Genomic DNA, 144,179 nt, shown 5'->3' on the forward strand with positions numbered 1-144,179 from the left:
AACAAGTACATAACTTGCAATTTTTTTTAATCTTTATAACATCCCTGTGAGAGAGCTATGATTATTATCCCCATTTTGCAGATAAGCCAATGAGGCCAGAATGTCTATTAAGTAGACATTATTAACTGCAGGGCTATGTGTGTTATCGTAACAAGACAATAATAATGGTGCTTCTGGAGCAGAAGAAAGATCTCAAATTTCAGAATCAGACAAACCTAGATTAAAATCCCAATTCCACTACTTACTAGCTTGGCAATTTTATACCATTTTCCTAATGTATCAGAGCCTCAAGATAATTGCGCCTAGGATCAATTTTTGTAAGAATTGCATATGAAAAAAATATATGACAGGCTGAGCACAAAGTAGGCCCTCAGCATTCACATCTGGTCCCTCCTTTCTCTGTCCCTGTCTCAGTTCCACATCTCATGAACCATGATATTTTCTGTTGAATTGTTTGTGATAACTCAGTGTCACCTTATGGTTATCTTATGTCTCATTACGAAAATGCATAAATGAAAGCAGTGGGGCCTCCTTTGTCTCTACTCAGAAAGGGCATAAAAAAGGGAATGTATCAACAAAATGCCTAGAATGATTATTGTGCATAAAAAATATTTACAGAGGAGAGACTTAATTAACCACAACATTACAGTGGAATCGGTCACCTAGAATTTCTTCTCTCTTGACCTAAAGAGTTATGAAATAAGAACAACAAAACAAACTGTCCTAAAACAGAATGAGCTCCCATCCCATCACTGGGTATATTCAAGCAAAGGCTGGAAAATCGACTATAAGAGATGTTGTAAAGGGGATTAATGCTTAGGCCAAAGGTTTGATGAGATTAGTGATGTATAAGCTTTTTAGCAGCAGAACATAAATAAAAGTAGAGCTGCTGAGGGGAAGAGAGGTGGGAAGCCCTGATCCCTCCATGAAGGCCCTGAGGAATCCCTGTGAAGTCTTTATTTTTTTTTTTAAGGAAGATTAGCCCTGAGCTAACTACTGCCAGTCCTCCTCTTTTTGCTGAGGAAGCCTGGCCCTGAGCTAACATCGTGCCCATCTTCCTCTACTTTATACGTGGGACGCCTACCACAGCATGGTGTGCCAAGCGGTGCCATGTCCACACCCAGGATCTGAACCAGCGAACCCTGGGCCACCAAGAAGCAGAACATGCGAACTTAACCACTGTGCCACTGGGCCAGCCCCTCCCTGTGAAGTCTTAGGACTCAAGAATTAAGCCAATAAGAAAAGTCAGCACTTGCTTAATATCTTGCAGTTTACAAGGTCTTCCTGTGCATGCACATTATCTTGCAGAGTATGTTTCAGTTTGAGTTCAGACTAATATACACTGTGCCCTATGGGAATATACACTTGGTAGCTCAAATAAGTGACTAACAAATGATTAAATTGTAACCAGAGTGATATTATGAGGCGAAGGGAGAGACATGCTTGGGGGCCTGGGGGCAGGAGTTAAGGATGGGATTAAAAGAAATATTAGCACACTATAACTTCTGCCTAGGAGGAGGGGTATGTTTCTAGGAACTACTCTTTGAGTCACAGAAAATACAACCTTTAAATTCTCTACCAGTTCTGAGGCCCAAATTAGGAAAATATCCCAGAAAAATAAAAGCAGAACATAGAAGCCATTTTTTGGCAATAACCATCCACAACTAGAACTCTGCAGTGTGTACCCTGTAGGACAGTGACATCCTAAGGTCAAGCATTACTGACAAACCGGTGCAATAATAAAGCTGAATAGCAAAGTGGCAAGAGTTACAGCAATGTAGTTCATGGAAACTCATACTTGAAGTGAAAATTTTGTGCAACTACCAAGAGGTAAACCGAGATTTTTCTGCAATTTGTAAGTTAGCCCTTCATATATAAGGAACCTCTCATTCCTCTAAAAACAGGCCTAGGATCATGAACTGCATTGATCAAAGTTCTTAACTGCAATGACATAATCCAATAAGTATAAACAAAAGTAAATTTTGTATCTTATATACATATGATTCACAGAATCATTGGAGGGCTGAAGAAACAGATAAACAGATGATTCTAGGCTGAGCTTTCAAGGATTATTCTCAAAAATCACCGCCCAGAACTGTGCTGCCAAGGAAGCTGCTGCCACAGTAACTCACTCCTGAACCATGACGGCTTCTCCATGATCCGTGACAGCAAAATGGATCAGTTCTCAATGGCAGCATCACGCATGTGCATCTGATTAGTGGACTTGCAGCATGGGCAATGCCCTAGCTGCAAGGGAGTCTGGAAAATGTGACTGCTCGTCTTCCATCCTCTTCAGGACAAGAAGGCACTTTTGGATGGAGATTGGAGCAAGGGTAGAGCAAGCCAATCCACAGTACCTTCCACTGAACCAATATGAAAAATAAAACAGGGTCTGGGCAGGATGGAAAAGATTACAATTCCCTTGGCCTCTTTTGGCTGAGTTCCACTTGTTAGGTGGTAAAAAGGGATTGGTACTCACCCAAAGCCATAGTATGAATTACAATCCAGTTTCTTATATTATGTGTGTTTGCCCAAATGTTGATCATAAGCTGTAAATATTTTGCTCTAGAATGTAGGTTTATCAATTCTCATCTGGTCCTTTTGCGGCCATTGTGAGATCCTGAACTGAAAGAGCCCTTCCAGATGGAGGCAGCATGGTGAGTTTGAAAACACAAGGGCTTTGGAATCAGAAAACCCAAAGTCTGAGTTCTAGCATCAGCAATTATATAACCTAAGGACAGTTTGTTACTAACTCTATAGAAAATTCTATTTCCTCTTCTGTAAAAGTGAAGATGTTGGTACCCACCTTCAACGTCATTGTGATAATTGAGTGAGATGTGATCAATAGTTTCTTTTTTTTTTTCTGCTTTATCTCCCCAAAACCCCCCTGTCCATAGTTGTATATCTTAGTTGCAGGTCCTTCTAGTTGTGGGATGTGGGACGCTACCTCAACGTGGCCTGACGAGCGGTGCCATGTCCACGCCCAGGATCCGAACCCTAGGCCACTGCAGCAGAGCATGCAAACTTAACCACTCGGCCACAGAGCCGGCCCCCAATAGGTTGTAAAACAGTCTGGCACAGAGTAGATTCTTAATAAGTGTTTGTTTTCCCCCATCCTTATTTTTATTAACCAAATAATTTTGAACTAACAGTTGTACAAAAGTTCTGTGGCTACAAATAAACCAACCTGGTAAGTGCCTTTCATCATGAAATGATACCTGAATTAAGCCTCTTCCTGGTTGATTGTGTCTCTGACTGAAAAACAGTCCCTTATGTGAAAGACAAAAGGGAGAGGAAGCTGGGCAGGGCAGGGCAAGCTTTCAGTCAATGATGCTGATCTGACCCCCGAGAAAGGAAAGAAGAGAAGCAGCTGGATTGGGCAGGGAGGGCCTCAGACCATGGTGCAGTCCTGACAGTCTTGACCCACAGGAACTCCAAAACAAGGACTTCCTGGTAGAGGGACATTTCCTGGTAGAGGTGACAGGCATTCAGCAGTTAGGCCCTGGTATTCCCACCATACTCAGTCCTTGGCTGGCGGTTGCCCAGGAAGAGTTGGCCTGTCTTTTCCAAGCTAAGGAGGACCCTTATGACGCTAACAATGGAAGCCAGTCAGCTAACTGCACCCCTTGCAGCAGAAAGGCAAGTTCTTTCTTGGAGGGAGATCCAAGTGGCCCATCTCCATGAATGCCACAACTGAAAAGTAATTGAAAACTAATTATTCAAACACCACCGTAGACAAACACTATCATATTCAAATATTTATCACATAAGAACTGGAGGTTCACTATCATTAGAAATTGTTGATTTCTTCATTCAATGTATATTGTAAAGAGTATTTACTCTGAGCCAGGCTCTATTCTGGGCACTGGGGTTACGACAGGGATTGGGAATAAGATCCTTGTTCTTGTGAAGCTTACATTTTTGTGAGTAAAAAGCAGAAAGACAAACAAACAATGCTATGTACTCACAGTGACTCTGTGAATACTTTAAATTAGATAACTTGACATTGGGTGGTAAAGGAATGCCTCCTGGAGGAGGTGATAGTTGAATAAAGAAAGGATGCCAACTACTCAAAGTTCTCCAGGAAGCTTATGGCAGCAGAGTTAACAGCTGGTGTGTGGAGCAGGAAGATCCAGCTACCAATCCCCAATGAGGTTTCCCACTGCGTGGAGGACAACAAAGATCATAACGATGCCAACTACCAGAAGCAGGGGCCCACAGCCCTCAGCCCACTGCATCTTCTACAGGTTCTGAGTCACCAAGGAAGACTCAATATACAAGGCACTGGTTAGAACAACACTGTACTCACAGAAAGGAGAAGAGATGCAGTAAACTCAGCATCTGTAGTGTGTGTTGGTCTCCCTTGGCCAGAGGGTCCCTCCCAATGGTTTACATAGGATGATGGACTGCATGCACCCCTTTCCTGCTGCAGGCAAAGACCCAGTTCCCTTCCCATGGGGAGGAGGACTGCTCAGGTACCATATGATATGCATGCTTAAGCAATACAAGAAAGTTCACGGTGGACCCACAATAGTGAGAAGATTTCTCCTAATAAGGAAGAAGAATCCGGAGCCAAGTGACAACTCAGCACCCAGCATCCATATAGAGGAATGTTCCAGACCCAGGTCAATCCTGGAGAGGAGTGGCAGGTCACATGGTAGCAGATGTTAATAAGGTGAAAATAAGCATAGACAGAGGACTCTAAAGATTCCTGGATCCAAGTAGGGAGCAGGATTGAAATCTTTAAAAATAAGGATAGCATCTAGATTTTTGGCTTCTGTAACTAAGAAGATGGTGGTTTCATTATTGAGATGGGCACAACTAATAGGGTCAGTGGAGAGGGAATGAAGAATTCTATTGTGGAAATATAATAGATCAGATATCTATTAGATATTCAAAAGCATAAATGATATAAGATGTGGGAAGAGTAAGGAAAGAAATGGGTAAGAAATGGAAACTTGTTCTGACCTGATTTCTTCTTTCCTCTTTTCCTCTCTCCTTCCCTCTCTCTCTCTTTCTTTCTTTCTTTCAACCATATTTAGAAGAAGGATCTTTGGGTGGGGGATGAAACTAAGACTCCATACACCAAGTGCATCGGTGCTACAGCCAGAACTATTCCTATAGACACAGGCACTAACAGGAGACGAGCTGGATACTTAGTTGAAGACTTGACGTTGCTGAGTCCTCCTACAGCGATTACACTCTTCAGAGGTTCAGAGGGAGAACACATCGATCCCAGGGCTGCTAAACCTTAGGCACCACCTATTGTGGCAGTCACTCATCCTATGACACCATGAGGCAAAGTTGGTAGCAGGTTCAAATATCAGCCACAACTTTGTTCTTCACAGAAAAGTGTAGTAAGTCCAGCTCAGAAGACTCAACAGCCATATCCCTTCCCACTGCTACCCATGTGTAATCAAGAAATGTGCCAAGGACTGTCTGCCCAACCCTTGAGATTATGATGCAGAGGTTCATTCACACACATCCCATTGACAGGCAACCCTGAACTCATCACTTGGAACATGGAAACCTGCCTGTGAATTGGCCAAGGGATATGTCTCTCTGACTAAGACAAAATCTGTCATTTTAGGTCTTTGAAGAGAGAGAGAGATTTGGAGCAGCGCAGTCTTCCCCACCTCCCCCTTCTCTTTATGCTCATGTTCATGATGTGAGCCCTCATGAATAAAGAGCCCATAATAGAAGCCACTGATGAATGAAGATCACTGCTTCTAAGGCTCCAAGAAGCTCTGAATTAAATATACAAGAGAAAAATACTGTACTTAATCCACTCTAAGAGAATGATTTGACCAGCCCATTGAAATACATAAACCCCACTAACATGAAAGTCACGAAAACCCATCTTGGTTGTCTGTGGTCCCCTTGAAGTTCTTTATAAAACCAAATCAATCCAACTGATGACCAGACTGCTCCTTTCAACAGCAATATCTCAAGTTTCTTTTCCATCCTTTTGCAAAACGTGAGTTTCTTAAACTCCTGTGTGCTCAGGTTATCCATGACAGAGGATTATTAATTCTTATCCCTTTACAATTTGGAACTTCAATGAAATCTTCCCATTTGTCACCTCTTTAACCCAGCACAGATTTGACGCCTCTCGGATTAATTTTGGTGATGAATCCGATTTCAAAGAACATTCATCCAAAGTTGAACCCATGCACCTGCTAATGTATTTCAGTACTTTTACTAATAGCTTTAGAGAGCTTTTAAATTTATATTTCACTGTATATTAAGATATCCTCTTTCATCATATCTGCCTCTTCGGGAGAACATTTTTCATATTTCAGATTAGGACACCAAACACTAGAACTAAATGGATGAGATCATTATAAATATTATGCAGATACCCACGCAGGTCAGGTATTTTAATATTTTCTCATCGCTAATTTATTTCTGTACTTGTTGAATGTGGCTTCTCATATGTCCTTTTAAGTATCTTCTTAATTTTAATGACATTTTAGAAAATTATTTGAGTATGTTTCTGTGTGTAGAAGTTTTTATGTAATAGGAAAAGGCCATGGGGGTAATGAAGTAGAAACTACTCTGGTTTGGAAATTTGAGCACAATAACGACACATAATGCTGCTATCAATGTGTTCACCGACCTTGGGTAAATCACTTAACCTCTGCGTAAAATGGTCAATGCCCGTCTCATCACCATCTACCCAACTCTCCCAAGACAAACCTCAGAGTCATCATCTGTTCTGTGCTCTCCCACATCTACCACATTTCATCTGTCTCCAGTTTCTCCTGTCCCCATTGTTTTTCAGTTCTGTTCCCTTCACTTCATGTCTACGGTCCCTTTCCTGGCTCAAGCCCCTATCATCCTTTATCCTGATGACTGCCACAGCTTCCTACTTGGTCTTCCTGCCACAACTCTCTTCTCCTAAAGCCCACAGCTTCCTCTAAGACTCAGATATGATCATACCATTCACCTGCCAACAAACCCACTCTTAACAGCCTCCTTCCCTAGAGGAGAGTCTGTTTAATTCAATAGTTGTTTCTTGAACATCTCTCAAATGCCAGGAGCTCCTCAGCTAGACAATGAAAGACCTTCAAAAACTACTGGCTGGACCAAAGTTGAGAATCAGATGCACAGGCACAGGGTAGACACCCTCTGATGAAGTATCTGTTTTCATTAATTTATATGTATTCAGGTATATTTGTTTAATTGACAAAAGAGGATGGAAACAGTGCATTTATAATGATGCCTATATAAGAGTGGAAAAGATAAAGTTCTCAGAGAAGAGAATAGGATGGCAAATGTCTCCCCTTTGGGCCCAGGGGATGACTTTGAGCCCTAATGAGATAGAAGGTTAGGATATAAGCTGAAGCATGTTCAGGGGAGTCTGTAAGCTTCTGGTCCTGAGAAATATAGCCTCATAGACTCTCTCTCTCTCTCTCTCTCTGTCTCTCTCTCTCATTCTCTCCCCACCCCCCCCAAACACACACACGCACACAAACACAGGTTCACATGAAATGGAATAGAAGAGAGAGAGTCTAGACAGCCTGGTCTATCCTGACTACCCCATTCCCATTCCCAGATCAGAGGACAGATCTGGCACCTGAGAGTTGAGGGTGGCCACCAGCCAAGGCGCCCTGGCTAGGCAGAGAATGTTCTGGTGGAGGACACAGTCAGCAGTGGCAGGCTCAAGAAACCTAGGTGAAAAGAATGGAAGCAATTGATCCTGAGTGCAAATGAGACAGTGCCTTGCCGGGGGAGGAGGAGGAATGCCCAGAAATACCTAGGAGAGACTCTGGGCATGGGATACCCTGAAGAATTAGATAGCAGTGAAAAGTCATCAGAATCAAGATGGTAGTGCTAACAGGACCCCCACTGTACTCGCCAGCAGGTAAGGTCTAGGACATCCCCATGGCAGGCTCATCTCCCTCCACACTCCATCCCCGCCTCTTGTGGATAACCTGCGTCCCAGATACCTGAAGCCCTGTGCTCACATGCTTCTGGGTTTTCTTTCTAGAGTATCTTTCCCTTCCTTCTCTGGGTGGTGAAATCCCACTCATCCTACAAGGTTTCCCTCATTTGTCAGCTCCTCCATTAAGCCCTTCTACCTCACATCATTGCTCCTCCCAAAGGCCCTCCAGGCAGAATCACTTACTCTCTTTACTGTGCCCCCTACCACTTGGTACATACATTGCACCTTCCAGTTATATTCCTGGTCACTGTTTATGTGGCTATTCTCCCCCTAGGTTGCAAGGCAGAGGCCAGGCTTTTTCAGTTTCATATGAACAAAGGGCAACCTGGGCCTGCCACACACTGTCTCCAGTTCTCCACACTTTCTGATCCCACAGGCCTGGGTCAGATGGCCCATGCTCTCCGAAGGCTTACACTCACTAGAACACTGACCACACTTGCCCACCTCCTCCACATAACTGTCCTCAGTGCCTACACAGTGGTTGTCACATGACAAGCACTCTATGACTATTGAATGAAGGAATTCATTGAATGAATAATGATAGAACAAATAAGAAATGAAAAACAAGAATATTTGCCATATTTCTTTTTGGTATGAGTTTCTGTAAACATTAATAAATGACCAATAAAGTTTCAAAGAAAGAAAGCTGATTTGTTGAAAATAAATCACTCTCATTCGTTCTTTCCTTTTTTTTTTTTTTGAGGAAGATTAGCCCTGGGCTAACTGCTGCCAATCCTCCTCTTTTTGCTGAGGAAGCCTAGCCCTGAACTAACATCCATGCCCATCCTCCTCTACTTTATACGTGGAACGCCTGCCACAGCATGGCGTGCCAAGCGGTGCCATGTCCGTACCCAGGATCTGAACCAGCGAACCCCGGGCCGCCGAAACGGAACGTGCAAACTTAACCACTGTGCCACCAGGCTGGCCCTATCATTCTTTCTTAAACAGAAATTGAATGCCAGCTGTGTGGCTTTGTCTGTGTGATCTTCCCTTCTGAGGCTCAGCTTCCGTGTCTGTAAAGTGAGGAGACTCGATCATTGGCTAGAGCTTACTGAGTATTAACTCTGTACGAGGCACTGTGCTACCCACTCTAATTACGCCATCTCCTTCTATCCCCAATAACCCCATTAAGTCAATACTATATTTCACATTCAAGAATTTAAATAATCTGATCAAGGTCACACAGCCAGTAAAGCTCTGGAAACTCGAGCCTAGGTGTGCCTGGTGCCAAAGCCTAAACGTTCAAATTCCACCCCCACCTCCTTTAAGATGCCTTCCACTTCCAAGTTTCATAAATTCTATCATGTTAAGAAATATCTATGGCCTTGAACATCATGTGCCACATCAGTTGTGAGTCCCTTTTCTCACTCCACAGTGCTATAAGTTTGTGAAGGAAATGTATCATATTGCATTATGTTTGTAAAATAACATGCAGTTTACTCCTTTGTAACGCTAAGGTCACATCTGGAACAGTAATGGTCCCAGCCTTATCTTGAACACGCATTTTGGAACTAACTGTGCATATCCAAAATGGCTACTTAAAAAGGGAATAGGTGGAAGCAACCCAAGTGTCCATCGACAGGTGAGTGGATAAATAAAGGTGGTCCAAACATATAACGGAATATTACTTAGCTTTAAAAAGGAAGGAAATTCTGGCACATGCTGCAATGTGGATGAACCTTGAGGACATTATGCTAAGTGAAACAAACCAGTCACAAAAAGACAAAGAATGTATGATTCCAACTCCATGAGCTACCTAGAGTAGTCAAATCCATAGAGACAGAAAGTAGATGGGTGGTTGCCAGGGGCTGGGGGGAGGGAAAGTGGAGACTAGTTGTTTAATGGGTACAGAGTTTCAGATTTACAAGAGGCAAAGAGTTCTGGAGATGGATGCTGTTGATGGTTACACAATAATGCGAATGTACTTAACACTACTGAGCTGTACACTTACAAATGGTTAAGATGGTAAATGGGTACTTTACCGCAATTACAAATATTTTTAAAAATCAAATATACTAATTACTCAAGAAAAGAGGGAAGGGGAATGAAAACCACCTCCAAATTTCCAATCATTGTCATCTATCTAGCAGATAATTTGGCTATTACTTGACAGAGCCTTGGGGGCCTGGATGAGCAGCTGGTGAGTTTTGACGGGGATAGACCTTCACAGAATGAGTCTGGGCGGGTTGGGGAGCAGCAGGAAGGCCTCAGGAAGGAAGGACACAATTTCCTGAGTTTTTTTTTTTCTCAATTCAGAATTAATCAGTTACTTTGGTACCATGTACATGCAATCTAAAAATAGTTAATTGGTTCAAGAAGTAGGTTTTCTTTCTACTTTTCTATTTTTCTCAGTAAATAACTAAATGTGTGATCCCAAGCAAGCCACTTAACCTCTCTGGATCTCCATTTCTTTATGTAAAATAGGAGAGGATAGGACCCGATGGCATCTAATTTTCCTCCCATCCATAAAATCCTGATTCTATGCCCACTTACCCAGTTCCCACTCCCCTCCCACCACCTAACCAGCCTCACCACCACACAAAATATAATTTAACTTATCTTTCTTCCTTTCAAATTTTCAAATTTTCCTCAAGCAAATTATCCCATTAAATGGAAAATATTTTTCTACATCATGAGGGGTGTATTTTTTTTTTTTTTGGCCTAAGACGCATTCTTTTCATTAATCCAGCCACATACTTTGTTTCATTTTAAATGATAAAGGAAAACACTAAATTATCTCCTTGCTCAGATTCCTCTTCCTCAAAAGTCACCAACTGTTTCATTACCCTGGAGCGTTCCTTTAAGAAAAACACGAGCAGTGTGATAAGATGAAATGTTTTCTTTCTAAATTCTCTTGTAACTTGAAAGGAAATAAATTGTACTAAGAAAGCCTTTCACTTGTGGCAGTTTCTGTTTTAAACATCTTGCCACAGAAAAGCATAAAATAAAATGTTTAAGACAAAGAAAAACGTAGTCTGTTCCATGATAATATGATCTAGTAGGAGACAGACTATAGGAATAGGAGAACCGAGTTCTAGCTTCTTACTTTCTTACTTTTTCTCTGTCAAATAATCTGTCGGGAGTCAGCCGCCCTGCACAGGTGCAGCCATGTCTCATTCATGGCTGGCCCCTTTTCTGATTGATTGAGCAGCCTGTTCGGATTGATCAGGCAGCTGTTCTGATTGATTGGTACCCATGGCATACAGTCGTTAAATGTTTCATTACTGCCCCGGCCTGTAACACAACAGTAGAAATCCTATGGTTGCTGACTTGTTTATTTGGAATAAGTATGATACACGATGAGTAAAGGAAATGAAGAAAAGAAGGAGAAAGGAAGGGAGGCACAAGGGGAATTACTGCCGGCATACTTGGCTGTCTTACACTCACCACGCACAGATGCCATGAACTAGATTTGGAAATTAACATGCTTTGTAAGCTACTATGCATAGGATTCTATCCCTTAGACAAATAAACTGAATTAAACAATACCTTGTTCTCATTCTGTTTACACTACAGTTTATTGTATTTGAAATAGCACAGCCTGGTTATCAAAAAACCTGAACAGAGTGCTAGGGACAGCATAAACTTTCCTTCTATCAGTGAACTGAAGTGTTTGTCCCTGGTATTTAAATACCATTTTCTAGGGCAACAGTGACTCTTTTGTCTTGGAAGAAGTAATTTATTACCTGGAAATCCAGGTTTATTCACCTCCTATGGATGAATAGTTTGCACATAGGAAGTAGTGTAGGTCGTTCATCAAAGGATTTGACCAATGTTACCCTCGTTTTGTTTAAAAGATTTTTCATGATTATGTTAACATCAATTTTGACACATTGGTTAACCTGTATGAAAGAGTCCCCTGTAACTGCTAAGCTTCTGTGGACTTCTCCAACTTCCAAATCGAAAAAATTATCATTATTTCTTAATTTACACGCTACCTTATTCCCAAATAGATTTTCAAAAGATTATAAAAATAAAATATAGTGAGCGAGCAAATGAGAAAGGCCATATGTAAAGCCATTCCCACCCACAAAGAAAAAATGTATCTAATAAAATCCCATATATTTGTTAGAAATAAAGCAGAAATTAAAAGAAAGAACATAATCAGTTACATAGCTCATTTCGTCTGTTTGATAAAAACGCATTAGCTGATTCAAAGAAGTACTTTTCTTGGAACTGAGGCTAGAGAGAAATTCTTCTTTGGATTTTTTACAAGATAGCACTGTGTAAGTGAACCATGTTCTCAAAAAGTATCCTCATGAAAGACTTGGACTTCTTGGACTATGATAAAGTAGCTTGCAACAGATCAACCTTCCTACTAAGGACAATTGTAAAATGGATAAAATACAAAAACACCTGTTTGTAGGCATCAAAAGCAAGTGAGGCAACCACAACAAAATCTTGGACAAAAGAGAAGTACAAGAAAGTAAGCCAGGGGCCGGCCCAGTAGCGCAGTGGTTAAGTCTGCTTCGGCAGCCCAGGGTTCACCGGTTCAGATCCCAGATGCAGATACGGCACCACTTGGCAAGCCATGCTGTGGTAGGCGTCCCACATATAAAGTAGAGGAAGATGGGCACGAATGTTAGCTCACGGCCAGTCTTCTTCAGCAAAAAGAGGAGGATTGGTGGCAGATGTTAGCTCAGGGCTAATCTTCCTAAAAAAAAAAAAAAAGAAAGAAAGTAAGCCAATATTTTAACACATTCCCTCTAAAATATTTGCTGATTTCTAAATTTCCGGTGATGAGAAGCCAAGCATACAGCAGTATTTCAATCAGGCCCAAATGTAGGTAAGGCTTGGCAAGTGCAAATCCTCACATGCAACCCCTTGTGTACAGCTCCTCTCAGCCTGAAGACCTGTGAACTAAAGACACAAATTATCTGCCCCACACACACTCAACATACACTAGTAATACCAGAGTATTACAACTGTGATAGACACTGTCAGTCAAAAATGGGAGCCAGAGGGTCACAGCAGGGGACATAAGAGGACAAGAGTCACATAACAGTCACTAGTTCAAAGCAATTCTGAAATCCATTTAGGCAACTGTTGCCAGTTCCTTGATTAGAGCTCAGTTTGGGGAGTTGTTTTCTAAGACTCTTGGTTCCACCCTCTGGAATTTTGTCTCCTCCCTCTTGGTTATTGATTCCAAACTTTCTTTTCCACAAGAAATGGTCCATATTTACAGCTAAGTAGGTGTCTCAGCTTGCTTCCTGCTGAGGGACCCGGAGGATTAGAGACCCCGAGGCACTTGTCATTTTGAACTATCTCCATCCCTTTTAGTCCAAGCTTATGATGTTTCTGTCAATATAATTCTCTTAAAGATCTTTGGGCTTCCTATGAATAGTAGTGGGATTCACTCCACTAGGCAAAAGCTCCACTCAGTAATCTTTTTGATATAGGCCTCAGTCTGCCTTGTGTCAAAACTCAGGGTGCTGAGGAACGACACCCTTGAGATTCTAAGAAAAATGTTGTCTAATTCTAACAGTCCATAAGGCACACCCTTAAATCTTTCTGAAATCTTAATGTGTCTTACAGTTGCACCCCTTAGATAATCTTTATCCTGTGATTAGGTCTTATATTGAGAGTCTTTGTAACATGTAGAGGCTGGGAATAAGATACAGTTTTACTTTTACACTTAGTAAGCCCTGGTTCCTTTATATTTTCTCTAATTTCTGCCTTAAACTGGAAAAGTTTCTCCTTAGCATCTCTCTCCCCCTTTCTCTCTCTTGTGTAATACTCTATCACACATGGCTGAAAATAACCAATTGGTACTTTCGATATTTTTTCTGGAAATCTCCTTACACAGTTTCACTATTTCATTAAGCACATTTTCTATTGGCCATCTTATATCGGGCATCAGTTATCCTAAATTTTCTGCCACTGAATAACATGGGTTGCCTTTCCTCCAGCATCTAATAACAGCCTCTTCACTGTCCTTCCAGTTCCATCAACAGTTCCTCTGAGGATCTTCTAGCCTTCTGGTCCCAAAGCTGATGCCACATGTTTTAAGGTTTTGTTTCAACCATATCCTACTTCTAGGTATTAGCGTTTGTTCCCTTTAGCTATTACTGTGAAACTGACCACTTTATAACTTAACATCTTAAAATAATTTATTCTTAGCTCTCATAGTTCTGTGGCTTGACCAACTTCAACTACACAGTTCTTGCTTGGGGTGCCTCACAGCTGCAGTCAGGTAGTGGCAGGACTGTAGTCATCTGAAAGCTTGACTGGGCTAGATTTCCAAATGATTTATTCACTCTCATATCTGGCATCTCAGATATTCATATTTCCTCTCTCTCTCTCCCTCCCTCCCTCCTTTCTCTCTCTCTCTCTCTCTCTCTCTCTGTCTCCCACCCTTTCTCGCTCTCCTGAAACTTATCTTCCAAAATGTTCCAAGGCCACTCTGTGTGGTTTGATTCTCTTATAACACTGAGGTCTCAGACTAGATGCACTGCTTAACAGTGAGATTCTCAGAGGGAGCATCCCAAGAATTAGCGTTCCATGAGGCCAGGTAGCCAGCAAGACTTATGCCTGAGCCTCAGAAGTCACACAGTGTCAAAGCTGATGTATTCTGTTGGTCAAAGTGAGTCCCGGATTAAAGGGGAGGGACAATTTAAGGACAAAAGTACTACGAGGGATGATTCATTAAAGGGACATCATTGGAGACTAACATAGTAAAACCACTGAAAGACAAAGACAAAGAGTAAACTCTGAAAAGCAGTCAAATAAAATATGACGCTTTACCTTCAAAGGAACAATAGGACTAATGATGACTTTTCAAAAATAAAATGATGGCATCCAGAAGATAATGGAACAACATCTTTAAGTGCTGAAAGAAAATAACTGCCCACCTGGAATTATATATCTACCAGAAATATTTTACCAAAATGAAAAATATAAAAAGGTGTATTTTACAATAGCATCAAAGAATGTCAAATTCCTAGAATTAAACCTAAAGAAATATGTGCAAGACTTCTACACTGAATAAACACTTTTTTAAAGACCTATAGATTCAGTGCAATCAAAATCAAAATTCAAGCCAATACATTTACAAAATCCACTGATTCTTCTTATGGAAATGAAAAGAGTAAAAGTAAACAGAGTAATCTAGAAGAGCAAAGCTAGTGTCTTATTCTGCCATATATCAACACCTATTCCAGAATCAGGATGGTAATGATGCAAGAATAGACAAACTGACCTATGGAAGACAATGGAAATGTCAGAAACAGACCCACACATACATGGTCACCTGATTAATAATAATAGCAAAGCTGCAATTCAGTAGAGAAAGATTTATCTTTTCAATAAATGCTGCTAGGTCCATTGGATACCCAGGTGGAAAAAAATGTGACTTGAGCCCTGTTATGGGCTGAATCCTTCCCCTAAAAACTCATATGTTGAAGCCCTAACTCCCAATGTAATTGTATTTGGAAGTAGGGCTCTTAAGGAGGCAATTAAAGTTAAATAAGATCATAGGGTGGGGCCCTCATCCAATAGGACTAGTGTCCTTATGATAACCGACCCCGACATTAGTTTCCCTACATTAAACCCAGCATATATGAAGTTAAAACCAAAACACTCATTCCCTGCTTATTCCCTGGCTTCCTGGCTTCAGAATCCACTATCTTCCATGGAGATAGACACCGTCAAGGACAAGCACCTGGATCATCTCCTCCCCGCAAAGAGATCCAGGCTGGTGGGAAAGCTGTTAACCAGCAAGGTCACGGGCTCCCTCCTCTCTGCAAGTAGTCTCAAGGCTAAACACAGTTTGGTGGGAAAGTTCCGACCAGCAAGTCCATATGCTCCTCCTCCCCTACTTAAAACCCCAAATAAAAACCCTTCCTTTTAGCTTTTCGGGGAGTTTGGGATATCAGCGTTGGCTGCCCTCTCTCCTTGCTCAGCGCTGTGCAAAACTAAAATTCCTACTTTCTTCCAATACACCCGGTGTCAGAGATTGGCTTACTGTGCAACAGGTGAGTGAATTCACTTTAGGTGTGATATCACTTAGAAGAAGAGGAAGAGACACCAAGAGTCCAGATGCACAAAGAGAAGGCCGTGTGAGGACACCACAAGAAGGTGGCCAACTGCAAATCAAGGAGAAAAACCTCAGAAGTAAGCAACCTGCTGGCACCTTGACTTTGGACTTCCAGCCTCCAGAACTGTGAGAAAATAAATTTCTGTTATTTAAGCTATGCAGTCTGTGATATTTTGTTAGGGCAGCCCTAGTAAACTAACACAGATTTTGGTACTGTGAAGTGGGGTGCTACTGCAACAAACACCTAAATATGTGGAAGAGGCTTTGGAACTGGGTAACAGGCAGAGGATGGAAGAGTTTCAAGGCACATGTTAGAAAAAGCCTAGAGACTGCTGGTAGGAATGTGGATGTTAAAGGTGATTTTGGTGCGGTCTCAGACAGAAATGAAGAACATGATATTGGACCATGGAGAAAAGGTGGTCCTTGTTATAGGGTGGCAAAGAACTTGGCTGAATTGTTGTTCTAGTGTTTTGTGGAAGGTAGAACTTTCGAGCATTTAATTAGATATTTAGTTGAGGTGATTTCTAAGCAAAACGTTGAAGGTGTGACCTGGTATCTCTTTATTACTTATGGTGATATGTGAGAGGAGAGAGATAAATTAAAGGAATTGTTAAGCAAAATGGAACCAGAAATTAAACATTTGGAAAATTCTCAGCCTATCCATAGTCCAAAAAATGAGAAAGCATGCTCTGAAGAGACCACCAAGGGTGTGGTTGGACAATCACCCTATAAAGAGATGATCCATGGATCTAAGCAGCCATCTCAGCAGAAGGGAGGAACAGAGATGGGATTATACTAGGAGAAACACTGCCAGCTTGGACCAAAGGAGACAGATGCTGGACAAAACAAAGGAAGGCTTTTGGACTTCTGGGATTCCACAGAAGGGAGAGTAGAGCTATTTGGCTGCGAACATGCATTATTCTTCAAGAAAAGGGATGAATGATCCTGAAGGTGGTTTAGAGATGGGCAGGACTGCCACTGCCACCACAGGCGCAGAGGGCACAGGCCCAGGGGACAAGGCTGTCTTCTCTTTGGCTTCAGAGGCCTAGGCTGCGGCTGCCGAGTGCCTCAGAGAACAGGCTGCCACCCAGAGCCTCAGGGGTGGGACCACCAGCCAAAGCCTCAGGGGCAGGGCTGCTGCCTAGGGCTGTGGAAGGGACCCTGCTGCCCCAATGGGCCCAGAGAGCAGAGCATCAAGCAAAGAGGATTGTACCTGAGCCTTAAGATCTAATGGAATTTGCCCTCCTAGGTTTAGGACTTGCTGGGGACCTGTCACCTCTTTCTTCTTCCATTTTCTCCCTTTTGGAATGGGAATGTCTATCCTATGCCTGTCCACCATTGTACTTTGGAAGCACAAAACTTGTTTGGTTTCACAAGTTCACAGCTATGAAGGAGTTTTGCTTCTGTATCACACCTCCAGTTTCATCCATGTCTCATTTAGAGGATATTTATAAGAGACTTTGGACTTGGAGTTGATGCTCGAATGGGTTAGGGCTTTTGAAGCTGTTGGGATGGAGTGAATATATTTTGCATGTGAGAAGGACATGAATTTTGTGCTAAAATATTCATAGCTGCACTATATATAATCAACCAAAATTGGCAACTAGCCAAATGCCTACTAATAGTAAAATGGATAAATGAATATTGGCATATCCACACAACAGAATACTATACAGGTTAACATCCACTCTCTATAACTATGCAACAATGTGAATGAATCTCACAAATATGACTGAGTAAAAGAAGTCAATCACAAAAGAGCATATAACATGTGATTCCACACACCCAAAATGCAAAAACAGTCACATGGAATCTGTGATGTTAGGAGTCAGGAGAAGGGACACCCTTTGATGGGAATAGTGACTGGAGAGGAGCATGAGGGGCTCCTGAAAGGCTGGCCATGTTCTGTTTCTTGAGCTGGGTACTGGTTAGCCAGGTGTATGTAGCTTGTAAAAATTCATTGAGCTGCATACCTATTATCTGTGTACTTTTCTGTACATATATTATACTTTGATAAAGTTTTTTTAAATGAAGAAGAAATAAAGATGTTTTCAGATAAATTAAACACAGAAAATTCGTTGCCTGAAGGTCCAGAGTAAAAGAAACATTACTGTGAGTTCTTCAGGCAGAAGGAAATGATCCCAAATGGAAATAAAAGAAGTAAGGAGAATAACATAATATAAACATGTATGTCAAACTAAATAAATATTGACTATATAAAACAATAAGAATGTTATCTTATAAGGAACATGTAGAATTAAAATACGTGACAACAGCACAAAAGATAAGAACAGGATCAATGCAAACTGTTCTACGTTCTTACATTTTCCTGGAAATGGTAAAAAGCACTAATTCACAGTAGATTCTTATAAGTCTAGTATGTATGTTGTAATCCCTAGGGCAAACACTAAAAGGATAAGGAAATAATTTCTAATCAAAGGCAAGTAAATAAAGGAGGAAAATGGAATAGTAGTAAGTAAAAACTTGGTTAGTTCAAAAGAAGGCATGAAAGAAGAAAAAGAAACAAAGAAAAAAATAGTAAAATATTAGACTAAGTACATGAAATAATAATTACATTATCATAAATGAACTAAATATTCTAAGATTAAAAGTGCCAGACTAGATTTGACAAACTAGAACCATGTTGCTTATAACAGATATACTTCTAATATATGGACACAAAAATACTGAAAGCAAAAAAATGAAAACAGATATCCCATATAAACACTAAACAAAAGAAAACTGCACACTGTACTGACAGCAGGCAAAATCGATTCTAAGAAATAGGATTACTAGAGCACAACAACGTGAATGTGCTAATACTATTGAACCGCACGCTTAAAAATGGTTAAGATGGTCAATTTTATGTTCTGTGTTTTTTACAACAGTTAAACATTTTTTAAATTAAAAAAAGGAAACAGTGCTAGAATAAACTGGGATTTTATAATGATAAAAGGGTCAATCCATAAGGAAGGTAAAACAATTCCAAGTTTGCATCAAAATATATAAAGCAGAAACACACAAACATCCTTATGATAAATATACAGTCATATGTCACTTAACAGTGGAGATACATCCTGAGAAATATGTTGTTAGGCGATTTAAGCATTGTGCAAACATCACAGAGTGTACTTACACAAACCTATATGGTATAGCCTCCTACACACCTAGGCTATCTGGTTCTAATCTTACGAGACCACTTTCATCTATGTGGTCCATCGTTGACTGAAACATCGTTATGCGGCACGTGACTGTAATTGAGTGTCATAACTCTGCCTCTTATAATGTTCTCCCCATGTTGACCTCTGGAATAAACCCAAAGCCTAGTTCTATAAAAGCAGGTCCTTGGGAAGGCAGAGTAATTAATTTCAGGTATGCAGATCCATAATGGCTTGGCTTGATCCACAGATACATTTTAGGGTATCTAGAAAGAATACACAGCCTGCATATCCATCAGATAATCAAAATCCCCTAAAAGAAGAAAAGTAAATGTTAGAATGAATTGCATCCAGCTTGCCAGGTAGCTTGACATATAAGCTGTTGTTGTTGTTGCTGTTGTTGACACTGGACCATTTGAAACCCAACTGGCCATGATCCAAGACGAGACTTAGTCACTGGGGGTGCACTGTGTTTAATGATTTATGTGTGAAAAACTGTGCTTAATGGCTCACAGTTTATGTGTAACTGTGCTTGGTGATATATGTGTGAAACACTTTGTTTAATGGTGCGTAGTACATTCGCTACTGTGTTTATTGATATATATCTGAAACACTACCAGATCCAAAGAGTGTGACTGTTGGCTTTATCAAAAACGCAGAAAGGCGTGGTGAAAAATGTGTGGGCTTTCAAACCAAACATACATGGATTAAAACCCAAGTTTGACAATTTTATAACTTTTATCCTAGGTAAGTCACTTAACTTATTGAGTATGTTTCCTTATCTTAAAACAGGATAATAACGTCTCCTTTCTGATGTCTGCAAGGATTAGAGATAAAGGACATAAACCATCAGGCCTGTGGCTGGCACACAAGAGAACATTCACAGCCCAAAGTCACTTCTCCCTGTGGAAGATGTCAAGGCTTCCAAGCCAAGTTCACCCCATCCAACTTCAAGCATATTCCTAACACAAACTCCACAGGCCTTCAGCACAAGTTTTTCTCCACAGAAATGAATTAATGCCTAGGTTTTTGCAACACAAACAACAGACTTAAAACATACTGACATTCAAAGAGTGACTTAGCTATTTATGACATCATTTAAATTTTCCTTTATCCTTTGCTGAAGAAGTAATAAAACCTGACTCTTCTTTTCACCCAGAATTAGTCAAGAAAGAAGTGTGATTTTTGCCTTCAGCATGCTCATATAGCTTTTAAAATAAAACTTAGATATAAAAGCGTGCTAAATCGATTAAATGAAATTTTCATTTACATAACACTTTCCTCTGATAAGTCATCTGATTATTTAACCAGCACTTCCTGAAAGTCTACTGGTGTCAAAGAAGATGCTCGCTAAGGCCCTATAGAGAAGGGGAAGGAAAAAGTTGCCCTGCTTTCACTTTAAATAGGCTGCATAAAGACAAAACTTTTGATACCCCCTAACTTTACTAGATCTTAAGTGTAAAAAGAAAAGGGGGAAGGAAGTATGAGTAAAATAAGATCATAGTGTATGTTTTCCTTTTTCCAAACCACCCCAAGCCAAGCCCCTACAAAACTTAGGGTGAGAAGTTATCTCAACCATCAAGGACAACCGTCTCCACTATCAGTGCCAGTGTGAAGTCCCTCATCTTTCCGGCTGCTGTGGACTCATGTGTTTGAGGGGATCTCACCAGGCAAAGAGCATATGGCTACAGAACAGAACTCTTCTGACAGACATCTGGCCCCCAACTGTCCCCAAGCTCAGCTGTCTCCTTCCCCTCAGCCCAGAGCAGGCATGTAGGAAGAAGGAAAGCTCTGTAAACAGGGCTCCAATCAGATGTGGACAAGCTTTCGGGATGATAGAACATATATTTTTACGACCTTTTTCTCATAAAGTAATCCTAGTAACTAAAATTACTAGCCCTCAGTCTATGAAACATTTTTTCATTAAATCCCTTCTCTTGTCTGCTTTAGAAAGCATGGGTTCTAGCTAAGACAGCTGTTTCAAAAACAACAAAAACTCATGGCATAAAACTGGATTCTTTCAATTTTCTGTATACTTATGGCTAAATGAAGTCGATAAATGTGACTTTTCTAGTCACTAATCTTGAAGCTTTTTAAAAACACAAAGTTGGACATCTAGATCAGTCATTTCCCTAGTTTTACCTTAGTCTTTCTGAGGGAATGTGGGCAATTGGTTGCATGGTATTATAAGTATGACAGTGTGAGATCCCAGAAAAAAATTAGATTAGCCATAAGGGAAGAAGTCCACATTAGGAGCAGAAAGGCAAAACTCCTATCTATTCCCTACCCCAGGTTACTCCTGGTCTCCAGAAAAAATATTAGTAGAAACTGCAGCTCCAAACTTTGTACTGGTTGCTTAATTTATTTGACCACTTTTCTAAAACACTGGTTTGGTGAAATTGCAAAAGAAGTCAAATATTTTATATGTTTGACTTTCCTCACTCTCCTATCCAGAAAAGTGCTAATGAGTAGAAAAAAAATGAACAACATTTAGGTGGCAAAAAAAAAAGAGAGAAATAGAGAAGGAAAAGATTCAGATAATCCACAAAGCTGAACTAAATCCCAGAATTAATGAATATAAATTATGTATACATTGAGCCAGGTGAAGACTAGGGCACTAAGATATATATACAAATAAGGGCATGTTATCATTGGAGGCGTTATGAAGCTGCTCAGGTGTATAATGTGCTATCTTAACATTAGTTATTGTGCACTGAGCATTTTCAAAATACATTTTCATAGTTTCTTAGTTTACAGAGGGTTTTGTTACCTTTAGGGGGCATTATAAAAACAAGTCAAATGGCATTACCGTAACCAGAGAGAGGAGGGCAAAAGAAAGTTAAATACCTTGGGCACTTTATATTTTAAAAAATAGTTTTCTCCTACATAAAAAGCTAGAAGTTTGTGGATTACAGAAGAGGAAAATAGGCTGCAAAAGGGTTAAAGTGACCTCAAAGAATCATTGAATTGCAAGCATAACCCCTGACCAGGCCACTAACTGTTTTCCAGTGTTTTATGTAAAACTCAAAATTGAATTTGCCAACAGACATGGAAAATTAAATTCCCTTGAGAAAGTTGCAAGAGCCTACATTTTGCTACAGGAGAAATAGGACATTAATGGAAGTTGCACAATATCTGTCTTTTTTAATCAAAATCTCAACAGGGCCCTGAACAGTAGCATGCCTCAAAGGAAGCACCACTGAGAGAGGAAGAAAAGCTCTCCTTTGTGCGAGACCTGCCATGTCTATTAGGAGCATGCATGATGGATGAGCAACGCTCAGCCAGAGAACAGAACAGATGCCATCTTTGAGTGGTTGAACGTGCATTTAGACTGTTCAGACGCTCCTGGTGATTCGAGGGAAAAAAACTACCAAAATGGGTTATTAAGTACTTTGATTTCTAGACCCGTAGACCTAATAAAATGAAGAACAAACAAGCTAAAGGAAAGACAGTAAGGCAAGGTGGAACATGCATTGAACCCAGAAGATGTGGTCTGGCATTGAAGCTCTACCACTCACTAGTTCCGCGAATTGTGTAAGTAATTTAACCTCAATTTTCTTAGGTGTAGAAGAAAGATAACGTTACCTACTTCACAGGATTGCAGTGAGTATCACTGTACATGTGAAGAGCTAGGTTGCTATGAGTTATTACATCATCATGGGTGATGTAGACATTTAATGAGGAAACACTGTGGTATGTCCAATGCAGGGATCACGGTGGCACATTGCCTGGGGAGGCCTCAGGGACTTGCATTCCCTATCTTTATCAATTTATCATAATACAGGGTCCAGCCCTTAGATAGGCAGACTCAAATCCCTGATTTTTCGGCACTATGAAACTAGATCCTTTTCTGAATAGCAGAATCACTTCAACCAACCTCATGGTACTGGTGTATACAAGCAAAATGGCAATTTAATTAATTTACAGTGAAAATTCTAATTTGCACAAGAACAGAATGCATGTTTCTATAAGCCCAGCCCATTCTCTCCCTGAAAACAGACGTACATGGATAACCAAGTCATAGGCAGAAGGAGGAAGGTTGCTGGGGACAAGGACTCAGGTGAGTAGGTAATCGGCACATTGCAGCCATCCATCTCTCTGAAGGCCCTCAGGTGTACTCTGGCCTCAGGGCTACATGAGACGTGGGCTTGCCTCCTGGGATCCTGACTTGGGCTTATTGTCTATGTGCCTGTCTCATCTCCTTTTTAGGGGAGGCTGACCGTTGAGACTGGGGCAGGGGATTCAAGCAGTAAGGTATCAGGAGATAAAACTGAAAAGTAAGCATGGGCTAGAACATAGGCCTTTTATAAAAAATGTCTACCAAAATATCTATGAATGTCTGTGAAAGCCTTCTGGGCCTCAAGTGGAAGAAGTTCTATAGGTTTTCCTGGCTTCAGGTTAAAAGGAAAATGCCTTTCAGGTTGCATCCTTTCTGGAAGACTTGCTCCCATTATTTAGAAATGGCTCTCTGTCGATCACCTCCCCAGCTACAGCGGCCTGAGCTAGAGTCTGATCCTTTACCATTTCATTATTTACCACTTCACGCCTCTTGCAGGGTGTTACAACAGCTGCCTGGGCTAACAGGCGTCCATGGGGTGCAGAACAGGTGGCCTACAGGCTCAATTAAAAGGCACATTAACATTCGCCAAAGTACGTAAAAGTGAGATGCTAAGTTTCTGTGAGTTTTCTGAAGTATTCTTGAACTAAAGAACCAGTACATTTATTATGACTGGACTCTGACCTTTCCATTTAAATATCCTCACATGCCTGTTAAGTTCACTGCTGGCTTGAAAGATAGCCAAAAGACAAAATGACCAACTGATCTAACTTTACAGCAACCACTGTTTCTACTAAAGGTTTCTACTAAAAATGTCTCTACTAAAGGTTTTTTTTTTTTATTGAGTTCATAAGAGTTTACATCACTATGAAGTTTCAATCATACATTATTTCTTGTTCATTCCCATATAAGTGCTCCCCTTCACCCCCTGTGCCCACTCCCCACCCCCCTGTGCCTGGTAACCACTGAACTGTTCTCTTTGTCCGTGTGTTTGTTTATCTTCTATATATGAGTGAAGTCATATGGTGTTTCTCTTTCTCAGTCTGGTTTACCTCACTTCACGTAATAACCTCCAGGTCCATCCATGTTGTTGCAAATGGAATGATTTTGTCTTTTTCTATGGCTGAGTAGTATTCTATTTTATATATATACCACATCTTCTTTATCCAAGAGTCAGTTGATGGGCGCTTGGATTGTTTCCATGTCTTGGCTATTGTGAATAGTGCTGCAATGAACACAGGGGTACACAGCTCACTTTGTATTGTTTATTTCAAGTTGTTTGGGTAGATACCCAGTAGTGGGATAGCTGGGTCATATGGTAGTTCTATTTTTAGTTTTTTGAGGAATCTCCATACTCCACACACCAGCAGTGTGTGATGGCTCCCTTTTTTCCACACCCTCTTCACCATTTTTTATTTTTAGTCTTAGTGATTATAGCCATTTTAACAGGTGTAAGGTGGTTTCTTAGTTTAATTTTGATTTGCATTTCCCTGGTGATTAGTGATGTTGAACATCTTTTCATGTGTTTATTGGCCATCTGTATATCTTCTTTAGAAAACTGTCTGTTCATATCCTCCGCCCATTTTTTGATCAGGCTGTTTGAATTTTTGTTGTTCAGTTGTGTGAGTTCTTTATATATTATGGAGATTAACCCCTTGTCGGATATACGATTTGCAAATATTTTCTCCCAATTGGTGGGTTGTCTTTCTGTTTTGATCCTAGTTTCTTTTGCTTTGCAGACGCTCTTTAATCTGATGAAGTCCCACTTCTTTATTTTTTTCTTTTGTTTCCCTTGTCTGAGAAGACATGGTATTAGAAAAGATCCTTTTAAGTTGGATGTCACAGAGTGTGCTACCCCTATTTTCTTCCAGAAGTTTTACAGTTTCAGGACTTATCTTCAAATCTTTGATCCATTTTGAGTTTATTTTTGTGTGTGGCATGAGATAATGGTCTACTTTAATTCTTTTGCAAGTGGTTGTCCAGATTTCCCAACACCATTTGTTGAAGAGACTATCTTTTCTCCATTGTATGTTGTTAGCACCTTTGTCGAAGATTGGTGTCCGTAGATGTGCAGTTTTATTTCTGGGCTTTCAGTTCTGTTCCATTGGTCTGTGTGCCTGTTTTTGTACCGGTACCATGCTGTTTTGATCACTAGGACTTTATAGCACATTTTGAAGTCAAGCATGCCACCAACTTTGTTCTTTTTTCTCAAGATTGCTTTAGTAATTGAGGGTCTTTGGTTGCCCCATATGAATTTTAGGATTCTTTGTTCTATTTCTGTAAAGAATGTCATTGGGATTCTGATTGGGATTGCATTGAATCTGTAGATTGCTTTGGGTAGTATGGACATTTTAACTATGTTTATTCTTCCAATCCATGTGCACGAAATCTCTTTCCATCTTTTTATGTCATCATCTATTTCTTTCAAAAATGTCTCATAGTTTTCATTGTATAAATCCTTCATGTCCTTGGATAAATCTATTCCTAGATATTTTACTCTTTTTGTCGGCATTGTAAATGGAATTGTATTTTTGAGTTCTCTTTCTGTAAGTTTGTTATCGGAGTATAGAAATGCAACTGATTTTTGTAAGTTGATTTTGTACCCTGCAACTTTACTGTAGTTGTTGATTATTTCTAATAGTTTTTCAATGGATTCTTTAGGGTTTTCTATACATAAGCTCATGTCATCTGCAAACAGCAAGAGTTTCACTTCTTCATTTCCTATTTGGATTCCTTTTATTCGTTTCTCTTGGCTAATTGCTCTGGCCAAAACCTCCAGTACTATGTTGAATAAGAGTGGTGATAGTGGGTACCCTCGTCTTGTTCCAGTTCTCAGAGGGATGGTGTTCAGTTTTTCCCCACTGTGTATGATGTTGGCTGTGGGTTTGTCATACATGGCCTTTATTATGCTGAGGTAATTTCCTTCTGTCCCCATTTTGTTAAGAGTTTTTATCATAAATGGCTGTTGGATCTTGTCAAATGCTTTCTCTGCATCTATTGAGATGGCATGTGGTTTTTATTTCTCATTTTGTTAATGTGGTGTATCACATTGATTTATTTGTGCATGTTGAACCATCCTTGTGTCCCTGGTATAAATCCCACTTGATCATGATATATGATCTTTTTGATATGTTGTTGTATTAGGATTGCCAATATTTTATGAGGATTTTTGCATCTATGTTCATCAGCGATATTTGCCTATAGTTTTCCTTTTTTGTGCTATCCTTGTCAAGCTTTGGTATCAGAGTGATGTTGGCCTCATAGAACGTGTTAGGAAGTGTTCTATCTTCCCTAATTTTTTGGAATAGCTTGAGAAGGATAAGTATTAAATCTTCTTTGAAAGTGTGGTAGAATTCTCCAGGGAAGCTGTCTCATCCTGGGCTTTCATTTTTGGGGATGTTTTCGATTACTGTTTCAATCTCTTTACTTGTGATTGGTCTATTCAGATTGTCTATTTCTTCTGGATTCAGCTTTGGGAGGTTGTAAGAGTCTAAGAGTTTATCCATTTATTCTAGATTGTCCATTTTGTTGGCATATAGTTTTTCGTAGTATTCTCTTATAATCGTTTGTATTTCTGTGGTATCCATTGTAATTTCTCCTCTTTAATTTCTAATTTTATTTATCTGAGCTTTCTCTCTTTTTTCTTTGTAAGTCTGGTTGGGGTTTGTCAATTTTGTCAATCTTCTCAAAGAACCAACTCTTTGTTTCATTGATTCTTTCTTCTGGCTTTTTTTTCAGTAGCATTTATTTCTGCACTGATTTTTATTATTTCTCTCCTTCTGCTGATTTTGGGCTTCGTTTGTTCTTTTTCTAATTCAATTATGTGTAGTTTGAGATTACTTATTTGGGATTTTTCTTATTTGTTAAAGTGAGCTTGTATCACAATGAATTGCCCTCTTTGTACCACTTTTGCTGCATCTTATAGGAGTTGGTATGGTATGTTTTCATTTTTATCTGTCTCCTGATATTTTCTGATTTCTCCTTTAGTTTCTTCAATGATTCATTAGTTGTTCAATAGCATGTAGTTTAGTCTCCACATCTTTGTCCCTTTCTCAGCTTTTTTCTTGTAATTAATTTTAGCTTCATAGCATTGTGATCAGAAAAGATGCTTGTTATTATTTCAATCTACTTAAATTTATTGAGGCTTGCCTTGTCTCTCAACATATGTCTATCCTTGAGAATGTTCCATGTGCACCTGAGAAGAATGTGTATTCTGTTGGTTTTGGATGGAGTGTTCTATATGTACCTATTAAGTGCACTGGTCTAGCTTTTCATTTAATTCCACTATTTCCTTCTTGACTTTCTGTCTAGATGACCTATTCACTGATGTGAGTGGAGTGTTGAGGTTTCCTACTATTATTGTGTTATAATTAATATCTTCTTTTAGGTTTGTTAAATAGTTGCTTTATGTGCTTTGGTGTTCATGTTGGGTGCATGGACATTTATAAGCATTATGTCTTCTTGATGGAGTGTCCCTTTGATCATTATATACTTCCCCTCTTTGTCTCTCATTACCTGCTTTACCTTGAACTCTACTTTGTCTAATATAAGTATTGCAACACCTGCTTTCTTTTGTTTGCCATTAGCTTGGAGTACCATCTTCCATCCCTTCACTCTGAGCCTGTGTTTGTTGTTGGAGCTGAGATGTATTTCCTGGAGGCAGCATGTTGTTGGGTCTCATTCTTTAACCCATCTTGCCACTGTGTCTTTTGATTGGAGAATTCAGTCCATTTACATCTAGGGTGATTATTGATATATGAGGGCTTAATGCTGCCATTTTATCACTCGTTTTCCGGTTCTCCTACATTTCCTTTGTTTCTCGTCCCAAGTGTTTCAGTCTACCAATTGAGTTATGTAGTTTTTATGTTGGGATTCTTTATTTTCTCCTTATTTATTAATTGTGTCTCTGTTCTGCTTTTTTGTTTAGTGGTTATCATGAGGTTTGTATGCAAAATCTCATAGATAAGATAGTCCCTTTTCTGATGGCCTCTTATTTCCTTAGACTAAACCGATTCAGTCCCCCTCTTCTTCTCCACCTATGCTGTTTTTGTCACATCTTATTCCATCTAGTATTATGAGTTTGTGGTTAAAACGACCAGATGATCTTTGTTTTTGGTGTTTTCCTTCCATTTATCCTTAATGGTACACTTGAGTATTTGCTAACCTGTTCTGATGCATAGCTACAATTTTCTGATTTTGTCTACCTATTTATCTACTTACTCCAGGCTTTGTAACCCCTTTCTCTCTTTTTTTTTCAGGTATGAGGCCCTTCTTGAGGATTTCCTGTAGGGTGGGTCTTGTGGCTACGAACTCCCTAAGTTTTTGTTTATCTAGGTAAGCTTTTATTTCCCCATTATATCTGAAGGATATTTTTGCTAGATAGAGTATTCTTGGCTGAAAGTTTCTGTCCTTCAATGATTTGAATATGTCATTCTAGTCTATCCTAGCCTGTAAGTTTTCTGCAGAGAAATCTGCTGAAAGCTTGATAGGGGTCCCTTTGTAGGTTACTTTCTTCTACCTTGCTGCCCTTGGTATTTTTTCTTTGTCATTCATTTTTGCCAATTTCACTACTATATGCCCTGCAGTAGGTCTTTTTACATTGACATATTTAGGAGATCTGATAGTCTTTTTCATGTGGATTTCCATCTCCTTTCCCAGGTTTGGGAAGGTCTCTGCCATTATTTCTTTGAACAAGCTTTCTGTTCCATTCTCCTTCTCTTCTCCCTCTTGAATACCTATAATTTTTATGTTGCATTTCCTGATTGAGTCAGATATTTCTCAGAGACTTTCTTCATTTCTTTTTAGTCTTAGTTCTCTCTCCTCCTCTCTCTGGAGCATTTCAATATGTCTAACTTCAATTATGCTGATTACCTCCTATTAAGGATTACCTCCTATCAAGGATGATATTCACTTGAGCATTCAGGGAATCCATATTTTGTTTTCTCTCATCCATTGTGTCTTTCATCTCCAAAATTTCTGATTGGTTCTTCTTTATAGTTTCAATCTCTTTTGTGAAGTAGCTCCTGAACTCATTGAATAGTTCCTCTACATTCTATTTCAACTCATTGAGTTATTTGATGATAGCTATTTTGAATTCTCTGTCATCTAGTTTACATATTTCCATGTCTTCAGGACTTATTTCTGGGTAGTTGTCATTTTCCTTCTGGTCTGGAGATTTAATATAATTTTTGATACTGCTAGAAGGTGTGGCTCTGTTTTTGCACATCGTGGTATTATTGGTCAGAGTTACCACCTATCACCACTGGGTGGCATTCAAGAGCTGCATATTCTGAGCCTTCTGCGTTCCACTGGGATCCCAGGTGCTGGAACCAGCGCTGGGTGGGTGTAGGAAGGGGCACTTTCTTCTGCATGCTCTTGGAGTTTTCTCGCTCTGTCCTTACTATCTGCTCTCCTGGGGTGTTGGCTTGATGAAATCATCCCCCTCAATAGCGTTCACCCAATAGGGGGCTTTCCCCTAGGCTGTGAGGGACCTTGAGGAGATTTGATATTCCCACAAATGGGCACCCCCCTCCATCCTTCCTTCCCTCTCAAAGGCCACAGGCAATCCCTGGGTCTCAGTCTTTGGGGAGGGAGCAATGCTTTTCCTTACCCCATTCCACTTCCTCCAAGGGGAGCTCCAGCACCTCCACCTTCTTATGTATGGCTGCATGGGTCTCTCAGATGACTTCTGTGTTGTGCGGATGTTCTCTGTTGGAATATGAATGTCTTTTTTATTGTATTGTGGAGAGGAGGGATCACCAGGAGAGCTCACTTCTCCATGATGCTGACATCATTCTCTTCAACTTCACTTTGCTCCCCTCCTGCAGTTCCAGTTCTGTGGTCTCTCCATCAGCAGATTCTTCTACTGCCTCTGTTTTCTTTTTTTGAGTCAGAGGCTCATACCACTGTCAAAAATATTGTAATGCCCAGGGGACTTTAACCATTATTCTCCACCTATTTGAAAAGTTAGTTTAAAAAAATAATAATAGCTAACCAAAAGAGATGGAAAAAATACTAATTGCACCAAACAGAAAGAAATAAAGAGAAAAATGTAGGAATATTTGGAATAAGAAACTACATCAATTTAAACAACTCCAGGAGAGAATGAAAAATGTCTCTGATGATAATCATAAGCATTTACTAAGTGATCACTAAAATGCAAAGCATTGCTCTATGCATTTTATATGTACTCTCATTTAGCTATCTTGACAAAATCCCTATGAAGCAGGTACTATTATCCCCATTTTGGTGAGGCAATCAAAAACAAAGAGGTTACAGTACTTCTTCTGAGAAAGAAGACATTATTTTCACTGTTACTTGAGGCCACTTTTTACATGAATTGCAGTATTTGAGTACAGTGCAAGATTGCACATTCTGTGTAAGGCCAGGTCAGAAGGCATCACAACTTGTCAAATAGTAAACAAATCCTGTATGACCAAGGCAGCATGTATTACTCTTTAAGAAAATCTGGTACACTGTGGAAACTGTTCTGTAATGCACAGGTCAAGTCATTCCCTTAAAATGTAATGCTGCGTTGTCAAGAATTCAAGAAAGCTTGCAAGAATTCAGTTAGCCTACAAAGTCAGTTTTAGCCCAATCTTCCCACACCACATTACAAAAGGGCTCCTCTGTACAACACCCAACAATAAGAATCAATGGACATTAAATTAAGATGAGTAAGAGTCTGAAAGTGGGTGATAGAACAGACAGCTGGCTGAGGTCTTTCCTCCCACTACAGTTAAATGTTTCATCTTCCACAAGCAAGTGAATGACTAGCCCACACCTAATTAAACTGCACAGTGATTGTGCTACCTGTAAAGAATGACAGACATATGGCCTCACCAGCAGTAAGCCACAGAAATCAATAGCTGACATTTACTCGATGAAATACAAATTGAGATTAGCTAGCTTCACTTTTTATTCGGCAAATTCGAGTCTGCAATCAATTCATGAGCAAGTGTAGACTATGGAAATTGGTTTTAAATTGATTTGTTTCTTCCTTAGCTAATTACCGTATATGAGTAAATGAACAGTCAATTGCTAACTGTACTCTTACTGTATACACCTCAATGAGTAAAAGAAGTCTGTCAAAGATGGATATTATTGTGATCTTTTCAAAGAGAAGCTACTAAGTGTTCCACACACATTGTAATACATCAGCTACTTAATGATAATTTAGAAGACTGCCTTATTTGTTGAACAAATATAAAACTCCCCCTGCTGTTATTAGTTAAGCTTATAGAAAGTTCTCAATTATATCAAGAACCTGCTTAGAAAAATAGAGCTTAGCAGAGTGTCTAGCCCACACAGAGCCCTTAGTCAATGTTAGCTGTTATTGATGTAGTGGGTGTTGCACAATGGGTAACAGTAGAGTCAGAAAATTCAAGGATCAAATCCTAGATCCATCACCATTTGACCCAGCAACTCTACTCTTGGGTATACAGCTAACAGTAATGAGGGTTTATGCCCACCAAAAAATGTGTAAACAAATTCACTATTCACAAGAGCCAAAAACTTACAATCACCCCAATGTCTATCAAGGGTAAAATGAATAAACAAATTGTGGCAAATTCATAAATGAAATACTACCCAGCAGCAAGAAAGGACAAACTGCTAGTACACAGCATGGATGAAGCTCATAGACATAATGTTGAGCCAGGCACCCAAGAGGATACACTGTGTGATCCTATTTAAATGAAGTTCAGGTATAGGAAAAAGTAATAGACGGTGAAAGAGGTCTGAATAGTGGTTACTTTGGGAAGAGTTATTGCCTAGGAAGGCGCATGAAGAAGCCTTCTAGGGAGCTGGAAATGTTCTATACCTTAATCTGGGTGATGGTTACCTGGGTGCGTATGTATAAAATTTTGTCCAGCTGTAAACCTAAAGTTCATGCACTTTAATATCTTATCACAATTCCTTGACTTATTGTATGAACTCAGACAAATTATCCTCTCTAAACCTCCATTTCCTCATCCATAGAATGGGGATGATAATATAACTACCTCCTAGGATGGTTACGAGGCATAAATACAATAATTCATCTAAAACATTTGGCACAGAGCCTTTACACCTTGAGTGTTTGATAAATATTGTCCATTATTATTTCTCACTGAGAATTCAGTCATAAAAAGGCAGGATTCAGGAGTTACAAACTGCTTGAGAAATCATAATTAAAGTAGAAGCTAACATCATAAATACACGTGCACCTGGTTTTAAGAAAAACAAATACATCTAATCCTACATTCATAAATTTGAGGGAAAGTTTTAACTTCTTGGGTTCTAAATAATGTTTTCCACAGAATTCAATGACTTAACAAATTACTCTAATGAAGTTGAAATACTATTCAATGTGACCCAAAAGATAGGTGTACCGTCTTACTTTTAAGGTATGTCTTATGTATAGCTAGGTATGTTCATATTTGCTGCAGCCTCTCTGAGGCCTAGACCACCTGTTCTGAAGAGTTGACACTTGGGACAGCATCTTGACTCTAAAGGTACTACAGGGGTCTGGAAACCAATTTCTACAGCAGTGATTTTTCTATAGGAGGCCAGCGGCCAAAGGAGTCAGAAGTACACCTGCTTGCCTGAGCATGGCTAAAGTATGATTACTGCTGAATTATTTCTCAGGAGAGTTTAGGAGTAAGAGTAAGTTGGTTTTATCATGACAGTTGCTGCAAAATCTCTAAGGTTATAGGACTGAATATGAGGACTACAAATTTAAGATGCTAGCTAGAAGAGCAGAAGAGCCTTTAGAAATTCCCCAGGCCTGCAGAAAAACTTGTACTATTGGGAATTCTTGTCTTTAGACACTTTTCAAATATTTCATAATAAATAATATAATGTGTCAATCCATTTTGAAATACTTGTATAAACCAATAAAAGACTAACTGTCATGAACCAGGGAAATGTGGAGAACAGATAAGAATACACAGTCCCCCATATATATGCTGAGCAAGGATGGTGGGTCACTTGTTGTCCTAAACACCCCCAACCCAAGGGGGTGGTCCTCGAGCCTGCCCCTTCTAGATCGGTGCTATCTCATTAGAACTATGAGGATGGAAATGTCTTATAGCTGTTCTGTCCAATACCATAGGTACTAACCATGTGTGGCAACTGAGCAACTAAAATTTGGCTAATGTGATCAAGGAACTGAATTTTTCATCATATTGAATTTTAATTCATTTAACTTTTGGCAGCCACATGCAGCTAATGGTTCTTGTATTGGGCGGACCATTCTTGCCCGTCAGATCACAATGACACCAGACTCTTTCAGTTTGGGAGACTCTAGTGTCCTGCATTTGCAGACTCCATTCTACCCACAGTTTGAACCAATCTTGAAAAAAACAAGACACAATGCAGATGCTTCTATCCCATCACCCAGGCTTGCTGCCCCCAGATCTGACTAGCCACAGATGAAGTCCAGCAGCTCACGTACTCTGCAAGTCACCACATTTTGGGTCCAACCCTTTTTCTGCCCAGTCTTCTGCCTCAGTTTCCACCTAGCCTCCTGCTCACAGCTAGGAGAGGAGTCCTGCTGGGAATCTAACCCGGACAACTGAAGCCTTATGACTCTCTCTAGCTCATGCCACCCCCGCAACCCAGCCTCTGACTGAGCTGCTGCTGTGAATGGGCTGAGTGCCCAAAAGCACATCACCAGCCACCTCCATTTGACTTTCACCCATTGCCAGAATCTGCCGCTGCTTTACCATTAAGCACCCAGAAACTCTCTCAGATGTCAAGCTAGAGAAATGATTTGAGTTCCCCCACCCCAGTGGTGCTTGTCCACAGCTTCCTCTTTCTCCCCACTGGGCCTGTGGTTACAGTTGGGGCCCAGATTCTTAATCCAGCCTAAAATTATTCAAACTTAAATTATGTTCCCAGTAGAATTGCAAACACTCAAACATAAACAAACAGCTAGATTGACTATTTTACTTACATTCATAAATGATACTAGAACATAAAATATATGTTCACTTAATATATTTGGGGCAATAAAGGCTACAGCTAAGACTCTTTGGCAAAATATCCTGGATTATATAAAATTATCGTTTGCTCTGACATTGACTGGTGACATAATTTAGGGAGATGTCTATCAAAACTACGAGGCTTGTGTACGCAACTTGGCTTATAAATACTTGACAGAAACATAAATGTGTATATTCCCCAAACATAACTGTCTATATGAGTTGCAGCATTTCCAAATGAAGTGGCTCTTTCTGAGGTGTGTGAAGGTGATCCATGCACTGAAGGATGATTTAATTCATTACTCTGTCTGAGAAGGGGGGGGAGGCGGCATTGGTGGCCTGCAGCTTTGAACTCTGTCATCTACCCTTGGCAGCCCTTCAGTTTGGGAGGCATAGACTTGAAAATAACATCCTTTGAGTTCTGAGTGTTCTGGTTGGAAATTCATATTTCTCAGCTGGGAAACGTGAGGGCAAAGGGGGCTTGAAGAAAGTGCTATCCTGTAGCTATTTTCCTGATGTGATGAAAGATCCTGGCTGCTCTGAGATTCCTGGATTAATCTTTCAAGATCCTTAAATGGTTTTTGTTCTGAATAATCTGAAACAACGTGGAAATAAAATGCAATAGTTTAAAATATTAAAAACTGTCCGACTGCTGTGTAGCTATATACTTAAAAATGCGAGGAACATTCAGTTGTTCAGGGACTGGTTTTCTAGCCGTTTCTTTCTTTCTTCTTCCTCTGGATTTTCTACCAATGACTTGTACCTCCACCTGCTGGTGCACTGAGGAAATGAAGTGGAAATAAAATTCAAGCAAGTAAATTAAACGATTTGCTGGACTCTCTGATACAGGTTTGGTGGGAGGAATGGTTAAAATTAGAATCTAAAATGAAGTTTCTGAAGATTATCGATGTATTTATTAATGCATTCACTCTGTGTGTTAACTATTAATAGTGAGATGCAAAAATAATAAAAATGCCTTCACTAAACTTCTCATTTCCAGCTGTCAACATCTAATTCAATCATCTTGCCATCGCTCACGTCATCCTCTCAATAATCCTACTAAAAGTTTTACAAGAAAATGCAGCAGAAAGTTGGAGTATAAACCAAACCATAAATCAGACCATTTCATTCAAAGTCAAAGACAGAAACACCCTCAGGAATGTAAATCGGTCCTAAATCTTTAGAAGACCCATAAAATAAGTGTTTAAAAACCTACTGAAAATACGCCACAGCAGAACACTAAAAGCATAGACACCAGAGCTAGACTCCTGGAGGCGGAAACCCAACTCTACCCTTACAGCTGATGGTCTTGATCAAATTACTCTGAGAACTCTATGCCTCAGTTTCCCCATTTGTGAAATGGGGTTAAATGACAGTACGTACCTACTAGCATTATTAGGAGGACTTAGTGAGTTAATATTTGTAAAACACCTAGAACAGTTCCTGGCACATAGTAAGTGCTGGGTAAATGTTTAATAATTAAATAAAATGTAGCTGTTGACTATAGGTAGGAGGAAATGTTGTCAATGTCATTACCAAGAAACTCCATCCTCTCAGGTTGAATGCATTGTCTTGATCAGTCTTGTTTGTCCCGGCAGTACCTTGAGCTATCACGTATTCAGAGAGCCTGCCTGTTAAGAGGAAGAGGAAATTGAGTTAAGGCAAGAAGAAGCTGGTTCTTCTCTGACTACAGATTCAACAGGAGGAGTCCCACGAATTTGATTTTTTTGAAAAAGCTAATTTAACATTAAATGATCCATAAAGATAAATTTACCGTAAAATCAACTGTTAAGATGACAGCCAAATTTTCCAAAAAGTAAAGCGGCACAATGGAACTTCTAAAAACACCAACCCAATTTTACCCTAATGTAAAATGCGATATTATCATAACATAGTCATGGAGTTGCAATGTATCTGCTGGTTAGACCACATCACCATTCATCCTTTCAGTAAACTTTTTAATATACATTTGATGCTGGTGATTCACCCTAGAACAGGGAAAAAATAATACACAGATATAAAACCCTATCAGGCAATGACAAATGCTATGAAGGAAAATAAAGCAGGATGGAGAGTGACAGAGGGACAGGCAATCTGAGGTATGGAAGACCTCTTTGAGCAGATGGACATTTGAGCCAAGGCCTAAATGAAAGCAGGAAGGAAACAACACAGATGTCTCAAGAAAGAGTTTACCAGGCAGAGGGAGCAGCAAGACCCTGAGATCTGAGATGGAGCTATGCTTGATGTATTCAAAATCAAGAAAGCCAATAAAAGGACCTACGTTATCAAGGGGAAGAGTGGTAAGAACTTAGGTGGGAGAAGCAGCTAGGGGCCAGATAATGTAGGATTTTATGGGCCTTGTCTGGCTGGTTTACAAACATGGCCCCAAAATTCTTTAATAATTTTCCACCATAGAGGTAGGGTCCTTGTCCCCTCCCTTTAAATCTGGGTGGGCTTAAGACTGTTTGGACCAGAAATGACTGGGTCATAAAAGAGCATATGATTTCTCTCTTGTTTGGTAGAACATTCATGTTTGCAACCTGGAGCACGTGACTTTCCAGAGGCTGCCATGCTGTGAGAAAATCGAGCCACGTGTAAAGGACACAGGTAGCCTCCCTTCCCACCCCCAAGCCAGCAGTGCTAGACTTGGAGTCATCCTAGTCCACATGCCAGACATGTGACTGAATAAGCCTTCAGATGATACCAGCCCGCAGCCATCACAGCTTCTCAGTGAAGGCCTCAGACACTGAGGCAGAAACAAGCCATCCCTGCTCTGTCCTGTCAAATTGACCCATCGAATCTGTAAGCATAACAAAATGGTTGTTTTAAGCTGCCACATTTTGGGCTAGTTGCTTACACAGCAGTAGTGGCTGGGATACCATGATACGGATTTTGGATTTCATTTTAAGTGAGAAATCTTTGGAGAGTTGAGTAATGTGACCTGACTTCTGAAACGAGAGGATCATTCCAGTTCCTGTATGGAGAGTAGATGGCAAGACAGCAAGAACAGGAGCAAAGAGGCCAGTTCTGAGGCCACTGCAGTGGGCTGAGCAAGAGAGGACAGTGCCTGGGGCAGGGTAGCAGCCACAAAGGCAGTTAATTGATTAACTGAGAATTAATTGAGAATCAATGGATTGTCTCTTTGGATTTTGAAGTAAATCCAAATTGATCATGGATTGGAATTTGTATGTGGGAAAATAAAATCAAGAATGACGTGAAAGATTTGGGCCAGAGTAAGCAATAAGTGAAACAGATGTGTCATTTACTGAGATACAAACACTAGAGAAAGAACAGGTTTGGAGAATAGAAATCAAGAGTTCAGTTTTGAACATGTGGCATGTGCAGTAAACACCCAAATGGAAATGCTGAATAGGCGAATGGATATATGAATTTGGAGGTCATGAGAGAGACTGGTTCTGTAGTACTGTGTTTGCCTCTAAGTGCCTCATTTTAGGAAAGATATTTACAAACTAGAGAATATTCAGAAGAAGAGGACCAGGATGCAGATGTTTCTAGAGTCATCTCATTTAAAAAAGAAAAAGTTGAAGGAACTAAACATAGATGGGACAAAAATATCCATTATGGTGCAGAGGCACTTGAATCAGTAGGACATACCATTGGGGCTCATCTTTGAGAGTAAGGTGTTTTCTTTGAGGGACTCAAGATCTGGTGCCCACTATCATGGAGTCTAACACAAAAATACCTCATAATTGACTATGCCTTTCCCCACAGGAGATACCCCTCCAGAACCAAACACCATTACAGAGATTTTGGCCTAAAACAAAATCTCCAGACACTACAGGAGATGGACTGAATAGTATGAGGTAGTGTTGGTGCCAGATTCTCCAAACAAAGAGAGCCAAACAAAACCACATATTCATACGTTCCCAGCAAACGGAGTCCTGGCCTATTCAAAATTTACCTATTCATAGTCTGTTGCCTTCCAGAATCTCCACATTTGGGAAGTTACCTTTATTGCTTGTGGCACAAAATTATTTTAGTGCTAATAACCACAATATTCTGATTTTTCAGTGTTTTAATCTTTTTGCATTAACAGAGGGAGCTTAGCAGGGAGATTAAGAGCAGGAAATCTAGAACAAGAAATCCTGGGTAAGATCTCAACTGGAACACTCTGTGCCTTGGTTTCCTACCTCATTGGATTTATTATGGGGAATAAGTCCATAACTGTAAAGTATCTAAAATACATAGAACCAACTAAATAATCAGTGGTCCAAAAACGCTAGCTCTACTCAGCAGCACGCAGCATACTCTCCTCTATGAATGCACAGCTGAGATAACTCATTTAGTTTTCTCTCGTGCATTCAGGCATAAAGTATTATGGTGACTTTGAGAGGAAGAGCTTCAAACTCACAGGTTTGAACTCACCCTCTTGCTTTGCAATGATTCAACAAGATGCCTTCCTGAAGCTCTCTCTGCTGATATCAGAACTGCTGTCCTTCAATTTACTTCTCCTTTTCCACTATCCTGCAGAATAATTCATCTGTATTTGAATGTGTACTGGAAGTGAAAAGGAAAGCATTACTCTGTTATCCATAAAAATGTACAAAACGTCAAACACATTGCTTAAAGATAATGATGAATACTCTGAAATTACCTTAAACTTGCAGCAGATTTATCCTCTTCACACAGGCATGGGGAATGAAAAGGACCCGAGACTGAACCCTATTTCAAAAGAGGGGTGAGAGCAGCAGTTAATAATATTTGACCCTTAGATACCAAAGCTGACAGCGCAGGCACAGCATGCCGCATCTGGAATGCTTCCGGAACCCAGCATTTAAGCCCTGAATCGTACTGGGATGAAGGTATTCAAACTGGACCCAGAAGGAAGTTACCAGAGGCAGAAACAGGCATAGGCCTATATGAACACGTGACCGTCTGGCCTCCTTCCACCCTCATCTGTGAAGAATATTTCTTCTCAAATAAAAAATAAAGTCCCGAAAAATTAGCCATTTGAAATCCCAAACCTGATCAGGCACTGAATTTTCATAACGTTCCAGGCATGAAGATATACTAAACGTTAATGAGGACACTAAGAGAGCTGGAGGTGCTCTACCTGAGCCTACAGGATCCCGCTCCCCTCCCGAGGCGAGAGCACAAGACATCCCACTGTCCCCAGACTGGGAAATCTCCGCAGACTAGCGCTCCTGAGCTTCTGCAGAAAGGGAAAAGGGGCGGGGTCTCCACGAAGAACCTCAGATCCGAAGCCCCCAGAGTCAGCTCCTGATGCTCTGCAACTTGGGCCAGCCAGGCCACTCCTCGAGCAGCACTCGCTCTGGCTGTGCTCATAAGGCTTCTCCTCTGCGTCCTAGCCTCACCTTGGCGGGAGCGAGTCACGGTGACGATGGCCACCAGAAGAAGGCCGAAGCCACTGATCCATCAGGACCACGGAGAGGTGAGGGCCGCTGGGAACCATCTCGCGGGTTCCCCTTCCCTCTCCCCCTCTTCCCCAACCCCACCCCCGTCTCCTCCGCCCCGCCTTGTTTGGCGGTCCAGGCGGCAGTGACACCAGCACCACTTCTTCGCCAGGTGGCGCCGAGTCCGTGGGCACTAGCAGCAATGTGGCCGTGCAAGACAGGGCCGGCTGGCCTCCGTCCAGCACCACGACGACTGCCGTCAGCGGGCGGGCAGACCGCGGGGACAGGCAGCGCTGCAGGGACAGCTCACCTGTGGCCGGGTGTAGCGCTAGAGCCCCGGGGCTACCGTCGCTGCGGAGGAGGGTGTGAAGTCAGCTTGTTGTTGGGGCCTTCGTCCAAGTCCCTTGCCTGCAGTCGAGTCAGCAAGTTGCCCGGGAGTGCACCTGAGGGCAGAGGCAGCTGGGCTCAGCAACTGAAGAGTGGCGTGGTCGCCAGCTGAGGTGCGTGGTCGTTCTACTCCTCCACAGCCTGGACCCAGCCGTCGAGCAACCTTCAGCCCCAGCTGCAGCTCTGCCAGTTCCTCCTATCGTGTGCCCAGCTCCCCAGTGGAGGTATCCATCGAGACGTAAGTGGACAGGACGTCCCCAGTGAGATCCACCTGGCCGCCAGCAGTCGGTAGGTGACCTAGTCGTTGCGGTCCAAGTCAGGGTCCCGGGCGGCCACCGTGGCCAAATAGGCGCCCGGGGGGTGGGGGGTGTTGTTCCCTCGCGCAGACACTTCGTCGACCGGTCGCGTGAAGAGCCGCGCGTTGTCGTTCTCGTCGCTCAAGAGCACTATGTAGGGGCGCACGGTGCGTAGCGGGGACGCGCCGCGGTCCTCGGCCACCAGCTTCAATTTGTACTCAGCGATGCGCTCATGGTCTAGGGACGCCTCGGTCACAACCAGGTAGCTGCCGGCTTAAGCCGGCTGCAGCCGGAAGTGATCGTGCCAGTAGAGGGCGCAGCGCACCTGCCCATTGGAGCCCGAGTCCCTGTCCGAGGTGCTGACCAGCGCCACCAGGCTCGCGCGCGCCCCCCTTTCTGGCATCACTGAGGTGGCGCTGACGTCTGGCGTCTCCGTCCGCTCGACAAAGTCTCGTCCCTCGCCCCCAGAACGCCCACTCCCTCTGAGAGCAGAGGCGGTGGAGAAAGGTGAGGCAGCAGGCGGACTCGTGGTGGCCAGCGGGGTGATGGAGATGTCCGGCGCGTTGTCATTGACGTCGCGGACCCGCACGATGACCTTGCAGGTGGCGGCGCGAGGCCCGAGGCTGCGGTCCTGCCCCCGCACGTCCAGCTCGCAGGTGTCCTGGCGCTCGTAGTCCACGGGTCCAGCCAGGGTCAGGCGGCCCGAGTGCCAGTCGAGGCGGAAGAGGCGGCGCGCCTCGGGCGGGGTGCGGGCTGCGAAGGCGAACACCACGTCGCCGTTGGGGCCCTCGTCAGGGTCGGATGCGTCCAGGTCCAGCAGCAGCGAGCCGACGGGCGCGTCCTCCGCCAGCTCCACCTTGGCCACAGCGCCCTGCGGGAAGGCCGGGCTGTGGTCGTTGGCGTCCAGCACGCGCACGCTGAGGGCGGCCGTGGCAGAGCGCGGCGGGCGGCCGCCGTCCTGGGCCACCAGCTCCAGGCTGTAGGCGGCCTGGCTCTCGCGGTCCAGCTCCTGCAGCAGCACCAGGTCAGCGCACTGGACGCCGTCCGTGCGCGTCTGCAGCTGCACGCGGAAGGGGCTGTGCGGCTCGGAGAGGCACACGCTCTGCAGCCCTTTGGCGCCCACGTCCTCGTCCACCGGCACCTTCAGGGACATGCGCTTGCCCACCGCTGAGCCCTTGGACACCTCCGCCGGGACCTGGGCCCGGGGAAAGCATGGCGCGTGGTTGTTGATGTCCTTCACCTCCACCTCCACGTGCACGAGCCGGAACGCTCTTGCAAGAAGGTGGCCACGTCGAAGGCCAGCACGTACTGTGGGGCCTAGCCACACAGCCGCTCGCGGTCCAGGCCCGTGTCCTCGATGATCAGCTGACCATCGCCCTTATGCACGTGGAGGGGTAAGCTGTTGAACTCCTTCATCAGGCGGAATGGGCTTAGCCTCTCGTGCTGAGAATTAAACAGGATGTGGTCAGACAGAACACTGAAGGGGCTTCTTCCTCATAGGTGAGGAAATTGACAGTTTCGGTGCAAGACACTGACTGACACCAGCAGTAGCCACAGAAACAGCAAGGACTCTAGTCCAGCCCTGAGTAAAGTGTCAGCGGCAAATCTAAGCCTCCAGCGAGATATCTTTGTTCCCCAAAGAGAAAAAAGCCAGTAGGAGGCTCTGCACTCAGACTTCCAGCCCTCTCAAGCACTCCTGGACGTACAGCCAGGAGACTCCTGCCCTCTTAAATACATCTGATCACTAAACCTTCTCTGCTGTGTAATCGCTTTTCTCGGCCCCAGGCCTAAGTGTACCTCTTCTGAACCCTACGGGGGAGATTATACAGAGAAGAATATGCAAATACGTATCCATCCGGGCCAATCCGCAGAGTCTCCAGGCCTCTCGGTCACGTTATTCCTCTAAAAGAGCTCACAGAAGGGCCTGGAGAGCTGAACGGTGGCCAAGGCAGTGCAGGGAGTCATTAAGACTCTTATAGAAGTTTGCACTATAAAAATGCATCCGCTTGCTTTTCCAGTGTGCTCGATTCTCACTTTGATAGGACGAGCAGGGGAACTGCAGCCTCTTTATTCCTTCCTAAGCACACTTACATATTCCTCAGACAGAGAGACAATTGCTCTTCTATAGCAATTTGCAACAAACGCATACATGCATTTTTTTACCACCCACAGTAATCTATCTACTTTGGGTTATCATTTTCTGTATTGAAAGATTCTGGGGGAACAGCTTCTCCAGAGTCTGGCAGTGTTTAATCAGGGACGAACTGTTTTCCCAAGTAATCATTACCGAATAGATTTTCCATGGCAAAGAAACCATTAATGATGAAATTTCAGCCCCTTCATCTCCTTTTCTGTCGGTAATTATTTATGCGAGAGGAATCCGTGTCAGTCAGGGAGGTTTGTCAACCACAAACCTGTGTAAGGGATAGTTAAGGGTAAGAAAAAGATTTAGGAAAATATATTGCAGCCAGTCTTGTTGGAAAATTGCTATAGACCAATTATTTTTTAAAAGCCCTCGGCTGAAGAAAACCACGGGTGGCCTGATAGGCTGAAGGCTAAAGAAGCATTAAGCCATCTGTCTAAAGCACAATAAATAGTCCTGTGTTAAGTTCCTTTTATGTGTGAAGTGTTCTAAATGCTAAACAGTCCCTCATGTTAATGATGACACTGTTCCTCGTCACAGACTCATCATCAGTGCAGAGTGTTCTTTAACCACTCATCTCAAATAAAATCAGTGAACAGGCTGAGTTATTAATATACTCAGGCTATTCTTGGCTCCTACATGATCTGTAATGTTACTGATTCCTGCAGAGACATGTCAGTAAATGACCATTTTTTCTTTCACTCTTTAGGAGTGGCATTTCTTTTAGCTCCAGGACCTATGAATCCAATTCTGAAATGGAGTCACCTTTGATGAGATCATTAGTTTGCAAGGGTTTTAATTTAGTGGAGCATTTGGCAATGACTCTAATCATGAGTACCAATAACCAATATCACAGAAGTGCAGTGGGAAGCGTGTGTTGGCTTTGGTCAGGTACTCAAAGATCCAAAATGGAGAAAGTGCTTCATTTCGTTTACTTTAGATTTTTAATTTTGCCTGATGAGGCATCAGTCTGAGGAAATGAACAACTCTACTTCAGTTTAGTGAGACTAGATTTCCTGTTGAGCCAGTATCCTCAATGGCAGAAAGTTTACTTTCTTTCTTAGAACTGGGTAGCCCAAGGAAGCACCTGGGTGTTGTGCCTCTGGGTCTCAGGGAAGACAAGAGGATGTGATCCTTCTGCTCAACTTCTTGATTCCTAGATGCCCCTCAACTGAAATCTGAAAACTGATGCAGCAGATGCTTTTAAAAAGGCAGATGCTTCCATGCGTGGTAGCCAGGAGAGGGACCCATTTAACCACAGTCTGAGTCTCATCTCTTCCTCTTCTCCTCCTTCATTTCACACAATCCCTGCCAGGCCTGGCTTTGCCGGTCTTCAGCATTATTGTTGCCATTCACGATCCAAAAATCTGCTCAGCATACTAAAAATGAAGAATAGTCCGTGACTCTTTCTACAGAATATCAAAAGATCCAGATAAAATATGAAAAAGGCAAGCAATCAAACACATTACCTCCACAATGCTAAACATCTGGACACTTATGTTTGGAAACATCCAGCCTTGATGTTTAAATGCTTGATTGCATTTTTCCCCACTTTTCCTCCAGCTGTTCGGCAGCAAATAGACCATCTACGAAAAGGAATAAGCTATATCGTTAGTGATTCATTATTACCATTAGCATTGTTTCCTAGTAAACAACCACCTTATTAAAACACTGCTTTATGAATGAAGGACAGCTGGAGTTTCGGAAAAGAGACGTTTTCCGAGGCAAAAATCAGTTCTGTGCCAGTAGAGTGACAAGCTGAATAATATAGAAGCTGTATGATCTGTCCCCCTAGGGATATGTCATCAGGAGGCTGTGTTTACAGCCCTGAGCTGCTGGTGTGCTCATGTTCCATTCTGTTGACTCTGTTAGATAAAAATCTGCCTCAATATTAAAAGCACTGTGGCAGAAATTTGCTTTATGTTGCTTGTTTTCCCATTTGCCAGCATATTGCCAAACTATAAGTTCATAAGATGTAGTTTTGATCTCTGTTGGAGTCAAACGTAAAGCAAAGCAAACAATGGGAACAGGGGGACTGCTGCCACCCTAGCAAGACCAAAATGGGAAGAAAGCAGCAATTTGGTCCTCTTGCTCAGTTTGGTTTCAGAAGGGGTGAGGAGAGAGGATTTTGGTGAACTCCCTACAGTGTTTACTTTTGTTCCTAAAACAAAAGCATTAAACATGCTAGTGTTTGCCCCAAATGCCAGGAAACCAGATCTGCAAAACAGATTTGCATTCCAGTCATTGCAACAAAGGATTTTCTGTTTTATTGAACCCATAACACCAGACTGTCCCTTTACACAGTAAAGCACACTCTACATAAACTGAAGCAAATTTCACCATAAATGGGGGCGGGGGAAATGATCCCCTAATTCAGAACAGTGCCTGTGCCTTTGCATATTTCCTCTTCCCTGTGACATATAGCTAATAACATATGTTTGGGGTAAAAATGAAGCCACAGGAAAGTCTCCAGCGTGCAGATTTGGCTGGATTATGGTGTCCACGCGGCAGAATAAGCATCAACTTTATAGGAACTTGAACTAACACTTCCCTGGCCCAGAAACAGTTTTTGTGCCGTTTAGAACAAATCACTCTATGTACCATACTGAGACCCATTTTCATTTCTCAACTGAACAAACGTTCTGAAGACGAATGAGCAAAATATCACCAAGTGTGATGTTGCTGTCTTCAAGGAGTAAGTTCTAGAAATTGAAGCCATTAAGACTGTTTGAAAGAAAACAAATCAACCTAACAGCTGTTTTTTTTTTCTTTTTTAAAGTCATACCTTGAAAAAGCTAAAGTCAATCTTCAGTAGTGTGAGTCCCCAAAACAGAGACATTGTTTTAAGTTACCTCATAAGAAGTATCATTATCTCACATTCCTGTCACCCCATTGCATCATCAATTTGCTGTTAGGTCTTGACTGCGCAGTCATTTAAAAGAAAAGTTATCAGCAAGTTGCTGGTCTTTTTTCGTAAAATGATTTCAGGGAAAATAATTCAGCCCTGAAGTGAGCCAAAATACCTTTTACAAGAGTAGCATAGAAACAAATGATATTTTATCAACTACATAAGTGCTTTAACCTAGACAACATCACAGAGAACCACTAATCACAAATTCTCCTTAACATAAAACAAGGATTTAAATGATATAATCTGGGGTCGGCCCCATGGCGCGGTGGTGAATTTCACATGTTCTGCTTCAGGGGCCCAGGGTTGGCCGGTTCAGATCCCAGGGGCAGACATGGCACCCTTTGGCAAGCCATGCAGAGGCAGGCATCTCATATATTAAGTAGAGGAAGATGGGCCCGGATGTTAGCTCAGGGCCAGTCTGCCTCAACAAAAAGAGGAGGATTGGCAGCAGATGTTAGCTCAGGGCTAATCTTCCTCAAAAAGAAAAAATTTTTTTTAAAAAATGATATAATCTTCACTTAGAAAAAATTTTCCCATAGGATCATTATGTTAATAAAGATAATATCAAAATCATGTAATCTTAAAATACTACATAAAACTATTCTTTAAACTGCTGATTTTATTAGTCTAACTGTATGAAGGAAATTAAATTAAATCAATGAATAGTGAAAAATATTTTACTTTTTTGGTTCAGGGATGCCTCAAACCCCAAGTGAGACAGTGAAATTGCTTTTGGTACTTGGCTTCAATCTTGGCTCAGGGATCAGACTTTGTATTCCTACCACCCTGTAGGGAGGAAAACTGCCCCCCACCAGAGAATGTAGCAAAGCAAGAGGAGAGTAAATGAATAGAGAATGAAAAGCAGCTTTTCATCTGTACCTTATTTTATCTTCACCTCTCTTCCTCCTAGCTGAACCTCTCTATTCCTACTCTGCAAAAAAGCTCATGTCTGCCAGTGACCAGAGCACTTTCAGGCTCTTTATCATTCGATATTTGATCAAGGATTGGTGCTACCATAAAGCTCGGAGAAGAAAACACATTTAAAAAAATAAAATCATCAGAAATCAGGGAAGGTCACAAATGCCAAATGATATGGAGAAAGTTCTATCAAGTGCAGACAAGAAGTGATCTTAGAGTTTACAGGTAAAATCACAATCACCCAGAACTGCAAGGGGTGGAGAGAACCTGGGGGTGACGTGAACAAGCTATGGAGAAGGACAGGCACAGAGCCTTTCACGGGGACCATGTAGATCAGTTGGTTGGAGTGGATGGTTTAAGGAGGACACTATGGGGACAAGTTTGCGTCGGTGGCACAAAGAAGACCTTGATGCTAAGCTAAAGAGTTCAGACATTTTTAAGGCAGCAGTGAGAAAGCACTGAAGTTTGTGGAACAAGAGGTTGTTGATGTGTATTCTGTTATGGGAAATAATGTAGGCAATTGCCTTCCCTGAACATTAGTGAAATCCTCAAGGGGATTGTGCTTTATTTTAAGTTTTAGAGCATGATCCAGCACAATGACTGGCTTTTCATAAATATTTGTCAAATAAATGATCAAGGCAGTACTGTATGGTATAAGACTTCTGCCTACCTCCAAACCCACCTGGTAGCAGAACGAATTAAAGACAGTCTGGAAGCAAGAAGAAGACAAGTTGAGATGCCCCTGCAATCTGGGCATAAGATGTTAAAGGCCTGAACAATGGGTTGGAAGAAATATAGGGGAAAACCTGAGGAGCTTGGCAAAGAAAGAATTGATAGGACTTCATGACAGATAAGCTGTAGAGGACGGAGAAGATGGAACAAATAAATGATTCTAAAGCTATTGGATGGCTTAAAGATGTGTTATGCTTTCTCAGTATTCCAAAATACTGAGAAATGCAATATTACCAACTAGAATTCCCAAAGGCTCCTGCTGTTTGTCAGCTGAATGACCAAATACAGAAGACTTTATCTCTGTGAACCTCAATGTCTTTATGGAAGAAAGCCTACCTTGAGGGCTTGCCTTGAGATTTAAGTGAGAAAATGTGGGGAGAGCAAAAAGCCCACATTGTGGGGTCTCAAAAGACAACTGTATCCTTATTAAGGCATTTGCATGTAATATTGTGATTACTTTATTTAAAGGCATATTTCTTACCCCCATTATGAATCCTTCCAGGTATTAACCATGTCTTAATTAAGTTTGTATCCCAGTGTTCAGTACGTTGCTACCACATGAAAGGGGCTCGTTAGTATTTGTGGAATAGTTGTGAGGGCCCCACCACCCTATGCCACTTCTGTGTAATTCTTACCACATTACATCATCTGAATACTAAACTAGAACACTGGGTGAAAGATCATAAGTTTAGTATATGGAACTTCTATTTATGTGAGACTTCTGCAATAAGTGAGACTTACTGAATAATCTGCAAGAGTTGGTGCAGCCACATGTAGCAAAACTGGTTTCTTAAGTCAGTTTCAACGCTGACCTATGAGGGCACATAGGACATTTGTTGAGAAACCACCTCTTCACCAAATCAGTTCATGTGAGCAGGCTGTGATGGACGCTCCCACCCTTGATGCGGATGGCCACATGACCCAGGCTTAACCAAACTAAAATATTCCATCCTCCCACCTACAGTGGTCGGTCATGGAGGTTCATGCTTCCCAACCCAGGCCAATGAGGGCCACCAGCTGCAGGATTATTGCTGCAACTACTAAAAAAGGGATATTTCTCCCTCTGGAGTTGCTGAGCTAAGGAAGATGCAAGCTGGGACGTGAACCACCAGGTTGGGAGAGCTTGTCTCAGTATAGAGCTAACATTTTTCCAAGAAAAGCTGAGATGGCACTGAACACTTAGATCTATCTAACCATGCCTGATCTCTCACTGAACTTTTCATTTAAGTGTAACAGCAAGTTCTACTTTTATGTTCAAGATAACTAGCGGTTGAATCTCTGTTATTTGTCCCCTAAACAATCTTAATGAATTCCAAAATTGAGAAAGGAATTGTAAGTCACAGACTCTAAAATGTGTAATTAGCTGAGGGGATGCAGGCAAGGAGGTCCATGGAGGACCTATCTATAAAAAATGAAAAGGTTGACTTACATTCTTGTTATGTGTTTGCACAGCTGCTGGTAAACCATTACTCATATTTTGGGACTCAGATTATGTGTCTATTAAAGCTGGAGAATAGTGGGTCAGGAGGTGGAAGGGCTTTACTACATTTATGAGAAAAGGATAGTCTCCAATTGAAAATTGTCTGAGAGCAGAAAGGGAAGAAAATATATCATTAAAACAGTCCATTTCTGGCTGAGGTCAATAATCCAAAAAGGCTGAAAGTTGGCAATCTTGGCAAAGTTTAAGGGTAGAAAAAGCAAAATTGTCTCCATCAAACTAAAGTCGTGCAAAAAAAAAAACAAGGGTAAAAAATAATCAAGAACATTGACGTCTCACAGAACCTTGAGCCCCCCGTCCCTCTCAAACTCCCCTTCAGGCTGGAATATTCAAGTTAAGAAAATGACAACCACTCCACAGCAAAAGCCATCCCTTGGGGTGTAACCTGGGAGCAAAGGGGTTTACATTAGCTGTCACGCCCACCCCAAGAAATTGTTCCCAATCGCCCTGGAGAGGCCCAGGTGGAAGTTCTTGAAGCTGAGGGCTAAGAACGTGAACAGAGCATCTTGGGCTGTTGCTAGGAGATGGAAATCCCTGGGCTGGCAGTAAATTTGAGCACTGTCTCCAGCTTTGATTGCAGAGTTGATCAAATGCAAATCAACACTGAACTATCACCTGGCAAACAAGGGACTGAAATTCCTGAATATCCAATAAAAAATGGCCTGTTACCTCAGCAAAGCCCCTGGAATATCATCCCCATGACCAGCTCAGATGTGGGCACAAAGGACAAAGGCAATGAAAGATCATCCTTGTGACCAGAATCTGGGGAGGCCAGCTTGGCTGATCTAGGATTACACACCTCCTAGAGAGGGCAGAGAGTCCTTGCATCTTCTGGCCAACAGCATATGCTTATGTGCTATGGACAATGGCCGTTGCGTGTGGTTTCCCCTTTTCCAGGTGGGGTTTTCTAATTGCAGCTATTTGTTGTTAGATGTGTTGGGGAATGTTAAGTGTATCAGATAGATTGTCAGATCATAAGCAGTTATACTCAACCCCAACTGAGAGCAATGCTTATCTTCCCAGGATCTGACTTGTTACAGGACCCAGCAATTATAGCTTATATCAGTCTTCGAGCTTCCTAAAGGGGACTGATTAAGTCACCAACCGGTGGGAACAAAGAATGTCCTAGTTAGCAAGGCTCAAGGTACAGGAGCAGAAAGTTGGACCACATATCTTTCCCGTTTTCCCTCTAGCTCACCCTCCCTGATAAACGCTGCCATCCCAATACGAAACATCCTGTGTCCAGCTGTACTCCTCTCTCCCTTGTCTTTGTCTCTCAAGCAGCCATTGGATGTCTTTGTTGACTCATTTTGTCTCCATAACACTGCTGTCAGCCTGCAGATGAGGATTCCATTCAGTTGATTCACACACCCTTCCAACATCCTCTCTCTTCTTCTTTTAGTCCAAGGCAGACAAGCTCCCCCTCATTCCTGAGAAGTCACCTCTTATCTGTTTCTCTTGTTCCTGGCTGCTTTATCTATTTCTCTTATTCACGACAGCTGACAGCTTTACAAAATAGCTTCTGTCTCTCACAAAACCTCATCAAAGGAGCCTAGGGGAAGGAATTTGAGGTCCCTTCTCAGAGTGAGAGCAAAGGAGGGCCTGACCAATGCAAAATACAGCGGGACAATACTTCATCTGCTTGCGCCATCTATTCCTGAAGGACAAGGCTGTGTAGGCTTTTAAATCTTCTAGGTCAATTTAATCCAATCCTTAGCAGTGAATGGGTGACAGGAGTAGAATTCTCAAGTGATCCTATTTACCTTCAGGATTTACTCCATTCTCTTTTAACAACCTCCATAAACGTAATACCTATTAATAATAGATTTATTTGGTAGTGTAAAGATGAAAGGAAATATGTAAAGGAATGACATATTACACAAAGGTTACGCTCTAAATTTATCACAAAGCTTAAATACTTTATCAATTTAAAGGAGCTATTAAATAAAAATGACCATTGCATCATTTCCTGATCAAAAACTTTATTCCCGCTGCCTCAGGAACAAGATACAGCTCCTAGACCCTCCATGAATTCAGCCCTATCTATCTCCCCACTACTCACCGTCTTCCACTCCACAGCTTTTGCTATGGCCCAACCAGATATGAGATTTCCCTGGAACTGCTTTATTCATCCCCACTGCTGTGCCTTTGCTCATGCTATTCCCTGTGCCTACAGTGCTGTTCCCTCTGTATGTGCTGTTGAAATGCTATGCCTTCTTTCAAGCAGTGCTTTTCAGACGTTAGTGTGCCTGCACATCACCTGAGGATCTTGTTAAGAGGCAGGTTCTCTGTAGTAAGTCTAGGGGAGGGCCTGAGATTCTGCATTTCTAACAAGCTCCCAGGGGATGCCTTTGCTGCACCCCCATGGCTGGTCTTTGAGAAGCAAGGCTTGAGAGCTTGTTCAAAGGTGCGCTCTTTGGGGAAGCATCTTCTGACTGCCTCAACTGTGATGCATCTCTCCCATGGCACACTTCCCAGCACTCAGTAGACTTACCCCACTGTCGCCATTCTGCCTTCCGTTGGAGCTAGACTCTCAAAAAAGCTTATGATCTGGCAGAGTTTTTTGGTAAGCTTAGTTGTATACTTTTATGTCATAAAAAGGGCCCTTCCTATTTTATAAATCGCAATAGGATTATGCTCAAAGTGGTTGTTGTTTAATAAGCATGGCTGATTGAGACTAGACTGGATAAGCTAGCGTTGCTGCAGGTGTCTCTCTTAAAGGGGGCGTTTATGATAGACCCAGCCAGGTATCATGGGCAACCCCCTGGACACAGCAGAGGGCAGTGGGCAAGAGTGAGCAGCTGACTTCGGTTTGAATCCTGGCACCACCATGTGCTAACAACATGCCTTTGGACAACTCACCTTAACTCCCTAAGTCTCAGATTTGTCCTCTTTTATAAAATAGCAATGATAATACTACTTTGCGGGGCTATTTTAAGGTTTAAGTCAGAGCACAGATGTAAACGAGATAGGGTTTATAAAGCATTAAGCAGTGTGCTTGTTGCATTGTAAGTGCTCGGTAATAAACGTGAACTTTTATTATTAGCTGGAGTGACAGCTCTGTAAGGTTGCCATGAAAATTCTAACAGGTTTTAGATTCCTTTAATCATAATTTTAGAGCCGTTCTTCAACACCTCCACTGTAACTCCACTACTCTCTTTAAAGCTGAATGGCAATAGCAAATGCAGCCTGTAAGGGTTAATAACCATGAATTGCTGCCTCCTTCTAGCATGTCAAAGCTAAGAGTATGCCAATTCCAACTCTAGAAATTGAAATAAAAGATTACTAAAACGTAGCCCATAAGGTTACCACAGCAACCGCTAGATGTCATCTCTAGAATGTTCCTCTGCTTCACATCCTATTTGCTTAGGAGCCATAAAGTATATACATTCACCCATCTACTAAATAATTGGCTCACATACAGTTTTAAAGAGTCATCATAACCATTCATAGATCAACATAACAAGATATGCAACAGCAGCACATATTTTAAACTGCACACTGTAAAGGGACAAGACTTCCTGAATATTTAATTTCTTCTTTCTTTTATTTATCTGTTGCTATAGACTCTTTCTTAAAAATTAGTGAATCACAGTTAAGTTTGCTTTATTTGGGGAAAAGATTATTTTATTTTGACAGGTATTCCTCTCTTATAACCATATAGTTCATGCCTAGTGTGAAAACACAGAAAACGTCACATTAAAAAAAAAATCTGCAGCGTCTGGCCCAGTGGCCAAGTGGTTAAGTTCGCGCGCTCCACTGCAGGCGGCCCAGTGTTTCATTGGTTTGAATCCTGGGCGGGGACATGGCACTGCTCATCAAACCACGCTGAGGCAGCGTCCCACATGCCACAACTAGAAGGACCTACAACAAAGAATATACAACTATGTACCTGGGGGCTTTGGGGAGAAAAAGGAAAAAAATAAAATCCTTAAAAAAAAAATCTGCAATTCTACTATTCAAACATAATAGCCGTCAACATTTATATATATAATATATAATGTATATTATATTCTCTCTATATATATGCACACATATATATGTATATATATAACAAAAATTGTATTTGCAAATATTATCTATATCCTGCTTTTGAATGTGGCCTGTTCTTTTCCTCTTCTCCCTTTATTAAGAAAACTTTTTCATGCTAATAAAGAGTCTTGTATGATGTCATTTTAACAGTTGCTTGATGTTATACCCTATGCATATACCATAATTTAACCATCCCTTTGCTCTTAAACATTGTGTTTGTTAAGATTACGTTTGGCTATTTGCGATAGGAAAATTGAAATCCACGCTTTAAACCAGATTGGAATTTATTTTCTTTCATGCCAAATAAGTCTCATGGCTCACATGGTGATTCCCACAGTGCCAGGACCAGACTCCTGTCTTGCTATTCCTTCATCCTTGGAGTGTTGCCCCATATTCCAAACTGTGTGCTTCAAATCCAACTGTTACAGCCACAGTCCAGTAAGCCAGAAGGTAAAAGGTCAAAGAAAAGTGTACTCGTTTAAGGAGACTTCTTAGAAATCGTATACACTTCCAATGGCCACAAAGTAGCTGTACGGGAGAGCAGAAGTATGTAACGCTTTACTGGGTGGCTATGTGCCCGTCTACAAACCAAGGCTCTTATTGCTAAGGAAGAAGAGACGTGACAATGGGAGAAAAACAGTAGTCTCTGACACAGACATTTGGCTTGTTTGCAATATTCTGCTATTGTTAATACTGCTGTGATGAACAACCTTGCACATATATCCACACACATCTCTGATAATTTCCTTGGGATAAATTCCCAGAAGAGTAATTGCTCAGTCCAAGGATATGGCAGATTTTAAGAGTTTTGATACCTATTGCCAAATTGCTCTCTAGAAATATAGTACCAATTTCTACTCTCATCAGCAATGCAGGTTGGGGAGAGAAAATGCTATTATAAAATTCAATATAATTTGACTGTTCAAAGATTCCATCCCTCCTGTAGGGAAGATAAAGATCCCCACATCTCTGGAAAGCTGGCGATTGAGAAGATTTCAGGAAAAACTCAGTGCCAACTGAAAATGCCTTTTTCTACCTAATAACATCAAAGGAAATGCAATTTAAGGCCTAGTGATGGGAAGGACATTGTTAGCTTTGGTTATTGAAAATATTTTAAAGGGATGCATGAGAAGACAAACAGCATAGTAGAGTGGAAGAAGCATTGGATTTAGTGCCAAAATATGTGAATCTGAATCCCAGCTTCCACATTACTATGATTCTAGGCAAGCTATTTAACCTCTCTGAGACTCATTTTCTCTAATATAAAAATGAGACAATTAATGTCTTTCTCTCTTGCTTTTGTAAAGTTTGAGTTTGTTAATGCGAAAAGGTTTAATTATAGTTGTCTTTGAATTGAAACTTGCACTCTCCTTAAATTTTATGATGTTGCAATTAACTATTTTATATCCTCCATAACTGGATGGAGGTGAGTAATAAATTATTTGTCTTCAATAAAAAGGACCATTCAACAAGACAGTCCTCAAGCCTTTTTGCTGTTGTTGCTATTGTTGTTGTGGTGTTATTTTTATCATTAAAGGATTTTAGTTTTTTAAAATTTCTGTTAAAGCATTATTTACATACAATAAAATGCATTCATTTTAAGTGTACCGCTCAATGAGTTTTCACAGGTGTATACACCATGAAATCACCACCTCAATGAAGTTGTAGAATATTTCCATCAGCCCTAGAAAGTTCCCTCAGTGCCACTTTGCAGTCAGTTCCACTTCAGGCAACATCTCATCTGAATTGTATCTCTATATATTAGTTTTACCTGTTTTCAAATTTAACGTAAATAGAATCTTACAATACATAGTCTTTTGCGTCTGTCTTCTTTCACTTAGCGTAATATTTTTGAGATACATCCGTGTTGTTCCACGTATTTCTCTTTTGTTTGTTTTATTGCTGAGTATTATTCTATTGTATGAATGTACTACCCTTGTTTATCATTCACCTGGGTGAACATTCAAAAATTGAACATTCAATTTCTTGCTCTTACGAGTAAAGCCACTTTGAACATTAATACGCAAGTCCTTTAGTGGACATGTTTTTTTGTTTTGAAGGAATGAGGGATAAGTACCTACATATGCAATCGCTAAAGCGTATAGCAAGTGAATGTTTAATTTTATAAGAAACTGACAAACCATTTTCCATAATGGTTGTGTCATTTGGCATTCCACCAGCAGTGTATGAGACTTCCAGTTGCTCCACATCCTCACCTGCATTTCACACTCATAGTCTTTTTAAATATTTACTTTCAGGTATATGTGAAGTAGGATCTCACTGTGGTTTTAATTTGCATTTCCCTGATGAATAATGATATTGAGCATCTTTTCATATCCTTATGGTCGTTTCTATATTTTTTGGTGCAGTGTTTGTTCAAGTCGTTCTCCTGTTTTAAGGGATTGCCTTCCTTATTATTAAAGTTTATATGTTCTTTGTATATTTTATTTTGTGGAGTGTTAAGTCTTTTTCCCATTTTTAATGGGTTGTTTGCATTCTTATTGTTGAGTTGTAAGAGTTATTTCGTATATTCTGATTACAAGTTCTCTGTCAGATATACGTTTCATGATTATTTTTCCCAGCCTATAGATTACTTTTTCATTTTCTGAGTGGTATAATTTAAAGAAGTTTTTTATTTTGATGAAATTCAAATTATCATCTTTAAACTTGACACTTAGTGCTTTTTGTCCCCTATCTAGGAAAATTTTGCCTATTGTAAGATTACACAGATTTTTTTCCACCTTATCTTCTAGAAGTTTTATAGTTTTAGCTTTGACATTTAGATCTGTGATTTATTTTGAATTAATTTCTCTCTATGATATAGACTGGAGGCCAACGTTTGCTTCTCCTCATATGGTATCCAGTTGGTCCAGTATCATTTGTCGAAAAAACTATCCTTTCCCCCATTGAATTATTTTGTTGCTTTTGTCAAGATGAATTGATCATAGACATGTGGATCTTCTGAATTCTCTATTTTGTTCCATTGATTATATGTCTACCCTCCTGACAATTCCATATTACTTTGATTACTGTAGCATTTATAAAAGGTCATGAAATAAGGTAGTATAAGTCATCCAACTTTGTTTTTCTTTTTCAAAATTGTTTTGGCTGTTCTAGTTCTTTTTCATTTCTGTATAAATGTTAGAATCAGCTTCTCAATTTCTACAAAAATTACTTCTGTGATTTTGGTTGGGATTGCATTGTATCTATGTTTCAATTTGGGGGAAATGAACATCTTAGCAATTTTGAGTCTGCCAATCCATAAATATGGTATATCTCTTTATTTTGAATGTTAAAAATTTCTCTCAGGAATCTTTATTGTTTTCATTATATAAGTCTGTTATGTCTCTTTAAACTTTTATTTTAAAATATTTTATATTTTTTGATACTGTCCTAAATGATTTCTGTGTGTGTGTGTGTGAGGAAGATTGGCCCTGAGCTAACATCTGTGCCAATCCTCCTCTATTTTTTTGCATATAGAATGCTGCCACAGCATGGCTTGATGAGTGATGTGTAAGTCTGTGCCCAGGATTCGAACCCCAAGACCCCGGGCTACCAAAGCACAGCACGCAAACTTAACCACTCCACCACCAGACTGGCCCCTCCTAAATGATTTTTTAATATTTATCTTGTAGTTGTTTGTAGCTAACATATAGAAATACAGTTGATTTTCTTACTTGGATGTATCCTGAAACATTACTAAATTCATTCATTAATTCTAGTTGTTTCTTGTTTATTTGTTTTTTATAGACTCCTTAGGTTTTTATATCATGTAATTTGTAAATAGAGACAGTCTTGCGTCTTCCTTCTCAATCTTTATGCCTTTTATTCCTTTATCTTGCTTTATTTCACTGGCTAGGTCCTCCCATACAATATTGAATAGAAGAGATGAGAGCAGACATCCTTGCCATATTGTCAGTCTTAGAGAACAGCATTTAGTGTTTCACAGGTACCTATGATATTTGTTATAAATATGTTTAATATGCTGTTTATCGATTTTGGAAACTTCCCTTCCTTTCCTAATTTGCTGAGAGATTTTATCATATGTGGGCATTGAATTTTGTCAAATGTTTTTTTTATATCTATTCATGTTATCATATGCCTTTTCTCCTTTATTTTGTTGGGGTGGTGAATTACGTATATTAGTTTTCGAATCTTGAACCAGTCTTATATTCCTAGGATCAACCCCACATGGTCATGATGTAATACCTTTTTCTAGCTATTGCTGGATTTGATTTGCTAAATTTTTTTGCATCTGTGTTAATGAGGGATATTAGTTTATAATTTTCTCTTCTTGTGATGTCTTTAACAGGCAAATTAATTACTGACTAGTAAATTTGAACTTGTAAGCCTGGGTTTTAGGCCGTGGAAAGCCCCACTTGTTTCTCATTCCCCCTAATTTAGTGGGCTCAACTTCCAAACTTGTCTCCCCAGTGGATCTTGCCAAAGCTTAGATTTGTAAGCCCTAATAGAGTGGGTCTAGAGTAGGCCTGACTATAAGGCATGGTCCTTTCTTCTAAAGTATGACCTTTCTGGTGTCTCAGATGAATGCCTGGGGTGTTAACAAGAATGCTCTCCTCAGGCTGGGTCAGAACTCCAACATCTTCCAGCAATGTGCAACCTCTGGTATCTCTGTTCTACTCTCAGCCCTGAAATAGTAAGCCTTGGCCCTGCCCCTATGCATCCCAGTCCTCAGATTCATGGGAACTCCTAGATAGACTTCTCTCTCCCTGTCTCTCCATCCAGCACAGCCCCGCTCTTCCCCAGTGCCCCGATATGCAGCTTCCACCCACTTGAGTAGCCCAAACTCTCATCTCTACCTCTTCAAGTCAACTGGACCACCATGCTCTGCATGGACTCCAGCTTCCCATGCCACAGTTGGAACCTTGGACAGAGACTTGGATGAGCATGAGGAGAGAGGTTCCCCTCTCTTGGGAATTGTGCTATTTGTCATTCAATACCTGCAAATAGTTGCCTCAAATGTTTTTCCAGCTTTTGAGTCATTTATGACAAAAAGAAGAAGTCCTAAGGGCTTTGTTTTATATAAACTCTTTGACTTGTGGCTGCCAGAGGGAGGATATCAGAAACTTTAGGATAATAAAAAGGTAGATTTTTTATTGTCTCAAAGTAGTGCTGAAAGCAAGATGGTTGCAGGTTGTAAATGAACATTTGGAAGCTATCATTGCTTCTCAGTCATTTTTAAACTTTATCTTCTCACCTCTTTACCAAGAACTTTTTTCATTCTCGTAATATTGTATAAAACCTCTTGCTGGCAGCCACCTACTGAATCAATGAGAAAAAGGCCAGGTCAAATGATCCTTGCTACATTCCAAAAGGGAAATTTGTGACTAAGGGAAGCGCAAGAGGGAAAATCTACCCATATGCTTCAGTAAGAGGAATTAGGAAAAATCAGCTGTTTTTCCTGAAACCAAGTGTGCTTGATCAGAAAGACAGGTAAGAAGGAACTTCTTGTCCTACCTAGGAAGCAAGGATCTGTATATAGGGATTAGACACAAATCCTTGATCCCAGCTTCAAGGAAGAAAATGGTAGAGACCTCAACTCTCTTCCCTCCTACCAATACCCCATGAAACTTTCCTCCCCTTCCCCCAACTTGAAGATCCTTTTCCTGTTGTATCAAGTATCTTTTGCTACATATCAATCCAATATTTAATGGCTTAAATATCTATCATTTTATTTGCTCTGATTCTGTGGGTCAGCAATTTGGGCTGAGCTCAGCTGGGAGGTTCCTTTTCTAGTCTGACCTGGGGTCACTCATGTTTCTATAGTTATCCATCAGCTGCAATGGGGCTAGTTAGTCTAAGCATCATTCACACGTCTGATGAATGTTGCTGGCTGTCAGCTGGGCCGTCTGTTGCCAGCAGGTCAGGAGACTTCTTCACATAGTGGCTGTATTCCGAAAGCAGCAAGAGATGGGGCCCTGATGAGAAAGTATTTGTCATGCTTCTGCTTGGGTCACATTTGTTAATGCCCTGTTCCCAAAGCAAGTCACACAGCCAAGGCCAGAGTCAATGTGGAAGAGAAATAATAGAGGGTGTAGATAGAGGGAAATATGATTCAGCAGCGCCATTACTGTAACATTCAACCACATTTATTGAGTTATCCAGTTGTGTACCTAAACCCTTGTGCGTTTGTGTCATCTTCTTGCAGCAATTCTTCAATATCACAATGAGCTGCTCCTAACGGAGGATGCAACAACCTATAAAATCAAGAATAAGGACGGGTCATTCCTAAGGTCTTTTCTGCTTTGGTGATTTGACACAAATAGCCAGGGCTGCATTCGCGTAAGTGTCGTTGACATTTAGCTAGCGTGCACAGGTGCTGTGCTACTGGTTGTTTACATCAAGCCTTCATTTTGGTTAGTGAGCACTTACGCTGAAGGGCTGGTAAATATTTAGAATATCAACCCTGCCCATATATGTCAGTTACTTGCAACACACTAATCCAAATCTGATAAGTACCCTAGGCATAATTCATGGACTCATGGGCTCCTTAACATTTGTCCAAACCCTTCAGGTTACACTTGAAGAAACTGAGGCCCAGCGAGATCAAGTGACTTGCTTGAATTAGGTCACACCACAAGTGGATGTGGACAGGAGAACTAAGCTTGGAATCCAGGTCTTCTCATTGTTATACTACTGTGCTCTTTAATTAGCAGTATCCCAACTGATTTTCATGTGATTTAGTCCTGCCTTTATGGACTTCAGTCTCTTAAACTGTTGCCTTAGTTTATATATTTAAGATCTGTAGTCCAGTCACAGATTTGAAATGTAAACTTTCCTAAATGGTAAAGAGAAGACAGGAGATATTTGGAATTTCCTGGTTTTTACTCTCTGTAGAGTTTAATAGGAACACATTTCATTACTGCAATTCCATCTTATGGTTTAGCAGCGGGTGGGAATAAGAAAGGATTGTTATTAGAAGTATAGATGCAAAAACCTGTTTCTGAATTCTCACTCACCCAGTATTTCAGCAAAAGCATCCCTAAGCCCTGATTCCACCAGTCAATCCCGACACCAAAGAATTTCTGCACCTCCGTTATTGTTTTAACAGGCAGCCATTCTCAGAAATGTTCTTTCTGATTTAGTTACCTATTAATATATGTCCCAGAACCACTTCTCTTTCAGCACTTTAGGATCTGGGATGTTTTTCTCCCAAAAGCAATCATCTAAAGCAGGTGTGAACTGTCCTCTGGAAGAAGAATCAAATTGTGCTCCGTTATAGGCTAAAGGGCACGACACTGAAAATAGAACTATCTTTTGCATCTTATAAAATCTAAGCGAGTCTTTCAGAACAAACAAAGGAGCGCAGAACAGAAAAAGGTCAAAAACCTGGGGCCATTTGGGGCTACTAGACTTCCAGAACCTTATGATTTCCTGTGGTCTAACCTAACCACAAATTTTACAGTTTGAGAACTCGACACAACTACAAATCACTAATAAGACTGTACACGGAGACGTTGAAAATCCAAATTCATCTTTCCCAAGTGAAGGGTGCGCTAACAGGAGGAAATATAAACAGCTCATGGAGAGAGATACATAAGAAAGGTACTAACACACCAATTCAAACTCTTGTCAGATGTCTCTTTAGAGTTCCTGTCAGCAGGAAGCCAATTACTTGGGAAAGAATGAAGTTTGTTTTACGAGCACAATATTACAAATGCAGCCCCTTCATCCTGACATCAAGGCAGAATTTTGCATTTCCAATAGAAACCAGCAGTGTTTTGCAGCTGATGGGCTGGTGGTTTGCCTTCGAGGTTAAAGCTATGGGAGGGTGATGGGAGGAATCAACAAGCTCCTTAACTCCCTAAATTTAGCTCTGGTGATTAATCTATGACACTTAATTTGTGATAATCTGGTAGGGAAGATTAAGGCCTCTAAGCACAGTAACCTAATGCCCCAGCATAACTTTTGGCCTCATGGGCTTCTAAACATCTCTAATGTGACAATCCTTTAATGCTTTTGGCATTGGAAGCCTATGATCTTCATCAGAGGGATAGAAAGAGAAACCTAGAGCATTGTCTTCCATTTCATAATATACGGACATTATTATTATTATTTAATAATGTAACATTCCCTAAGAAGAAACAACCTTTTGAAAGTTTGCACATCAAAAATGTTTTCACTAAAAGACCATCTTTGCCCTTATTCTGAACACAAAAACATCTAATTTGTCTCATTTTGTTTACATATCCCTTTCCTTCATATTAGAGCAAACAGATAGCAGGAATCTTAATTACTTCGCACAGTATGCTTGGTTAAATAATGGTGTGAAGTGTTTTGCTGTGCTCCTAAACATCTGCCAGATTTTTTCCAGGGAAGAGTAGCATTTTACATAAATGAGAAAAGGAAAGGACTCAGGCCATTCGACAGATCTTTTGGATGATAAAAATATCACTTTTACACCTGGGCACAGTGTCAATGTTTCTGATATTGTTATCATTGTTGTTTCAGAAAGCCATGCTGAGTTGACCATTTGACCTATAAGATTAATACACCAAACTACAAAACTAACACTTAAAAAGACTTACTATGGTATTTCCATGTCACAGATACAAAATTCCTTGGAATTTTGACAGAAGGAGAATGAAAAACAAAGAATCTATTCAGTTTCCTTGGGCTAGATCCTTGACTGCTGCAATTACAATTTTAGTACAAGGATATTAGTTCTTCTTCTAAAGCCCAAATAACTTCTAATTTCCATTTTGATTCTTTCCTTGACCCATGGTTTATTTAGAAGCATACGGCTTAATTTCCTTATATTTGGGGATTTTCCACTTATATTTTCATGGTTGATTTTTAGCTTAATTCTGTTGTGGTCAGAGAACATACTCTGTGTGAATTTAATATTTGGGAATTTGCTGAGACATTTTAGGTTGTATTGCCGTTGTTCAATGCAGTGTTCTATGCACGTCTGTTGAGTCAAGTGTGTTAAACATGTTCAAGTCTTCTATATCCTACTAATTATCTTCTTCCGCTTGTTCTATGAGTCACTGAAAGAGGTATATTAGAATTACCTAAAACTATTGTGGATTTACCTTTTTCTTGTTTTGCTTCTATCAGTTTTAACTTTAGAAATGTTGAAACTTTGTTGTTATACCCATGAAATTTGTCAGTGTTACCTTCTGGCAGATTAGCCATTCTATCACCGTGGAATATCCCTCCAGTAATTCTTCTTGCCTTATTGTCTACTTGGCCTGTTATTAGTTTAGCAAAACAGCTTTCTTTGTTCAATGTTAATGAGGAATAGCTTTGTGATTTTTTACTGTCAACTTTTGTCTTTTAACTGGAGTATTTAGTCTTTCATATAACATACTTACAGACATATAAGGTTTAAATCTATCGTCTGCCTTTACATTTTTTCTTTTTCTCATATGTTCCGTGTTCCTTTTGCTCTCATGTCTTGCCTTATTTTGTTTTAATTAAATATTTTTATTATTCCATTTTCCTTCTTATTATCTTGTTTATTATACTTTTACTATCCTTTTAAGGGCTATCCTAGAATAAAGCATGCATGCTTGACTTTTACCACAGCATAATGCAAGGATCTTAGAACAATATAACTTTATTTATTCTCTCTCCAACCTTTTGTTCTGTATTCGTCATATGTCTATCCCATAGATAGTTAAACCTCACAAAACAATATTATTATTATTATTCTATACTTTCACTATTCATCTAGAGCTACCCATTTTTTACCCTTTACATTGCTTTCACTCTGTCTTATATCTCTTTGCTTCTGTCTGGAATCATCTTTCAGAAGAACTCACTCTAGTATTTACTATAATGTAGGTCAGCTAGTGATAAAATCATCTCAGTTTTTTTGTTGAAAATTATTTATTTTGATTTATTTTTTTGAAAGACATTTTTACTGGGATAGAATTCTAGGATAACTTATTTTTTCAAACTTTTGAGTAAGTAATTGAAAGCAATTTTCAAAACTTTGAAGAAATAATTTCATTGTCTGATAGCTTCCATTGTTTCTTTGGAAAAGTTATATGACAATTTTATTTTGGCTTCTGTCTGCTTTTAAGACTCTCTCTTTTTCTTTGATGTGCAGCAGTTTTACTATGACATGCCTAAGTATGGTATTTTTCATATTTATCCTACCAGGGATTTGTAGTACTCCCTGACTCTTGGTATCTTTCATTATTTTGGGAGAATTCTTGGCCATCATCCCTTCAAATGTGGCTTCTGTTCCAATCTCTCTCTGCTTTCATTGAAGGGTTCTAAATGTACCCCTGAATGGAAAATATGTTCAAAATATATTTGATCTATTTACTAGGTCCCATATTTCTCTTATGTTGAAATTTTCTTCTGGCTTATCTTTCACTTCATTAATTCTCTCTTAAGCAGTTTTTAAATCTGCTATTAAACATATCTATTGAATCATTAATTTCAGTTGTTATTTTTCACTTCTAGACTTTCCATTTATTTTTAAAAGTTATTATCTGCTTAAATTCTCCAAATCATCTTTTATTTTCATCATGTTTATTAAATTTATGTCAGCTAACTTCCATATCTGGACCTCCTCCAAGTCGTTTTGATTGTGCTTTTTATCCTGGTTTTCAGAAGCATATGCTTATCTCCTGGCATTGCCTAGTAATTTTTTATTGAATTCCAGATATCATATATGAAAATTTGAAGAAATAGTTTGAGACTCTGGATAATGCCAACTTCTTCAAGACAGCATTTACTTTTGCTTCTGACAGAATAGAGAAAAGGCGTCTTAATATGATCAGAGAATAAGCTGATTTAAATCTAGGCTCTGCTTTGTGGGGCTAGTCTATTTCTGGTCCATCCTGACTCCTAGGGCATGGGCCATCTAGGAGTCTAGTTAAACCTCTGAAGAGTTTGCAAAGGTCTCCCTCCTTGAGCTGGTTCTGAATTCCAGTTTTTGTCCCCTAGCCTGTGAGACCATCAGAAGCTCAATTTGGCTTCTTGATCTTTCAGCCATCAATTTCTGCTCAATTTCTCGGCCTCTTTGCTGCTTCTTTGGAATTGGCAATGCTTTGAAGGGAAAAGCTGCTCTGAAAATCAAATTTACCTCTCTGCACTTTTCTCTCCAAGATCTTGGCCCCTCGAGTTATAGTTGCTTTAGTAGCTCTCCAATGCTTCAAATAGACTTTTTATAGAATACATTTTGTCTAGATTTTTTTAGTCCACTAACACAAGGAATAGATATCCCCTCAAAATACTTCTAACATTTTTAACATCCAATCCCTGCGGCAGGAGAAATTTGACCATTTCTATAAAATACTAGGTGTCTTAGGTTTAGCTAAGGGGAGATTCATAGCTTCCAGGCAAGGTGGCTCCTTTTTGGCCAAAGGCAAGTCTCAGCAGCACACAGCAGCTGTAAGCTATTAGCAGCCATCACTCACAGCACCTGGCAGATTGATACCTTAGGTACAAAAGAGATCAAGGAGGGCATCAGTAGCATTGAGTGCAATAGATATCCCGATAATTTCAGTAATGCAGATTTTTTTACTTTTCCAGTTCTTATCTAAGTCTTCCTTATTCCCCTGCCTGCCCCATTGCTAACATTTTTTTTTGGCCCCCAAAAATTAGGGTGGGGGGGGCTGAGAATGGGATCATGGGAAAAGAACCCACCCCAAAACACATACACACACACACACACACACACACACACACACACACGGTACCAACACCATTCCTAGACCACTCACCTCACTGCCGCCCCAGTGGCATACCTCACTCAGCCTCTTTACTGAGGACACATTGCCCTAACAAGCAGACCTCTTAGGCAAAGTCCTTTCAAGATTCCTCTGAACTTGCTACTTCACCAAATGTCCAATTAACTCATGAGAAAGCTTGCACCTCTGTCTTTTCCAAAATCTAGATGTATACGACACTCCTCCTGTAGCATTCTTCCACTGATCTAGTGTTCAGAGGCATCTCCACATAGCCTCTTACCTTTAGGATTTTCCAAAGTAGAGTCAGGGTCAAATCTGTGGCTCCAGACTCCAGAGGACACAGGCTTTCCTCTCCCTAGACCTCTCTCTGCTCTCGGCTCTGTTCTCATGGTGACACAGGGATGGATGGGTTTCTACAGCTCAGCCAATAGTCATCCAGGATGAGAAGTCAGAGTCTCCTTCTGGCAAACACCACACTTTCTCTTAAGTCCCTCTTACATGCATGGAGTCGAAGGAGGCAATCGTCACCCTTAACCCATGAGGAGGGGAAGTAAAACAAAATTCTGATTCATTTTAAAAGTACAGAAAACCTAGCTACAATAACTAAAATGATATTTGGTAGGTGAAGGACTAAGGGGCACTGTCTAACTCTTTTTCAATTAGTCCTTATTTTAAAAGTGTTTCTGGCTTAAACACAATGGGCAGAGTATTGGTCTACTTGTTCTTTATGCTTCCACCAGAATTCATAAAGCCTCAGGAATTTTGTACTTGTAGCTAACACAATTTGCCACAGGATGCTATGAATTATTAATTACTTGATTCTAAAACATTATTTTTAAAACCTAAATGTTTAAGTTAATAGAATTTTTTTTTCTCTTGGTAGGAAGACTTTCAAGTTTAGAAAGAATGCATAGAATATAGGCCATTACTACACAGACAACATCTCCTTCCTGCTGAGTGACATAGAATCAGCATTAAGGTCTGACTTTAAAAAATAATTTCATGTTAGCAGATCACATTGAACAGAGCTTTCTTTCCCCTACACTTTCATGGACCATGAAATCAGAATATTTCAAGCCACAATCACTATGTCTGAATTTTGGGAAGCTAAGTATGTATATTCTTTGAAGATCCCTGATTTCTCCTCTTAATTGATTCCTAAGCATTTACTGAGTGTTTGACTCTGGGCTTGGTGCTGAATTACAAAACCAGGTAAGAAATGGTCGCTTTCCTCAAGGAGCTTACAGACTAATGAGGGAACCAGAAAAATGATGGAGATATGTACAGGATGCTGTGGGGGCCCAAAAAGAGCAATCAGCCTGTCTTGAGTGGTCAAGAGAGGCTTCTAGAAGCAAGCGCTCTTTGAGTTGTCTTAGAGGACAAGTAAAAATTAGCCAAATGATTCTCAGTTTTCTATCCTGGGTGACTGAGTGAATATTGGTGACATCAGTGAAGATGGAAAAATGTGCAAGCATGATTTAGCATGAAAGATCATGAATTTAATATTGTTGTTGGTGGGCTTGTGTTATTGGCCCAAGGAAGCAAAGATAGGCAAGAAACATTTTTTTAATATAAAAATAAAACTCAGGGGAGATTTAGGTTAGAAATACTGGTTTTAGAGTTGTCAGCATTTAGTTGGTATTGAAATACTGAGAGTGAATATAATCACGAAAGGAGAATATATAGTAGTTTTACATTGTCTGGTTCATAGATCTTTTTTAGAATCTGATGAAAAGAATGGACTCTCTTCTGAGAAAAATGTACACAGAGAAAGTTTTGCATACACATACAGTGAGTACATATATTACCTGAATCTCATCCATGATTAAAAAAACACAATGTGTAACAACAAGAGAAGTGAATTGATGATCGAAACTTCCTGAGCCACAATCAAAAATATTGATGTTCAAGACAGCATGCAAGATAAAGCCATTCAGACAAAGGATACTTGAAAAAATTGGGTTTCTGAAACTAAATGCTTTGATTTTTATAACTATTTAACTATATACTACCTGCCTTTGGTACCAGTACAGTCTATAAAACACATTGCGACAAAAATCCAAAACCAGAGGCCATTTTGAAATATACATGTGAAATGGAGTTGGATCTATTCATATCACAGCTCCAGAGAATATATCAAGCTAGAAGTAATGAGTTCCAGTTTGTAAGGGTTTTAACAGCTCAAGAGAAATTGGCTTTTCTAAAGCTTTCACCTTCTCTTGGTTGCCAGAGCACTGTGCTTATGTTTCTACTATAAAACTCATTTCATTCCTTCTTGTTCATATGTCAACCTTCCCCCTTCAAAATTTTAGAGTCTTTATAGAAAAGGGCCAATTCTTATTTTCCCACAATGTGATCCTCCTTCCCTCCCTCTAGCCCCTGCCACACACACACTTAATACAAAACTCTGCACATGCATTTGATAAATATTTGTGGAACTAACCAGAATTGTCAACCCAATCACAGAATCTTCTTACACTAGCAAAGCAGAAATCAGAAATGTGGAACATAATGGAAACCAGAGGCTCCAATTGCCTTTTTCCAAGTAAGGTCTGATGCCTCTCATTTCTGCAGCAATTGACCAGAAGAAGCATCACAGTAAATAATATTAATCAGCCCAGCGCCTCCACATCACATTTGTCATGCTTGTATTACACTGCATGACATGGAATTAGAGAAAATGGAGGAAAAACGATGTAAGTTCCCAGAGGCAAAGGAATAGAGAGAATTGTCTTCTCATACATATAAAAATTATCTCCTAGACAAAAGGAGACTACCATTTTGCCAAGCAAAGGACAAAACAGGTGTTAGTACGGGAATAGATAATCTCAGGGGTCATGAACTGAATCCTTTGCTCAACAGAAATCAAGAATACAGGTGCAGGAATTAAATCACAATTTAGCCCTGTTTGCTGTGCAACATTGTAACTAAGATTGGCAGAAACTGACATCTTTAAACATTTCGTAGGAGCCTGAAGGGAAGCCACTTTCTGACCTTTGCAGATTTACAGTCTCACCTAGTATGAAATGGAGCAGAATGTCACTGAGGCTTCCAGAAGAATATTTGCTCTAGCCCCTGGTTGATGTCTTCATTACCTTACTCCAATAAATCTTCACTTTCTATTTACAAACGGAGCACTTTTGGCATCAATTCCTATACACAAAAGGTCTAAGTTTGTTTCAAAATCAGACAAGGTGCTTTTTTGCTTTTTAATTTGTTTCTGCTTTTTTGGTTTTGTTAGGTTTTATCGGTTTGTCCATCTTCAACTCTCTAAAGGGCACTTGAGCCCCAATGCCTCACAATTCAAAAACACAAAATAAAATAAAAAAATTAGATGGAGACCCATTTCAAGTTAGCCTTGACTTCACGTGAGCCTCTTGAAATAATACATAGCCTAAAATAAGCCCTGGCTGGAACCATGGGTTGTCCAAACTATTTGTCTTTTCTATGGGAATGTAAGGTTTGCTCCTTTCCCGGGGTTATTGCATACATATTTGTATTCTCCATAGCTCTGGAGAATACAAAGTATTGTTTGGGTCTCTAACAAAAAGAGAAAATTCCAAACCAAGAAATCAGTTTGTCCTAGACAAGGAAGGCAGAGTAGTAAACACAGCACAGAATAGAATTTCTCTTTGTGAGGCTGAGTGTCTTGTATTTTTATTCTGAGTGAAGTGCTTGATTCAGAAGACTTTGGAAGAAAAATCAGGTACAGGAGAAAAATGGAAAGACTAGGATAGGAGAAAAATGATAAATGGGTCTTGAGTTGTGACTACTTACTCTGAGGATGGAGATTCAACAGTTGGGTTTATTTTTATAAATTCAGACGTTTTCCTGGTATGTTCTCCCAGTCTCAACTATCCTCTGCCACATGACAAATTCAGACCTATTATTCAAGCCTCAACTCATACATCCTTTCTTCTGTAAAGCTCCCTGAACACCACGAAAAGAATTCCTTTCTCCTCCTTTGTGCTCCCATCCCACTTAATCAGTCCTGTTTTAGAGAAAGTCTCCCCTTGCCTCTGAGAGCACCTTGATGGTCCTGGATTATGCATCATTTTCTTCCCAGGACTTGTCATTTAGGTGATGCAAAAATTTGCTTAATAAATATATGTTGAATAAATCTAAGTGACTAACATAAAAAAGAAATCAATCCCCCAGATGCTTACATTAGCCAGTCAACTAACAGAGCTCCACTCACCATATGTCATGAAGACCCAGTGTGATCAGGAAAGCACATCAGAACACAACGCTTAGAACTCAAGTTTGGATGTGACAACCTCTGAGAGTACTTACAATAGAGACAATGTGGAGAAGAATTCTTACAAGAAAAAGAAAGGAAAAATAATTATCCATCATTTTTGGTTCATTTTCCAAAGGCATTTTAGCAATGGGCACATTTTTTCCATCAGAAAAAAAAAAGAAAATATTTACCCTGAAATGTCCCCATGTGCTGTATAATTATATCCTGGGCAGAAATGTTATATACCCATATCAATTTTACCGATCACATGGGTAAGGGACTGAGGAATCTCCTCCCACTCAGAAATTGCTCAGTGCTGTTTATGAGCAGTCACTTGATGCTTTACTTAAAAGGACCAACTGAAAATCAATGCTGCGTGAACCACTGCACAGATTACTGTTGACACTGTCCAAATGTTGCCTCATAGTACGAGAGGAACTTAAAGCTTATTGAAAGGCCTGTTTCTTTTCAATAAGCCCCTTTTCAGAAGTATATTTAGGTATATGCCAACTTAGTAGAAGTATATTTACTTACTGCTGTATAACTTGAATATCTTTCTCCAGAAGAGTCTGTCAGTCCTCTGCAGCGTAGGAAGAGGCCTACATAATAAATACATACATTCATACACACAGACACACACTTTCACGTATCCTCACACATATGCACATTCACACTCAAGTGTGCAAACACATTCATGCTCATACTCACTCTCTCTCCCTAACACACGCACACACACCCCCCCAAGTAACCAGGAGTAGTAGCTCAGTGAATAGATTATTTCTAGAACAGCTATTACATGATACTCACATGATGAAAAGGGGGTACTTTTCCTCATGTGAAAGTAAGTTTCAACTCAGTTCCCAGCTGGATTTTATAATAGCTATCGGTAACAACCCCAGTCCCATCAATTAAAGTCTTGTTTAGTATTAGCACATACTACCACACACATCCAAATTTCTGATAAATGTTAAGGCTAGTTGGCAGGCCTTGACACTATGAGAAATAACCTTGATATTTTTAAAATCTCAGAAAAGCAAACTGGAATCACAAAATTAAGACTATTAAAAACAACATTTCTTAGGCCCTGAAGTATCTTGGTGTTGCTTCTCTCGGTCCAGTTAAGGAGTAAACTCTGGCTGTTTTTCCCACAAGGTTCACCTTAGCTAGATTCAAAACTCCACAAGGACAGGCGCTGTGTGTCCTCCTTCCCACTGAATAGCCACAGTTAGCACCGTGGTGAAGGAATGAACGACCGCATGGGTGTGCCAAAACTCGCTACTTCACACTAACTTCAGCTAATACGTGGACGTTTGCCATGACATATTACGGCCCTCTCCTCTAGAGAAACAAAGCGGAAATTAGAAGCATGCCCAAGGAAATCCAGCCTCTCCCAGGTGTTTCCAGAGCTCAGATACGAGTTTCTCAGCATCTTTTTTTCTCCAGGTGCTTGGCTTCATTGTGGAAGCTTCCTTCACTTAGAGAAGAGACTGAAATCCTGCACATATGTTTCACATAAATTATCTTTGTTCCTTTCCATCGTGACACTAGAGAGCAATGACTCAGTCTGTACCTACGAACAAAGGGGGAAAGCCTGAGCAATTGTCCAAAGACACTAATCAGAGCAGCAGAAAATATGTATTATTCATGGCCTTCCTTTTCCTTTATTTGAAGTGTTTTGACCAGAAAATCAGATAATTATTCAGATTTACAACTCATTCGTCTTATGTAAGCATCATTTCACTTATACTAAAGATAAGAGAGTTAACTTAAAGGTTTTTGTTCAAGCATTTGTACTAAATAAATGAAGTCTTAAGGTAGATTCCCAACAAAAGTTTGAATAAGTATTGCACAATTGTGTTACATGGAGGTCCCACACTGTACATTTATATGATACTTTTAACCATATTGAGACTGAGAGAGAGAGTAGAGAAACTTTGATGGGATTCAAATTAAGAATAAGTTCAGATTGATTTGTAAAACTGGCTACATACACTCTGCATCTATTTTGTATATATACACTCATATATTTTCTTTTACACAGATGAAAGATATATACAAATCTATCTACACAGTTATCTCAACCCAATCATGCTTCCTGCATTTTTAGTAATTGTAGCATCTGCAAAACTACAATAAAAATTAAAAGAAAAAAACCCAACAACAAATGGGTCTTTGAAAACTGGGCCAAAGATGAGCCCTTTTAGCTTAAACTAAGCCACAGTGTTCAATTTGTCTCTGCCCCAGATGAAACGGTATCCATTTGGAATGCTACATGAAGACGTTTTGCTTTTGTGGAGATAATTGGCTCTAAACACTCATAGTAATTAGCAGCATCAGGTAGCTCAGGCAGCATTTGGTCGCCCATTGCCTGTTTATTTGTGAGCAAATGGGAGGGTGTAGGGGTGACAGGAACAGATGCAGAAGAGAGACAAGTACTTCATTGGCGCCTTGCATGGATGCCTCATGCTGTCCTTCTCCCTCCGGCACCATCATCAGTGCCTCTGGCTTCTGAGCCAGGTCTGAAGAGCCCATGGGCAAGTGCAGATGCCACCAGCTGTTCTGGCTGCCCTTCCCCATAGCCTGCTTCTTGCCCTCGACTCATCTGGCATGAAGAGGGAATTTCTGTGATGATACCTTCAATCTTTGCACACTTTGGTTTCACAGTTGAGGGTTTTTTTTTTGCAACAATAACAAGCCAGTAGGGCTGTAGTTAGGGGTTAATTGGGCATAAAGGCAAAATGTGAAAAGACCCAGCTGTTCCTCTCAGGGAGGATTCTAGAGAGTAGTTATAACTGATTGCTACCTTTCAACAACAGCTCTCTAGTCTGGTGGGAGTACCAAGAACCAAGGTGTGATTGAAGTCATGGGGAAGGAATGCCAAGGGGAGATGCCTATAAAAAAATGGATGGGGGTGGGGTGGCACAAACAGGGACAAGAACAGAAAAGATAACAACTACAAACAGCCATAATGGAAATCTTTGGATAAAAATAGAGTAGCTAATGTTTACTGAACAATTAGTATCTGCCAGGCACTACAGTAAGTAATCTGCATAGACACAACACTGTGAGCTTGGTATAGTATTACACCCATTTACAAATGAGAAAACATGGACTTAAAATAAAGGTTTTAAAAGTGGTTGAATGCCACTCAGTCTATAAGTTCAGACCCAAGAAGTTCCTTCCTCAGGTTCTCCTGGGAGTCCAGGAGACTGGAGTTCTGCTTCTGGACCAGCTTTTGTGAAGCAGAGTAACTTTCAGCATGTCACTGAACTTCACTATCTATCTCCATGGACAAGAGTAGCAATTGCAATTATAGTTGACAATCTCCTGCATCAAAGTCATCTGACAAGCTTATTTAAAATGTAGACTTCCAGATCTCTTCTTAAATCTGAAAAATCAGACTCTCTACGGGAAGGTGCCCAAAATTGCATCATTAATAATTCCCCTGCAGATTTTTAGGTTCAGTGAAGTTTCAAGACTGCTGGAACAGCCGATCTCTAAGGTGTCTTCTAAATAGAAAATTGTGTGGCTCTGGTGGCTGATATGGCACCCACAGAAATTGTGGCATTGTTTATACTTAAATGTTTCTTATTTAAAGGAAAACTCAAAATAGTTTTATTCAGTATAAATTATTTTATTTTTTAAATGACTTTCTTTTATTTCCAAAATTCAAGTCCATCTTCAAAGGGCCAAGATTGCTTCCCAAACACTGAGGAAATGAAAACTCTCAGGTTTAGGGCTATTCTAGAAATGTCCTAAACCATGGCAGCATTTTTGGAATCAAATCTCTATTGGAATGATTTTAAAGAAGTCAATACTCTTTTGAATGTATAAACTTTTTTTTTAAATAAAGCTTGTTTACTTTATAATCACACCCCCTAAGCAGTAAACTGTATTAGGCTGAACCATATGAAAATTGCCTGTCACTTGCAAAACCAGTAATTTTACATGGTTTGAACTAGAGTGAGTGAGTGAGTGTGTGTGTGTGTGTGTGTGTGTGGGCTGGGTTTAGTTCCTCTGACTAGAATATTTAAATGCCAACTTGCCTGGTGCTCATAATGCAGTGCTGCCCTCTGAGTGCCCTCTCAATAGAAGTTAGGTGATGATATTGATGATGAAATTTCCCATTCAACTTCCCAGACTTTGTCCTAAATCCTTAGATCTTAATAAAAAGGTGAATGTTCACAATTATAGTAGACCAATCAGTGATCAAGCTAAAAATCTAATAACTTCCTTCTTCCATCCATTCCCAGACGTAATCTAACACACAAATATCTGCATCTCACCGGGAAGAGCCGCAGCACTTTCCCTGGTTCCTCTGCACACGTGAGTTTACTGTGTCTTTTGAAAGGCAGCTTCGAAGTCCAACAGATTTTGTCAGCTGTGAAATTTTCCCACTATTCAGGCCATTTCCCTCAAACTAAGTATTCAGTCATTGTCACTAAAAACGTATCAATAGGAGAAAGAAATCTAAAAGTTAAACATTAGGCAAAATGACATGGATTTGCATGGATTGAATGCTTGGAGAAGAAATAAAAGCAACTGCGCTCACTTGGCCACATGAAATATTTCTGCCTTTCCCCGCTCTGCGTCTTCCTCCTCTGTGCCCACCTCTGAGTGCCAGTGGGATTGTTTGGCGGCAGTGAGCTCTAACTAAAGCTTCTAGAAGCTCTCATTCAGCAGTGAAATTGTTGTCTTCCTCTGATCCTCAGATTATGGAGATGAGGGGATGAATGTACAGCACTAAGATTCCCTACCGAGATAGCTTTTCACTCTTTTCAGCAAGAAAAAGATCAAAAGGAAACTGGCTAATTAGCATACCAAAGGAGACAAAAACCCCTAGAGCTTTATCGTTGTTGCAATCCAATAATACACACCCAAGTACAAAAAAGATTATTTGATAATGACACACAGAATTGAAAGCCTTTGAAATAGCAGCTTCTAGAAAAAAATATTTTTGGAAGGGAAAATATCCATAATTATACAGAATAATGCTTACACGTTGGGGAGCAGCTCTTCGTTCCTGTGAGAGCTGCTTACAGGACTGCTTTGCCTAAGAACAGTGGTGTGGATTGCCTTTATCTGAAAAACTCAAAAAGCCTACAAAAGCTTTCAAATCCCTTCCCAAGTAAACATTCAGGTCTTTCATATTCCCAAAAATTAAACACAGAATTCCTGTCTAAAAAATGTGTTCCCTTTTCCCAGACCAGTGCCCAGCCAAAGGCTTGAACTCAAAAACCAAAGAAATTTGCAACTCTTTGAGACTCTTTATTCTTCTCCATGGCCTTTTCTGTTTTAGAAACTCTGGTAGTCTCTGCAAATATGGACTTTTTTCAAGGGAGGAGAACAAAGCGATTGTTTAATTATAAGCAAGTTACTCTGGGACACAAGCACAGGAATCCACCTGGCCTATAGAGAGAGACACCCTTGAAAGAAAATCAGACACTTACTCCTTGGGTCAATATTAATATTGGGCTTTTTAGACATCGAGGGGACAACAACCATCAGAACGGATTTTTCGGTAGCCACAGTGGATTTAACTAAGTTGTGAGAGCCTCTGCCTCTGCCTTTAAGGCTTGGGTAGACGATATTGGTCAACATGGGCGTGTGGTCAAGCCTGGCTTCCCCATGAGAAGCTGACCCACATCCAAGTCAACTCCAGGACCTCACTAGAACAGGAGATGATGGGACTCTGAATTTGGGGGGCAGGTGCTAATAGAGAATTTATTCATGAAAGAACAGATGTTGTCGAGCCTGATTCCCATTTAAAGTGCCTATTGGCCACAGGGAAGATATTTCACCTGGAAATCACCCAGGTAGTTATAGTAGACTTGCTGGTGACCACTGGCTCTAAGCCATTTGAATTAAAAAGCCCAGAGGTCCCAGTTATTAATACTTTATCCTGTTTTTAAGCAAAGAATCATTGTTATTGAGTCAAATGGTAATGCCTCTCTTTACAAATCTGAGTTTAAATGAATAATACCTCTCCTATTTTCTAGATTTTTTTTAAAACAATAAATGGATGAGAAATATGCCTTTGGCTGCCCATCAAGTAACCTCCCTCTCCCTCTGAGACCTCGATCTGGTTCCTCTCAGATTTGACAAGATCACTTAAGGATCTTATTTGATTAATTTCATACAAGATTTGTTCTTTTGTTCCTTTTTATAAATCATCCATTTGCAATGAAACAAGCCCCAAATCAAAATTTTACTTGGAAAATGTGTTTAGAGGAGTAAAATAAATGCCATTTACTCACCACTCCAAAGTATTAATTAGACTTAGCTGTTTGCCAGCTAAGTACCAGAGGAGCCCATGGTGATTAGCTGCACTAATTGGAATTTCAAGTGGCACTGATAACCACGCAAAGATAATAGGACTATACCTTCCCTCCCTGAAAAAAGAAGTAACTTTGTCATAACTCTGAGGATGATGGTTTTAAGCTATTTCACACCTAACTACCCCCAGAGAAAGGGAACATTTTTAGATTCTGTTTTCATTCCTACAAAAAAAGAGAGAAATAAAATTCTTCCAGGTGGCAACAAGAGTACAAAGGAACGTCCCTCTCTGTCTCTGGATCTCAACTTGCTCTCAAAGAAACACAGAAAAGCATTTTTACTTGACCACCAAAAGCAACTCAAGCTGAGTCCGAAAGACACCTAGGCCTGGCCATCCCCGCAGGAACGTATCTTTGTTTTGGTTCACAGAAACTCTCCCAGAAATTTGTAAGCACTTCCATTCCCTGGCTGGCCAGAACTATAAATATAACTTATATTTGGGAAGACTGAGCAGATGTTTTTATCTGCATTTATACATTATGAAACTATCATCTAAAGAGGTTAAGCAAGTCTTTCCCATTATTTTCTTCACTTGGGAACATCCGTTGTTTATAGAAATGCAGCAGTTTCCGACCTGACAGTTCCCACAGGCATCGAGAGGCAGAGCAATATGCCAACAGTTTCTGTCCTCTCTCTCCTTGCTGGGAGCCAGACTCTGGATCACCTGCCTGGGCCCAACTTCCTTTGTTGGGTTCAGATACCTCTATTTACTCCTCATAGATAAAAATCTCAATGTGGGTAAGGAGCTAAACACCTGAGAATGGGTTACATTCACTGTCTTATCATCCCTTCTGACATCCAGGCCAGCTGTGGCAGACTATGGCATAACCAATCATAAAAGAAAGTTGCACTGGGCTAAAAAGAAGGTGGAGCTGGAAATCTTCTTTCTCAGATGTTAAATATTCAGAAGATATAAATTAACGTAGATTTATTTCAAGTAAAATGAAAAGCAAATGCTAGTCACAAAGTTACTCGCATTTACAGTCAAAGTTCTAGTGGCCATGAGGTAGAGATTTTACCACTCAACTGATCAGGTTCCCTCAGCAACCTGAGGGATCATAAAGGGCTTTCCAAAGTAAAGATACGAAGCCACGTCTATATTGCAAACCTCTCTGGTTGGAAAAGAAAAATGGGATAAATTTAATTGCACGGCCACTGGTTCTATCCACACTTGAAAGCACACCATATCCAGCACACACCTGGCTCACACGGAGACTCTCAGGAGGTACAGAAGCCATGTGAAGTTGCCATAGCAACTTAAGGAAGCCTGAAAGGTCAGTTTACCTTACATGTCTCCATCACAAGCCCAAGCGTAATTTTAGGCAGTCTTTTCATTGAGGCATCACAGCTCTAGAAAATCCCTATCTGAATGCTTCTATATTACTAGGAAAAGCAGTAACTACCAATATCATGTTATGGAAATGAATTTGGAGAATCTGAGTCAAAAGTAAGGCCCTGCAAGAACCAAAGAAGGTAGAGATATGTGTATTAGTGTAAAGAAAGGCAGGAACACTATGGATGGATCCTGAGGCCCTTTCTGGGGAAATCAAGCTGAGGACAAAGCCTTTCTAAAAAAGAAACAAAAATGTATCAACAGCGGACCCCAGGGACAGAATTTCCAAAGGTGGGGAGGAGTCTACCAACAACTGAAGAGAGATGAATCAAAGACAAACTTCTTTCACTTTGAAATTCTCACTTGGGTTATCAAATAACCACAATGGGTTTTCTGGTTCGTTTGATTTTTAGGATAACTGAGGAATAAGTTCCTCACTAGAGTATAAGCTTCATACAAGCAAACAAATTGTTTTACTTATTTCTGTATTCGATGCCAAATACTATGTGCTTGGCTCATAGGAAATACTCAGTAATTTATGAATGAAGAAACAAATAAAGAAAGAGAGAGAGAGAGAGGAAGGGAGGAAGGGAGGGAGGAAGGAAGGGAGGGAGGAAGGAGAGGAAGGAAGGAAGGGAAGGGAAGAAGAAAACTATTGATTGTAAATTTTTCGAAGTCTAAGAGAACTGAACCTTTGGCAGTTGAGAAATTTTAATAACTGCAATTACAGCTATTCAGTGCTGCAACTGTTGATTCAAAAGATATAGGGGATCAAATTAATGTGCATTTATTGCCCTAAGGAAATAACTTGGAAGAAATTTTTGTTTGTTCTTCTGCATTAGCAGAGAATGGAAAGGCAGTGAAGCAATAGCTATTGGAAGCTGGAGAAAAGGCAACTTGAGGTATATGCTGGCAAAAAAATTAGTAAAACAGTCACTTAAGGTACCTGAAAATTAGAATTGGTACCCAGAAAATTAGAATTGGTACTGCTACAACAACAACCTAAAACATGTAGGATTTGAAATTGTACGGTGGGCAGAGAAACCCTGTAAACTTCAAGAAGGCACTTAGTGACAGTGGGGAAATTGTTTTTGGAACCTGGAAAAAAGAAAACCCAAGGAATGTCCGGGCAGATTAATTAGCAAAAAACTGCCACCTACAGTAACATGGAAAATAGAAAGGACACCAAATTAGCTTGCAGATCCAGCAAAGGATCCTTGCAGAATGTCGAAAATAGCACCTGGTGTCTTTTATTTGCTTAAGGTAAGTTATGGGAGGAGTAAGATGAGCTAAAGAATTAACTGTTCAGTTTTCCAGCAGAATTTAAAGAAAACATAAAGGACTTTGGGGTTCAAAAGTAAAACTAATTGTCATCCCCAGTGCGTCTGGGGAAAATATTGTCAAAGTAACAAATTGCCTCAGGTAAAACATCAAATCCAGGACACTACCAGTAAAATGGGACCTCAAAGTAAAGGACGAATCAAGGGTGTTGCTTACGAGAACTCAGAAAGATTTAGGGTACTGCCTCATAAACTCTTGGCTAGACAAAATCTTTCTAAGAGTGCTCAGAATTCACAGACTCTCTAAGCTAGGGGGAAAAAGAAAAACAACAATGCCTTCTAAGAATATTAAGGGCATTGTCCCACAGCACACTCACTTGCAGACAAAACTGGAGAGGAGTCAGTCTTGAAGAGCTTTATGGGTATGACAAAGCTACCCTAATGAAGTGACCCCCATAATAAGATTTATTAGAAACCCACAACGTTTTTAAGAGAATTCTACTAAATCAAACATTGCCACATTGGACTAAAAGAGATAGAGGCATTTCAAAACGAAATTTGAATTTCAAAATGAAAAGAAGTCTCTGTGATCTCAACCTTCTATGAGCAGGATGAAGACTGAAAAAGCAACTCAGCTGCAATCATGAGCCATAGAAAACCACTACCAGATATCAGAACTAAGCCCTAACCAAGAAACTGGCAATATGTACCCAACTACATTTCAGATTTGCTAAGGACTAGTGATTGCTGTATTTCTCCTACTTCCCCCTTTTTGAGTGAGTGCTTTTATTGCAGTTTGTCTGTCCTTGCACTATAATTATATGTTGCTGGGGGTAGATAGGAAGGGAAAAGATGACTTATTTATTCATTTCACAGGTATTCAGATTGAAAGGAGTCATACCTAGAAACCTCATCCTCACCTGGGCCTGATTTAGATGATGAGATTCAACTTCAAGCCTGAACCTGGTGCTGTAATGGAATGAGAATTTGGGAGTCTCAGAAAGTATAGAGTGTATTGTCTTTAATGGAATAATTATTAGAGTCCAGAGAGTTGACAGTGATAGACAAATAATTAGGTAGCTCCCAGTGAACCATGCCTCCCATCATGCCCTTGTAGAGCTGTCTCTCACTCAGCAGCTCCATGACTCTGGGCTTGACCATGTGACCAGCTTTAGTCAATGGGACATTAGCAAGTGAGATGCAAGAAACGTCTTTATAAGCACTTAAGTATTGGGCTTATTCTTTTGGAATGCTCTACCTTGAAACCCAGCTGCCATATTGTGAGGAAGCCCAACATAGCCACTTGGAGAACCTGCAGAGGTGTAGAGATGTGCAAGTAGCCTCAGCAATTACAGTCATCCAACCAAGTCATCAATGAAGAATGAAGACATCTAAGACATTCCAGACCAACAGACATGGAGCACAGATGAGCTTCTCCACCATGTCATGCCCAAATTGCAGAATCATGAGAAAATATACGATTGCCGTTGTTTTAAACTGCTAAATTTTGGGGTGGTTTATTATACAGCAATGTCCAACTGAAACAGGTCTGTGTGCTTCCATTTTTTAATTTTTTTTCTTTTTACAAATATTCTATGTGACTTAATATTCTCATCACTTGACTTTAATATCTAAAAATATGTTGAAGTGTTCCAAGTTCCAGTAATTTGAAGGTTCTGTTCAATTGGGTTTCAATTAATATAATATGGTATAAGAATGACTATATTACATTTTTAATTATATGAGAAAGCAGAAGTGAGCACTAACTTTCCAATAGAAGATTAAGGTTCTTAGAACATACTGATGCTGAAATCACAGGGAAGTTATTCTCCATCATATTATCCTGCTCTATTTTCTTTATAGCATCTATCACTGTATGCTAATATCTCATTTATTTATTTGGTTGCTCCTTTGTTATCCTCACCCCACACTGGAATGTAGCCTCTAGTCTGTCTTTTTCACTGTTGGACTACCATCCTTTGTAACATTGCCTGGCACATAGTAAGGGCTCAACAAATGCCATATAAAACACAATGCTGCTATAAGATACACTTTTTAAAAGGCAAAAAGTGCCTGAGGTAGACTTTACTAGTGTTCAGCTACATTTCTAGTCCTCCTTCCCTTACTGACACATGGAAGACAATGCTGCTTAGGCTCTTGCAGTTGGTAAAGGTCATGTGACTAGTTCTGGCCAACAGGCTGGGAGTATAGTGATGTGTGTCACTTTTCAGTTGAAGCATTCAAGATCCAGTACTGGCTTCTCCATGATCCCTTACCCTGCCACAGGAAACTCTGAAGTCTCATGCTGAGTTGCCTAGGATCTTTTGCTCCCACACTGATTATGACCACCTTGAAGAACTGCCTGGATCTGCAGAAGATTTTGCTTGAGCAATAAACAAACTTTGTCATACTAAGCCACTGAGAATTTTGGAGTTGTTTCATCCTGCAGCACAAGCTAACCTATCCTGGCTGATACAGTGCTTGACAGTGAGTTTGTGCTCTATTTGATCCTTGTAACTATAAAGCCTGAATGGTCATTCCTAGATGCAATGACAATTTATTGGGGATCTATTATGTACAAGGCACTGTGCTAGGTCAAGGAATAGAAACAAATATGAATTGGAGACTACTTTCAAGGAGTTTATATTTTTACAGGGGAGATAAATTGTGTACATAAAAAACTGTAGTACAAGGTAGAAAATTGTAAGTGTCATAAGACAGGTACAAGAAAAGTGTCATGGAAATCTACCTGAGATGGATATGATAAAGATTTCTTACCCTAGACCCTTATAAATATGGCAACTTGTGAAAGTGAGAATGACTTCCTGTTCATACGTGCCATCGTGCCAAAGATCAAGCTGTTAGACTTGCTGTTTCCCCACATTCTCATTGCTCTCTACACCTCCACTCTCAACTTGTTATAAGTTGAATTTTGTTCCCCCCACCAAAATTTATATGTTGAAGTCCTAACCCCAAGTAGCTCAGAATGTGATCTTATTCAGAGATAGGGTCTTTATAGAGGTAATCAAGTGGAAATAAGGTCATCAGACTGGATCCTAATCCAACATGACTCGTATATTAATAAAGGAGAAATGTGAAGACAGACATGCACACAGGAAGAATACTAAACAAACATCATGATAGAGATCAGGGCAATGTGTCTACAAGCCAAGGAACACCAAAGATTGCCAGCAAACCACCAGAAGCTAGGAGAGAGGCATAGAACAGATTCTTCTTCACAGCCCCCAGTAGGAACCAACCCTGCTCACACCTTGATCTTAGACTTCCAGCCTCCAGAACTGTGAGATAATAAATATCTGTTGTTAGTTTGTGGTATTTTGTTACAGCAGCCCTAGTAAACCAATACAAGTATTAAATAGATGCATGAGATAGGGAAAGGAATAAAAGCCTGTGACTACTGAGCCAACTCTATGTTCCAGCTACCAATTATCTATTTCTCTTTCCTCCTCTTTACTGGCAACAAATCAGATTGATTAGAAAAATGTGGAAAGTAACCAAAAATTTCTGGCTATCATTGCCTGTGGTGGAAGAAAGGAGAAGGAAATAAGCCTGGAGGTGGGGGGTGGCTCTTGAGTAGGTTTTTCAGAAGATCTGGTAAAGCTACTAGAAAAAGAAAGGAGAGGGGTAGAGGGGAGTGTGTGTGTGTGTGTGTGTGTGTGTTGTTATTATTTTTGTTTGCCTCTTTTCCTTTTTCAGCAAATATCTTTTAAGTGTAGTTTTGATTTTTTTCCCCAAGCAACCAAATTTAACAGAAAATCTAAATTTTAAAATTCTCTAAAACCTCTCAATGTTTGTATTTGAAATTTTCTCGAGCTTATATGGGCATTTATTGCATTAGGATGGTTTGCTTCATATTATTGCAATGAGTTTCTAACTCATTAACTCTCTGAGCCTTACACACACCAATACAGAGCCATCTCTTGGGGCATGTTTCACACTTTTGGTCTCTCATGCTCTTTTCATATATAAGATGTGACACGAAGTAATGACACTAGCTCTTAAAATGGTTTGTAGAAGTGCTTCTGAAAGCAATTCCAAAAGAGGAGAGCCAAATATTTGGAGTAATGTCAGCATCCTAGGGAGAAGAAACTCTACAGTGGCCCCTGGTGACCACTTCAAAATGCAAATCTCTTTAGCTACCTAAGTTTTGATTGATTTTTTTTCAATCTTACTAGTTTGTAGTCATAGCTAGGATTCTAAATATACATTTTCCTCCTCCTAAAGGTAATCCAGCCATTGCCAATATACTTACAGAGTGACAAAATGTGCCCTGCATTTCTAGGCACCTTGCAGAATAGATAAATGACACCACCTCTGCCCCCTGGGGAGGATAAAAAGAAAAATGGAAGAAATGGTATTTCCATAAATGCATATATTAACATTTGACTTCATAAAAAAATGCTCATCTAAAGAAAAATAATTTCCCTTGAAGTTAAGAAGTTTTATGATAGATCTAACAGTAAAGGGAAAAGCGAAAAGGTCATGGGGCTAATAATAATAATTAGCACTTATGTTGGCACTTTCTATCTTCAAAGCATTTTGTGAAATATTAACTTGTTAATCTTCCCAATGTTCTTGTCAAGTTTATAAAGCTTTAGACAATTCTGATGTTCCCTCCAGTATAATTCCATATATATGTGAACATTCATTTGATTTTGCATGCAAGCACTACTGGAGTTCTGATTAGCCCACACGGTGTGATACTCAGGCAGCTCACAAACTTTGGTGTAAAGAACAGATAGCACTTCCCGGTTTGTTAGTCCAAAGACTCACTCAGAATTGAAGTGTCTGCTTAGAGAAAAGATTATTGCTTTCAGCACCTAACCATATTTTATCAAAATGGCTCTCTTTATGTTTTTCTCCCTTTAAATCATGACCTCCTCAAGGAAATGTACTGCATATTTTTCATGGTGGTTCCAAGGATGACATAGGCCTGTAGTGGCTCAGAGTGATGTTAATAAGCATTCATTGAAGAATAAAAAGGAGGTCTTTATTGAGAACCTATTATTGAATTGTGAAGGGTAAACAACATATGGTATGCCTCCTAACCTCTAGGAACTTAGCACAGAAAAGGAAGCAGACCTTAAATACAAGAAACAACTAGACACAAAATACAATTAAGTGCCATGATGTGGCACAAGAAATGAATGGCAGGGGAGGATTATATTGGTTTTTTCTCAGCCCATTAACCCCATCTCCTTCCTTTGTGTTTATACATGTTTGTATAACCAACTTTTGACCTGCAATAAATTCTTAAAAGAGTAGAATATTATCATTAAGTTAAAAGCTTTAATATCATAAAATAGACAGTGTTCAAATTTCCCATTGTTGTTTTTCCTAGACTGCTTAATACAGAAACTTTATTTATTTGGGAATTGCATACATATAAAAAAAGTTTCTTTCTGTTCAAAACAACAACAAAAACACACCAAAATAGACACACAAATATACACAAACACAGACACACAGAACTTGAATACTGATCCTTAGCCTGAATTAAAGCTTCAGTATGTTTTGAAGAAAAAGTAATATAGTTCCAAGCTTTAGTTGAAATTTTGTAAGGTCTTTATGAATTTGAAAAAAGTTTATTTCTGAATGAGAATTTTAAAAAACTTCTTCTTAAGGTGGAAATTTGTTTTTCATTCCTTTTCTTTGTCTGCAAGTTTTGTAGCAGTTGTGGAAATCCATAGCCCCACTACAGACTTGAACCCATTGGGCTTTTCCCAGAAAATTTTGAATCTTGTCTGGCTATTCTACAGGTACCATAAATTGACATGTCCAAAACGGAATTCATTCTCTTCTTCTCAAACCCAAACCTGTTCTTTTTCCCAGTTATGAAGGCCATCAAAACTAGGGGCAACCCTGATGCTTCCCTCTCACATGTCTCCCTCTCCTCAGTCCTATCTATTCTACCTCATCATTACCACTCTAATCCTCCCTCCCTTCCATCCCCACTGTGCTAGTTACATTTCAGGACCAAGGTCAGTGCACCATCCTGTCAAACATCATGACTTACCTGTGCCTTAGCGACTCTAGCCTCCAGATTCTCCCCTCTTCAAACCAACCTTTACTTCACCATCTGTTCCAGTTATCAATTTATTATGTCTAAGCACCAAATATACCCGTCTCTGCTCTGCTTGGAGATACTGGTGCTGGACTCAGTAAAACATTTATCTTTGGTGAGGGGGTACCTATGTCAGGCCTTATCAGTGGAGGGCACTGGGAGGGGGGGGACTGCAGAGGAAGAGGCTTCTCTTCCGTGTTCCAGCACCTTTCTTCCTACAGAGTGTGGCATATAGCTTCCTTGCCTACCGGCTGCTCCCTTGACAGTGGTGTGCAAACTCTCCTACAAGTTCTTTCTGCACACACTCCAGCAGGCGGTTTCCTGTTCGCCAGCCCAGCCTGCATCACCTCAGTGAACGTCTCTGCCTTCTACTGGACCACATGGATGAATCACAGCCTTGGTGGTGAGGAAGAGTGCCCCTTCCAAGTTTGTTCCTTTCTTGCACACTTTCTCTCAGCCCTGTAAGTAATGACTGCTCCGTATATCTTATCCCTGTATTCTTGAAAGTTCCCTTTATACTTCTTAGTAGGTCATATCCTTTAACTAGTTAATGACTTACATGCAGTATTAAGTTCACCCAGTTCAAATTACTATTGTGTGTTCCGTCTCCTGACTGAACACAGTTTGGCTATCCCCGTGGACCAGATGACCCAATAAGGATTAAACTTTTGCATGCCTTTGTGCTTGGCGGATGTGGTGTTTGGCCATTGATACCAGGGGTTGCTCAGACATACCTCACTCAACTTGGTTTGCTGCAGCTCACCTACAACTAGGGCTGTTGGGCCACAACTACAATGGGAAGCACCCATTTCACTGCCCACTAGGCTTCATGATACCCAGAGGTAAAGCAAACCAAGCCATAATAGTTCTCAGTTTTCCCATCAACAAGCTCAGCCCAAAGGCCTTCAACACGTTCCCTAAAATGAGAGATGGAAGTTGCCTGAAAGAATTCAAGACACGTTTGAGACAAACTTTTTTCCTGGTTTAAGTCTCAGAAATGGCTGTCTCTACCTGTTTCACTCTCAAAGGCTTGCAGTTTCATGGCAATGAATGTAGTCCCAGGCTGCTGTATCTTTCTCCCTTTCCCACAGCCATCACCAGGAGCCCAATTCAGCACATCCTTAACAGCACTCTTCAGATTTATCTCTTAGGGCAAAGGATCCAGATTAAAAATGAAACAACCATTTCACTTGCTTGACAAGGGGAGACCCGGTCTGCCAAATTTCCATCCCTATCACTGGGGAACAGGACTTTAGGAAATATATAATAAATGCTTCCTGACCTAGGGCCACCTAGCCTGGAATACTTAGGGGCTTCTTATCTTGGTGCAACAATTATTACAGTTAATAGGTTAAGGGATATATATATAAGATTACCAGTAATCCTTTCACACTGTTGTTCAGTACTTATTTGAGATGCAGGGCACACATATTCAAGGATTAGCTCCCCTCTCTCCTTGCTCATACCCTTAGAGTGATCCCACTTCCTGCTATCTTCTCTTGCAGAATAGAAATGAAGAATAGTTACTCTAGGGGAGTTATTACAATCAGGCTCTTTTATATCTTTAAGGCAATTACAGGAAAAGACAAGAGTGCCTAATGCACAGCATTTCCAGAATTCGTAATTTCGGCATCTCATCTTGCCAAGCCATGATAACATCCAGATGTTGCCCTATTGAAAGGTGTTAAATAGAATAAACCTCGAGCCAAGAGTACTTTCATGTTTTATTTTGGGGCTTCCAAAATGTAAAGTATATTTTTTTCTTTAAAATATCAGAACTTCGATGGTTTAGGAAATAATGTTCTGGTCTGTGTGATGTCTTAGTGTCTAATAATAATAATAGCAGCAGTAATATTTTATTTATTTAGCAAACATTATATAGTGCTAACTATGTGCTTTTCAAATATTAACTCATTTAGCTCCCTCTGTGTTCTTTCCTAATATAACGACCTTTACCACAAGTTTCTCCAGAGTAGTTGTTATCTAAGTCCAGTTGGACATTTTAAAATGCCACTTTTTCCAGGGTAGTTTGCATGCAATAGGAAGGGAACTGTCACACACTGAAGATGTTGCCAGGAGCTAGGGTAGGCAGTCCTCAGGAATTCATGAGGAGAAGGTGCTGTGCTCATTCACAGGGTTTGCTTAAGAATTTTGGAGAAAAAAATTAAATCCTAGAGTCAATACTCACCAGTCACATTCTGGGCACAAGTTCCCTGGGAGACATTTGGAGGTGGCAGGGTTTTTTGTAGAGTGGACTACCCATGCTATGAAAGGGCTACCTACTCTATTCATTCAGCAAGTCCTCACCAAGTGCCTGGTATCTCTCTGTAAACAGCACTCAGTGCTCCTACAGTCTCACAGACATGGGCCCTGTGGTGTGCTAGGTGTTCACAGAAAGGATAGCACAGTGTGCTAAGCAGGCACTTAAGAAGGACCCATAACCCAGCCTTCAGGTATCAAGGATGGCTTCCCAAAGTCTAAGGAGTGACCTGAAAAAATGAGAAAGCATTGCATAGCCAATCTCATAGAGCCTTGGATTTTGCTTCCTTTGCTCTTGAGGCTGTCTTCTCTTGAGCTGAATGCTAGGGGTGGAGGGATGACTTTAAAAGTCCAGTGTCAGATGCATCTCCTTAAATTTGTCCTGTTCTAGAAATTCTTTTTTAATGAGGCTAGCACTCTCACTAATTTGTTATCCCAAAGAGGTTCTTTATGGCATTCCCCAGCTCCTTTTAGGAACCAGCATTTGAACTTTCTGGATGTCTTTATCAGGGAGATGCAGATGGTACCCACAAACTTCTTAGCCCTGTGCACCTGGATGAAGGTAGGGGTAGTTGTGTACCCTATGACTGAGACTGAGAGATGCTTATCTTAGATTCACCCACAGTCTTGCCCCTACAACTCTGAAAGCCGGAACCAGTCTGAACAACAATCTATCCTAGGGAAATTGCATCTTTTGCCATGGATACAGCACAAAGTAAAGGGGTCTAGGGTATTGCATCCCATGAACCAGAGATGAGAGTAGGATGAGATGCCTCTGGGTCACTGTCAAGAAGCAAACTTTAAAGGCCATTTATACCAGTAGTATCCTAAGAATTTTCAAGTCAGTCAAAAAGCAAATATTCCAAACTCAGCCTACCACATCTAAGCCAAGCAAGAAGAGAACAGTGAAACAAAATGAGAAGCCTGAAGAGGTGGGAACCATGAGGAGCTTATGTATAGGGAGATTCAGAGCAGATGGAAGGGAGGAGAGGCCTGAAGGAACTTCATGGAGCTAAGGAACAAGTAGCTACAGAGGATTGATACAGGATCTCTCCAACTGGGAGAGAGGCACGCTCTGAAGGTTCATGGGAAGCCAGAAGGCAGACAACACCTTCACTTCTCAGCTGGTAGGAGAAGAAGAAAAATTGCTCACTCAATTGCTGCTAAGAGTTGGCCTCTGCAGAGATGCTTCAGAGCAGAACACCCAGACCAGAGACATACTGTCATGTTTGTTCATGGATGTGTTATGGCTGCCACCTCCCACCCTCCAAACCACTTCCTTTCTAAGCTACTCAGATCCACTGGGATCCACACTTTATATGGCCTCACAACAACCCCACACCCAGTGTTTCTGGAATGAGGGCAAGGAGAAAAACATTCCTTTCCGACCAAAAAAAGGGGCATGAAATTGAATGTAACTCGAAGAGTTTCTGAGAACACATATTATTTGGGGACACAAAGATGAGAGAGACATGGCCCTCCCTCCGTGGAAAAGTTCATAGAGCCCAAAGTAAAAGACAGATTAATAAAAATAATTGAAAATCGATCCAGGCCCTCATTCATTCATTCAATCATTCAACAAACATCCCTGCTCACAATTTGGAGGTAAAAGGATACGCAAAGTGGTATATGTGAGCACAGAGGTGCTACTGCTCTACCAAGGAGACCCCAAAAGAAGCAGGAAGAAACTGAAGAATCTAGGCTAAGGAAGGATTCTAATGTATGCTTGCCCGCTGTGCTTAGAGAGTCCTTAAACCAGGGTGAAGGTGAGATGTGGGATGTTTGTAATTAGCGGGGAAGAGAGGTAACATTTATTCAGCACTTCCCTTACAAAATCCCTGTGAGGCCCATGAAGACTGTAACCTTTTTGAGGGCAAGACTCATGTCCTACTCACCCCAAGATCCCAGTACTTGATACATAATAGTTAATAAATATATTTTTAACTGAACCGACCTGAGGTATTCCAAGTCTCGTTTTTTCTAATTTTACAGATGACACCAAGGGCTGAAAACCAAAAAAAGTAAATGACTACACTCTTAGGAACTAACAAATCTACTAATAGCTTGACTTTAAAAAGTATTTTTAACTCTTTTTCTCTATGCTTCAAAGATGGAGAAGGCTGAAACCTGGGTTTAGATTTTATTTTATATATTTTTCAAAAAATCAATTATTTTAACCGTCTTGCAAAGTCTGTAAAACAAGGGCTGTGAGGTTTCAGAGGGAGAAAGGGTCAGGAATCAGAAGCAGCAGCTGGACCATGGGTGTTGATACATTCGTTCCAGACATTCCCCACAAGCTCAGAAAGGGCTGGTCGAGCTTGCCAAATGAATAAAGATTCTATCGTGTTTCATCTCTTTGGATTTAAGAATGATTTGGTAACTCTGCTTCTCAGGTCTGCACATCTGGAGCAAACAAGGATGATTATGAGTGTCTTAGCCCAGTGGCTCTTTATCAGAAAACCGCCAGTCTCCTGTGAGAAGTCAGCTTTCTTCCCAAACGTAGAAGATGTTTCAGCGCTTCCTAAAGACAAGGGAAAATTTAAACTGTGTCCTCATCCACCATAGGCCCATCTTACTCTCTAGCCAGGTCACTGAGGGCTATGCCATGACAGTGTGGACAAAGGAGGTCACAAGAGAGGTAACTTTTTAAGCATCACACTGATCCTGCCACAACCTTGGATGCATCATTCTGTCAGACAAGAAATCGGCGCTGGAGGCACATCTGAGTTTCTTGATGATGAAAAGTATTTGAATGTGCTGCCCGAGTGGACCAGGCTGACCCTAGGGAGCTGCCTTTATTCATTAACAGCAGTTCCCGAGTCTTGCCAGTTAATAGAAGACACTCTCCAGAGACATGTGCCATCACTCTTTATTTGGCATCCAGGATCGTGATTGCAACCGAGACTCAGAATTTAAGAGGAGGGGAGTGTAAGGGAGAAAGAGAGAGAGAGAGTTAGCAGAGAAGGGGGCCAGGATGAGGTGGGGGTAAGGGAGAGGAATGGATGGATGGACCGAGGAGGGATGGACGGACACACAGAGAGTCCCAGATACAAAGAAAGAACTGAGGAGACAGAATGACAAGATAAAGACAAAATAGAGAGGGAGGGAAGGAGAGACTGAGTGGAGACAACGTTTTCAAAGCAGAGCTCATTATGCTCTTTTCAGACATGTTAGTTATAGGTTTCTAACGTCTCTGATGGGGCTTGCCTTGTATTCTAAGGCTTGACAATGGTTATTTCCTGAAGGACCGGCTGCCTGGAGCAGAGCATGGCTCAGGCCACAGATGAACTGAAAGGAGAGGGAGCTGCTTTTCAATTTGGAGAATGATTTCCTTAAGAAGGGCTGTTATCCAGGGAGAATGATGCCTCGCCCCTCCTCATGAAGTAGCACACATTTAGAGCTGACTCCAAAGAAGAATTGTCAGATGAAATGTTTTCAGGAAATAATTTGAGGGTAATGGAGAGAAAATAAAGGCTTATCTCCATATTATCATGCCTGCACTTGCTCATTAAGCCTTCTTTTCTTCTCTTTCCTGCATTCTTGTTTGTGTCTCTATTCTTTGCATAGGAAAAAAAACACATGAGGGCTCACCATGTTTCCAGCAAAAAGAAAAAAAAAAGGATGAGTAATTTCCATAATATATTATTACATCAGGAAAATTTAAATTTAGTGTTATAAATCTTTTTTTGTTCACTGAATATGCTGTCAATTTGAAGAACAACTGTTTGGTTCTTTCTACTTTATCGTGTATGAGCTTAATTAATCACAATGGAATCCTATTCAGACCATTTTCCAACCCAAGAGGCAATTGTTTCCTATAGCACGATGTTTCCTTCTAACTAAGGATGGCACTAAACTGGAGAAAACATTAAAAGCCTAATGCGCATCATAATGAACTCCATGCAAAGTAGTTATATTAATGTAATGGAGTTGAGATCTTAATTGTGCTCGTGTTTATATTTGCAACCTCCTTTTTTAAAGCCTTTTTATTTTGCTAAATGATTTGAACGACGAGGTAGGAGAGGTTACATGGCCTGCTAAATAGAGATGGGTTTCACTACGCTAAAGGAGGAAAAATGAATCTGGGAGGGAAGACTGGCTAATTTAATTTTGTAAAGTAGGTTTTATTCTCAGTTGATAATGGCTAAAATTGCTCTGTGAAAGCAGTCTTTCCAGAGCCAGAAAATGTTCCCTGGACGCTCAAAGAGAAGCATGTCCAAGAGCCTTTTTGTTCCTCCCTATGACGACCATTAGCTGCCGCTGAAAAACCTCCAGCTTGAGTGCCAAATCCTGTACAAAGCAATTTAGGCAGATGCGTCCTTTGGCCTCTGATTGAAAGAGCTGATATATGGTAATATACCTTCCAGCCGAGCCTAGGATGGAAGAGACTGCACGGTAGGAGGTGGAGGAGAAATTCTCCATAAGGCCTTATATAAAATAGACATTCAATTAAGAATTAGTGCCTGATGAATGAATGAGTGAGGGAAACTGTCAGGGCTTTTAGTCAGGAGGTCAGGACCCTGCCCTCTCCACTCTTTTTCCTGTTCCTGTTTATCAGACACTGACCAAGAAGAAATATATTCACATTTCTTAATTAACACTCATTCATGTAGGCCAGGCAAATATATCCGTCCCATCGCTCAGCCAGGAATCATCCTGCCACGTGCTGGCTATTTATCAGAGGGAGAGGATGGTGGCATTCTCTAGTTACATGGTACCCTTCTGAGAAGTTTCTCTTGGGTTTCAAGACTTAGAGTTACTGTTCTTCCTCAGAGCAGTATTCTCTTATATGGGTACTAATAATTGTACAAATAAACCTTGTACTCTTTGTCTGGGCTGCTGGGGAGCTCAGAACAAGTCCTGCAGCCCTCCTCCAGACCTGCACCACCCCAGGCAGGCAGGTGAGGTACTAAGCCATCCTTGACTTTGTCCCACTCTCTTCTTTTTTTTTTTTTTTAACCCCAGCTTGTTTATTTGTTTACTTATATATATTTATTTATAGCTTATACAATGCAGATTTTGATAATCAGATCCTTCTCTAGAGAAGAAAAAAGAAAGGAAGAATGAAGAGAAAGGAAGAAAAGATAAAAAGACACAGAGTTGAGTTCGATGTTACGAAGCTTTCAGTTATTGAAAAACATTTGTGATGGGGCCAGCCCCGTGGCCAAGTGGTTAAGTTCATGCACTACACTTCAACGGCCCAGAGTTTGCTGGTTTGGATCCTGGGCAGGGACCTACGTATTGCTTATGAAGCCTTGCTGTGGTGGCATCCCGCATAGAGGAACTAGAATGACTTGCAGCTAGGATACACAACTATGTCCTGGGGCTTTGGGGAGGAAAAAAAGAGGAAGATTGGCAGCAGATGTTAGCTCATCAGGGCCTATCTTCCTCACCAAAAAAAAAGACATATATATATTTGTGCTTTCCCATGGAATGCCAGGCACTGTACCAGCTTCTGCAGAATTCATTATCTAATGGAGGAGGCAAATGAGAACACACAAATTATTGTAAAACCTAGCATGGTGCCATACAACAATAGACAAAGTGCCATGGGAGTACAGTAGAGAGAGCTACCAACTCTGGCTTGGGGAATTACTATCCACTTCACTAAGGCAAGAAGCCATTTGTCAGGTAAAGGAGGGAAGAAAGTATGCAGAAATACTGAGACTCAATGAGAAGCCCCATTGGGCAGAAGTTTGGCGTGCTCGGGGTGGGCAGAGGGGAGGGAGAGTGAACTTGAAGACTGAGACGTCAGTCATAGTCAGATCTGTGACGGCCAGCAATGACAACTGATGGAGTTTAGAGATCTATCCCAGGCAGTGGGAAGCCAGCAGCAATTTCAAAACAAGACAGCCATGTGGTCAACTTTACTTTTTTTGAGAAATTCTATTTGAATTGGAATAAAGAGAGACTGGAGAGAAAGAACAGCTAAAGGGGCTCAAGGTCAGTGAGGAATGTTGAGAACAAGGATGAGCAGAAGGCAGATATACGGATGTTTTGGAGCTAGAATGGCAGGGTGTGTTAACTGATTGGCCCCGGAGCTAGGGATGATGGTGCATAGCTTAGGGACGGAGGACGTAACACTGGTCTACACTGAAATACAGACTAGAGGAGGAAGAGGACACTCAGCCGGGATGGAGGACAGTTAAGTAAGAGGTACCTGCTGGCTATCCAGGTGGATAGCAGGTAGCTAAAAATATAGCTCTGGAGCCTGGGCAAGGCACCAATGTGAGGGAATTAGATCTGACATTTTCCAGCATATAAATAGTACCTAAAAAGCTAAAAAGGACAAAAAGTTATAGAGAAGATCAGATCACTCAGGACATGAGCTGGTCCGGTGCAGACAGAAGCAAATATGGAGCCTGTAATTGGGAGTTGTTTTTAATTTTATTGAGGGAGTTACTTAACCACCGTTTCTGAAGGTTTTTTTTAAAAGGCTAGGTTTTCATCTTCCTAGGATAGTTCGGGGTAGCCGTTCTAACAGGCAGACCTATCAGCCAGGTAATCTTTCAAACGAATTCAAGCAGCTCTCCCAGGGAGGGCACTAAGCTCATTAGAAGAGCAGTCAGACATCTAGACTCCTTAAGTTTTGTTGAAAAAGCGCCCCACAATCACATTAGCAGGAGGCCACCTCTCAGTGCTTGGGAAAGAATGTGCAGTGTCCCCCAGGGACCTGTGTCATGTTTGGAAGAAGCAGCAGAGGTAGGGAACTGGACTGGGTTCAAGGATGAAGTGGTGTCTTAAGGCTGTTTAAAATACATCGCAAGCTGTGAGTGTTGCTTTGTAAAAACAGAGGTGTGTCAAGAAGAAATGCTAAGGAACTACGTTGATGTCCAGAGTGTATAAATGTAGAGGATAGAGACTGCCAGCTATATTTAGGTGTAGATGAATGGCACCAGGAGTCAGGAGGCTGCAGTGTTCAAAGAACTGAGAGAACAAAGAATCAAGAGAAACAAAAGGGAGGAGAGCAGGGAAGAGAAAACTCCTTGAAAGGTAATAAAACAGAAGGTCAAGGGAGAAAGTAACCAGTAGGAGCCAATATTGCTGGACTGACTGTGAGGGCAGGGGTCAAAGTCACTGAAATAGCCAGACGTAGACAGAGAGTGACTAGAGAATGTTGAGGGAGACAAGAGATCAAGGACAGGCAGGACTTCTTAGAGTCAAGGGTGGAGATGCAACAGTTGAATAGAAAGTAAAGATTGTCGCTGGGTCAATACAGTTTTGACCTGATGCAATAGTCTCAAAGTCAGAAGCCCTCAGCGCAAACACTGAGCTCTGATGCCAACTGTGAGAAGATAGGCAACTGTCTTAATTTATATGGGTTTTTGTTTTCTCCTTTGTAAAATGGGAATAATGATACCCAGCTTTCTAGGATGTTTGAAAATTCAATGAGATGATAGATATAAAAATTCCAGACCAGGCATATTGTAAGTGCTAAATAAATATTTTTATGAATGAACAACTGAATAAAGGCCAGATCGTGAAGGACTTCGTTGATTTTGGTTGAAACCAAGGTAAAAATCCAAAAAGGTTGACCAGAGCCCCAAGGAGGGAAAAAGAAGAGAAGTAATTTATATATGTTATGAGTTGACTTGTGTCCCCTCCCTGCCCCCAAAAAAGATATGTTGGAGTCCTAACGCCACTACTTCAGAATGTGACTTTATTTGGAAATAGAGTTGTTATAGATTTAACCAATTTAAGATGAGGTCATTAGTTTGGGACCATATCCAATATGACTAGTGTCCTCATGAAAAAGGGAAATTTGGACACAGACGTCCACAGAGAGAAGATGCTGTGAAGACACAGAGGAATGTCACGTGAAGACAGAGGCAGAGATTGGAATTATGCTACCACAAGCCAAAGAACACCAAAGATCAATGACCACCACCAGAAGCTGGAAGAGGCAAGGAAGGATTCTTTCCTATAAACTTCAGAAGGAGCATGGTCCTGCCAACACCTTGCCTTTGAGCTTCTGGCTTCCAGAGCTACAAGACAATAAATTTCTATTATTTTGAGCCACCCAGGTTTCGTACTTTGTTAAAGCAGACCAAGAAAATTAATATAACGTCTAAGTTCAGAAAGAGATCCTGAGGGAGGTGGAAATCCACAGAATTGCTGAAATTGGATGTTTCATGTGAATGTGCTGAAACCACCCATAAACAGTTTCAACAACAGGACAATTGAACTTTGCAATCCTGCACATTGGGTCTACTCAGGATTCTCTTGACTACAGTTAGAAATGTGCCAACAACCTGCGTGTCTATGGGATGACAGTGGGCAAGGCAGGAGAAGGGAGAAGGTAAATGGTAAGGCAAGTCCCAGGCAGGCCAGAGGCTGGGGCTGCAGAAAGTGCTTTTTTTTATGAGGGAAAAATCCATTCTATTTGTCCAGCTAACAGAGAAACAGCAGCACAGGTCAATGAGGAACAAGTTGAATATGGAATATGGTTCCATTCGTATCCTTCTTAAAAAAAAAATCATAGTATTCACATTACTCTGGCAGAAAACTCAAAATAGAAACGTTTGTCATGTTTACTTACCAAGTTGCTAAAAAGACACACAGAGAATTAGGAAATCAGGCAACATAGAGAAACATTTATAACAGAGAGCTATCTGAAAACTCAATAAGGAAGGAGTTTAATTTTCACATTATTTGAGAATAGCTTCATCCACCTGAAGGGAAGGGGGAAGACAACTTTATTAATTGAGTGCTACTTGGTGGCAGGCTCTTGCTAAGCATGGAACACAAGCACCTCATTTAGTCTTCTCAATGGTTCTATTTAACATTTAGTCTTCTCAGTGAGGAAACTGAGGCTCAGAAAAGTTAAGAAATGTGCCTAAGCCAGTGAGATCCATGGCTGGGGTTTACACCCTGCCATGTCTCAGTTCAAACATATACTCTCTTCTCCTCACCATGTGGACCTATAAGATTACAAATTAGAATTACGTTTCTCAGGAGCTCGAAAAGTCAGCAGCAGAAATGGACTGAGGTAGGGCAAAAGGAAACCATGAGGAAATCACCCAGCCGCCTGTGCCACTCAAAGCCAGAAGCCCAGCTTGGGCACGCTCAGCTCCCAGCCTTTCTTGAAGGTCAAATGGCTGTTTGATGTGTGTGTGTTTCTCTCTCTCTGTGCGGAGTTGCAGCTTTCCACTGGGCCAGTGCACAGCTGGGTGACTTTCGGGGGCCACCTGGGCTCCACTGGAATTTCTCCATTGTAGAGTGATAAAAGCCCGAGGACCCAGCGCCCCTCCCTGGAGACCTGCAGCCCTGCCCCCGAGCCAGGTGTATGCTCCTAACATCCTGAAGTAGCTCATTACAATCAGGAGCTGAATAGTAAAACAGAAATTAAATTGACACTTTGAAGCATTAATCTAAGCCTAAATTAATATTCATCAACATCTGCTATTTGTTCAGGTGAATGTTCAGCTCAAACAAAAAATAGCATTCTTGCTACCCAGAGATAGCATGTACCAAAGAAAATGGCCCCCGTGCTCAGGTCCTTCATGTGCAGCCAGCAGAAGAGGCTGGCTCCCTACGGAGACAACATCAGTGACAGCCCTCCCAGGGCGACCCTGGATATTTTTCAATTAATCATTTTTATTTGGTCACTTTTTTCTTCCTGACTTTCAAGATATTGCTATTCCTTCTCAAAAGGGAAGGAAGAGGAAGTTGGGTGATGTTTATTCTATCTCAGTACTTGGCAACAGGTGCTGTCCCTGTTGTCTGCTACTTCATCATCATCAAGGCAGCAGGAATTTCTTTGCTGGAAAATTACTTGTTAAATCTCAAAATGTGTGTGGAGAGAAGTTTGCAGGAGGGCAAGATGGGGTAGTGGCACCAGAGGGACAGGTATAGCTCCACGTGGACGGAGAATGAAGCAATTACACAGTATAACCCTGCTCTGCCAAGAGGAGCGTTCACTGGTGTAACACAGGAAGTATCATTGAGTCAATAACATCTTGGGAGTAAGGGAGTACTTTTTAGGTCGTAAGCAAGCTAACAGTTGTTCTCTTCCTGCCAAAAAGCCAGAAGAACTTCTGAAAGCCCTCCCACGACTACAGATCAGGGAAGATCTGAGATATATTTAGAGGCATAATCTGTTCCCTGGGCAAAACAATGGCTTCAAAGAACACTTTGGAGAATCTCTCTCCTTACATTTCAACATTTCTCTTCTCTCTGTCCCAGATAGTGGAAAAACAGTCACTAAAACGGTAGAAATACTGTTAATGAAGACAATAAACAAACCAAGAGGCTGCAAGCTCTCCATACTTTTGAAAAAATATCTGTGAGAGTTGCATGAATCTAGTAGCCAGCCTTTTCCTGTGTTGAATAGTGATGGACAGATTTTGCAGAAGTCCATATACTATGAGTGGCAGGAGCATGTACTAGTGAAGAGCAAGGACTCTAAGCTTAGACTGTGAGGTCAGAGTCCAGTTTTGCCCCTTCCTACTTGCATGACCTTGGGCAACTTAGCCTCTCTCTCTGCCTCACTTTGTTCACCCGTAGCATGGGAGTCCTATGATGATTAAATTAGTTTAAACATGTAAATCATTTGAAACAGTATCTGCCACCTTATGAGTATAGTATAACCATTAGCTCTTGTCATAAACTTAGTCATGGAAATTGTGTATTAGAAAATCTCTGGTTATTCTACTAACAGAGATTGATATTGCTTTATTGGTGTAAAGTGAATGAGCCAAGGCTAGAACTGGTATTGGATCAATATGTTAATCCAATCTATTCATTTGTTGAACTGCTAAAGCAAGTTCCATGTGGTGTCTGGACTTTAGACAAGGAATTTATTCAAAGGTGAGTGTCCACAAGGGTAGTACAGCTAAATATAGCAGAGATGTTACTTGGGCCCCCCCATATGAGGGGATGGTAGATGGTGCCCATGGACACAGCTGACAGGATCGAATGCTCCCAGGAAGCTCTTGCCTCCCAGGCATCAGCCAGGACTCAAATGGAGATCTGAATGGAGCAGGCAATGGCAGCTGAGGCAGACACAGTCTCTGCTCTCATGGGGCCTACATTCTACTTGCAGGAGGGAAGAAGGAGATAGACAGATAACAAATAAAATAATGAATACACAAACAAGAATAATATTAAACGGTGATAAGAGCACTACGGAGAATCAAAGAGGTTGATGCAATAGAGACAAGAGATCCACTCAAAGCTGAGTAGTCAGAGAGGCCTCTCTGAGGAGGTAACAATGAAGCTGAGACCTGAGTGAGAAGAACCAGCCATCCCTACGCAGACCAGGGGGGAGGTGGGCCAAGGGCAGAAGACCTAACGCACAGACCCAAGGAAGGAGCATACTTGGAGAACTCAAGGAACAGAAGGAAAACCAAGGTGACTGGAGTGAAGTGGATGAGAGAAAGTGTGGTAAAATAAGAAGTGCGAAAAGTAAGTGGGGGCTAGACATGTAGGGCTCTGTAAGGCAATAAGAAATTTGGAATTCATTCTAAAGTGCAATAAAAACCATTGGAGAAAATTTTTTTTGATAGATTTTATTTTTTAGAGTAGTTTTTGGTTCACGGAAAAATTGAGAGGATGGTGCAGAGATTTCTTATAAAACTGCTGCCCCCACACATGCATAGCCTCTCCCACTATCAACATCCCCACCATAATGGTACATTTGTTACCATGGATGAACCTACATTGACACAGCATGATCATTAGGTTTCACACTGGGTTTTGTACGTCTACGAGTGTAGACAAATGTATAATGTCATGTATCCACCTCTGGGGGGTTTTAAGAAGGGATGCACCGTGATGTGATTTATGATTTTAAAAGATCACTCTGGGGTGATGCAGTAGGCAGATTCCGACATGGCTAGCAGTCATCCCCACTTCCTGGTTTTTGTGGTTTGTATAAATCTCCTCCCCTTGAGTGTGGGCCAGACCTAATAACTTGCCTGTAACTAACAGAACATGACAAAAGTGATAGGATGTCACTTCTATGATTAGATTACAAAAGCCTGTGACTTGTTAGTTCTCTGTCTCTCTTGCCCTCTCATATACCCTGATAAAGCCAGCTGCCATGTTGTGAAATGCTCTATGGAGAGGCCTATGCGACAAGGAACCAAGGGACACCTCTCGTCAACAGTCCATGAGGAACTGGGGCTCTTAGTCTAACAGCCCCCGAGGAACTGAATCCTGTCACATCACATGACTGAGCTAAGAGGCAGATGCTTCCCAGTCGAGCTTGAGACCCATCGCCAGAGGACCCAGATAAACTACCCAGATTCCTAACCCACAGAATCTGTGAGATAATAAATGGTTGAGTTTCAAGCCACTAAGTCTTGGGGTAATTTGTTACACAGTAATAGATAACTAACACAGACTTCTGTGTTGAAAATGGATTTTAAGAGGACAAGAGTGGAAGCAGGAAAACTGGTCCCGTGGATATTGCAGCAGAGGAGAAGAGAGGTTACAATCACTTGGATTAAGAGAGAGGCAGATGAGATGGAGAGGAGAGGACAGATTACAGTTACACTTTGTAGAAAGAGCAGACAGTGCTTGATTTTGTATCAGATGCCATCTTGGGGGCAAAAGGAAGAAGCAAGACTGAAGGAGTTTTAGCTTGAAAAACTAGGTGTATATAGAGATGGAGGAAGAGGAAAGAAGTGAGTTTGAGGGTCAGTGGTCAATGTCAAGCTTTCTATTTTAGTCATGTTGAGTTTGAGATAATGTTTACTGAATACCAAGTGGAGTAGGCCAAGTATGCCAAGTGGAGTAGACACTTGGATAATCGGATTTAAAAGTCTGGAGGTCTGGGAAGAGATCAGGGCTGGAAAGTTTATTTCAAAGTCATGAGCATTTACAGGAGATATTTCAAGTCGTGCTACAGGATGAGGCCCCTTAGGGCGTGTATCAGTTACACTGCTGCATAACAAGCCACCACAAAACTTAGTAGCATAAAAAACCCATCTTATTACAGTCTTGAGTTTGTTTTTTTTAGATTGCACATATAAGTGAGATCATACAGTATTTGTCTTTCTCTGTGTGACTTACTTCACTTAGCATAATGCCCTTGAGGTCCATTCATGTCGTCACAAATGACAGGATTTCCTTCTTTTTATGGTTAAATAATATTCCATTGTGTATATGTGTGTGTGTATATATATATATATATAACATTTTTTTTAATCCAGTCATCCATCCATGAACACATGTTATTTCCACATCTTTTGTTGTTAGACCCGTCCAGTCAATTCTGACTCCTAGTGACCTTGTGCACAGCAGAGCGGAACCCTCCCTGGTCTTTTTGGGCCATCCTCTCACCTTCCGGTGCTGTATCAGACAATGCTCCTCTGCTACTCATAGGGTTTTCATGGCCAATTTTCTTGGAAATTAGTGGCCAGGTCCTTCTTCCTAGTCTGTCTTAGTCTGGAAGCACTGAGGTAACTTGTCTACCATGTGTTACCCTGCTGGCATTTGAAATACTGGTGGCATAGCTTTCAGCAACACTCAGCCACCACAGTATGACAACGCAGTATGACAGGCGGTGGCCATGGCAGTTAAAGCACCAAATCTTAACCACAGGATCACCAGGGCTGGGTGTCCATGTCTTGGCTATTGTAAATAATGCTGGAACTAGCTTTTTAAAGCTTTGTCTTTCTCCTGTTTTTCCTCTGAAACTGATTGAAAGTCTTTTTACAACATTTAAGTGAATATTCATATTTCCAGATTATTTTTCTACTTTAAAAAAAGGTTAGGAAAACTGGTCTGGCACTAGAAACAAAAATCCAGGAGAATGAGATAAGAAATCTTTTGGCTAATTCTAACAACTCCATAGTATTGCACGGGTATGTGCACACACACCCACGCATACACACCTGCAGGCAGGACAAAGAGAAGGCCTGCTGTGCTACACAACTCTAGAAAACACCGCCTTATTGTTTTCTACTGGTTCCTGCCAGCATGGACAGTCTGGGCCAAGTGGGTGGCTAAAGTGTTCTGAGCAAGTTGGAGCAGGAGAATTCTCATCACCCTGATCATGACTTGCTCTCCTTTTCTCCCTTCCAATGATAATCTGAGAAACTCTATTTAGATAGAAAAAAATAAAACATAAAAGTTTACCAATGAAATATTTATTGTGAGAGTCTTTGTTCCAGCTCTTCTTGCTCCATGTCTAAAAGACCAATTTAGAATTAAAGGAAGACTTAGACCCTTCTCCAAGTCTATCAAACTCTCCCCAAATTCAGAAAGCTGAGTGTCCTGAACAGACTGTGCATTTTTATATCCTTAGTATCTTGGCACATTTGATATAAGCATAATAATTATAATGAGCGCTCCATGATGACAGATCCTCCTCATTTTGTGGAAGAAAGAGGTCAAATCATGTTCTTTGGAATCAGTCAGGAAAACCAATCCAGACTCTTTCATATGCTAGATTTGGAACTTTAGTCAAGTTTCATAAACCCTTTGAACCTCAGTTTCCTTAGCCTTAACATAGAAATAAAAGTGCCTCCTTGTGGATATTATTCCTAAGGATTGAAGCACACTGACTTCATAGAGCTTGGGATATGACAGGTGTTGCATAAATTTTATTTCCTTTGCATATCTCTCCTTTTAATCCATCCTGCTTGGGGATAGCATCCAAGCCACCAAAAACCTTGCTTTGATCATGTCACTCCCCTCATTGCAACCTGCAATTACCTCCTACTGTACAAATGACAAAAACCAAATCTTTGCATTACCCATCTCACCCTCACTTACCTGTCACACCATATCTTTCTCAACTGCCAAAAATGAGCCCTCAGCTCCCACTGTCTGCACAACCCGCACTGCCCAGTTTCTCTCCTTCTTGCCCATCTCTGCACTCCACTTTGCTTGTGGCTTCTCCTCCTCTAAGAATAACATATTCATCCACCTCTGCCAGTTAAAAGTCTGCAAATCCATTAAGAACCAGGTCAAATACTTCTTCTCCCTGAAGATCCCAAGAGGGAACCTCTCTTTCCTTCCTAAGTCACGTTCAAGGATTAATTGTGTGTCTCAGAAACTACTTGACAGATGCTATCTTTTGTTTTTGTTGCTGTTTACATGCATATCAGAGGCACATGTCATATGATACAATTACTATTTGTCCATGTGTTTATTTTCTCCACCAGAGTACGAATTCCTTAGGGGCAGAAACTACATCGTTATCTATTGTCTTTGTATCTCTAGCATCTGATGTAGTGCCAGATACCAGGTGCTCAATAAATGATCAGTAAAATGAATGATGAATGAATGAATGACTTCTCTTTATCATGAAATTATAAGTATTAAAAAATAAAAAAGTGCATCACATTTCTATGTTTTTTACTAGGATTCGCATGATTCTTTACAATTATGAAATACTCAGTAATAATTGAAGGCAAATAAATGGCTCCCCAAATTGGGAGTCCTGGGGATGAAGTAACTAGTATAAAACACAGAGATCAGTAACTTGGAGCTCTGAATCAACACATTTTCATCTCACACTTAAGGTATTTTAAAGTTATTTGAATTTTTTCCAGCCAGAATCATAAAAATGTTAGGGAAAACAAAGCTTTCTTTTCTTTAATGAAATCAGGAAATGAGAATAATGGAAGACCTTAAGCTACGCATTCTGAATAGGGGCAATGTCATCCCAAGGAGACGCCTAAATGATGTTCCCAATTGTTAACAATGATTATTTCTGGGTGGTAGGATTTGGAGTGACTTTTTTTTTCTTTCATCTTTGTTTCTTCGTTGCTTGATTTCTTTATAATGAGCTATATTGTTTTTATAAGTTCAATGGAGTTATTCGTTTTGAAAACATATATAATATGTGAGAGAAGTTTAATATGTAGCATCTCTAATTTTTAAAAAGTAATGTATGCCACTTCTTATCTCTGCTGTTTACTTAAACCCCTTCTGCATACTAATTTTCAAGCTCAGTCACCTTAAAAGTAAATATTAAACAGTTCTAAACCTAGAGGGAACCATTGGAAAAATCACTTTACCTTTCCAAGTTCCTTACCCCTCTAGGCTGATGCACTTAATTCTCAGGAAGATTGCATGAGCCAGAGAAATTTCTTTAGTTTTCACCCTCTAGAGAAAGGCCTTTTACGTAATGTTAAAGGGATTGTTAATACTCTTCTCGCACTAAACAGCATCATTCATAATGCAAACAATTGTGGTAAATGGGAAGTTATACTGCTGTGCATGCCTAGCTTCTCCGTATGTTTGAAAAGTCTGAGACTCTCCAAAAAAAATGATGGCAAGAAGGAAAGTGGAAATTATTTTCTTTCTAATTTTTACCTAATCCAAAGTTTTCTAACCAATCTGACCCTCTACATCAGTCTCAAAATGACTACCTGGGTGTGGCCCACAGTCATTATTAGTACCCTGAATCCATGTGCACTGGGGCACTAATGCCATAGCCCATATATGGAGACCATTTGAGAAGCAAGGGTAAGGAGAAGTCAGAAAGGCTGGCAATGAGCTAGGTACCTCCTAAGCAAGAATATGTCCAGAAGCAGTGGGCAAAGCCAAAATCTGTGAAGTCAAGACTATATGAACACATGCATAGATAGAGTCTGGAGGCTGAAACCATGTAACCAACCAAGTTAGTATAGATCAACTGGCCAATTCAAGAGATGGGAGCAAGAAACTAAATCTAGCAGAGCTAGGCAAGCACAAGAACAGATGTCTGGCATCCAAAAATGGGTTGAAGTCAGAGGGACCACAGCAGAAACAAGAGGGGCAAAGATGTGGGTCTGCCTGAGCCCAGATGGAGATCTCTAGATGACTAGTTACTGCTTCAGGAATCTTCACCTGCTTCAGTCCAAGTATCACCTCCATGATTAGCACTCTACAGTTTATCATACTGATTTAGGAGCCCTACACTACTATTACAATTCTCTGGGTGTATCGCCGCAATATACTGTGAAGTTGATTTACTTGCCTGTCTTCACCAAAAGATTGTAAATCCCCTAAGAGTACATAGCAAATCTTAGTTCACATTGTATCTACAGCATCTAGAATGGTAGTTGGCAAAAGTTTCTAAAAAATCTAGTTGAATGAATAAGTGAATGAATGAATGAGCTTCTCCATCTAGGTTTTAAATGCAGGAAATATGGCTACTGACAAATAGGTGTCAATGTCCTGTAACAAAACCCATGACATTACTCCATTTTTCGTGTCACCAAAAGCCTAAACATTTTAGCATGTGTTATCATATCATTAAATGCTTTCAGCCACCAGTAACAGAAGTCTCAACTCAAAATGGCTAGAGCAATGAGGAAAAATTCTTATCTCATAACAAAATGTCCAAAGAGAAGTTGACTCCAAGGCCCCAGACATTTCCCATCTTTCTGATCTAACATCCTCAGCAAGTCAACTTGTTTTCAAGCCAGCTATCATGATCACAAGATGGCTGCCGCACATTCGGCGCTGTTTGATCGCAGAACAGGGCTTCTCTTCCTACATGGCTCTCAATAGATGCGCATTTCCTCACATCTTTGGCCAGACTTTTGTCTCAGTTGAAATCTTAAACAAGCCACTGACAAGAGAAATTAGATCACTTTGACTGGCTCAAGGAAGCCCAGGGCTATGCGGGAGAGAACGGATCACCTGAACAATATCAACAAAGTGGGAAAAGGAGTTGAGTAGGTAGTCAGCAGCGATTACTATAATTGCATACAATGCTATTCATGGTCTGTCTCTTGCTTCTTGCCTTCCTACTGTTCCTTCTGTCTCAAACCCTGCATTCCAACCATACCTGCTGTTTTCTAAATAGACCCTGAAGTTGCTACTCAACAGATCATTTCTTGTCTCTGTGCCTTTGCTCTATGTTCTTGCCTCTGCCTTAAGTGTTCCTCCCTCCTGTCCAGCTGGCAAATGCCTACTCATTCTCTAGCCCTTCACTGATGCATCATCTCCTCTGTGAAGCCTTTCTTGACCTCCTCATGTAGTTGACTAATAATGTCCCTTCCCCATACCTTGTCTGCCACTTGTATTACAGCATTCATCACTCTGAAAGGTGCTTGTTTGCTCACACTTTCATCTCTCCCATTATACCAAGAGCCCCTAGTGAGCAGGACTGTGCCTTTATTCATCTTTGTATCCCCCGCCTCAGGTGCAGTGTCACATATTTATAGAAACTCCATGTAAGCTTGATAAATTGAGTAAAATTGAATGAACTGAACTCAATCTGGCTGTGTGTAATATATCCACTAGCTTCTCTAATATAACTCTGTCTGCTGTCAGGGAAAGAGCAATCACTGGACAGTTCAGTAGGGATGATGTTCAGAGCTGCCCTCCACTGATCTTTTCGAGGGAGGAACTCAGAGCTCTCCAGAGCCCAGAGGCCCTAGAGCTGGGCATCCTTGCTTGGACAGCTGCCTATGTCCCTAATATGGTGAACAACCATTCTGATTTTAGCACTGAAAATCCTGCATCCCAGGAAACTTCTCAGTCCCGAGCAAACCAGGACAGATGTCATCAAACCCCCAGTCATCCTGCCATGGCGGACCTCCTCTCCACTATCTTAACAGAATCCCACTTAAGAGGAGGATTGGGTGGCTGGCCTGGGGGTGTAGTGGTTAAGTTCGCATGCTCCACTTCAGCAGCCCAGGGTTCCTGGTTCGTATCCCCAGCATGGACCTCCACACTGCTTACCAAGTCATGCTGTGGTATCATCCTACACACAAAATAGAGGAAGATTGCCACAGATGTTAGCTCAGGGACCATCTTCCTCAAGCAAAAAGAGAAGATTGGCAAAAGATATTAGCTCAGGGACCATCTTGCTCACCAAAAAAAAAAAAACAAAAGAAGAAGAGAATTGATCCCCACCAAGTGTTTAATGTTTGGGGAAAGGAGAAAGCTTGTTTGTTATCATCCTCATTGGGGAAAGAGTTGAAGATTTTTCACCTGGGGCTAAAGGTTTAAAAGCCAAGAGTAGAAGCAAGCAAATTACAGAGACCCTAAACGGTTGTCCAGGGAAGAGAGTTACACAACATTAGTTGTTTCTAAGGCAACAACTTCCCAGATTTATGCCAGAGATTTTGAACCATTTCCCACTAGAGCAGATGATTATATGCTCATTTATCTCCAGAGAAGCCCTTAAAACCTCTCCTTTCTCAGAAAACCCATTTGACTAAAAAACACAGTGTTTAAGATAGAGGGTTATTCTGAACATTCCTGAACCCCCAGAGAAATGCTTGTGGAGATTGCTATGCCATCCTAATATTTGGCTAAGATTCCACGTGGCTTCAGTTCAACGGAGTTTCATCTCATTGTCATATGCCATATGATCTGTTGCTTTGGAAGGAAATTCTAAGGAAATATCCAAATGATTATTTACATGTTGAGGTCCTCAGAACAGTTCTTAACAGGTAGTAAGTCTCAGCTTCAAAATGGCCTTGAGCAATTAGATTCACTGGTGGTAATGAACTGGAGCAAAAGGTGAATTCCTCAGGGGAAGACCAGCCTTCTTACACAGCTGATCCTCCCGCTCACTTCGGAAGGACAGCGCTCAGTAATGTCCTAGGCAGGAGACAACAGTTTAACAGGGAGCTCAGGTCAGCCTTTGTTTACATTGCCTCTCTTCCTGGTGCATGCTGGGACAACCATCTCAACACTGGTCTCAGTTGTGGCCTTGTCCACAGTGTCCTAACTCAGAACATACTCTGCACCCCATTGTTGGTTACATCTATTTCTGGGGAACGAGTCTGAGATTCTGAGACTGGAAGAGAATCACAGTCTCTCTTTTGTTAGAACTCTCAGACTAAACATTTAAAGGCTAATGGTCTATGTCTTATTTTTCTTTGAGCCGCACTGCGTTGGTTCAAATCCCAGCTTGGTCACTTACAGTTTATATAATCTTGGCAAGTTGCTTAACCTCACAATGCCTCTGTTGCTCCCAAAATAAAATGGAGATAGTACCCAATTCATAGCATTGTTCTGAGGATTAAGTGAACAAAAATTGTAATGTTCTTAGAAGAGGACCTGATACATCATGAGCATGATATAAATATTAGCTATTGTTATTCTTTGTATCCTCCATACCTAGCACAATCCTTGGCACATAGCAAACATTGAAAAAAAAGTTTTCTGAACCAAACTGAAATTTCCACTTATTAACAAGGCACGGGGTAGGATAACTCACCAAGTGCTCATCATTACATACTGTCATTCTTCACTGGTTTTTGCTTCTTTGTTGGCTAGCTGGAGATGTGTCATCACGTTTTCTTTGTTCAGATACCTGGCCGCAATCTTTACAGGGGGATTAGAGTCATGAGGACAACTGAGAGCTCTGGTCTCTGTACAAGTTCAAGTTCCAGCCGTTCCACTGAATGTTAGCACTTTGAAGGGTCAGAGAAGAGGAAAACGCACCTTGCTGGGGAGTTCAAGAAAGGCTTCATGAAAGAGTTGTCATCTTAACTAAACCTTAAGGAGATTTCAGTGGAGGTGCAGAAGGAGTACATTTCTAAAAGAGAGAGCAGTATATGATGCTGGAAAATCAAAAAGTATGTTCAAGAAATATCCATCGGCCTGTGTGGGCATAGAGGAATCCAGAGCTCTGCTCACCTGTCACCACATTCCTACCTATTGAAACTCCCAAAGATGGCAGAATGGCTGAGATTAACCCAGAGGTCATGTCAAGAAAGAATTAGCTTTTCTTTTCTAGTTCCTGGCAGGATCAGGTGGCTTCAAATCCCAAAGATTCAACTAAATAGATTTGAAAAGCTAAAGAGAGTTAGTCTGTTCGAATTTGGAATTGAAAGGAGAGACCTTTCAAAGGGTATCGCTAAACCTCTGTTCTTCCACAGAGCACATGGTAGGTATGTGAATTATTCTCAGTGTGCTGATGGGACTTGCTAAGAGTTTACAGATGGAAAAAGTAACGCATCATCAGCAAAAAAACAGCCAGCTAGTGTGGCTGGGTGAGAGTACAATCTGTCCAGAGAAAAAGGTGTGAAGTCCACACTCATAGATCCTGTGGTCCCTGAGTCAAGGTGGGATTCTTAAAAGAACAGAAATATGATCAATGAGATCATTGGCAAGGCAGCTGTTCTGCTAGACTGTCATTTAAGCTTCTTTGTGTGAGAAGTCCCTTTGAGCAATGATTCTCAACCTTCCATATCTTGTGGCTGAAGTTGCTCTCGCTTATCTCATCAATCACTCAGTCATCTGGGTCCCACCATGATGGATGACATTAACATGCTCGCAGATACACTGTTATATTGTTCACACGGCCTCTAAGTTAGCCAAAAATTATCTTAAGGCCTGAAGAAACATCCTATCCAAAGTGTGTCCTGATTCCAGAGGAGAAATGATCCAGTTTCTTCAAAAACTAAACGGCATGAAAATAGGATGTAGAGAAGGAAGACTGTTATAATTAAAGAGTTTTGTGAGAACTAACAATCAAATGCAATGTGTGGGCCTTGATTAGATTCTGATTTGAACAAACCAATGGATTTTTTAGACAATCAGGAAAATTTAAACGTGGAATAGATATTAGATGATATTAATGAATTACTACTAATTTTGTTAGGGATGAATGGTACTGTGGTTATGTTATTTTTTTAATATCCTTTTAGAGATATCTACTGTAAGCATTTAGAGAATTTCTTCTCTGAAATTTGCTTTAGAATACTGTAGTTACAAGGGAGGCATGGAAGGTAAGTGGTAGAGCAAAAGATAAAACAAAATTGGCAAAATGTTGAAAACAGCTGAAGTTATGTGGTAGTTCATGGGTTCATTATACTATTCTCTCGAATCTTGAGTATGTTTGTAAATTGCCATACTAAAATCCTTTTTAAGAATCTTCTCAAGCCCATTTACACTGGCCAACTAAACAAAGCATTCCATTACACCAGGCACTTGGACAAGGAAATGGCCATACTTACTGGGTGCAGCAAGCAAAGAAAGAAAAGGAAGTGCAACGGACTGCCCATTCCTCACCTGTTGCCCCACTGCTGAACCCAAGGAAGGACAATTCCTCAGACTCCACGTTCCCTGAATGTGAATATGCTGGGTAATTGATATGCTACTGTATATGATAGCTCTTAGTCCATGACTTAAGAGTTTCTAAGCAGACACCTCCATCTTGCTTGTCACAGGGAACGTCATAAGAGTCCAGTCTGAAACAGGGGAAAGGTGCCCCAGTGCAGCCCTAGTCCTTGGTGGGGCTCAGCCTTCTTATGCTGCTTCCCTGCTTCTGCCCATCAAAACAGAACCTCATCCACATGCTCCCCTCTCCCCAAAGCTTGTTCAGAAAGAGGTAGGAATCTTCAACTCTTAGTCCTTAGATCCCTCTCTCAGATAAGTGGGATCTTGATTATTATTGGCTCAACTCTTTATCTTACTTTCAGAGACAGTTGGATATAGTGAAATGTGGAAATCAAAACATTCTACGGCCATGTTGCTCTGATTTGTCCAAAACATTTCCATCTTCATACATTATAAAATAAAGTATACTCAGTACTCAAACCTAAATATATTCAGCACTGCTTTTTCCTTAATGCAGGTGATCATAGTCTGATGGAAAAGCTCACTCCTTATTTCATCTGTCAAGGAAAACTTTTAAAAAATATATATTTTTGAATGACACGTACAATTTTAGTAATATTATGGGAAGCAACTCAACAATCTGTACACTTAAGCTTTTAGTAGAGTTATAAATAATTATAATATATACTAATAATGGAGTGAGATAGCAGAACAGATTGAAGTTTGTGGACTGAGATCAGAAGACCTGGTGTCATGAACACTCAGTCTGGTTGGTAGGAAGGAGTATATCAAGGACATTTGGGGATGGCCAGAGGAATGGGAAGAGGCAGACCAGATGTGGTTACATGTGCAAGTTGGAGGGTTGGAAGTCAAAAAGTGAAGACATTCCTTTTGTAAATTAAGCAGAAAATTAGGATAAACCCTGTATAGCCATGGTTACTCAGAGGATATCCAAAGTTTGTAAGTATCAGTCCCTGGCAGGTAGAATCATCAGGAAAAGCACATCACACTTACTGTGAGACATGAGAAATGTGAGGGAGTGAGTTTTCATTAATGGTTGTGAAAGCCAATGTCCTATCTCAAGGCTGAGTGGGTTTGCTGGTGACACAAGTAACTCTTCCAGCCTCCTGAGGGTGGAGCTTGGGGAGCAGGCCTAAAGAAAGCTTTTGAAATGGCTGTAAATGGAACTAGTATGGGAAGGGAGACTGGAAGCAGCTGAGCCCAGCAAAAGACAGAGCAAGGCACTAATATGGCAGAAGTACAAAAAGGGAGAAAGAAAGAAAAATGGTGATAGCTGCTATTGAACATTTACCATGTGCCAAGCACCTTACACACCTTATCTCTATCCTCATACACCTTGCGGACTGGATAACATTACCTTCATTCTGCAGAGGAGGAAATTGAAACTTACATCACCCAGATGGTAAGTAGCAGACTGAGAATTTTATTATTGCAGGTTCTGATTCCAAAGTGTAGATTTTTAACTGCTATTCACGGGAATTAATGGGGGAGTAGACACAAGAAGATTAAAATATTACATGTACCATTTAAGAAAAATTTTTTTTGTAAAAACAATACTCTCATTGGATTGAAAAAGAGAGAGAACAGTAGATACACTCCACTACTGATTGGTGATTCACTCTCCTTAAAAGGATTGTTACACAGACTCTGCTTTTTGCTTCTCTACATTTCTTAAGCTTTCTATCATGAACATGCATTGTTTTCACAATAAGAAAAAAAGAAGTTATATTTAATTTTTTTAAGTGTGGAGGAGTTTTACAACCCTAAACTCTCTGCCTATGTTTCCAATAATAATCTGTCTTCTATGAAAATGTAAAGCCCTTGACTGACTTAGCAATGTAGTATTTACTGAAAGACAGCGGGACCCAGAGGACTGGAAACAGCATCCAGAAGAACTGTCTGTTCAGGTCTTAGGGCAAAAGAGCAACATCCCCATAAGCAGAAAAGCCATCAGTCTCAGGTCTGCCCGGTTGTTATCTCCTTCCTGTGATTTCTCATCCTGTGAATTATTCCAGTGCTTGTATATTTATTTTTTAAACACACAACAGAGGAGTTATTCTCCAAGTCTCTATCAGCTGTAGTATTAACAGCTTCCAGCTGAGAAAATATATTTTCACTTTGCTTAAGCCTAATCATTATTTTCTCCCTCCTACAGCAGTTTCAGTATCAAACAAAGGATCACAATACAAAAGGCCATGTGGGTGATTTTTTTGTAATGTTGCTTGTAGACTTGCAGTGTATAATTTGGGTGTAAATCTATTTAAAGATGTCACCAGTTTGGATTTCCTTTCTAGAAAGAAACGCTTTGCCCCCTTCATTCTTTGAAATCCTAAATATAAATGTGCCCAAACTAAGAAGAAGAAAAGAATAAAAAGGCTTCTTTCAGCATTTTCATCTTGTTTCTTAAAGTCTCTGTTTTAAAAAAAACGAAATAATAGGAACGTGGAACTTGGTACTTAAAACTTGAGTATCTAAAATGTAAAACTGTGTCTCACCACCTGTGCAGGAAAGTACTCCCTCCCAGAAGGAAAAAGTCTTCTAAATAGAAATATGAAATAGAGCAACCAACTCTCCCCATAGCCCAGAATCCCTATAAGAAATGAATTCAACTCCTGTGTTGTGTTTTCTTATGTCAGTTTCACGTACCATTTACAAGTCTGTGCAGTACTAGTCAACACAGTACTGGGCTAGAGCGTCTTATGAAATGAGGCAGGAGTATTCTCTGTTTATGAACCAATTTCCTTTGCTCCAAGGCCCAAAAACAGCCTGTGCCTGCACTGGGCAGCCCACACAACCATCTTGCAAATGCCTGCTCTTTGCTCTTTGCAGATTAAAGGAGAAATGGCATCTAAGCACACTTGTGGCACCAACAATTAGTAGGGAGCAACCCCAGGCCCCTTATTCTATGTCTTGATCACTCCTTTTTGTCCTTCTTAGGCACCAAGCAATCTTTTGCTCTCCTCTGCTTCATTTCAATTTTTTTAAATTAAAAATAGTTATCAGAAAGTAATATGCAAGGTAGCCTTATTTCAGTGTAAATGACTGATATCCCAAAAAGTTTTCCATTCCCCAGATATCTTTCCTACCCCCTCTCCCCAAGGAGACTACTTACTATGTAAGACTCAGGAAAGCCACAATCTAAAAAAGAACAATACCTTCCACTCTGGAATTTCATGAATAAGTCAGCCTGAAAGAAGATTCTGGGAGGCCAAGAGGGATTTCATACTCCAGCCCACGGCAAGGAAGTGACTATCTCAGGTCAATGCCAACATCTTCCCGTAGGAAGGACAGGAAAGTGTTTATGTGTCGATGGAATAAATTCAGTTTCCTCCTCTGAAAAAGGTAATAATAATAATATGGGCCTCATATTTTTGCCATGAGAATTAAATGAAATAATGAATGGGAAGCCCCTGGCACACAGAAAATAATCAAAAAATGTTAGCTTGTTAGCTTTCTTCTTGGCCTTCCCTTCATTTATTCACCCATTCAATTAATATTCAATGAACCAGCTTCTTTCCAGATTTGAATCACTTCCCAGTGGTGATATGAGTTAGAGCTTCGGGACATGCCTGGTCTCCTCCAGCCTAGCAGGATACAATTTAGTACCCCTTAGCATAATGCACTAATTGGTCCCTTAGTGACCTGAAAGAGTTAATGCACTATTGTAGGGTTTAATCTACCACTTCCTGACAAAATGAGGTTTAGTATTTTTTAAGACATAAATTCCCTAGAATTATAGTACACAAATTTCCCCTCTGTCTCCCTCTTCCTCCCCCGCTCCCTTTCTTCCACCCCCTCTCTCTTTCTCTCTCTCTCTCTGTCTTTATCACACACACACACACACACACACACACACACTACAACTCCACAAGAGCAGTAAGATAGGTTAGATGATGTTTAAAATAGTGCATTTAGAGTTTACTGAGTACCTTTTTTCTGATCATAAGAGCAACACACTATAGAAAACTTAAGTTCATAAATGTAAATAAAATACAAATTTTTCATAATCTTACACCCCCCGAAAAAACAATACTACAAATATTTTGTTCTATTTTCTCCCAAACTTTTTTTATCCTCATATAATGTAATTCCATAATTCATATTCTATCACGTATACTTTATGTACTGTGTTGCTTTCATAATTAAAATTATATCATGAACATTTTTCTAAGTCATTGAAATTTATTGAAATTTTTTTTTTTTAAGATTGGCACCTGAGCTAACAAATGTTGCCAATCTTTTTTTTTTTTTTCCTGCTTTCTCTCCCCAAACCCCCCTGGTACATAGTTGTATATCTTAGTTGCAGGTCCTTCTAGTTGTGGCATGTGGGACGCTGCCTCAACGTGGCTTGACAAGCAGTGCCATGTCCGCGCCCAGGATCCAAACCAGAGAAACTCTGGGCCGTGCAGCAGAGTGCACAAACTTAACCACTTGGCCACGGGGCCAGCCCCTATTGAAACATTTTAACAACAACCAAATATTCCATCATATGGACAGTCGATGATTTGTTTAGCTATGAGTCTATTGTGGGACATCTAGGTAATTTCCCTTTTGTTTCTACTATAAATGATGTTGAGACATACCACTTCATACCTACATCTTTTAATTCATTTCTGTTATTTCCTTAGACTAGATTCTCATAAGTAAAATTTTCAGATGAAAAAGTACAAACATGCTGGAGGCTTGATGAAGAATGTCAAATTGCCTTGCATAGACTAGTAGTAGTTGACAATCCCTTTTCACCTCATTATGGCCAGACCTGAGTATTTACACTAAAAATCTGTGTTGCACTGATAGGTAAAACATTACATTTTATTTCTGTTTTAATTTGCATCATTAGGATTTCTAATAAGGTTGACCACTTATCCCTGCTTGTTAGCCATTTGCTCTATCTGTTCTGTGAATTGTAGGGTTGTGTTTTTGCTCATTTTAGTGAGAATATAGAGGTTTTATTATCAGTCATATTAACTCATCATATATTAATATTTTCCCACTGTTTTATTTTTAATCTGAAATATTTGCTCCACAGAAAAGGGCCACAGACCTCAAGGAAAGCTAAGGTATTTTTCTTGTTAATAAATATACCCCATCAAAATATCAATAATGCATAATTTCCTTGTTTGTGTTTAAATTTTTATGATGTTTTTGACACAGAGTTTGTAATTTTAAATATTAAAATCAATCTTTTCCATGCTGTTTAGTCCATTGCTTATATGCTTAGACAGTTCTTCCCCGTCTAAGGTAAATATTTACCTAAAATTTCTTCTACTTCCTTAAAGTGGTTTCATTTTTCATGTTTCAATGTCTAATTCATCTAGAATTTACTCTGTTGTATAGCAAGAATGTAAATGAATCTTTCTCAAATGCATATTTTCCAATGCCATTTATGAAATAACTCATCCCTTTCAATATTAATTTCCTGTAAATTAGCACCTATTTATATACTATATAAAGATACTATTTATATACTACTGTTTTCTATTCATTTGCCTATATATTCATTCATCTTGAAGTCTAACAAGTCTGATCAGTCCCCTACTCACCCTTAAAAAGCCTTATTTTTCAAAATTTTTGTATCTATTCTAAACCGTTCATTTCTTCAAAGTCTAGAATTATTTGGTCAAGTTCTCAAACATTCCATTACATACAAATTCTTGAGCTAGTTGCCTTCCCAACCTTCCTTTCCCCTTTCTTCCTGCTGGTAGACCCCCTGTTTTGTTCAAGGGAAGAATATGCATAGCCTCTGATGATAAATTTATTTTCCAGACTCCACTCTAGTTAGACTGAACAAGTGAATCAGTTTGGGGCACTCCTCTTTGGCAGCCTGGGGTTCACCTGTTTGGATCCTGGGCACAGACCTATGCACCGCTCATCAAGCCATGCTGTGGCAGGCGTTCCACATATAAAGTAGAGGAAGATGGGCACGGATGTTAGCTCAGGTCCAGTCTTCCTCAGCAAAAAGGGAAGGATTGGTGGTGGATGTTAGCTCAGGGCTAACCTTCTTCAAAACAAAAAAATTTATATATATATATGTCCACAAATTCTTTGGTACTCCTCCCTTCAAAAGGAGGAAGTGACAAAGTGACAATGCTAGTCTGGCAAGACCAGTTCATAAAATAATGTGATTTCTGCCTTACTCTCTCTTGAATCACTTGCTGTGGGGGAAGCCAACTGCCGTGATGTGAGGATACAATACGGAGACTATGGAGAGGCCCATGGGGTGGGTAACTGAGGCTTCCTGCCAACTGCCATCTTGGCAGTGAGCCATCTCAGAAGTGGACCCTCCGGCCCCTGTCATGCCTTCATGTGATTGCAGTCCCTACCAACATCCTAAGTGGAACTTCTTGAGAGACCCTGGGCCAGAACAACCTAGCTAACCCTCTGTGGCATTTCTGATCCATAGAAACTGTAAAATAATAATTATTTGGCTTTTGTTTTCATCTGATTTATCCCCTGAAGTATTCTTCTTGTTGTTGTTGTTTTACCACTGATTTGGGGCTTATTTGTCCCACAGAAATAGATAACTAATACAGAGGTATAAGCAGAGGTCTTCTGGAGGCTCTTACTTTTCCAGATAAATAGGAAAGATATGGCTGGAATCACCCTCTCTTTTCCTCTTTCATTCCTGAAATGTAGGCGTGATGCCTGAAGTATAGCAGCCATCTTACAACCATGAGACAACAAGCACGAGTGCCAAAGTTGGTGCATCAAGGATGATGAAACAGAATGATTGCAAGCCAGATGCCTGAAGAGACTGCTGAACAGCTGGAACAATAACAACTAGCTGGTAAATAAGTCTTAAAACCAGCAAATATATCTCTTTTATTATGTGAGGAAAAGAAATACTCTGATTTACTCTGGGCCAATTAATTTGTCATTGCCACCAAATGCATTGCTAGTTAACAGTTGGGATCAGATGTTGCTGTGTGGTCAGCGCGGAACTAGGTGTTTTGTGAATATGTTCAATGTGATTTTAGAGTAACGAATGACAAATTTGAACAGTTCTAATGCAATAAGAAGCACAGGTAGATTTCCTTCCAAAACCCTGAGTTTGTAGAAATAACGGAAGGTGAATTAATAAACGGCAGCAGAATCTAGATTACCTCAGGGAAAAATGCTTTGGAGTCTTTAGCATGCGAACAGCTCCTTTTCTGTGCTGGTGTAGATTAGCCAGTGGTCAAATTGCCTGCAATCAGGTATTGATCACAATTCTTCAAAACACCGAAGAAACATGAAATCGAGTGAAAAATATCTTATTTTTATAAATGCTAAGATCCTACATTGGAAAGCAACTCTGCACATCTTTTATGGAATAATTAAGGCCAGCTAGCCTCAAAACATGGTCCACACATAAGTGATCTGTCATCAGAATTCCACAGAGAGGTCATCGGTATATTTGTCTCTCTCAGAACATTATGTAATCTTCAAAAAACATGAAAATATATGTCATTTTATTTTAAACTTAACTATTCTGTTTTACAATGTATATTCTCAGAAATGGTGCCATTCACACAGCTACCAGAATGGCTAAAATGTAAAAGATACATGTCAAGTTATGTTGAGAATGTAGAGCAACCCAAACTCCCAAACCAGAGTGTTAGTTGCCATTATCACATTGGAAAATTGTTTAGTATTTAATAATACTAAACATATGTGCACTCTTCGGTCCAGCAATTCCAGTCCCAAGTATATAACCAACAGAGATGGTACACATGTTCACCAAAAGGTATGTACAGGACGGCACACAACAACATTATTTATAACAGGCAAAAACTATAAACAACCCAAACATTCATCCACAGTAGCAAGGATAAATGAACTGTAGCATGTTCACCTGGTGACGTGCTAGAGAAATGAAAATGAATGAAGTATTGCTATACCAACAACACTGACTCTCACAACCACAATGTTGAAGGAAAGAAGCCAGACAAAAAAGAATACATACTATATCATTCCACTTAAAGTAAATTAAAAAAAAAACTGATCTATCAAAATAGCGGCGATAAAAGTCAAACTGGTGGTTAGCTTTGTCAGGATAGGAATTGCAAGGGATCACAAGGGGTCTTCTGGGGTTCTGGTAGTTTTCTATTTCTTCACCTGTGTGGGGCTTTCATGGGAATGTTCAGCATGAAGTTTGTAAAAATCCCTCAAAGTGTACATTTTTCCATATCTGATATGTTATGCTTCATTTAAAAATGGTGCCTCATTTCTCATTTATTCCTGCATTATAATTTTTTAATGCAGTATATTTATATACTAAATATAAATTTATATACTAAATATAAATACTAAGTGTTAAAATGAAGCAAGCCAAGTTTGTGACTCATAGCAACTTTTGCTTCAACAAATCAAAGGCAGGAAAAGATTGATGTCCTTCTTCTAAAACAAAAGAAAACAAAAACAGTTGTATCAGTTGGTCCAAAAAAGATGAAAGGCTGGGGTAGTATGTTTCTGGGTGGAAGACAAAATAAATAAAATAAAGCAGTGTCCCTTTACTTACCCACCTTGGGCTGAATAGGGCCTCAAAGAAAGGGTGATAATAGAAGAGATGGAAGAGTTCACCCACTTCCCCCACCTTCCTACTTCTGATGGAATGTGAAGTTGAGAAAGAGATAGTATAGCAGTCTGGCAGATAACCGAAGCCGGGTTTTCTGTCTACCTTAATTTGAATACAGTTGCTTTGGGTTGCTCTGCTTCCCAATATTGGCATCCCCACAGGTTGCCCACTAGAAGTATAGGAAACTGTAAGAGGCCAACGGTCACTTTGAACATGTATCAAAATTCATCTATACGCTCAACACTCTGACTCTCAGATAGAAGATGTAAGCTTCTATCTGGTTCTGCTCTACCTCTCACATTAGCTTGTGGGCATATTTTCTCTAAGACCGTATGAAGAAAGCATGTTAAAGATGACTTATCTGGCCCTTAGAGCTTTTTTGGAGGATTTGTCTGAAGATTGGACGTCCAACATGGTGAGGTTCTATCTTAGAGATTTATCCTGAAAACCAGATGCCTCTCCAGAGCCCAGGAGTTCTGCTTCACCTTGATTTTTTGCTTCCTGTAAAAAAATACCCAGAATTTGGTCAATTAAAAAAAAAAAGGTACATGAGGCAACTTAAATATTTTTACAATTAAAAAAATATCCAAGTCTAGAGAGATCCACATAGACTCTGTGAAGTGCAAGTGTTGTATGTTTATAACAGTTTTCACAATTTATACATGGCAAGGCTGTTTATCCTCAAGAGGGAAAATGACATGCGCTTTTCCTTCTTCAGGTGCCCTGAATTTGGAGGTTTAAAATAGTCTTTTGTAGCACCTCCCCAGGATTTTGACAGACGCTTCGGGCTATTGGAAAACTTTAAAGGGATTTAACAAGAAACTGCATTGCACCATTTTCTTTTAATCTGTGTACATAGTTGTCTAGCTATGGCTAGCTTTCAACCATCCAAAAGCTGGGAGCATTTTAAATCTTATTTGTTCCTTAAGTGACTATTCATTAATGAGCCTATCTGCTTGCTTGCGTCTGAACTTAAATTTTATTTCTACTTCTACTTTCTCTAATGATTTATATTTTTTGCTTTGATTTGTTGGGCAAAATATTATGTGTCTGTTTGCTAATTGTACACTGTCCAGACTTTGGAGTTTGTTTTAAAAACATATTAAATGTCCAAGGCTCAAGATACTCTTAACCTGCCTCTTTTATAAGATAGATGCCCCAAGCTTAGAGTTCTTTTTCCTTCAAGATACTGTTAAGGGCTAACAGCACATTTCCTACCCTACTCCCACTTGTTCTCAGCACTGCACGCTCCTGCCCCCAAAGAATAAGCCCATTCTTATTCTTCTCTTAAAAGACCCAAAAAAGACTTTTAAGACCACATTCATTGGCCCATCTCTCATCAAGAATTCTTTGGATATGCCTTTTCTTGAAAGTACATGCTCTAGATAGCCCCATAAGCATCGATGGATTTGCAGGGCAGGACTCATTCTCGCTCACAGTTCCGGGTCTGCCTCCATATAGAGGGAGCCATCTTCACGCGTCTCTAGGGAGCTCTCATCTAAACCTGAGAGCCCAAGCCATCTCTGCCCTCTACCTGGGCTCTCTTTCTCAGTTCTGCTTTCTGATTACTCTTTGGAGCAACCTCCTGGAAGTAATCCCACCTTCCCTTACATCCAAGGATGACGAGGTCTTGCTTAGTGACCAAGTCCAACAGCCAAACTGTTTTAGTTGTGTGCACCTGTATGAGAATGATAGACACGCAGTAATGGCCAGTTGGGACTGGAGGACTGGGGGAGTGGGCAGTTGCATATTCCTTTACAGGAGAATAACCCCACGTTCATTTATTTACTTATCCTCTACATGAGTTTCAGAGAAGGTTTGATGTGGCTGCATAACCCCATCTCCAAAGAGCAAAGTAATTAATACTTTTGGGTCATAATAATTTGAGAAGGAGATAATTAGACTATCAAAATCCTTCTGTCCTTGCAATGACCTACATCTAAAGTGAAGATTAAAGTTATTCAGCTTTTGAAGAGAAGTCTTCTGTTTGGGGATTTTCAAGTATGCTTGTCAGGTACCTGCCCATCACTGGTAACATCTTCGGAATATACTTGTCATCTCTCTGACATCAGTAAATCCATTCGTTCCCAGCTGTAATTTATCTCTTGATAAATCATGCTATCAAGTTGAAGTGTGAAAGCAATACCCTTAGGACATAAAATACCACTGAATCTGCTGTTTGGTTAATTTATCACTATTATTAGGGAACTGACAGGATTACTTTAAAAATCGAGCGCCCAGAGGCACCAGATTTTCATCAGGTCTTCGATACTGGAGCAGTGTTCAATCACACCAGGCTGACCTGGCCACTTCCCCCACCCTCCTTCTGCCCCCAGTCCCTTTGGACAATTCTTGTCAAAAGGGAAGAGTGGCTGAGCCGGGCGCAGACTCCTCCGAAACGTTCAGACAAATAGGTAGGTCTGACAGTCAAGAGATAAAGCCTTGGGGCTTCTTTCTCAAGGAAGTTGTCTGCTTTCTTAAGAGGCCTGTCTCTCTATTCAGCTCATGACAGCATGACATTATGTATGTTGAGGTATTGCACTAAAGGCTGACATGGTACAGCAACAGGAGTTCCAAACGGGAGGCAGCAGACGTGACTAGAAATCCTGACACTAGCATTTACTAGGTGTGTGACCTTGGACAAGTTATTTTGTGCTTCTGAGCCTTGTTTTCTATAGCTGCAAAATGGTGTTAATAATAGGGTTGTTGAGAGAATTAATTAAGACAGGTGGAAATGTTTCCCTCATAGGAGGTGGCCATGAATGTTTGCTGCTCCCTCTTAATACAACATTCTTAAAGGCATAATTTATAGGGATGTATCAACGAGCCTAATTTTTCAACCACCAGTGAGTATCCATTTCTCAGTCATATTCAGCTTTGTTTTAATTTGGAATTCCACCCAGCACTGGACATTAAGATAGATGGTAAATAAAGACTCCTTTGTAAGACTTTTTTTTCACACCTTAGAAGCTAATGAGATGTAGATTAAATCTCCTTACAACAAATGCCATAACCAAGCTCAACCTTGCAAAAAAGGAAAGAGAGGAGAGGCCTAAGAAAGTGAATCTAAGCTACAGCCAACCAGACAGTATTTCAACAGCATTTAACACTTTCGATGTTCTAGCATGAATGTTGTTGTAAGAGGAAATGCCCAGTATAAATTACCAGAGAGCTGGTGTGGACAACTTTGGTGGCAAATCAGGAACCTACTTAAGCTTCTGCTATTGCTGTCTCTACTCTTTCCAGCCTTCTCCCTGACAAGCCACTGCCATTGCCACCTCAAGACCTTTGTACGTGCCAGGCTCTCAGGCTAGGATACTTGTCCCTTGTCTCAACTAACCTCCTTTCACCACTTCATGCAGATCTGTGCTCAAATGTCACCTCACTAGAGGGCCTTTTCTAAACACCTTGCTAAAACAGTTCCCACATCCATTGCCCATCCCTTACCTAATCCCTCCCCTGTTTTTCATCATAGCAGTTAACACTAGCTGACATATTAATTTTGTTTCCCACTAGAATGGTAGCCCCATGAGCACAGCAGACATTTTTCTGTCTTATTCACCACTGCTACGAATACCTAAAATTATTCCTACGTACAGCACAGAGTGAGAGGAAAAAAGGCTGGTGTCCTCCACCATCGCTTGGGACAAAGTGCCTTCCTGCAGCCCACAGGAGTTCAGTTCCTCAAAGCACGTGTCCCAGAACAGAAGCAGAGCAAAGTCCAGTGGGCACCACCTACCTAGCCTCATTCAGACTCGCATAATCTCCTGCAGGCCTTCTGCAGGAGCCTCCTAACTGGTCCCCCTTCCTCGAGTTTATATTCCAATGTTTTTATCCACCCCACATATTTCCTTTCTTGTTTATTTTGGTTTTGTTTTCCTTTGGCTTGCTCATTTTTTTATTGAAGTATAATTGACATACAATAATGTGCCTGTATTTAGAAGGTATAATTCGACCCTTTTTGACATCTGTGTACACCCATGAAGCCATCACCATGATCAAGATAACAATTATGTCACCCCCAAAAGTTTCTCCATGCCCCTTTGTAAACTCTCCCTCCCGCTCCTGCTCCACTTGCTCCCAACCCTCATCCCAGATTAGTTTGTATTTCCTAGAATTTTGTGTAAATGGAATCACATAGGCTGTACTCTTTCTTCTTTTTTTTCTTTTGGCCTGTCTTCTTTCACTTCGCATAATTATTCTGAGATTTAACCATATTGTTGTAAGTATCAGTAATTCTTTGGTTTTTATTAGTAAGTGGTATTATATTGAATAAATATTCCACAATTTCTTTAGCCATTCACTTGCTGATGGACATTTGGATTCCTTCCAGTTTTTGACAACTATGAATAAAGTTGCTATTAACATCCATGTACAAATCATTGTCTAGATATGCTTTCATTTCTGTTGGGTAAATACCTAGGAGAGGAACGCTGGGTCGTATAGTAGATGTATGGTAACTTTTTAAGGAACTGTCAAATCGTTTTCCAAAATAGTTGTTTTATTTTACGTTCCCATCAGCTGCGCATCAGAGCTCCAGATGCTCTGCATCTTTACCAGCACTTGGTATTCTCACAGCAACATCTAAATGAAGAACAAACCTGATCATGCCACTTCCCTGCTTACAATTACCCATGATTCCCACCTCCTGCAGAATAAAGCCCACCTTCTTCAGAGCTGTTTATGAGCCCCTGCCTCCCAGCACAGACACATCTTCTACGCTGTTCCCTCTCCTCATTCCCAGCCCCCAGGCCTTCTCCACTTGGTCACAGAGATTCCTCAGTCTTCCCCAACTGCGGCATCCTCACCTGACTCTGGGCCTTTTTATGTAAGCATTTCTCCATTTTTTCACTGCTATGGGCTGAATCACGTCCTCCCTAAAATTCATATGTTGGACTCTTAACCGCCAATAGCACAGAATGTGACTGCATTTGAAGATAGGGTCTTTAAAGAGGTAGTTAAGTTAAAATGAGGTCTTAAAATGGGTGCTAACCCAATAAGATTGATGTCCTTATAAGAAGAGGAAATTTGGACATAGACACTGACAGAAGGAAGATGATGTGAAGACATGGAGAGAAGATGGCCATCTACAAGCCAAGGAGAGAGGCCTGGAAGAGATCCTTCCCTCATTCCCCTCAGAGGAAAACAACCCTGCCCACACCTTGACCTTGGAATTCCAGCCTCCACAAATGTCTGTTGTTTGAGGCACCCTGTCTGTGGTACTTTGTTATGGCAGCTGTAGCAAACTAATACACTCATCTCTTTAACTCCTTCTCAACCCCAGGACCAGCTCACTTTTTGCTTTCTCAGTTAATTCCTCCCCATCTCTCCTGCTCAGATTTAATAGCTTCTTCTTTTATCCTTCCTGTGGTACTTTGTTCTTACCTCTATTGGGAATTTGATCTTACTGTAGTAATTATTTGTGTAAGGGTCTATCTTTGCCACTAGGTTAGAAGATTTTTTTAAAGATTTTTTTTATCTTTGCATCTCAAGCTGTCTAGATCAGTCTTCTGACACAGCGTAGAGTTCTATGCATATTAGTTGCAAGAATTCTCTGGAACTAAGCTGTTCACCCAGATTTCTTTGCCCCATGGCTTCCTATTGCCCTTTTTAAAAGAAAGAATCCCAGCAATTTCTCTTATGGGAAGTTATCCCAAAGAGATCTTTGGACAAGTACATAAAAATGGATGTACGAGAAGGTTCTTCAGAACATTGATTATAATATCAAAAAATTGCAATAGGCATAATTGTTGCTCAATAGAATTAGTTAAATAAATTATGATATGTCTCACAGAGGAATATTGTGCAGTCAATAAAAATGATGCTGTGGATTATGTTTATTGCAATGGAAAAAAATAGCCACCCCTACTACTGAATGAAAAGAAACCAGGATACAGACCTGTGTGTATAGTATGATTTGTATACAAAGTTATGTGTGGCTATAGCTGTGGGTACTCATGCATATAGAAATACATGGAAGGACATTTGCCAAAATGTTACGAGAGTTAAATCTGTGTAGTAAGATTTCAGATTTTTCTTTTTTCTCTATACATTCCAGAAATGTTTAAATTTTTGAAAGTAGGCATGCCTTCATTTTATAGCCATAATAAAATAATAATATATAATAATAAAGAGGAGAGTAGCTGGGCTCCACTGTTCTGCTAGATCAACCCCTTTGCCCGAGCATGGGAAGGAGCACATTCCTCTCACCCTGCTAATTCAGCTTCCTGAAAGCAGGTTGGCCCTGGGCCCAGGCCACACAGGTGGGCATCTGCACGGCATGATCAGGCTGCTTCTACTCACCTTGCCCTGATCTCCTCCAAAAATGAGTCCCGCAGTCGAACTTTAAAAGCCTAAATTTCTCATTATTAGTTATTCCATTTGGATACTTCAATTAGGCAGCTGTTAAAATTCATGGGCAAAAAAAAAGCTATTATTAGTTAAGGACATGATAATCCAATTAATGCCCCCAGCAAAAAGCTGAGCCATAAAATTATGACATGGAAAGGGAAAGAAGGGGAAATGGGCAGGAATTAGTGATTGGGGGTTGGGGGGAATCCAGCATAAACAAACTCAGTCCCCAGGGAAAGTGGAGAAGGGGCAAGAAACAAAAGGACAGGCTGAGAGAGAACTGCACCTATTTTGCAAATGTGTGGGGCAGACCTAGCTCCTTGCTGGGACACAAACACAGTAGCTGGAAAGTGCCTCACACTCTAAGAAGAGAGATTTTTTTCAAAACCAACCACACACGGCTTGATTTTCTGTCAATGCATGCTTTACTTCTTTTTGGCCAAACCTGCGCACATAGATGATGATCATCTGTTGCAGATCAAATGAGACAAAATAATATTGTAAAGCATTACCCAGTGTTTTCCATTCCCCATATTTCCTGCTAACCCCTCTTTGGCAGATTATATTTTCCATAGATGGCCACACCAGTATATATATCCCTCTCCACATGCTCACAGTGTGACATGGACAAGCCCCCCCATCCAGAGGTTGAGTCAATATTCCCTCCCCTTGAATGCAGGTGGACCTTTGTCACTGCCTTGACCAATGAAAGGATGCTGTGTGACTGATGAGGCTTGTCATAAAGGGCAATATGGCTTCTGCCTGGTTCTCTCTCTCTCTCCTCTTGCCCTTGGAACCCAGCCACCATGTTATGAGAAAGCCCGCGGCACACGGCATGGCCATGTGAGGGTCTTCCAGCTGACTGCCCTAGCTAGGCCCCCAGCCAACAGAAGCCTCCAGATACTGCATTTACAAGCTTTACAATAATTTCAGCCCCCAGTGTCTGATGATTTCCAGCTGAGGCCTCAGACAGGGTGGGACAGAGATAACTTGTCCTTGTCTTCACTGTGCCCTGTCTGAATGCCTGGCCTACAGAAACCGAGAGACAGAACAAATGAATGTTATTGCTTTGAGCAATAACTAACCAACACACACCCTACTCATACCACTGCCCTCAGGTTAGGATGCTAACAGAAAAAGGTGTCAATTATTTTATTTTCTAAGTAGGTTTTCAAGAATCATCTCTATGACAATGGCTTAAAGGAATCTAAAAATCCTAGCATTTGACTAGCAAAAAACAGAGCCCTAAAGAGGCATTATATCTATAAGCAATAAGTTTGGAAGAAAGTTAAGACATAAGAGTGAGTTTTCCAGTCAAAGAAGAGACTTTTTAAAACCTTTTTAAAAATTTTCTGCTAGAGAGAAGAGAGAGAGAAGAGGAATCCACTCCTTTCTCTGAGGAGTGGATCTGAAGGGGCCTGGAAGCTCAGGGAAGAGACTTCACTGCAGGAACCCAGGCGGTGTAGACCAGAGATACTGATGGGTATCTCAGATGCCAATGGGATCGATGAAGAGGGCCAAGGACAGGGAAAATCAGGTATCTCTTGCCAGCATTGGCACATGATGACCTAGGACCAGAGGGCCTCCTAAACAATCTGTAAGTTCCAGAGCCAACTTGATATCTACCATGGGGAAGAAGGAAAGAGTGAAAAGAAACCTAATCATTACGAACAGGATTCACCCCAAATCAATTATGTTAGATATTCTGCCATCAGTGTGAGGGGGGAGGTTGAGTGAAATACTGTTTAACTTACTTGTTAAAAAATTAAGCAACATTAGTTATATATCTAAGTTATGATTTAAGGAATTTATATCCTCTTCACCATTTTGATATTCACCTCATTTGCTAATGTTGGCACCTCCGGGGGGAAGGACATGAATGGGCCAGAGTAGGCATTCGATGAATATGTGTTAGTGAGTAAATGAATGAATGAATAATGAATTCTGAACAGCTCTGTTGTGGAAATCAGAGAACATAGATCATCTCACCTTTGCCTCCAATAGGCCAGGTCACCCTTAACAGGTCCCTAACCCTCTTGGGGCCCAAGAGTCCTTATCTATAAAATTAGATGATCTCTAATTGTAACTCCAACTCTCATATCCCACCAGACCATAAGCTACTACAGAACAGAGATCAAGATCCAGTCATTTTTATAGCGTCATGGACCCGGGACCTAGCATCGTGCCGGGTAAATAGCAGACACTCAATCAATATTTGTCAAAGAATGAGATGAACAGTATGCTATGTTTCAAACTCTAACAAGGACAATGTGTAATTTGGATGCCTTTTCAAGTACATAAATGTTAAATGAAAACTGAAGAGAAATAAACCGAGAATGTCATAATGTCATTTTCACGGTACAGCAACATTTCCTAACTGCCCAGCATTTAAGGAATAATGGTTTTATTGCCCGGGAGTCTGACATGGTGATTTGCTCTGACTTGCTTCACTGTTATTCTGACTGACAGCCTCTCTGAGCTGCCTTTTGGTGGGTAGCTGTTGCCCCTGGTGCATTTTTGATCAAAAGTACACACGTCCTGTCATCTTTTATAATCCTCAGAACTTGAAGATTGTCTTTTACTTAAGTTTTCTGAGCTGAAATTAGGTTTGAATAGTAATCAGGATTGTGGATCTTCTAAAGCAAAGGGACTTTATGAGAAAATGCTATCTTATGATTCTTCAAGGCATAGAATTTCAGAGTTGAAAGATTTTTCCATCCTAGGATTTTATCTTATTAATATTCTCCCTTGCAATTCAAGTACCAAGAACTGGAAAAAATCTCTGATTGTCCTGCAGCAATGGCATTAAAGGCTCCTCATAACACACAGAGCCAGAACTGTGCCATAATTTAGTGAAACTGAACATTGCTCTGTGACTGCTAATTTCCATCGAGATGATTCTGTCACTAACCAAGAAAGAAAAGGTAAAATCTTGATAGAAAAAAAATCCCTTTTCCTAATTATTGTGGAGACTGTCAGATGCTTTAGGGTAAGTAAACAATTTTACTTTTGCCCTAATTTTCACCACAAGGTTCTGCTGAAAATCCTTGTGGCTAGAACTGACAGTTTCTCTTTCAATCTGCCACTTGGTAAACCCAGTTATAATTGTATAGTGATGATGCAGCCTCTTCTAAGAGACTGCTGTATCAGCGTATTCATTTTTAACCTTTATTTTCAATTATTTGCAGTTTGGAATTTAGTCCCCAAAGTCAATTTGAGAGAGTTCTTCTCTTTTAATAAAGGAAGCTAATTTACCCATTCTACAGTTGCCAAACTATCACATCTAAAAATATGAACACATGCATATTATCCTTAAGTTTAGAAATTTGCTTCTTAAACTTTCTTAATATGTTAATCAGTAATGCAAAGTACGTATTATTTTGCCGTATCCTGTTAATCTTAATAGAATCTCACTGTGAGAATCTGTACAGTGAGATTGGTACAACTTGACTACAGATCTTCTGGAAGAAGTGGTTTTTGTCCCATAGTCATATATAAGAATAATTGCATATCTTTTCTAAAGAAAGCACCCACTAGCTCCATTGAAGGAAATATATAGTTGTTTACTTCCCAATATTGGTAATTCAAGTAATCTTAACAAATGTTAGAACATAAAGTTATGTCTCTACTGTGGCTCATCTTATAAGGTCATCATATCGGGATGGAGTAGATGGCTACCAATGGGATGTGATTTGAGAGTCTCTCTCCTCCATCATGTCATTCCCACTGCACAGTATGGAATCCACATCCTGCTCATCCCTTTGACTTCATGAGATCTCTTTGAAAATGCAAACATGTTACCTCAGGATCATGATATATTGTCACATCATGGCATGTGAACACATAAGGATTAATTTAAGAAATTAGTTAATGAATTAGGTATCAAAGTCTTGGGCTTTGAATAGTGAAACATAAGGCAATCATCAAAACAGAAGTCAAGAATTACATTTTCTTTTGAGGAAGATCAGCTCTGAGCTAACATCTGCTGCCAATCCTCTTCTTTTTGTTGAGGAAGACTGGCCCTGAGCTAACATCCATGCCCATCTTCCTCTACTTTATATGTGGGACACCTGACACAGCATGGCTTAACAAGCGGTGCATAGGCCCACACCCAGGATCCAAACTGGCAAACCCCGGGCAGCTGAAGCAAAACGTGCGAACTTAACCACTGTGCCACCGGGCTGGCCCAAGAATTAAATATTTTCAGCAAGCCTCTCCAATAGCATTTTATACATGCCACTGTTATAATTAATTTAGCATTTGTTTACCTTTATGTAATTATCTTTGCCTGAGTTCCCTAGAGATCAGAGTCTGAGGCAAAGATTAGAGGTCATGGCTTTACAGGAGGAGCAATCCCAGAGATGCAACAGTGAGGGGAAAGGAGAATGGGGAAGGAAAGGAGGACAAGCATAAACAAAATGGTACATTACTGAACTGGCTAAATCTTCCTAGAAAACACAGTGAGCTGTTCAGTCACATCACATCACCCTCCCCTTCTAGTCAGCCATGTGGAACCACTGCACCTAAGAATAGTCTGTGTCAACAGGAAGGGAAGATGTACCTGCCAGGATCCTCCAACTCCTGTTTATCACTGGTCAAAGGTCACCACACCAAGTGTCAACTCTCCACCCATTTCTGAGTTATGATATCCAGTCCCTCCTAGAAGGTGCTAGAACAGCCCAATCCATAGCCAATGATGCAGCACTTCCTCTGAGCCCAGAAGTGCTGGGAAGTCACAGCCTCTATGAGTTCCGTCAAATCACATCTGAGCCAAGATGCCACAAGGCCCCTGACTGAGTGAACAAAATGGATCCCTTGCCGAAGCCCAGATGGTAGGAGTAGGAATCAGACTATGGCAGTGTTGGCCAGGCTGTGTACCCAGCAACCAATCATCCAAGGCTGGAGGGCAGGTGGGCTGAATAAATCTGGAAAAGTACATAAAATTGTTTGGTACCAAAATCAGTGCTCTGTCTATCTTGGTCAACTAGATTATGGGCTCCTTGATGTCAGAAATCCTATCTTACAGTCCCAGCATCTTTGTACCCCCAGAAGCTAAGGACAAGGTATAGCACACCAGACTGAACTAAGCCTTGTTAGGATATGGTTTTGTAAATGCTCGCCTGATCTAGCCATTCTGTGCACTAGAGTGTTGGCTATAATTGTCAAATGGGTTGGTCCATCTCAACTGTTTACCTGTAGCACTTTTGGAATAGGATCCTTTCATCTGGGTCATTATTTTAAAAACAGCAAAAAAGATAAAATAGAAACAAGAACACTCCCAGTATCCTAAGTAATTAAGAAGACAGACTTTGGAATCTAACAGACCTACAGATAGATTCATGTGACCTCAAGCAAGTCACCTCACTGGATCTTGTTTTTCTTTTCTGAAAAATGGGGATAATAATATCTGTTTCATTGCACTGTTGAGAGTTATGTTGGACTGTGCTATGTCAACTTGGTTAAACTAGGAACCATGTTTTCCAGACACCTGTTTCCTGTGTGATTAAGGTTGGAATTGGCCAAAAGAGGAAGTTGCCCAAAATTTGGAGGTGGAAGGGAAGCAGAGAGGAGGGGAAGGGCAGAAGGCTTTCTTTGCAGTCAGCTATCATGATGGCTTTACTGTGGTTCCTGGTGGAACCCAGCTGACACTGACTTCCCTCTGCCCCCCGTCTAGCTTATCTCCCCAACTGCTGGCTCTGCTCATCAACAGCAACCACAGGCCCACCCCTAGATGCTTGGCTGCAAACCCACAGAGGCAGCTGCTACAAAGAGGCAACAGCTTCCCATCGTCCCCTCCAAGAGCTTCCCCTTCACAATCCATCTTTGGCAGCTTGGACGTGCTTGGCTTCCCAGACTTCTCCAGCAAATTCTGAGTTGTCCACCTGAGCCAGTGCTTCAGGAGAACTGGTAAATGGCACCTCCCACCCTCCAACTCCCTCTTCCAGACCTTTGCTTTCCCCAGCTCCTTCCACAGTTATAATAAACCTGCTTTCCAGGGAGAGCCTGCTTTGTAGCCTTTGCTGATTTCTGTGGTGTGAATACTCCACTTTTCAAGCTACAAGATTAAGTCACTGAAAATGGAGTTGGGAAGAAAGGCACCCAGCACATCCTGAACAAGCCCCTCATCCTGTGACACTCACGGTGGCTCTGCTTCCCTGCCTGAACTCTGATTCCCACAGGGAGATTAGATGATGACAGGTATCGTGCTCAACACATTGCCTGGCACACAGGAGACGCTCAATAAATTAAAGTTAGTGTGTTACAGAAACCAGTCCTCATGCTGTTTGGATCTGAATCTGCTAAAGGCATGTATTTGCTTGCAACCTGCAAAGAGAAAAATAGGCCCTGAAATAAAAGGATTTTCCAACAAAGGCAAGAACCATTTTTACATAGATTAACGCAAGTCTGTTGCATTTCTTTACAAATTAAGAAAACAAATTCCATTTCCTCCAAAACAAATATGGATTGAGTAAATAATAGAATCTTTCGCACATGCAGCAGGAGAAGGTTGCATTCCATGAATATTAAGCAGCAATTTTGTAGTTAACATTAAATGACTATCTCAGGGAGAAATTTGTAGTTACTGAATCTGTCCAGAAGCTTCCAGCTCCTTTCCAATAAACTTAATAACAAACAAAGCCTGTGTAAATTTAAATTTAAATACTGCCTTTCCCCTCCTGTCTGGTCTTTTAACTGTGCTCTTTGCTAGCTTTGTGGCTGTGGCCACGGAATGTAAATACCCTTATCTCATCAGTGTGAAGCATTTTCAAAATTCAAAGCACTTGACATATAGGGTTCTTTTCTTCCTGGCTTATCAAACAGCATGATGATTTATACTTGCTTTTAATTTCAACTGAGGGTTTTGGGTCTGTAATTTCAGTTTCCCCAGCTGAAAATGACTCCATCAATGCCTACTTTGGAGATGATTGTGTATGGATTTTTAAACGGTTAATTTGGGCATGAAAACACACAGTAAACTACTCATTCTTCCTCACCTCAGAATGGGTGAGACTTTTAGCCAAATATTGCTAGGAGAAATGTCTCTTCACAGATGCTGTGCAAATTCTCTTTTTTCTTTGCCCTGGAGCTACATTATTTGCTGAATCTCTTCTTTGCTGTACAAAATTCTACATCTGAGACCTCTGTGCTCCGCGAAGGATGCGTCTCTGTTTCAGGGTTTTCATTCAAGTGACGGAGAATTTTCAGTTTCTCAGTCAACAACTGTCCAAAATTTATGTTTCAGTCATCAAGCTTATTTCTGAGGAGATTTGCTTTCCTCCAAAGTGCGCTCTCTACAAATAGTGGCTGCCTCTAATAGTCACCCGGAGGTGACTTTTTGTTCTCTGTTCTGATCTCTCTTTCTGTCTCTTTGAACTACATTGTGACAATGGGAAGGCTTTTATAAATCCTGGCTTGGATTGGGGGGGTGAGGGGGTAGGAAAGAAAACAACATCTAGGTTAACTATAACCTGAACAAAACATCCCTTATTGTACAGAATTCACTACGTCTATGTTATTTCTTGTATAAACCTATCAACATGAAGAAGGGGAAGTCATTCCAGGCACAAGAAATAACATGTGCAAAAGCGTGATGATAAGAGAAAAAATACTGCAGTTCAGTATCAGGCAATTAACCAAAGATGGAACGGTAGCAATAAATTTCACAACTCTGCAAAACATGGTACCGTTTCTGCTCCTGACCTTGGATCGGTGAAGTCTCCATCGTCATCTTTAGACCAAGAAAAAGTTAAGCAGGAGGAATGAAGCAAGGATAACAATGGAGACTTCTTTCTTTGTACTTTGTACTCTGCATATGTAAAAGAATGACAGAAAAATGGCTGGCAGACATCACACTGTTTAAACAGATGTTGTATACTAAGCTAAGGCTTTGGACTTGACCGGGCAGGAAACAGGAATCCATTGTATGATTTTTAGCACAGAAACGATGCGAGCAAATTTGAATTTGACAAAAAGACCAGAGACAAGATCCACTGGGGACTATTGCCATAACCCATGCCAACAAGTGCCAGAGGCTTAAACTAAGGCAGTGGTGTGGGGATGGAGATAAGGGAAGGGCTTACTAAGAAACTGAATGATTCCTATAAGCCTTGGAGACTTAAGGACTCAGGGGTGACTCTACAGATCTGGTGTGAGACATGGGTAGATTTCTGCTTCAAAGGGAGAATAGAGAAGGAAAGGATGAGGGGAGGAGGGGGGGAGCTCAGCTTTTGACTTAGTCTGAGAGATACCCATGGCTAAGCTAGTAGCTTGAGAACGAGGCAGTGGGATGTATAGGCCAACACCGTTGCTCCCCGGGGCCCTCCCTTCCTGTCTCCCATGTCTCTTGAAGCTCCCTTAAGGACGCTTGTGTTTCTGGCCATCCCCATACACTCAGCCCTTTTCTATACTCACACTTCCTGCTCTTCTTGAGGGATCTTATTGAATTGAGAAATTCACCTATCTCCAATGTAGAAATAACTCCCAGATCTATGCTTCAGTTCAGATTTTTCTCCTGAGGTCCAGACCCTTAGATCTAGCTTCTTACAAAGCATCTGCCATTACCCATCCCATAGGTAACTTAGCTCCACAAGACCAAAATTTAATACATCATCTCCCAACCCATATAGCTGCATCTATTTCTCTTTCCATATTCTCTCCTTTTATCTTGATCCATGGTCTCCTAAGGCAGAAACCTGGGTCATCATCCTTCCTGCTTCCTCTCCTCATGCCCAACATTTACCTGGACCAAATCTTTTGATTCTAATGCCTCTTTCTCTTTCTGCTTCATCTCTGCTCTTCTCTCCCTTGTCTCAGCCTCAGCACAGTCCCTCATGTATTTCCTGTACTTTTCCAACTACCTCCAACCTAGGCCCTCTGCCTCTCATCTGGCCCCCTTCTCAAACTGTCTTCTGCCAGGTTGCCAGAGCTTTTTAAAATGTAAATATGATCATGCAGCTTAAAATACTTTTACAAATCTATGTGCCCCAGTGGATAAAGGACAAACTTCTGGGTGAGGCACTGAGATCGTGGACATTCGGGTTCTGCCCTTCTCCAGCTTCATTTCGTAACACTTGCTCACACACTGTTGTGGCTGCTTTGCTCTTTCTCCCTTTTTACCTTCACGCTCTGCCCTCTGCCCTGACCCTGTCTACTCCAGGGGTTTATTCTTCATGATTTTTTCGAGGAGACCTTCCCTGTCTCCAGGCAGAGCTAGGTGCTTCCTGATTTACCCCTCGTCAGCATCTTACGCATCCCTCTATTCTAGTACTGCTCTCATTGGTGGACTCGTTTGTTTATTTATCATGTCCTCTTCCTAGGCCATAATCCCTTCCAGAGTGAGGACCATTTCCTTCTCCACAGCATTTGGCATGATGCCTGGAACACAGTGGTCCTTTAATAAATGTACATTGCATCAGTAAATGAATAGATACAGGAAAGACAAAGACAATTCCTATGCTCTTCCTGGAACCTGTCTGTGACTTCTCACTCTCTCTCCTTATTATATAGCATTTACTCTCATTCTGAGCTTCCTGACAGCCAATGCATAAAAAGAAACAATAAAGGATATGGCTTTTGTCATCTGAAGAAAGCAAAACTTTCACTTCTTCAATAGAGACAAACTTTTTCCTGATAATAAATTTTAAAAGGGATTCATTGCATGAGTTCTTGCACAAGGAACATTGAACAACATAATGGGCAGTATCTTTAAGTAGTTTTTACAGAAGCTATGGAAATATTCTTCACTTCACTGTTTCCAGTATTAATGCTTTAAAAAAAAAAAAGATAAAGACCTAGCACTAAAACTTGATTCATGAAAGAGTTTCTACCTGAAAAGGCTAAGCTAATGAACACCACATTTAGAGCTTTCTGGTGGTCAAGGATACAACTTAGCATATGTAGGAGACTGCACATCTATAAACTCTATTTCTCAAATATCAATTCTCTCAGCCAAGATTTGACAGGAGCTAAATGACAGCTCAAAATTGGATTCTCTGAGAGCCTAGAAAACTCCCACTCATTCAAGGGTAGCTATTTGGAGCATATAAACTCTTGCCAGATTGAGAGAAGAATTTGGCCCAGTGAATAAAAATATAGAAAATAAATGCTCAGAAACTGTAGGAGGAGGAGAGGTCCTGGGTTGGTTGTCTAACCACACCATTTGGTTTTATTGCACTGCATAGTGACACTCAAACAAAAAGTTGCCAGTGTGTGGACTTGTCACTGGCCCACAAGTACACCAAGACCATGAGACATTCATCTTTCTATGGCTTTGTGTCAAAAAGCTCTAGTCACTTTCCCCCCAGCCTCTACCTACAAAGACAAATATGAATTCATCAGGAATTAAACCTCTGGAAATGGGACTTGGGGTGTGGGGGGGGGGGGGTAGTAAATTGTCAAAGGAAGAGGCAGGTACCTAAATAGCCAACAATCCTTCAGAATGTTAAACACAATAGAAGTTTTCATTTTAGTCAGAAACCGGCTTGCAAGGGGAAAGCAGAACAGCAGAAAAGAGTTCAAATCAGACAGGCATCAGGCAGAGCAAGGCAGCTGCAGACTTCATCAGCTCCAGTTCCATCATCACATTGTTCCAACAATAAAATCTGAGCATGGCATAGTTGAAATTCATTTGCAAGAATAACCGTTACAGCAACGATCAGAACCCAAAAAAGACTTTCACAGTGATAAAAAATAGGCAAAAATATTGTTGCGATAATTATTTTCACATGTAAATCTGCTAAATATTGAGACCTCTGATATAAAGAAAATGAAAGAAATCTAACTTCTAAAATAAAGCTGCTAGAAAATATCAGCAAAGCAGTTTCTAGAGCAAAGTAAGTGGATGTTGCTTCAGTATATTGATTAATATATAATCCAAACGTATTGACTTATGTGTAATTAACAAAAGAGTTTAATTAATCTGCTGATTGAAAATGTCACCAATCTTATTCAAGTGAATTTAAATTCAAAGATAATATCATTACGAGTATTATGCTCAAGTAATTTCATTTAATTAATCATAAAACTTGTTCTCACATATGTCTTTAGCCTCAATAAATCATAAAATAGACAAATTTTCTTTCTAGGAGAAAATTAAAGATATCAATTTGAAACACTTTATATTATTGCTTGATGTGTTCTGAAATGAAATGAAATGTTTCAAAAGATACCCTCTTTCATTCTTCTCTGCTTATGTAGTCATATAGGATGGCAAATCTTTTGTGAGCATTCTTGTATCCATGAATAAAATAAAATTATTTAAATTATTTTGAAAGAAAGGATGTGTTTTCTCAGGCTTGAGAAATATCTGAGTTTGTTTTTCTGAAACCTTGGCAGAAAAACAAGGACCAACTACTGAATAATCATTCAGATGACAAGTCTTCATTAGGTTGAATTACTGAAATGAAACTATTTCAGTAATTGTCATGCTTCTCTCATCCTATATAGCAAGCTAAAATGAACAAAACGCACTTTGGGTCTAGAAAGCAGATCCCCCAAAGCCAATTAGTGCTCCCAAGCTAGTAGGATACTAATTAGCAATTATTTCTGCCCACTGATGCCCAGGCATCCTGGGCTGCTAAATTTTCCCCTTGTCCTAAACCACCAGACTACACTTACTGAATAGTAATAGTTCTTTCTAGGGTGGTTTACAGAAGATGTGCCTGAACAACACTAAATGCCCTCCTCCCTCATCCCTGAGAAAGATAAATTGTGTGCAGATAAGGAAGAGCTGAAACAGGTATAGGCTTAAGATGGGGATTTTTAACAAAGGGCACTAAGTTATAATAAAATAGCCTGAGAAGGGTGAAGAGCAATAAGAAGGATGGATACAGGTAGAAAGGAGAGGGGGTTTAGAAAGAGATGTGGGGTGAGATGGGAGAAGAATAGGGCAGAGAGAATGGAGCAGAATTACTCTTTTCCTACCTCCTTCTCTCCACCGGTGCGAATCAATTTGCACTTCATACAGTGAGACCTAATTAAACCAAAATTCACTGTCCAGGAACCCCAAAGTCACTTGGAGATCCTGTTGTCTTTAGTAATCAAAATGCCAAGAGAGCATCAGAAGTCTGAAGAAAAGCAAATCCAATTTTGAGGAAATTCCAGTGCATTTTCAGGATGTTTAGATTGTTACCATAATTCCCATTTCCTCCTCCAAGCACAATTTTCCTAAATCAGTAAATCCAATGATTTTTTTTCTCCCCTCCAAAGGAAAAGTTTAGAATATGAGGTGGTGTAAAAAATATCCCTTTCATTCATAGGCTACAGAGTCCCTTAAATTGATAGATGAAAGTCCTAGGAGATTCACTGGTAAATAATGGTTCTCATGGCCAGCACATTTTTCTAGTGAAGATTACATGATTTTTACATTTATTGAATTAAATTTAACAAATATTTATTGAGCCTCCATCATATCCAAGATAATATGCTATGAGTTATAGGGTAGTCAGATGCAAAATGGTGCCAGCTTTCAAAAATTTTGCTATTTGGACTACACTAAGATATCACCTTACACCTGTTAGAATGGCTAAAATAACCAAGACAAAAAATACCAAATGTTGGAGAGATTGTGGAGAAAAAGGAACCCTTATACACAGTCAGTGGGACTGAAAACTGGTGCAGCCATTATGGAAAACAGTATGGAGATTTCTCAAAAAATTAAAAATAGAAATACCATATGACTCAGCCATCCCACTACCAGGTATCTATCCAAAGAACTTGAAATCAGCAATTCCAAAAGTCCCATGCACCCCTATGTTCATTGCAGCATTATTCACAACAGCCAAGACGTGGAAGCAACCTAAGTTCCCATTGACTGATGACTGGATAAAGAAGATATGGTATATATGTACAATGGAATACTACTTAGCCATAACAAAGGATAAAATCGTCCCATTCACAACAACATGGATGGACCTTGAGGGTATTATGTTAAGCAAAATAAACGAGATGGAGAAAGACAAACTCTGTATGACTCCACTCATATGTGGAAGATAACAAACACATGGGCAAACAGAACAGATTAGAGGTTACTAGGGGAAAGAGGGGTGAGGGGTGAGCACAAAGGGTGAAGTGGTGCACCTATAGCATGACTGACAAATAAGAATGTACAACTGAAATTTCACAAGGTCATAAACTATCATAACCTCAATAAAAAAGAAAAAAATGTTGCTATTTGGAAGAATGAAAACAGAGAACAAAGTAAGACAAGTAGACACATTAACCAATGACTCTAACAGAGGCAAAAGAATGTAAAGTTCATAAAAAGATACCCAAAAAATGAGGTAAGATGTCAAGGAGGGTGTCTTAGTCTTTGCAGGCTGCTAAAACAAAGTACTGAACACTGGTGGCTTGTAAACAACAGACATATATTTTCTCACCGTCTTGGAGACAGGAAGTCCGAGATCCTGGTCAGGTTCTGGTGAGAGCCGTCGTCTGAGTCACAGACTGCCAACTTCCCGTTGCATCCTCACACAGTGGAGAGCAGAGAGGGTGTCTCCTCTTAAAAGGGCACTAATCCCACTCATGAGGGTGGAGCCCTCAGGACCTCATCCAACCCTAATTATCTCCCACAGGCACCACCTCCTAATATCATCACATTGAGAAGTAGAGTTTCAACATCTGAATTCTGAGGAGACACAAATATCCAGTCTATAAACAGGAGAGACAATACCTGGTTTCCTTGCAAGGATTCATTCATTCATTCAAAAAGCATATCATGAGCTCTGCCCACGGCCCACATCCTTTGCCAGGAGTGGTGTGTGTGGTAAACAAAACAAACAAAAGGGAAAAATAATAAAGTACCAGATTGAAAGTTAGTTATTTTTTCCTTTCAGTGCTTTATTATGTTTCTTTCTCCACATGCTCACAAATACTTGAAAGTGTCAGACTTTATTTTTTGACAAACAGAAGGTAAAACATGTTGTTCCTGTTTTAATTTATATTTTCCAAATAACTAGTGAAAAGGAGAACTTCTCTAGTTTCGTATATTTATTGTTCATTTACATCTCAATTGTGACTCGCCTTCTACATCCTTGGACAGTTTTTCTATTTTCTATTCGTCTTTTGCTTATTCATTTGTAGGGATTTTGTTGTTTATTCTGGATACTGATCCTTTGTCTTGTACACACGGAATATCTTCTCCTAGTCCGCAGGTTGTTTTTGAACTTTTTTAATGGTATATTCTGCCTTCTGGAGTCAAATTAATCTACCCTTTTGACAATGGATTGTGCTTTTTGATCTTTTTGAAGAATTCCTTCCTTCTCCCAAGTTCACATCTTTTTCAATATTTTCTACATTTCTTTCAACATGTTTTCCCAGTGGTTTTGGAGTTTCATTTTTCGCGTTGTCCGGCACATGTGTCTACTGTGACATGGTAATCTAATCTCCATTTGCCTTCCTTGCAGAGGGTCAATTGTCTCAACACCATGTGTCTTACAGGACATCTTTTCCCCCATGGATTCTCATGTCCCTTCAGGAACAAACCAAGTCCCATGCCTGAGTTATTTTCTGGGGTTTCTATGCTAGTCCACTGGTCAGCTTATAAATTCCTCTGGTGTTTTCTATTTGCTGTGCTTTCACTACACTTGATCTATTTTCTCATCCTAGTTTCTGTTGATTAATTACATTTTCTTCATTTCCTTTATTTTCCTTGACCCATTTAGTGTTATACAGTCTATGTTTGTTCCTTTAGTCCTTATACCTAAGTTTTTCACATATATAGAGCTAGATTAAAATTTTTCTATCAAAGGCTAAATTTAATACACATATCTGTCTCCTTCCAGACTAAACGAGGACCTTCGCAGACTTTGACTCCCTTCAGAATCCCCCCACCCAGCTCCCCAGCTATTGTCCTATTATGCTTTGCTTGTTTGATATTTTGTTCATTTTGTTTGAAGTACATATTATGAACAGTCTTGTTATTATTCTCATTGATTTTAATGTCAACCCTCATTTAGATTTACCACCATAATTTATTTGTTCCCTTTCCTACTTGTGTCTCACTTTTTCTTTTGAATACATTTTTCTTCAAACTAAAGTATATCATTTAGTAATCTTTTTAGTGAGTATAATCTGTTAGTGTTACTGTGGACAGTAAACTTTCTAAATCCTAGTAAGCCTAAAATGTCTTTGTCTTACTTTCTCTCTTCTATGTATTTTTTAAAATGTGTAAAACAAGCACCTGATACAAATTCAAGAAGTACAAAATATCCTCACTGTTAAGTGATAAATTGGCTCACAGAATTCTAAATGCCCAATTACTTGCCTTTAGGACTTTGGAAATATACTCCATGACCTTATGACAACTATTGCAGCTGACGAGAAGTATGCTGTCAATCTTGTTATTGTAAGATTATAGTTAACCTTTTATTTTTCCCTTCATTGGCTTTTAGGATTTCTCATTATACTTGATATTCTGCACTTGAACTATTAAGAGTCTGGGTGTGGAATTCATCTCTCTCTCTCTCTCTGTCTGTCTCTCTGTCTATCTATCTGTATTTTTTTTACTTCTTAGCCTCCCCATTGGCCAGTTTTACAGTTTCTCTGCTCAGGCACCATGGGCTTAACCAGCTCCAGCCGGTTTTTAAGTTAATTTATGGTCTCAGAGTTCTTGCTCTACACAGGCTATGTAAATTTGGGCCCTAACCTGCACAGTCACAGTCCTGGAACTGTGACCTGGTAAGATGGTTTCCACTCCCAGCCTGAGATGGGCTTGTTTCGGGCTGCAGCCCCTGTGTCATGGGGAGTGACTTTTTTTCCCTCTACAAAGAACTGAAGCACATTTCTAGCCCAAAGCTTCACACCGAGCCTTTGATTTCTGGGGTTTCCACCCCAATCCGGGGCTTATGGACTTAACTCTGCCCCTAAGATGATGTTTAAAACATAGCCACTAATGCCTTTGTTGGCTCCAGATCTCCCTGAGCATGGTGGCTTTGCTTCCGAAGCACCTCTTCAGTTTCCTTTTTGTTTTTAGCATTAGAAAACCTCCTTCTTGCTTTTAGGTGTGTCTTTTTTAATTTTCATTTTTTAGATGTTTTGCCCAGCAGTTTTATTAATTTATATTGGGAAGCATATTTTTACTGTGTTCAGTCTATTCTCTTGTCCAGGAAATTCCTTGGTACCTAATGTCACCAAGGTTGGATACCCGGGAATTACACAGGATCCCTACCACTCCTCAGTCAATCAGTTACAAATCCTTATTTATTCTATTTATAAAGATCTCTCAATTTTATGCCATCTTCTCTCAGTCACCTCAATCATTGCCAAAGCCAGTTCTTTAGTTTAAGCTGCCAGACTTCCTTGCCTGAAAATTTTCTTCCTGGTAACAAACCTTAGGGACTCTGGATCATACTTTAACAAGTAAGGTTGCATTCCTTTTCATCTTCTAATTGTTCTCCTCAATCCCTTCCAATCCAACTTGTACAATGACACCAAATTAATACATATTTTTTAATATTTCATTTCTGATTAAAATAGTGTTTTATTATTTAGTAATGGTGTTGGGACATTGGTTAGTCTTTTTGAAAAAAGTAATCAACTTAGACCTCAATTATCACCGTGTGCAAAAATAAGCTCTGTTATAGTCTAGAAACTATAAAATCACCAAAATAAAAGCATAATTTAAAAATTAATCTAGAGTGGGGAAATCTTTCCTAAGCAAGATGCAGCACCTAGAAATCATAGACAAAGAAATTGTCGGATATTACTTTACATAAATTTTAAATTTTCTAATAGTAAGTCAAAATAGACAAAGTTAAAAGGTAAGTGCCAGATTGGAAGAAGCTTTTAAATATTAAATATTAAAATGACAAAGAATTAATATACAAATTATATAAAAATCTTTCACAAACTAATAAGGTAAAAATAAGTCACAAATTTAAAAATGGACAAAGGATAAAAACGGACAAATTATAGAATGATGAATACAAATAGGCACCATACATATAAAAAGACCCCAGCTTCTTTAGTAATAAGAAAGATAAATTTTTTTTTTTAAAGATTTTATTTTTTCCTTTTTCTCCCCAAAGCCCCCCCAGTACACAGTTGTGTGTTCTTCATTGTGGGTTCTTCTAGTTGTGGCACGTGGGACGCTGCCTCAGCGTGGTCTGACAAGCAGTGCCATGTCCGCGCCCAGGATTCGAACTAACGAAACACTGGGCCGCCTGCAGCGGAGTGCGCGAACTTAACCACTCGGCCACGGGGCCAGCCCCTGAAAGATAAATATTTTTAAATGAAATTTTTGGCCCCCAAAATTGGAAGAAATTTAAAATATTGATAATTTCATTCATTGAAAAATCAGTAGAAGAATGAATTGCTGAAGCCATTTTGGAAGTCATCTTTGACAATATTTTTCAAAATTTTAAATGCCATACTTTTGATCCAACAATTCTAGTAGTTAAAGAAATACTTGCACATGTGCATAAAAATATATATGCAAAATATCCTTTAAATACTGCTTATAATAGCAGTTTCCTTCAATGTGGGAGTGGTTAAGATACATTAAATTACATTTGGTCTATAGAATACTATGAAAGCATTATAAAGAATGAGATAAACCCACATGTGGAAAGAGTCCCAGGACATTGCAAATGTGAAAAACTTAAGTCACTAAGAAGAGGCTTACACAATTGCATTTATTTATTTATTTATTTGTTTAGGAGGAAGATTAGCCCTGAGCTATCATCTGCCACCAATCCTCCTCTTTTTGCTGAAAAAATCCATAAGCCCCGGATTGGGGTGGCAACCCCAGAAATCAAAGGCTCGGTGTGAAGCTTTGGGCTAGTATGACCTCTTCTTGACTTGACCAATTACATCTGCCACAATCCTATTTCCCTGAGCTAACATCTGTGCCAATCTTCCTCTATTTTACGTGTGGAATGGCTGCCACAGCATGGCTGATGAGTGGTGCTATGTCCCTGCCCGGGATCAAAACCAGCGAACCGCAGGCCACCAAAGCGGAGCGTGCGAACTTAACCACTGCGCCACCAGGCCGGCTCCTGTATTTATGTTTTTTAACTAACAAATTTGAGTCTCACATATATGGATGTATATACGTGTGTGTGCATGTATACATACATACGTGTGCATGTATACACACCCACAAATGCATAGAAAGATAAATGAGGGACTGAACTGAAAGAATAAGCCAAATCTATCGGGAGGGAATGTAAGTGGATAGGGAGAAAGTTGAGAAAAGCCAGGATTTTCTCTGTATAAGTCTGAATTTTTTAGTCCTTTTAATAAAAATATATTCATGAAATGTATATAATATTTTCAAAAAGTAAAGCAGGCAGAGAACTTTTTAAATACCAAAAGGACAAAGAAGAAAATTAAAATCACTTAGGATCCCATAGCGACCTTTCTTAAATGAAAATCTGATCACTATATACAGGTATCAGTGGCTCCCCCTTCCCTTCAGGTTAAACTGCAAATGCCTTAGCATGTAATATTTTTATCCCTGTCTCCTTCCTAGCTTCACATCCTATTCTCCCCCAACTGGTAACCTAACATCTGACAGAACGTGAAATTTCCTGAAGACATCTGCTATTCCTTCTGCCTGAAAAACACTCTCCCACCTTTGGCTTGCAAACTCCTGTTCACTCTTCATTCTCTCTTCTGTTTAATACGACTGTACTTCCATGAGTGCTTCTTCTCTCACAGTATTAGTTTATCTCCTCTGCTAGAACACCAGCATTTGAGGAAAGGGATCCATCAGTGCCTGCCCCCACTCGCCTTTACCTACCCAGTGACTAGGATAGAAATTGGCTCATAGCAGGTCACTCTCTAGATGATGAACGAGTGCGTGCATGAAGGCAGGCATGTGAGCAATGGAGAAACAATACAGGAAAATAAGGATTGCTGAGCAGCAGTGGGGACTCAGCTTGAAATGCACTACATTTCACAGCCATGGATCAAAATTCATCATTTGACTGGGTTTCCTTATTTTCTCAAGCAACACCGACCACCTGGAGAGCAGAAGTGAAGAAAGGGGTTGAGAGCATCAGGGAAGGCTGCCTGGGGATGCCATGATGACTAAGGGGCTAGCTTCATTCTGGAGTGATATGGGGCACATGGTTAAGTGACTGGTTGTGGCTGGTGAGGGAGCAAGAACTGGAGTGAAAGTCCTGGGGCTGAAGTGAAGGAATGGAGGTGATGTAAGTTAGGAGGTGAGGTTAAAGGCAAAACATTCCAGATTATTCTTTCCCAAAGTAGTTTCAAAGAATATAAATAGCTATTTATGTGGAGGTTGGGGGGTGGGGGAGGGTCTTCCATGGCCAAATGTTTGGGAAACACTGGATTAAATAAGGGTAGAGGTAATTCTCAGTAACAGGATTTCTCAGAGACCTGACTGGTAAACTGCTTTATGAACCTTCAAAAGCAGTATGCCACACCAGTGTTTACCAAATGTATTTGACATGGTGCATTAGTTTACTAGGGCTGTTGTAACAAATACCACAAACAGGGCAGCTTAAACAATAGAAATTTATTGTCTCACAATTTTGGCGGCTAGAAGTCCAAAATCAAAGAGTCAGCCAGGTTGGTTCCTTCTGACATCTGTGAGGGAGAATCCGTTCCAAGCCTTTCCCCTAGCTTCTGCCGGTTTGCTAGCAATCTTAGATATTCTTTGGCTTGTAGAACCCCCTAATCTGGGCCTTCACGTTCACATGGCATTCTGCCTGTGTGGGCGTCTGTCTCCACGTTTCCCCTTTTCACAAGGACACCAGTCATACAGGATTAGGGCTCGCCCTACCACAGTATGACCTCTTCTTGACTCGACCAATTACATCTGACACAATCCTATTTCCACATAAAGTCACATTCTGAGGTACTAGGGGTTAGGACTTCAACAGATGACTTTTAGGGAGACACACTCCAACCCATAACACATAGCAACCTTTTGGCATGGATCATGCAGCAGAACCAGTATCCCACTGAACTCAGTTTTGGTAGGGTCTGCTAGAACAGATTCTGTATCATGAGGTTCTTCCAAAAGAGGGCTAAAGATAGGGGCCCTCATTCCCTGAGACCCCAGAATGCACAGGTGATATTTCTCAATTTTACAAATGAGAAAACAGATTCTGATCATTAGGACACTTGCCCAAAGTGACTGAGCTGTGATTGAAACCGAGGTCTGCGTCCCTACCAAATTCTTCTCTCTCCATTCTGACTCGCTGTTTCCCAAAAGAATATGAACATCATTAAAGCAAGACCCTTGCTGTGGAAATAATGGGGTTATTTTTCCACCCCTCACTAATGCCTAATCTATACTAAAAAGTGGATGAGATTTGAAACAAAGCAAAGGCAGCTTTTTCATCATTGAAATAAATCTGTTTAATACATATGAAGCACTCCTGGTTAAATGTTTACCTTTTGAACCCTACGCTGAAGGAAATGGTTTCCTGAAGCTTTGGCTAATCTTTTAGCAAACTGTCAAGCTAAAAACTTGGGTGCTTCTTGATGAGGATTTTAACTGCACTATTGATTATAGTGCAGCTAGAAACCATTTTCAGTCTTATCTTCATATGATTTAATTGACATTGAGAGGTATTTTAATTGAAACGTTAGACTTCCTCAGTAGAAGTACCCTTTGTTTCTAGCAAGGCAATCTAGCTTTTATGCTTTTAATCGCCATCTGTTGTTCAATAAATGTCAAATCGTTCCTAATGGTCTCTCTAAGCATAGGGTTGGTTTTTTTTAATTTGCTTTTGTACTCAGTGTTCGTTATGGGCAAATGAGTCCTTGCCATAAAGAGCGCCATTTCTCATGGTGGTTCAGTCCCGTTAGAAGGAAAAAGTGATTAGAAATAGAGACAAGAGAAATGCTTCTTTTTTTTTAATTCTTCTTGGCTGTGGGGAGATTTAGAAAGTCTGTAAAATGTTTCCTCTCAGCAGTGCTGGTGATTTTAGTCCCATTCAAAGTATAAAAGGAACGGAGACCTCCAGAAAATCTTTAAATCGCTTGAATTGTCTGACACGGTAGAGGCTAATATATAAAAGGAGGTGGGGAGGCAGAAAATTCGCTGGACACAGCCAAGTTCAAGATATACCAAGGAGCTCTGGACGTCATACGCCAACGGGGATTTATTTTTTTACCTTGTGGATATTTTGTAGGGCTAAAGCAGAAGGAATGAAAGAACTCCATTACCTAGGACCCCCCCCACACACACACAATGGACTCTGAACTGAAACAATCCACTCTTCAAAGGTGGAGAAAATAGGTGGCCAGTGACTTCAAACAGTGATGTTCAGTCTTCAGAGGGAAGGAGAGAATCTCCTTCGGGGGATGCAGAAAATGATTGCAAAATATGCAAGAATTTTTTACTTTTCCTTATTAGCTTCCTGACACCCAACATCCTCCATGAAAGGTCACGCTCCAAGGTTAAGAAACCACATGATACCAGCTCTTTGGAGCCCTGGAGAGCCCTGGCGATAAGGATTATGCAGCTGTTGGGAAGGGAAGGGGGCCTTCCTTGAGACTTGTGTGCATCGGTTCACAATCAGCTTTCGAACCAAGAAGTGTGCTTGATTGCTTGGATCAGGGTTTGAAATATCCTCCAAGGGCTGGGAGAAGTATATTCTAAGAGGTAATTAGAACTGGTTGAAATACAGGGCTATAAATGGGGGAC

General features: G+C 40.4%; 1 pseudogene; it reads right to left on the reverse strand.

Annotated features, from left to right (window-relative positions):
* Positions 1-12,561: 12,561 nt before the first annotated feature.
* Positions 12,562-117,275, reverse strand: LOC124241395 (protocadherin-8-like; annotated as a pseudogene).
* Positions 117,276-144,179: the final 26,904 nt, after the last annotated feature.

Source organism: Equus quagga, chromosome 6, assembly GCF_021613505.1.
Source record: "Equus quagga isolate Etosha38 chromosome 6, UCLA_HA_Equagga_1.0, whole genome shotgun sequence".
NCBI classification, from domain to species: Eukaryota; Metazoa; Chordata; class Mammalia; order Perissodactyla; family Equidae; genus Equus; species Equus quagga.